Source organism: Cibotium barometz, chromosome 4 (assembly GCF_041138505.1).
Source record: "Cibotium barometz isolate CiBa-2024 chromosome 4, ASM4113850v1, whole genome shotgun sequence".
NCBI classification, from domain to species: domain Eukaryota; kingdom Viridiplantae; phylum Streptophyta; class Polypodiopsida; order Cyatheales; family Cibotiaceae; genus Cibotium; species Cibotium barometz.
The window spans coordinates 6210548-6354726 of NC_141049.1; the positions used below are offsets into that span (position 1 = coordinate 6210548).

At 40.8% G+C, this 144179-nt stretch overlaps 1 protein-coding gene across 1 annotated transcript; it reads left to right on the plus strand.

Annotated features, from left to right (window-relative positions):
* Nucleotides 1–45432: 45432 nt before the first annotated feature.
* Nucleotides 45433–98355, plus strand: LOC147638834 (uncharacterized). The gene is made up of 4 exons (XM_086784969.1): nt 45433–45654; nt 45756–45875; nt 97681–97786; nt 97978–98355. The coding sequence occupies exons 2-4, from the start codon at nt 45765–45767 to the stop codon at nt 98058–98060; spliced, it is 300 nt and encodes a 99-aa protein (XP_086641095.1). The 5' UTR covers nt 45433–45654; nt 45756–45764; the 3' UTR covers nt 98061–98355.
* The last annotated feature ends 45824 nt before the right edge of the window (nt 98356–144179 follow it).

Consider the following 144179-nt stretch of genomic DNA (forward strand, 5'->3'; position numbering starts at 1 on the left):
AGTTTTGAGGCGGCAGCCTGCAGCAGCCCGTCGCCCTCCTCTTTGCCTCCTTCATGAGATGAGAATGCTCACAAAGATGCCTATGAATGATGTACAAGCTTAGCAATTGAGAGATATGGTTCATGGAAGGTAGATTAAGCTCAACTTTCAGCCATGGAGAAGTGAACAAAAGCTCCCAAATCTTGAGAAAAAAAATTAGCAAGAAGAGGCTCAAATGAAAGATCTCAATGAGCTCTACAAAAACCCTAAGGTTTGGCATCAAAACGGGTAAAGGAAGAGCATCCCATGGCTATGGAAAGCTTGAGGAAGAAGAAGATGATTACTAATCATGATTAACAGAAAAGTTAATTGCAATTAGTCACTTGCCCTAAGTTTTGGCCCGACTGCCCCAAATTTTGGTCCAGAGGCCCAAAATTTGGTCCAAAAATGGCAAAATTAGCCAAAATCACTCAAAATTCAAGCAATTTTCATGAAATGCTCACCATTTTCATGAGATCAAGCAAGATTAGAGAAGATTTGTCAAGAATCACTCAAGGATTACAAGAAAATGAGAAAAAAAATTACAAGAAACTCAAATTTTCAAGCAAATTTTCCCAACAACCCATGCATGCCCATGATCAAAATCAAGAGCTCTGATACCAATTGGAATGAAGGGATGTAATGCATGAAAATTATGAGTAATCACCATGTAAACATGATGCCTAAGTGTGTTTAGTCTCTCACACCAAGAGAATGGAAATAGCCTTCCACAAGCCAAGAAGCCATGAGCTCCAAGAAACATAAGTTTCCATTTCTAAAAAAAATGATCATCCAAAGTTACATCCATGGGCCAAGCCCCCTCTTTTATACCTGGACTTGTCCCCATTATTAATCCTATTTAATAAAGTTCCTACTTTATTAACAGGAGGAGAGGGAGAGGGTGGGCGAGAAGTCATATACTAAGGTTATATTAATTAAATACCACGTCACCTACAAAAAGTTGTGAATGTACCCCTACAAAAAGTAGCGTGGAGAAGTAAAAAACTCAAAGCGCCACTTTAGAAACTCCAACTCCCATGGTCTAAGTGCCTTTCTCTAAGTTTGCATGGCATTAGCGTTCATTATGTTTTCAGTTTTAGGTCAAGATGACCTTTGACTCTCCAGTTTAAAGAAAGTAATAGAAGTGTTGGTGGACTCTCTCTCTCTCTCTCTCTCTCTCTCTCTCTCTCTCTCTCTCTCTCTCTCTCTCTCCCCCCTTGTGTATATATATATATATATGCTAGGTTATAATTAATTTACACATGTTTCTTTTTCTTAGCAAGCCTTTTTTCTTTGAGCAAGCCTTAGGAATTCAGGGGCCTCCATCAACTATATGGTCATAGTAGGGAGACCTACCTGGATAAAAACCTACACATTTCTTGTATTTTATGATTTTATTTTCCTTAATGGCTGAATCCTTTTTCACAAAGCTCAATTAGCAAATACAAAATTTCAATGGACTTAACGCTAAGTTGAGGAACCCCCAGTGGCCCGTATAGCCCTCCATAACATTAGATTGAGTGACCTACCCACCTAGACACAACTTGTTTTTTAAAACATGACATACTGTGTTGCACCTAGGCACAACTTCTTTTTCTTTTAATGTGTGTGAATTAGTTATTGTGGTTGCTTTTAAAGATTAACGATTGGATATAAAATACTCTCAAATGCCAAGCACTAGGTATTGAGATTTATTAACTTTCTTAAGTACAATTTTGCAATTTGTGTGCCTTCTAACTTCATAAATAATGAGTGAAAAATTTCTTATAGCTGTGGCTTAATCATCTTTGATTGTTGCCATCACCATCATCTTCAACAAAGGGAGCTTTAGGTTCCACAAGTTCATATACCCTCATAAAAATAGTCATTGGAACATACTGGAAAGTAAGCATGAAGGTTACTTAAAAATTGCATAATAATCATAAAAATAAAAAATGTAAAAGCTTTCATTTTATTAAAGGGGAAAGATTCAAGTACCTCTTCTTACAACTCATGAAATAACATATACTTATTGTAGTCTTTAGACTCAATAGAAAGAGTCTTTAGCATACATATGCTTTGACCTCATATGATAATCTAGGAAATTCTATTCTTCTAACAAGAACAAGTATCTCTCTTTATTGATGTGGTTTGCTAAAATGCCAAGAACATTACAACAATATGATAATTCAAAAATTACACTTAAGTCATGAAAAAATATTAGAGGAATCCTTGAACATAAAATTTATCGATCATGGATCTTGACAAAATGGTTAAAGTAAAAATAAAATGTGTTCTTTTCCTATTATCCCACATTTAGAGGCAAATTGCTCATGCGAAGGGCGTTAAAAGAGAAACATGAATCATCTACATTAAGCTTGAGCATGTTAGGTTAAGTAGTTTATGACTAAGTATATATAAGGATTTCTTGATGTCATCAGTGTTTCACGTTAAAATGTATGAATGATTACTAAAATGTTTTGCCCTAGACTAAAAAAACCCTTTCATTGACTTCTTCCTAGCAAAAGCGTCAAGGCGCCCATTTATCGATTTTCATACTTTTGTCAATTGAAAGTTTCTCTCTATAAATCACAAACTTATAAAGGTGTAAAGTGAAAATATAATGAAAAAAAGTGCACCAATTACATGGTACATAATAAAGGAATCTTTAAGCTTTACTTTCACAAACTTCTAAAGGTGTAAAATGAAAATATAAATGAAAAAACTACAACAGCATAATAAAGAAATCTTTAAGGTTCACATTCAATGACAAAACCTATAAAGGTGTAAAATGAGTTTGACATGCTACTAATTCATATACTTTTTCTCCTGAAGACCTCTGGTTTAAAAGGTTTTGCTCTTGGTTTTTTTAATTTTTTGGTAATGAAGCTTTAAAGGTGTAGTATAAAATTGCTCTCCTTTAAAAGTTTCAAAAAATGAGCGCTTTCATTTATTTTTCTTTATATGTTTAGTATGTCACCAATATAGTAGGCAACATGCATTACTATTATATATGATGGCAAGAAGGGAAGCACGAGAGAAGAGAGAAAGTGCACTCAAGTGGCATGCCACATGCCACTCGAAAAGTTCAAGCATAGTAAGAAAGCTACAAATTATAATTAAGGGAAAAGTTAATTATGATTAGGGCTTCCATTTTGTCTTTTAAACTAGGAGGCAATCTTTCTGGATTCGCTCCGCCTTACGGCCCTGCTTCCTATTGTAATTGCCATTGTAGCACGTAAGTAGCCCAGCCCATAAGGGCCATGCAAACTTGACGTCATCCCCACCTTCCTCCATAGTAGAACTATGGGTAATCTCTTGTGAGTGTAACATTGGCATGGAGGGAGTGTCATCAATCTCGGCTACTGACTGAACGCAGATTCATGGGTAGGTACTGGCTCACTTACCACCCAGACCTTATCTTTCTCAACACTCTACTCATGGGGCAGTGAAACTTGGCTATACTAATGGCACCGATGATTACACACACAAACACATGTACTTACTCAATTATTGAGATAGGTGTTCATACACACAAACAAGGGCTATTCACACACAAACAGAAGCAAGTACACAAACAGGGGGTACACGTACACAATGGGTACACACATACAAACTCTGAAATACCCAACATTGGGTTAAATGTTGAGGGTTATGCATGCTAGGATTGTTAAGAATTCACATTTTTATAATGATGTTTTAATTTATTCATGTTGAGAAGTTTCATTTTGAGAAGTCTCAAAGGATTATGTACTATCGTGGTACATTAGGTTGTTTCCATGAAGCATTTTTGGATGATGATTTGCTCACTTAGACAAATTTGACCTCATTGGCATCTCATCTCATTGGATGAGATTTGAGGTTCATGGTGCTATTGTGATGTTTTTCACTCGTGTGGGTTTGATGGCCTATGATATATGGTTTCGAGGATGCAACCTATTTGGGTGGGGATGATTTGTAATGTGATAGCCCATGGACAATGATTTGTAATGTGGTAGTAGCCGATGGACGATAATTGTGGGCATGTATATAATCTATTACATATTAACCATGGACAATCAAGGCACAAGGAGAGGAGAGAAAAAAGAAATCCTGGATTTCTAAAAAATAAGAGGAAAAAATCCCTTCGATTTGACCCTTTGTATTCCAGCTTCCATTCTTGCACTTCATACTTTAAACTATATGTGTAGCTACAGGTTCAACTTTCTTTGTTTTAGTACGCATGTATACGTGCAGCATAGTATTAGTAAGACGGGTGGCCATAACTATGATTGCCAAAAGTGCCACCGGAAGTGTTGTATGTGCCATAGAAATTGCCGAAAACGCCACCAACATTGCCGAAATGGCTACTGAAATTGTGCCAAGGCTGTTGGAAAAGGTAGGATTGGCAATTGTGTTGCCATTGCCCATGGAGGGTAGAGTGTTACCATTGTCCATTGAGGGGAGAACGACGACATTATGGATAGAGTAGCTCTCTTAGAGTTGGGCAACCGACATTGAGCCCAGCTCTGAAGAGGGGGAAGGAAAACCCGTCGCTTTTAAGAGGGGGTAGGAAAACCCCCACCTAGATGAGTATTGAGCATGAGACATACTTGAAAGCAAGCAACACATCAAATAATTTAGTACTTATTAATGGAACAGGAGAATGGCAGTAGGTAGAAGAAGACACGCATTTTGCAAGAAACTCAATGCGACTGTCGACATATATATATATATATATCTTAATGTCTTTAACGTACCGCAACAACGCTCGGCTTGAGTACTAGTAATAAATTTAAACATAGACATTAGCCTATAAGAGCTACAGTTGGTGTTAACTTTAATACATCAATCAACAAGTGTATTGAGTCATGTAGATATTCTCTCTCTTAAGCATATTGTTACATATTCCCCACCATGGATTTTCCACCGCCATAGCTCGCAGAGTGAAACCCTAATCCCGATCAAATTTGAGAAAAACATCAAATTGAAGCTTTTTCAAAATTGAGCCCTATGCATCAAATTGAAGCTACTACTTCCACAAAAACTTCAGGGAAATCTCTTGCACGGCTCTCAAGTTGTGCAAAGCTGGGTTTTCTGCCCTAGCCTCGAAGACAAATGATGCCTCAAGTGTTGACTGCTTGGCAATGCTATCGACAGAAAACTCATCACCGACATTAACAATGACTATTGAAGATCTATCTCAAGACATCTCCACCTTTGCTCCAAAAAGGGGGGTTTGTTGGGTATTTCAAAGTCTCTATGTGAATACATGTTTGTGTACTTGCTTGTGTCTATGCATGAATAGCCCTTATTTGTGTGTGTGAACACTCACTTATGTGAGTAAGTGCGTAAGTATATGTGAAACACCGCTTATCGCCACCTAAGTGTTTGTGTGTGTAAGTAGTGATGTCATTAGTATAGCCAAGTTTCACTGCCCCAGTGAGTAGGGTGTTGAGAAAGATAAGGCCATAAGCCTATAAAAGCATGTACTTGTATTTTGGGTTTCATTTTGATTTTGTCTTAAAACACTTGGGTGAGCATTCCCAAGTGAATCATTTTGGGTTTCAATTTGATTTTATCTTTGAACACTTGGGTGAATATTCCCAAGTAGCATGCTCATAATATATATACTTCTACTAATTTAACTAATTGCCATCCATCAAGAGTATGTGCAAACTTATATAGTTACAAGTGCATCTCTTGATGTTTTTTAATCTAAATATGAAAATTAGATAAAGTAATTGTCATGATTTATTTGATATCACACAGGTAGAGGGGCTGGACATCGTGATGTGGGCATAACCAAGTCACAATCAACTACAAAAATTAGAACACAAGAGGGAAATAATAACTAATTAACTAAAAGGCCTCCTATATAAATACCCATGTATTAAAAGCCATAAGTGTATATATTATAATTTGTGTGAATATTAGAGTGTGTATAATTCATATATAATTAATTAAATATAAGCATAAAGAAAAAATTAAATTATAAATAAGTGTGTGTGTGTGTGTGTGTGTGTGTGTGTGTGTGTAATGTTAACAAGTTAAGGTTCTATGACATAAGGAATGTATAAATGTGTACGTGTATTAAACCTTTCAAAATTATTTAAACCCAAAACCCATAATCTCGCTCGAGATATATGAGCGAGGGTTTTAGTACTAAAGAAAGTAGACATGAGCTCATAAGGGGAGATTATAGCTTTTCGTGGGACTATTGCAAAGAGATACATATTATCGATTCATCGCACTAAAGGTACTCTTTACATTGTTAGCACTCTCTCACTCTAGATTAGAAACAGACCAATGGCACTTGCGCTATCTTACACAAATTAGATCTAGATAAGTTCAGGTGCACTCTATGGCCTCCTTTTAAAGGTGTAGAACCTTATTTAGAAGATTGAAGGCATTTGAGTTATATCAAAGCTCTATGATCTATTTTGAACTTTTCAGCTATTATTTGAAGAAATGATGTAAAATGGCACGAGAACAAATCACATCATCGTCAAGGGTGCTGAAGGATATTGTGAAGGCTTTTCATCGAATGGAGGGTAGCTTATACCTATAATCTAGCAATATTATCATTTTTGGCTTAATTATGCCTACTTAATCATGGAGTATCATCCCCCCACACTAAGCTAACACAATTGGCTACAATTAAGGATGTAATTAACTAATCATATAATTAATGTGATTGATTATTTGTAAATTCTCTTCCTAATTGTTTTCAATAACCTTCTTGGTCATTTTATATAGAAGTACATGATTTTGGTGTAGAACTAGATTAAAATAAGGTGACAATTATAGGTACACTTTATTCATATTGTGTGGTTAAAAGGGTGGAGCTTTGGCTAGAATTGATATACAAACAAGAACTTGATAACATGGTAACACTAGAGCCCACTCCCATGGACTGTAACTTCAGTGATGAGAACCCTACATATAGTAGAGCTCTCTTTTAAGATCTAGATCATCGCCAAGAATAACCAAGTCATACAAAAAACTAAGTGTAGATCATCATAGCTAAAAAGAAGATGCTATTAATCCAATCTTTACCATGTCAAAAGTGTCACATCACAGTCATTGACAAGAGGAAAAGAAAAGATATTCTAGGTGAGAGCAACAAGGCCTTAACTAAAGAGACCAAATTTATTTAAGAATGTATCCATCCTATATGTAAAGGAGCATAACCATTGATAAACCTAAGTGTATTGAAGCTTTATTGAAGAGGCTAATGATGTCCATTTTTCCTCCGTATATGCTTCTCTATAAGCTCTATCATGGTAAAATTGTTTACCTTTTAGAAAGCCACATGAACTTGGCTTTGATGACCATTGATGCAAAAGGAGGCCAAGGCAAAGAACACGTACCCAAGGGGGTCATAGTATACATCCACTTTCCTTATATGTTTCATTTTATTTAATGTCATGGAAAAAGCATTGTCTTATAATGAAGGCATGGTCATAAATAATTTATGGCTAAGAGTCCACAAGCTACATCCAAATTAAACTCTGAAGAATCCATATTCATATACAAGTATCAATGTAAGAATACATAATTAAATGTTCATGACTATTCTATTACCCCTTTAGTTTATATCTTTCCTAAGCTTTGTCTTGTTAAAAAGTGGTCCCAATTAAGATCCAGATTTATGAAGAAATCATTTTTCGAAATAAATGTATAGGAGACATAGTCATACTGTGGATCATCATAGCTAAAAATAAAATGCTATTCACCCACTCCTCTATCTATGTTTCCTTTAAATATTCTTCATGTCAATAAGTGTTGAATTATAAAAGTTAGCTTTTATAAAGGAATTCAGAGACAAGAGGTCAAGAAAAGATATTATAAGTGAGTGTAACAAGACCTCAACTAAAGAGACCAAGTTTGTTTAACAACTTATCCATCTATGTATCAAATTGACCTCTAAGAAATTCCTAATAAAGAACTTATAGCTAAGAGGCGAAGTCAAAGTGATATCCAGAAGCATAGCCATTGCAAAACTAAGTGTATAAAAGCTTTATTGAAGAGGAGAATATGTCCATTTTGCCTCTATATATGCTTGAAGTTCTGTATAAGCTCTATCGTCATTACAATGGAGGGCATGGCCAAGTGGCCAAGATGATCTATAATGATAATGAGTTCATAGAAGCCACACAAGATGCCAACTATATCCATTTTGTTCACGTATGCTTCTTTCTAGGCTCCAACATAGCAAAAGTGCTACTGTATCTACTTTATCATAGCAAAAGTACTACTGTATCTTCTCTATCATATATGCTTCTTTCTACATGGCAAAAGTCTTACCTTATGAAAGAAAATATACTTAGCCAATAGGCCAATAACAACTATTCTAAGTGAGTGTAAAAAAGGCATAGCTAAGAGGCTAAGAAGCTCCATCTAAGGTGACTGTAAAGAAACAATATTGCCAAGATGCTAAGATAATCTTTCTTGAGTGAGTGAAAATCAACCATAGTTAAATCATTAGGTTTTTAAAAACTAAATGATATTAATGTTTTATTTAAACTGATTGTTAAGTCCTAATGAGTCTAAGATCACTATTCATTGAGTAAATTAGCTTGAAATGATATTAATGTTTTATTTAAACTGATTGTTAAGTCCTAATGAGTCTAAGATCACTATTCATTGAGTAAATTAGCTTGAAATCTAATGAGTTGGATAAGTTTTCATGAATTAATCGCCTCCCGAATCCATGGGTTTGTGATGAAGAGGCTTGAATTAATTGAATTAAGTCGCTAAATCTTTGATTAGTTAAATTAAAATTTTTGGATATTTTTTTGTAATTTTTTGAGATTTGTTTTTGGAATTTTCAAGCTCAAAAACAGTATTTTTGGGTAAATAAATGAGCTATGGGAGAATAAATATAACTTTTGGAATTCTAAAAATTTATGAAAATTGGAAAAAAACTGCAAGATTTTGTTTAAGGGCTGAGAATTGAGATTTTTTTTTTAAGTTGGAGAATTTGAATGGGTTTTGGAAGCTATAAAATAAAGGTTTTATAAGCTTTTGAAATACTGAAGCTTTAATAGCTTTTTAAAAAAAAGCTTTATAGCTTTATTGAAAATTTAAGAGAGCATTAGCGACCAGTATCGCGTAGCATGCATGCAAAAATATAAAAGTAACTTAGGGTATTTTCAATTGCCACCATGCGCTGTTGAAGTTAAATTGCAGCAAAAGGTGAGAGCAGTTCTAGGGCCTTTGGGGTGGGAGAAATTCATTGGTGGTGGCTGATCGAAAAGTGGGTTTGAATTTAGGAAAACCAATTTGAGATTTTGGGTGGTTTTTGCATGTAATTTTGAAATTGGACAAGTGGTTTTCCACCTTGAAAGAGCTTTTGGTTAAAAGATTTATGGGTTGTTATTACCCAATGGACAAAAGGCATGCCTTTCTTTTATAAACCATAGTCTTTCTATGCTTTGTAATTAAAAATCTACCTTTGGCCAAGCTCCACTTCTTTGTCCACTAGCTCTTCACTGCTTTCAATCAATTGCAATTACTCTTGGCTATGATACCACTGTTGTGGGAGGTTGACATGAACCCAAATTAGTGATTATAATAATATAAAAATATTGAAAACACATAGAACAAATGAACACTCAAGACATAATATTGGGTCTAATTTGCCCCCACATAAGCGTGAGCCCACACTTCCTCTTGGTGTATAATATATTTTTTTGGATAGCTTTTGGGGCTCAAAATAGTGTGCTTTACAAATATGTCAACTTCTTCAAGCATAGCTTGCTTTAAAAATAGCGTTCTTGAGTGTGCAAGCTAGACTTCTTTAAAAATAGATGTGAACCTTGAACCATATAAAAGTATATATATCTTTAAAAAATTAAATATGCACAAGGGAGTTTTCACATTTCCCAAATAATGTATATATTGCTAATAAATATGAGTAGCACCCAAGATAAATTAATGGCGCTTATTGTCACAAAATTGAATATTATTCATCAACGTTCAAAATCGGTCATCTCAAGATATTCCTGACCAATACTCACTTGCCTCCATTATTTGGTCCAATGATCTGCACTTGCATCAACTAAGCCAATCAGTTAATAAAATAATTAATTAAAAATAAACAACCATACAAAACTTCATATCATAAAGATGATGGCAACCAATAAACAATCATACGAAACTTCATATCATCAAGATGATGCAACCAATACTCCCACGCATGTATGGATTTATCTGTGTACGCGTAAAGTAAGTTTCGATCGCTCGGATTTAGAAAGGTATTTGAATCTAAACCCGTCTAGGAGAATTCATAAAAGTAGGAATAAATCTTCCATGGATTAACTCCAATCCATAAATAATAGAAAACATGGAAATATATATATTCCATGAATTTACTTCTCATAACTCTCTCTCTCTCTCTCTCTCTCTCTCTCTCTCTCTCGTTAAGTGCTACAGGTTAATGTTGAGTTCAGATTCTATAATCATCTCTTGCTCTTGGTTCATAGCTCTGCAATCATGGTTCTCCATCTCCTTCCTCTTCGGCCCATACACAGGCTCTTGGTGTAGCAGCTCTATAGTGGTGGTTCTTATCTCCTTCTACTTTTGCCCACACATAGGCTCTCGACATAGTGGCTCCATAATTGTGGTTCTCTATCTCCTTTTGCTTTTGCCCACACATAGGTTCGTCCTCTCTCTCTCTCTCTCTCTCTCTCTCTCTCTCTCTCTCTCTCTCTCTCTCTCTCTCTCTCTCTCGTTTGCATCTCTTTATTTATGTGACAACCTTATATGTGGTCGTATGCACGCATGCATGTATACTATCTTTGAGAAACATGTTAGCATTAGTGCCTTCCACAAAAGTAGATTAATTAATTGATTAGCTTGGTTGCCTCAAAATAAAATACATATATATGTGTGGGTTTGATGTTTTCAACTAGAGCAAACTGCAAGTCTCATAGAAGGCCACCTTGCAACATTCTCAGTGGTCTTTACTGTGAAAGTGCTTATAAGGACCCCCAAAAAAATAGCTTTGTCACTCTTGGTCTTTTTATAATGTATTCATATCAAACATGCTAATGGTGTAGTATGTATTAGTTGACCTAACATTTTAGGCAGAGCCCCAAAATTTTGCAAGAGACGCATTTTTGGTAGTTTGTATTAGTTGACCTATCATTTTAGGTAGAGCCCCAAACTTTTGCAAGAGACACATTTTTGGTCTCCCCCTATGATTTCATCTATTTGTGGTCGTGTAATGCATTCAATGGGAAAGAACACAATATATATTTGCTATTCAAAACATTTCAAATTCTAGATTTGAAATAAACTAAATTCATGGAGTTTTAGTTGCTTGGCTAAATTTATGTCTCTTGATTTTGCTACTTGTCATTCACAAAGATAACCTTAGAATTTGCAGACTTAGAAGAAATTTTGGCAATAGATTGTAGAGCAAAAGAATTTGGTATTCCTTATGAGCTTCCATGTTGTGTGTAACATACAATTGCGACTCTAGGAATTGTCGTAGAAAATCACAAGGTATTAGAGAGTATTATTGGGCTGCTTAAAAAAGGGAGTCACATCAAAAAGCAAGGAATATGCAACACTTGATACATAAGGAGGACAATGCCACAACAGATGTGCATAAAAGGCAGAGCATTTACAAGGTTATGGCAAATTGTTTCACTAAGTAGACAATGGGGGATGGACTCAAGACTTGAAAACCAATCTTTCAAGAGCAGCTTTTCCATCCTACTTTCAAGGATATGCAAGACATAAGAATATATGTTGAAGCAATAATCCTATCCAAAATTTACAATACTCTAAACCATGTGAAGTTGCCAAGATCAAGAAATGAGTTTTTTTGGAAGAGATCAACCTTTATGATGTTAATGAATAGTGATGACCATGAAATGGAAGTTATGTGTTCCAAAAGCTTCAAAGTTTTTGGAAATCCACAAGTCGAATCTTTACTCAGTAAAATCTCATCTTTCACTTGACAAGAATGGAGTGTTTCCCTTGTCCATATGCCAAAGACAGCGAAGCACCACCAAAATCACAAAGGAGATCAAGGACCATGTTTTTACTTTTTGGACATTTGAGACAAGGGTCCCCCCCTAATAAGAAAGATGTTTGTTATAAGAGGACATGTCTATGTTCCCATATGAAGCATCCAATTTATCTTCGTGGACGAGTCTCAGATGAGAATTTATATGCTTTATGTAGTTTTTTGCTAGCAAGGTGTGTGTATGCTTCTTTCCACTTCCTTTGATGACTTATGTGGCATAGAAAGAATGGTGTTATGTCCAAAAGAGAAATATGAGAATGATTTGTAGGTGTTTGTTAAGATTTTCTAGGATATAGAAATAGGAATTGATGAAGAAGGGAGGAACAAGACACAAAAGGATATGGTTTGCAAGAAGATTCTTTGCAGGCATCTTGTGTTTCTTTTCTAAACACACCTCACAAGTTTCATTAGGCCTAATTTCATCTACAAGTGGAAGGTTGAATAGTTTAAGGACTGTGTATTGAGATTCCCGCACGATGTGGTAGTGTTTGTTGTGGACTTTGTAAAAAATAATCTTTCAAAGAGAAAAATAAGATTTAATTTATGCACAAGCATTCAAGTCAAGTGGCCATTTTTACTCATATAACATATTTTCGTATATTATCGGGTGATGTTAAAAAGACCATACACTTTTTTATTTTAGATACACATTATTTGTGCAACATTGCTTTTTGCTTCATGACAAATAGCTAAAATAAAAAGGCTTTACACTAAAGTGGTATTGGTCAAACAAAGCTGCATCATAATTCAAAGCATGTCCTTTTTACTTTGTTACTACATTTTGGTAACTCGCATGGCTACAAATAATATGGAATTTCTTTGGTTTGGGGCATGGAAAGGGAGAGGGGCATTTATCAAAAGAGCTCTTATGCATGAAAAACATTGCTTTTTTTTAATGCACAGCTGATGTGGTGAGTTTTTTGAGAATCAACCTAGGAAATGGAGCTCATTATTATACATAATCTTCTCAAAGAAGGGAGGTAGATAGGTTTTTTTGGGAGATTAAGGAAGGTGATATGCAAAGAATACCAAGATGAGATTGTAATCCTGTGCCTAGTGCACACTCTGCATTATGTCAATGGTCATTTAGACACTACTACTTGTGCACTAAGATCCAAAAAGCTATCGTGCTTTTACATTTGGTGTATGCAAGGTCAATGGAGGAGATGCAACAATAGATCACATGTATAGATATGGGAATATCACACTCTTGTGCTAATAATAGACAATGGATGATGCTCTTGACATCTCATCAGATGATATCTTGATAGGCCCATATATGCAAGCCATCATGATGCATTGAGTGATGCTCTTTGTGTAGGGGATAATTTTAGTTAATGTTGAGCAGAACAATGTTGAAGGTGCATACTTTTACATAGTCAAATGCATCATGGTGGCAAAGGAGTGCCGCCAAGGCATAATGAAATGCATGGGGTAATGGAATTGATTTATGCTCTTATTTTGTTAAGGGAATATTCTATGGACATGTAGGGAAAAATATGTACAAGATCCTTGAAACACCACCTGTTTTCTTATACTCACATTTAGTGAGAGCAATCAAGTTTCCTATGTAACCAGTAGAGGGTATAACCAACCTCTTGATGCTTTCATATGAAGAAATCCGCAAAAGCATGCCTTTTAATCTTTAATCCACTTTGTAACCAAACTAGTCATACAATGAGTTTTTTCTAACACTATGGCATCCCTTGTCTCTTCTGTATACATGAGAGAAATACTTTTAAGCAATCTGTAATCCTTGCTTTGAATAAATTTAAATTACTCTAAAGCAGTCTTTACTCAATAGTGAAGTATGCTTTAACAAACTATTGTGAAGTAATTGTGACTGCTTGTTGAAGTCAGTCTTGAAGTGCTTTGGATTGCATTAAAACGATCTTTGCTTTACTTTGAAGTCAGCTTCAACAAGCTACTGTATATTGCCTTGGATTGCTTTGAGCCAAACTTTACTATACTTTGAATTATGTTTTAACAAACTGTTGTGCAGTGCTTGCGATTTCTTGAACTAGTCCTCAACTACTTTGGATTACTTTAAATCAGTCTATGCTTTAAACTACTTTGGATTACTTTAAATCAGTCTATGCTTTAAACTACTTTGGATTACTTTAAATCAGTCTATGCTTTACTTTGAAACATGCTTTAAACTACTATGTAGTGCTTGTGATTGGCTAAAGCCAACCCTGCTTTGAACTCCTTAAAAGTAGTATCTACTTTACTTTGAAGCAATCTCCAATAAACTATTATGCTATTAAATGCTTTTAAACATGATTTTAGAAACAAGAAGAATTATTGCTTGTGATGACTACTATAAAAATTTGGTGGCAAACTCAAAATGTTTATATAATCTAGGGAGGTTTACAAAAACTTGATCAGAATGTTAATGTCGTAAGGGATTTGGTCTAGTGTGTATAAAAGTCGTAAGGGATTTGGTCTAGTGTGTATAAAAGTCAACGTGAGAATGGCATTTATATCCCACTAAGTATAAAGCACATCACTTTCTTGCTCTTCTCCTTCTACTTCCCTCTACCCTTGTAGAATTGCTACTATCATTGTATACATCTTGTAATATATCATAGATATCGACGCTAAAGATATCTTGTTACCTCAACGCTTGTTTCTTCTCTTCCTTATGCTCTTGCTTTGTAATAAAGTAGGAACTTCAATTAGGGCATGCGCATGGGCTCAACTATAAAAGAGGAGCCCATGGATTTGCATTTTTATATTTTGATCATATGACTTTTGAATGCACATTAAAGCCTTGAGGTACCATACTTTAGCCTATGGAAGGTTATTTCCATCCTTTGGTGAAAGGCTACATCACTTAGGCATTATGTGTGATTCTTGCTGTGATTGCATGTTAATCTACATAATGATTTGTCCTAAATCTCAACTTATGGTCACTCCACTCCAATTGGTATAAGAGCTCTTGTGTTTTGATCCATAGTTCCATTGATTTTTGTAATTTTTGGTTAGACTATAGTTATTTGACCAAATCTGAGCACAAGACCAAATTCTTAAAAGGTTGTGGACCAAATTTGGGAGTGATTAGTGTTAATTTTTTGATAATCTCAATTTTACCTTCTCTTCCACTTTTCCTCAACCTTTCCATGGCTAGGGTTCATCACACAGTAGCCGTTTGCAAACACAACCTTGGGGCTTTGGTCAAGGACATTCTTAGTAACACATAGAGCACTATTTTGAGTTATTTTTGAGGTGTGGATTTTTTATTTTTCTCTCTCTTTCATAATGCCAAGAAACCCTAGAAATTGTAATCTCAAGCTTCTAAAGTGTCCAAGAATCATCATGCATACCATCTTTAAGCTATAGGGAGCATTTGGGATCTCAAGCTTCTAAAGTGTCCAAGAATCATCATGCATACCATCTTTAAGCTATAGGGAGCATTTGGGATCTCAAGCTTCTAAAGTGTCCAAGAATCATCATGCACACCATCTTTAAGCTATAGGGCACATTTGGGAACATTGTGAGTGTTTACTTCTCTTCCAAACCTCCCAGTAAGCTGGCAGCAAGTTCCAACGTATAGGGAGTTTTGTGTGCTTCAACCACTTGTTGCCATTATGCAAGATTTGTTGGCTTCTCTACTTTAAAAATGGTCTTGGGAGGCCAAATGGGACATTCTTGGTGCATTTCTTGAAGATCTTGGAGATTTTGGAGCTCGCTTGAAGTGGACAAAGCTAGAGAATAGTGCTTCACAAATCAACGCAAAGAGATGGAAAATCTTCATCAACTCTAAGCATTGATGATGGCTAAGGGCCATTGGTGAGTTGCTAGTGCTATATCTTGATTCCTTGGTTGTTTTCTTGTTAGATTCAATGGCATTTTAGAATTTCTTTAAGAAATCCTAATTTCTTAGAAATTGGCCATTCCCTCGTCATTGGGAACTCATTGAGGCTATTGGAAGCATTATTAATGCCATAATGCTTGCATAGGCTTTGATTTTTGGCATTTGGCCAAGATTTGGCTTGTTGTGGCATCATTGGATGGAATTTTAAGCTTATGGATTGCCAATTGCGTAAGTGATGATATGTTGAATAACAATACATGCTATGGATGTACCATTAATGCTTTGGATTGCATATTGAAGCTATTTACATGTTATGGAATCATTCATGGCCATCTACATGCCATTGTGGTTTCATTAAGTTGAGAGGGCATTCATCAAAGCTTCTACACTCATTTGATGCCCTGGAATGCTATTAGGCTTATATACATGAATAATTGAAGGCAATATACTAATATTTGGCATGAGTTGTGGTTGTTGGTTGTGGTTTTGATGTTTGGGAGCTACTATGGACAATGGAAGGAAGCATTAGTCCATGCTGAGTCGCTTAATAATATGAAATTGTGGCATGAGTTCATGCTAAATTCATTTGTAAGCATCTTTACCCTACATTTGAGATTCATATACACCAACGCTACACATTGTACTCACACATTACATTTCCTAGAATACTAGTGATGTGTGAAGGTATCTTGGCATATGACGGAGAGGCCAACGGGAGTATGACTTGAACCGACTGTGCTATGAGTGATTGGGTAAAGAGGTACAGGAGGGGATTAGTTGCATTGGCATGAAGACTTAGCCTGAACTCTTGCCTTGGACATTAAACTTGGTAAGAGGGTGGGAAGTGTTTGGCTGGGAGATTGGCAAGCATTAACGCGCTTCTTCGACACTTGAAGACTTCAAAGGACACTTACATGAGGGAAATGGGGCCTATGTTATGGACACATTGACACTTGGATTGGTCAAAGAGTTGCATTAAGTGATGCCAAATGATGTATGCAATGTTGGAAATGTAAGTGATTGATGGGATATTGGATTAGATGCATTAGGAAAATTGAGATTTGGCTCCAAGTGCAAAGGAGACCATGTCAAAATTTTTCCAAAATCCTATGCACATAAGGGATTTAAAGGTAAATATGGTAATTATGATGTGCTTAGGAATACTTATTATGCTTATGATGCAAGGGAGGATGACCTTGTGCAATTGGAAACTAATTGGAGTCACTTTGACAATTTCTATAGGAAATTGAAAACCCTAATTCAATTCCAGCACATTTGGATTAAGGTTTGGGCATTCAGCTACTCTCAAAATACTCCCTTAGACCTTCTTATCAAGCTGTCAACCATTCAATTCGGACGCTGTTTGACTTTCCAAATTGCCAAACTTCACTTGAAGGTAATCTTTGGCTCAGTCAAAAACATCAAGTTGTTTTGGACATTTGACATTATGGAATGATTGTATAGCCTTACGGCTCTCCAAAAAACCAAAGTACACCCAATTCCAATGTCACAAATTTATAGGGTTGACTTTGACCTAAAAGTCAAAACAGAGAATGGTTGTACATTGACCAAGGTCAAACCCCTTATACCATTGTTTAGTATGCTTCTAAAGCATTTTCAAGAGCTAAGAAACTTTCAATTCCGATAAGTTTTGAGGATTTTAGGAGTAAATCTTCATTTTCAGCTATATCCTTGTTACCTAAAATAGAGAATACTAGGGCATATCCAATTTCCATTGTTTTTTCATATATGGATAGTAAATCTTAAGATCTTTCTAACAAGCCTTAGGTCACCTCATTCTGACATCTCTACTCTATTTCATCATCCACTTCTAGAAAAATTGTATTTTCATGGGCTGACAAGCCAAAAGAGAGACCGAGGAAGTTGTCATTGGCCAGTGAGGAAATGGATATGAATGATCATGTCAATATGGAAAATATGGAGGACACAATGGGTCAAGCCTTAAGAGAAGTCAAATAGGAGTTGAATGTGGGGAGTGCTCGTAAGCCGAACCCTTAAGCCTCGCAACCCACATCGAATGATGTCCTCCTTCAACTATTGGTTGATCGACTTGACTTCAAATCTCTCATGGAGAAGTTGAGTCGATTAACTACACTTTGAACTCCAAGTTTAACACCATAGTCAAAAACATGGGAGTTGTGGAGGAAAGGTTGACCCAACCCATGAGCAGTCACAATTTATCCTTGGCTAAAGGATTAACCACCTTGTCCTCTTGGTGGATGGCATATGCACTTGATACCCATAAGGAGCCTCAAAAGGAGCCATCCCAATGCTCATATGCTCACTTGAATTATGACAAAATTCAGCAAGATGCAATCATTCATCCCATGAAGCTTGTATATTATGACAATAATATCTCAAGAGTACACCTCAAGTCACTTGTCACAGTACACTCCATTTGCCCATCCGTTTGAGGATGATAGGTTGTAGATGGAGTGATTTGTGTGCCCATGTTCTCATATAAAGATCTCCAAAAAGTCCCCACCACGAACTTATTGTCTCTATCACACACTATGTTAAGTGGCAACCCATGCAACTTGAATACATGCTCCATGAATTGTTTGGCAATCTGAGATGCTCCAGAAGTGACATTGGAAGCAGTGAAATGTGCTAATTTGGTAAGACGATCAACCATCACAAATATTTGATTCCACCCATGCTTAATCTTGGGAAGAGCTACAATGAAATCCATTAATATGTGAGTCCACTTCCCATCCATTAATATGTGAGTCCACTTCCCATCTAGAATGGGTAAAGGATGAAGTAAACCACCGGGTAGTTCAAAGCTATCCTTGTTTCTTTGACATGAAGGACACTCCATGACAAACTTCTTGACATCCCTCCACATGCCTTTCCAAAAAAAACTTTTACTCACTTTGTCATATGTCTTCAACACACCAAGATGACCGGCAAGTGGAGAAGAATTCATCTCATGAAGCACCTTTAGTATGTAGGATGAGGTAGAAATAAGATACACTCGATCCTTGTACCTTAAGAGGATTTCTCTCAATTCTTGGAATCTTACTCCAAAATGCAGGAATTCAAACCTTTACCACATCATGGAAACTCAATCCATACTTCAAAGGATCATTGGAGGTATAGGCGGGCCCATAAATTTCTTAAGATTGGGTACATGAAATACATTGTGGATTCTTGTAGAAGTGGGCAAATCAAACCTTCTTGAGTACTAAATATGGCCCATAATATCTATGAGCAAACTTTGGGTTGGTGGAGCCTTTGAGAATGTTATGAAGACTCTTTGGAAACTTCAACAACACATAGTCACCCTCTTGAAACTTCACATTACGTCTATGCTCATCCACATTAGCCTTCATGACATCTACAGTTCTTTGAAGCCCCTACAAAGAACCCATGAATGTCGTTGTTGGGAATAATGCTAAATATCTAGCTAAAGGGTCTGGAACCATCTCTTTTGTAACAGCTAGAGGTGAAGAGAAGAAGCTATCACATGTGCTCTATGTACCTCAAATAAAGAGGAATCTATTTATCACTTGTGCTAATGGCAGATCGTGGGCTTGAAGTACACTTCAAGAAAACTAAAGTGTACATTCTAGATGCTAATAGCAATAAGTTAGTCGACAAAGGAGTAAGGTGCAACAATTTGTACGAGCTCAGTGCCCTTACAATGACTGTAAATAAGAGCACGAGAAGGCTTTGGCATGAGCAACTTAGCCACATTGGATTTACAGTACTAAAGGAGATTCTAAAAAAGGGGAATGGTAGCTAATTTGTCTACATTTTTAGAATTGTAGGAACCATGTGAGGCTTGCATGATAGGCAAGCAACAGCATAAGGAATTTCCATAGGGAGACTCCTCTAGAGCTAGTACGTGCGGATCTTAGTGGTGGTAAGATGTCTACTACTCTACTGCATTTGGGGGATATACTTACTTTATGCTGTTAGTTAACAATTATAGTAGGAAGATATAGGAATCTTCTTATTTTATACTGTCGACGATTACAATAGGAAGATTTGGGTTTATTTCCTTTGGGATAAGGCAAAAGCCTTTAGCAAGTTTAAGCAATGGTATAAACTTATGGAGAATGACACATGAAAGAAGGTGAAAAAGTTTTATACAAATCGAGGAGGAGAATTTTGTTAAATGGAATTTGATATCTACTACAAGGAGAATGGCATCAAGTGCCAACTTACCAACTTCTCACACACCTTACTAAAACGATGTTGTAGAACGTCGTAATCGGACCAACATGGAGATGGCTCGATGCATGCTAAAAGGAAAAGGGTTACAACTTATTGGATTGAGGCAGTAAGCATAGCAATTTATATCCTTAATCGGAGGTACACAAAGGCGCTCAAGGGTATCATACCACAAGAGGCCTACTCTAGTAAGAAACCTTCAGTGTCTCATTTTAAAACATTTGGCTATGAATGCTATATGCATATACTAGATATATCCACGAAGAAGCTTGATGCCAAAAGCAAGAAGTGTATTTTTCTTGGATATAGTCAAGAGTCAAAGGCTTATCAACGCTATAATATAGAGGTGAATAAGATAATCACCAACTAAGATGTGGTGTTTATGGAGTAGCCACACTCAATGTGGAGGAGACACGTTCATCCACTCGATCATTAATCAAATAAATAATCCACCATGAGCCTAACCCACTAGCTAGAGGAGGAGTTTTCAGAGGACAAAGACTCTCACATGTCATACCAACCTGCACCACACGGAGAGCCACTTCTGGCTACACCACATGGTGCACCACTCTTTGATGACCGCAACCCGGTACCTGAGATGCCAGAATCTTCAGATCAAGGAGAATAGAGGAGCAGAGAAAAGCATCTGATCTCATTGTCAACATGGCCTTAATGGTTGAGATGATGGGAACAATGAAGGAGCCATCCACCTTGGATGAAGCCTTAGCACATCCAAAGTGGAAATTCATGATGTAATCTGACTATGATAGCATCATAAAGAACAATGCCTACTAAGAGTTATGTTGGCTCTAACCACAAAAAAGGCAATTAGCACAACAAATGGATTTGGAAAGCTAATTATAGGGCTAATGGCTCACTTAAAAAGTGTAAAACTAGGTTGGTTGCACAAGGATTTTCACAGGTGGAGGGTTTCAACTTTGCTGAAACCTTTTCTCCCACCACAGCTCGCATGACAACTATCAAGGCGATACTTGCCTGAGGTGCTCATAAACAGTAGTCAATTTTTCACATGGATGTCAAATCAACATTTCTAAATGAACATCTTAAGGAGGCAGTATATGTAGCTCAACCACTAGGTTTTGAACATCTTAAGGAGGCAGTATATGTAGCTCAACCACTAGGTTTTGAGATGGTCGGATCAGAAAACAAAGTTTGCAATCTGAAGAAGGCATTGTATGGGATAAAATAGGCCCCAAGGGCATGGTATCATAGGATACACCAATTTTTCAAAAAGATTGGGTTTACTAGAAGTGCTTCTACTGCTAACTTGTATGTTCTAAAAGGTATGGCAAGAATGCTTTAGTTATCCTATATGTAGATGAATTAAACATCATAGGTGACAATGAAGAAATGATCCAATACACAATGCATATATAGTGAGTCGTGAGTTTGAGATGACAGATTTGGGTCATGCATTTCTGTTTGGGGATTGAAGTCTGGAAGGAATCAAGCAAGATCTTCATATCACAGTAGAATTATACTTGGGAGATTATCATAGCAATTGGGATGAGTGACTGCAAACCTATGCCAATGCCCTGTGGGATGAACGTGAAGCTTTCTGCAGAGGATTCTTCATCATTAGTAGACATCAGGAAGTATATGAAGCTAGTGGGAAGTTTAATTTTTCTCACTAAGACTAGACTTAATATTAGCTTCACAATTGGTATTTTAAGCAGGTTTTCCAGCAAGCCATAGGCAAGTCATTGGAAGCAAGGGATGTGAATACTTAGGTACATCAAACATACTCTTTAGTACGCCATCACTTACAGCGCAAGTTACACTCTTACGGGTTACTGTGATTTAGATTGGGCAAGAGATTGTGATTCCAAGAAATCAATTTTTGGATATTATTTTTTGCTTAGTGCCAGTGCTTTCTCTTGGACAAGCAAGAAGAAGCCTACAGTAGCATTTTCTTCAATTGAAGCTGAGTACAAGGTAGCTTGTTTTAGTACTTATGTGTGAATTAGTATTGTTGAGGAGGATTTTAGTAGACATGGGAGTTCAAATTAGTGAGGCTACAGCCTTGCAATGCGACAACCAAATTTACATGGCTATTGCTGATAACCCTATTTTTAGGGCTTAAAATAGCCAAATTTTATTCCTAATTTTAGGATTTTCACCATTTTTAATAGTTTTTAGCTATTATTTAACTATTTTTAGTATTTGAAAATAATTATTTTTAGAAAATTAGGACCATTACTTGTTTGTGGTTTTAATGGTTTTGGTACCTAATTTTAGGTATGAAAGTCATTTTTATTAGATTTTAATATATTATGAAAAATATTCTTTTCAGTTATAAAATTAACGAGAGCTATTATTTGTGTTGATACACACTAGGAGACTCTAGAAATCCAATGGGATCTAGATGTGTGCATTAGTGTGAGCTTTGTAAGTGATTAGGGAATAAGAGGATCAAATTTTGGGTCGGTCGAGCAGCATGCCAGATATGAAAAGATGCTAATTTAGTGTGAAGGAGCCCTTTTTTAAAAATGAAATGGTGGTTTTGGAGCATGAAAACAGTCGCCTACTTCCTGGGAGCCTGAAGAGCATAGGGCGAGCAGTTCTTGAGCAAGAGCAATGCTTTTGGGCCATTAATGATAAGTAGAGGTATAAAGAAATTATAAGTAATTTTTAAAGATGAAATTCTTATGTCTATGTGTTCTCTAATCTTGTGAATTCCGAGTATGAATGGGCTTGATTAGGGAGTAGTTACTTTGTTAAATGGCTTAAATGATGAATCCTTATAGGGTTAATAAATCACTAATTAAAAGGAATTAGACCATAATAATAAAAAGATAAAGTCAATATTTTATGAGGAAGGAGTGCATAAAGTATGAAGTGTGATGGGATTTATTTGTTAGTGTTTGCTTTGTTAAATTAAGTGGTTTTTATGAAAGGAAGTGGTTATTTAGGTTAATTGTGAAGTCTTTATGGATGTTTTAAGTAGGAGCTAAATTATAAGCTAAATGTTAAGATAATGTGTGGAATGGTTATATGAAATATATGAATTGGTTTTCCACAAATATGCGTTATTAAAAGGAAGGTTGTATATTGCATATGAGTAGGATGTGTAGTGTAGTGGTATGGGATTATCCTCTCAGTGCTCAAATGATTATGTTTATGTATGTGTTAATGGATTGAGAATTGTTTACCCTAGTTATCTAAGTTATATCCTAATTAGAATTTATAGGATTTAAGACATTGCGTGTGAATTAGAAGCGTAGTACTATGATTAAAAAGGCAATACTATATCTAGGGACTACAAATAAGTGATAAAATAATGTTTAAATTGATGATGATTAGTATATAACTAATCCTTACATAGCGTAATAACCTAATACTTGGCTGGGTAGGAACTCTCTAAATGAGATATTTAAGAGTAAAGTATTCATGGGTCATTTTTAGTGCATTGGGGAGTCCTAGCAGCAACACTATAACAAGTAGTTTAGTATGAGTGATTATAATGAGGATTTTTTGACCAACTATGTTCCATATCTCCCAAATGATCTACAATTAGAAATACTCGGATTTGAATTGGGAGAGTTGGTCCAACAGAAGTGCATGGAGAAACCTTAGAAGTGAATTTAGAGCATTTTAAAATAGATCCTACCCAGGTTTATACTTTATTAGTTACATATTTTCAATTTTAGCAAAAAGAGTGATTTACAACGTTATACAAATATCTTATCACTATGATTGGGAGTGGGATGAGACTTTTAGGACCATATTAATATTAGATTTTGAAGACATTTAGCCATGGTTAGCCATATGCAATAGGTTACCAATTTTTATTTGTTAAAGACGATAAGACTACAGTTGTGAATAGTTATTGGGAAGAAGAGGAAAGAGAAATCATGGATGGGTATGATATTTATAAAATAATTAGGATGGGATTGATATACCCATTATGTAGCTTGAATTATGTGAAGTTATAGGAAGGTCAACATACTATAGAGGGTTTATAAAGAAGAAAATTCAAGTGTAGTAAGACCTTTGCAATAAAAACTACTAGTGAGTAAAGCCTCTATGTCCCTACCAACCATAGGAATATTAGCATACTATAGAGGGTTTATAAAGAAGAAAATTCAAGTGTAGTGAGACCTTTGCAATAAGAACTTCTAGTGAGTGAAGCCTCTACGTCCCTACCATACATAGAAGCAGTGATTAGATACTTATATGAAGAGATAGAGTGGACTTGAGAGGGAAATTATTGTTAGAGATTAGATGGATAAGTGCATAGAGAAATTAGAAGAAGAGAGAGAGAGAGAGAGAGAGAGAGAGAGAGAGAGAGAGAGAGGCATAACAAGCGTATAGCAGAGCAGTTAGTGAGGTTAAAAAAATCACTAAAGGAAGGATTTAGAGGAGATACCTCAGCTAGTGTAGACTTAAATGAAGGATGTATTATATGAACTACTCCCTCAAGCATAAGTGAGAATGATCCACATTATTGGGATTGAATTGTTTCAAGTCCAGATAGAAACAAAGTCGGCTAAACTTTACCCAGAAGAAGATCCCAATGCTCATAAACAACGATTTGAGGTCACATGCATGGTTAATAAAATTGTAGATGATGATCAAAAGTTACATATCTTCCTGCAACTCTAAAGGATAAGGCTACTAGTTGTATGGGAATCTGATGCTATGTTAATGATCTATCTCACAATATTTGCTCACTAAATTTAGAAGGCAAGGTTTCCAAGATGGGAGCTAATGTTCCAAATAAAGAGATGCAAAAATGTTGATTCATCGATGGCCTTCAAAATATAAAGGCCAAAACGCATGTAAGCTGAGGTGCCCTACAACGTTAGTGAGATATTGGGAAGAAGTATAATTAAGTCAACAATAGAGCAATGATGATGAGAGGTACTACAAGATTCTAGGCCTTCATAACCATTATAATGGATACACAAGTGAAGTCACAAGAGCCATCAACCCCATATGGAATTCCTAATGTGCCTAGCATGAGCGTGCAAGGATAGCTATGATGGGGCCTAACCTATGTAGTTATGTTTCATATGATCCTTATGTGTCAACACCACCATATATGTTTTAAAAAGGCACTCCTCAAGTACGCTTGAACAAGGCTAAGGTCACTGAAATAGTGGCAAACTCATAAAGGAAATTTAAGGAAGACATTATCAATGCGGTATAGCCATGAGAGAAAGATGTATATGTCATGATCCTTATGTGTCAACACCACCATATGTGTTTTAAAAAGGCACTCCTCAAGTACGCTTGAACAAGGCTAAGGTCACTGAAATAGTGGCAAACTCATAAAGGAAATTTAAGGAAGACATTATTAGTGCGGTATAGCCATGAGAGAAAGATGTATATGTTGTAGCATTGCAAATGAGGTCAATACTCAAAACCCACCTAGATTAAATATTTGGTATGGAAAATGTCATGGCTATGGTCATTTGGCTATAGAGTGTCGAACAACTTCTCGAATTGTTCTAGACCAATCCTAGACTCTCTTTTGTAACTACTGTTTGAGAAACAATCATACAGAGGACCAATGCTTTATTAAGCACAACCATCCACTAAAAAGCTAATATAAAACTCTAGCCCTACAACAACTATTATCTTTATACTTCGTAACGCCCCTAATGGTTTAACTTTACATTGATCACCCACTCCTAAAACTATATTGGTTTGCTTCTAGGCCTTTTAGTCCTAGCTCCTCCATTGCATGTTCTGTTATTAGATTCATGGCCACTCCACTATCTAATTAAACTCCAACAATGCTTAGGTTGCCAATATCTGCATCTATCAAAAGTGCTCCTACTAGATTTAATAAGAAAAGATCAACTATATGCATATCCTTTGCTTTGTGCATTCTCGAATTAGGTCTCTCAACCATCCCTTCAACCTATCGTGTACTTCTTCTAACCAATTTTTGATAAAGTTGCCTCCTATAACTTAGAGAAATCTCTAATAATTGCCTTAAATTTATAGTCAAAGAAACATTCGCTGATTCCATCCATAAGTCAAATACTATATTCTCTATGAGTCTTCTTAAATCTCCCCTCTTCTCTTCTTTGTGCACTAATCGCTTAGGAAAAGGCACTATCCCATTCAGGATTTTAGGACTTTAAAATAGAATAGGTAGAATAGGATGATCTAAGGATTTCCCCTGAGATGGTTTAATGTTATGACTAATGTTCTCCCCCACTTACTCTCTTAGTCACTCTTGTGCCTTGCCTTCCAATTCTCCTTATTTGTGACACGAATGAGTCACTACACTAATCATAAACAAATTTTTGTTTAAGTGGTTGTTTTGGATCTTCTTCTTTAATCTCTATAAGATTACCTGAAAACTTGGCCCCTTAACTATACCACTTGCTACCTTTAGCATCACTCGAAGACTTACTCAGTTGAGGAGAATCTTGTTCATAGTGACCCTCTCCACTACAATTTTTACATAATGCAGTGTATTCTTGATGCTTCTTCTCATCATTAGGACAGTAAGTAATTATATGTCCCTCTTACTCTGTGATAACGAAAGCATATGATTGTTCCTTGTGGCCTAAAATGATTTCCACTCAGGATTATTTCTAAAACCTCCAAAACTTTTCCTAAAATCCTCTTTGCATGTTTCCATTATTATTAGGATAGTATATGAGGTTCTAGTAGGTAATGGAGGTTGTCCTTATTATGTAGGCAATCCTCTCTGCATAAAAGGTTGAGTTAGGGGTCCTATCTCATGAGTTGCGTTTGATCTATAAATGAAATTGTAGTTAGTTTGCAAGCCTTGCACTTACCATTACATACAAGATGGCCTTATCTTGGCCACACAAACAATTCCTCTATGACTATGACCAATTCCTTGAACAGGGAATTGTTGAAGAAACTTTTATTCAAAGACAGACCTAACAATTATGAGAACCCGATGATAAAAACACTAGTTTTTCAAAATCCTTTGTTTGTAATAATTAAACATTTAATTTAGACTTAGAATGAGTCCAACCAAATCTAAGAATTTGCAAAGTCAATAACAAATACTATAAGGTGAGAATTAGAAACAAAGTCCCCTTTGGCAACACAAAAAATGACCTTCCCCATAAGGATCGGTTTAGATGGATAACTAGTTACATTTTTACCACCTTCTTTGCTATTTTAATGAGTCTTATCCACTTGCCTAGTGTTAGCATAGCCTTGCTAACATGGGAAAAAACACATGTTTCTACACACATAGCCATGGAGTACACATGTACACATGAGCACATGAGCATGGTGGTGTAAGAGAAGTGGATCAAGATAAAGATAAAGATACAAGCAAAACATCATAGTGTATTCCATTTCATGTGTTGTTCAATTTGCATACAAGAGGGACTTTATATAGCCATCCAACCATGTGAATCTTGGGATACCCATATGACTGTTGGGGCTTCCATAACCTCCACAAGATCCAAACTCCCCACCAACCCTCTTGTAACCACTTCTTGATGTAATATCTTTTAATGACCAAATCCCACAACTCATTAGCCTAAGCTAATTCTAGTAATGCTAGGGGGTGTTCAAACCCAAGCTAATGCCAAAATGCTAGGGGGTGTTCACACATGTCAACACCTCTCTTTAACCCAAGCTAATTCTAGTAATTCTAGGGGGTGTTCACACCCAAGCTAATGCCAAAATACTAGGGGGTGTTCACACATGTTAACACCTCTCTTCCCCTTTATTTAATTGGGGGTGTACTATCTCCTATCAATGCCAAGTATATCATGAACATCTATGAATAATTGGTTGCTATAAGGTACAATGCAAGCCATTTTAAGTCATTTTAAGGTACAATGCAAGCCATTTTAAGTCATATAATATAATTATATAGAACCATATAAAACTGATGGGAAAGAACAAGGAAATGGTGGAAAGATGATTTCCACCAATCCGATGAAGAATCCATAAGTATATCCTGATGAAGAATCACGTCCATGGGCACTTAAGTGTGCTGACATCTATGTCAGTGAAGCTTCATTTTTGGAAGGCTGTCTCTGAGAGTCCGGAAGTTTTCTTTTGCTCTAGGTGTCCACAAAGTGAGTCCTCCCTTGGGTCCTAAAATTACAACACCCAACAAGTATTTGCGTTCTAGAAATCATTACATCATTTTCTTATGCTTTTAACCCTTTCATTTTAGTTTACATTCTGGCTTTCCTTGGACCTACATGTGACTCAATAGGGACCTCACTGAGACTCTCCTCTAGACCTCATGCCTTCTCTCTCGGACTTACAGGCGTCATGGTAGGGACCTCATTGAGCCTCTCCCCTGGAACTCATGCTTATTTCTCTTGGACTTACACGTAATAGAGTAGGGACCTCGCTGAGCCTCTCCTCTGGACCTCATGCCTTCTTTCTTGGACTTACGAGCATCACAATAGGGGACCTCATTGAGCCTTTCCTTTGGCCCTTATTCCTCATTCTTAGACTTACAGGCGACACGGTAGGGAACTCGCTGGGCCTTTCCTCTGGACCTCATGCCTTCTCCTCTGGGACTTATAGGCGTCACTGTAGAGACCTCATTGAGCCTCTCCTCTGACCGCCCTTATGCCCAATATTTCAAGGTAATGTATAATAATTGATGTATTTGCAATTTGCAAATCACTCACCATCTATGTCCATTAGGTCATCCACCGCCGAGTTTCCCATCGAGGTGTTCCATGTACATGTACTCCATGTAGTAGGCATAGATGAGTTGGATCATCAAAGCCATGAAATCCTTTAGATTTTTAATTGCCTTCTTTCTTATGTGATTTAGATTTGTACAAGGCATGCAAGATTCATGTGAACTCATTCTCCAACGATAGTGCTTACACAAATAGAATTGACAATTTTAGTGTGGTTATCCTTCTTGTGAAATGACTCACTTTTTCTTCCCATTTTTAGTGTTTGATTTGATCAAGTGTCAGTATTCGGTCATGACCCAGCACTTACATGGTTCTGGACAACCTAGTCAGCTCTTAAAGACTAATGCAGTCGTGCCTAATGTAATAAGCCAGCGTTGGCACGTTGAGCTACCCTTCTACTTAATCTACGGGAGTTAATCGTGTTTGCATGTAGGTTAGTTCCTAGGTCCGTCATGTTTCCAAACTGGAGTTCACATCTAGATAGGAATGCACTTAACATGGAATGGATGCAGAATAGACAAAACTATGCACCGCAGAGACAAGTTAGAGACCAACCTCTGTAACATTCTTCAGTATTATCTTGAACAATACAATGCAGTACAATGGCAAAGCCTCAACTCATCCACATTGTACTCAACTATACCCTCATCTCCTTATCCTCTAATCCACACATATTTGAATAATTCTCCATTTGGTGCTTACATCCGTCTGGGTACTACCTATTTCCAAGAAATCATTACAAGTTTGTTATAAAACAAGAATGCTTAAACCATAATAGTTTGTTGCACAATGGTTCAGTCTGGGCGGCGACCCGGGTGGTGGCCAAACAGGCTAGTTGAGCGCCAACGCCTAGCGATCACAGTGGATGCTATGCCAACAATGAAGCCCACAGTTGTTATGAAAAAAATTTACGTTCGGATTACCTCTGCTGACATCCGGACCCTATAGTCCAGACGCTTATGGCCTGTTCCAACCGCCTTCTTCTGGTTCTACTTCTGTTTTTGCAATGCCCCCTGATACGAACTTGATTGGGAAATCCTGGTCATACCTTGGCTCATAGGCATGTTTCCTGCTGCTCACCCATGCATGTCCCATTCATGTCCTCTCATCCGCCTGTCTGAAATGCACGTCTATGGGACATGCCTCCGAGCACCTTACCTTGGCCCTTTTCATTATGTCTATGTCCATGCTTGCCGCCGCAAAGGCGTGGGGCTCTGTTTGCTCTAGGGTGATGGTGCCATCTTCAAAAACTATTTGTTCTAGCTCTCTTGGCTCTCTTCTCCTGCTCCGACTCCATTTCAACCCATAGGGTGGTATGCCTGATGGTCCTAACCTTGGCACCCCCCCCTTTCTCTTTCTGTTAGATGACTCCGTTTTGGCGAGGGATACTAAGGGGCAGTAGCAGTATTATTCTTTGAGTGAGCTATTGCCTCCTCACTTGGATCCATGAGTCATAAGAGCCCACTGCTTCCTCGCACGGCTCTAGATCGAGGGGAGGGGCTTATTCCTTTTTTAGCTGCTACCTAGAAGCTGCTCTGGCCATGTCCTGCCACCTTAGGCACTTCCAATTGGCTCATGAATTTTGCAATGTCATCCCAGTTAGAGGCCTCATGGCATTGTAATGCTCCATGCATTATAAGCTTGAGGACTTGTAAGATTAATACTTTGTTTCTCCACCCAACCATATCCCAAATGGACCTTAACCTCATGGTTATATAGGCCTAAGTGATGCATGACCTTCCAACTTCGTCCCCTTGACCTTTTATTGGCTAGACATTGCCTTTTCATTAACCAATGCCTCTTCAACTACCCCTAGAACGGGGCGCCCTCTTTAATGTCCCTTGGGGTTCCATTGTGTGCACCATTTACTTCCTATTTTACTTTAACTTTAATGCCTATTAACCATTTCTTAGGTATTTCCTATTTGAAATCCCCTAAACCTTATTTATATGCAAACCTTTTATATATAAATAATCTTTCCTAGTTTTACCTTTTAGTGTTTCCTGTCAGTCTCGTAACATTTCTTCCACCTTGAAAGAAAAGTTTTCGTCTCGCAAATAAACTCAGGAAACCTTTTCTTCAGTGAAGCCACTCTTTCCCAAGTTGATTCCTTCTTCTAGTCTTTAGTCAATATTGGTGAAGCCCAGGGAGACTTACTTGGCCTAATAAAGCCTTGTTTTAAATATTCAGCCAACTATTTTTCAACTTTTTATCTTTCACTCAAACTTACTTTATAAGGTGGCTTACTAATTGGCTTTGAATCCTTTAAAACTTCTATGGGATAATTTATACCTCTATCCGGAGGTAAATCTTTTGGTAATGTTTCTGAAAAAAAATCTTTAAATTCTTCTAATAAATTGTTCAAAGAAGAAATAACTACTTCACAAATACTTGAATCAAAGAAGAAATAACTACTTCACAAATACTTGAATCAAACTTTTCACAATGGTTTTTAAATTGAGGCATTGCATAACACAAAAATATTTGTTCTATTTTATTATCTTGATAAAGCTTTTGGAGCTCAATATTACATATCAAAGGAGAAGATGGTACATTGTGCTCTCCCAGCAATGTAATAAATTTTCCTTTATGCTCAAATGTTAGTGTATTATGCAAATAGCTTCTCAAAAGTGTCTTCCCTACTGTGAAAATAACCATTCTCTCCCAAGAATTACATTTGTAGTCGACATACGCATCACTTGAAAATCTAAAAGTGCTTCATACTCTTGAATCCTTATCCCAACTTGGTTTACCACAGTATCCAACTCATCTTTATCATATCCATTGGCTAATGATATTATATACTTATGAGAAGACTTGAGGCAACTTAATTTCTTAACCAAGTTGTAATTTAAAAAGTTATGTGTGGTTGTATCATCTAAGGATTATAACTTTTTTATCCTTAATATTTCCATGTACTCCAACTAAATCATGTGGTCCAAATGCTAGTTCCTACATAGATTTTGCCACTATACAACAATTCTTTTCATCATAATGACAAACCTCGACCGATTTATATTTAGGAGAATCCTTAAGTGTCAACACTTGAATAGTATGCACTGGTTTTTCTTTAGGTTTATCATTACCATTCCCAATAAGTTCTTATTCTTTGGGACTTAGGATAATGCTTTTTATCATGTCGGCTTAAGACAAGAGAAACAAAGTTTTTATTTCGCTCTCTCAAAATCTTGCTTTTTTATAAACTTACTAGGATTGGATTTTTGCATTTTTTAAGGTTCTTCCTTTTTAAAGAAAAAAACCTTTCTTTTTTGAGAGCCAATTTTTTTTCCATGAGGTTTATATGAAAAAAATATATCTTTTTCTTTACAATTACCACTACTATTACCCATGGTATCATAAAAAAACTATGCAAATCTTATAGCCTCATCTAAGTTTTTTGCTCTTTGGAGCGAACTTTCTTCTTGTAATTCCTTTTCAGGCCTCTAATGAAGCCTCTTAGTTTTTAAAAATTGTCTATTCCCTTAAGCTTTAAGACAATTTCTCTATATAGCAAGCTATATATTGAGTGAGATTTAAATTCTTTTGTTCCATAGAACAATTATCCCACTGCTCCCAATTTAGGTCTTCTTCATTTTTAGGAAGATATTCCTTTAAGAATAATTCCTTAAATGAATCCCAAGGATTGGGTACTTGCCTAGATTCTGCTAAACTCATCCACCACTCATAAGCTTTGCCTCTTGTAAGGATACGCTAGCTTCAATGGGGTGGTTATGATCAGGCACATTTCTTAAAAGATGCAAATCTTGCCATTTTTGTAGAAAAATATGGACCACATCTTTATATCTCTCCTTCTCTTCTCCACTAAAATTGGGTGCCTTTAAATATTTAAATACCATACCCTGGTCTCGTGTTTTGGGACCCTCTTCATTTATGGTTTCATTCAACCCTTTTTTTATGAGTTTTTTCCCTTCTCTCACTAATGTTACTTTTAGATATTTCCTTTACTCCCAATCCTTCCCCTCCCGTCTCAGGGAGTTAAGAAGACCCATCATTTTCTCAAGTTTGTTTTCTATATTAGAGATTTTTTCTTTCATCTCCTTCATTTCCATATCCTCATAATAATTAAAGTCTAAATCTTGCATATCTATTTCATTTGGTTTTGTAAAATCCTCTTCCATATAGAAAGAGGATATTAGGTTTTCCCCCTTCTCACCATTTTCATTCTTTCCACCTTGAGAAGCCATTTACTCTAACACTAAGCAAAATGAAAAATTTCTTACAAAACAAAAAAAATGCAACACAATGACCTTACTTGGTTGGGTAATTATGAATTGTCCTTATTGATGTGAAGAACAATTCCGTTGATTCCTCCTTTGTTGATATTTGCTTCAATGATCCTGCAAGGTTGTCTTGTACTCCATTTGCTCCATGTAAAACTCCAAAGTATGCCCAATTTATTAGGCAAGAGATATACCCAATTTATTAGGCAAGAGGTATTTTGTATGGAGAAGATTTGAGAAATATAGGAATTAGCTTATGGATATGAATAGAAAGAGTTTAAGGTGTAGAGATTAATGGATACAAGTAGAGCAATGAGTGGCTCAATGGAAACATGGAAGAGGAAGAACGTGGCTCGCATACCAATGTAATGCTCCTTGAATTATAAGCTTGAGGACTTATAAGACTATTACTTTGATTCTCCACCCAACCATATCCTAAATGGACCGTAAACTCATAGTTTTAGGGCTAAGTAGTGCATGATCTTCTAAGTTCAGCCCCTTGACCTTTCATTGGGTAGACATTGCCTTTTCATTAACCAATGCCACTTCAACTACCCCTAGAACTAGGCGCCCTCTTCAGTGTCCCTTGGGCTTTCATTGTGCACCATTTACTTCCTATTTTACTTTAACTTTAATGCCTATTAACCATTGATAAGGTATTTCCTATTTGAAATCCCCTGAACCTTATTTATATGCAAACCTTTTACATATAAATAATTTTTCTTAGTCTTACCTTTTAGTGTTTCTTGTTACTCTCATAACAAGAACCCACCTACTGTGCCATTTGGACTAGATTCTGCATACACTTAAGAGCAGTCTCCTTCCAGACATTTATGCTTTTTGGCTCATTTCTTCTTGCACTTTTCTCTATAGGTCCTCCTTTGCCCTTTTTTCTCTTTTGGCCCAGCTTTGGACATCTTCAAGCATTTTATCCTTCCTCTGCATGTACCTTTTTCATAGCCTCCATCTGATCTGCTTTTTTTTTTTGAGGTCAGCATTAGCTATCATCAAAGCAATGTTCAACTCGTTTATTGTCATCTTCCCACCGTTTTCTCTAGACACTCTTATAGGCGTAGCTATGTCCACTTCATTTTTCAGGGCCTTTATTGTGTTACCATCTTATTTCTGCTGTTCTTTGAATCCCTCGATGAGTGCCTCCAGCTCTTTAATCTAGACTCTAAGCATAGCCTTATCATTCTCTTTCTCCTCCTGTTTCTTTGTGAGTGCCCATGCATGCTCTTTTAATTGATTATCGGGGATGAGATCCATTGTTGATCCTTTCAATAAAATGATCTCCTTCCCCTTCCCTTCTAATTGTGTGGCTGCCTTTTTCCCTTCTCCCTTCAAGACAGTGAATCTCTTTTTCCAACTCTTCTTCTCTTCTATCGCCTCCTCCACTACTACCGGCTTCTTTGTTCATTTAACCTACTGATGCTTCCAAGGCCTTTGCTAGCACTAGGCCAGTTGTTGTCAAGGCCGAATTCAGATTTTTGGATCCTCCATCCGAATTTTCACCTCTTGCAACTATTTGCAAGAAGGTGTGGGGGCTTGCATTACTGCTATCAGCTTTTCTAGATACGCTCCCCACACCTCCTTAAGGTCATCCATCGCATGACCTTCCCATTGCTCAATTCTCTCCACATCCAGCTCGTACACCTTTGGGAATTCTTCAACATCCGGAATTGTCAGTCTGCCTTCACTAGCCTGACTTTATCTCTGTCATCAGCACTGTCCTAGATGTCTTTTATGATTTTGAGGTACTCTTCACGGATCAGGGTGACTTGTCCTCAAGTTCTAGCTTGGTTTTCCATGGCCCTATCCAATTCCTTCTGTATTTATATAGTTACTTGGTCTTTCTTGGCCGTCACCTCCTTCATTTCTTCCATCTCCTTTTTCGTTTCTCTATGGGCCTGCTAGAATTCTTGGATTTGTTTTTGCATCTCATCTAGTCGGCCTGCTTCTGTTCTTCTCCCGTTCCTTCATTTCTTCCATCTCCTTTTTCGTTTCTCTATTGGCCTGCTGGAATTCTTGGATTTGTTTTTGCATCTCATCCAGTCGACCTGCTTTTGTTCTTCTCCCGTGCAACTCCTCTTGGTGGGTTTCTTACTGGCTCCTCACCATTTGGAGGGTGGCATCCTTGTCCTTAATGACTGATTATAGCTTTGTCATCTCCTTTAATCTATCATGCAAGCAACGTTGAAGGTAATTAAGGGCTCATGCACCCACTCCATGTTGTCGATGGTATTTGGAAAGCTTGTTGCTTGCAAAGTTTGGGTAGACATGGGTATAGAGAGACCTGGCTGTAAAGGTTGTGTATCTAGCTACAACATGGCGGTGGTGGTAGAGCCTCCTACTACTGCTACTCCAGTCTTTGGGATAATACCGACATTCCAATATCGGCCAAGTCCTCATTTAGCTGATGGCTGCTTGCCGCTTCCATTGCCCTGTTGGCCCCATCCTTAGCAATCCTCCCATTTTTACTGCCAATCTTATTCAAATGTTCTTTTCTTCCTTGGTCTTGAAGATGCGTGGTTTAAAGCTTTCTTGCTGCATTCTCCTTGGGGCCTTCCTCATCTTTTTGAGCTCCTAGTTGTGCCTTCCCTTTAAATAGAGCCTCCAAATACGAACCAATTTTTGTTTTTGTATTAGGTCGGGTGAGCTTCCCTATCTATTCTTTTAGGTTGTGTTATAGAACTTTAGCCCAAGCCAGTCTCATTCCAGCCTCAATAGCTTTTACCATCCGGAAGGTTTTTCTTAACATGCAATACGGTTTGTGGGTGAGATTAATCATCTCCACCACAAAGCGTATCTGCTTTTGCCTATCTTCATCAGATGTACATGTTATCTTATATTCCTTTGCTTTTCCCAACGGGTTAAATTCCTTGATTAAGTCATCATCCTCTGTCGACTTAATCTCTACCTCTCCCTTAACCAGCAAGTTGAACACTTCTGCAACACATAGAGACTCGAATTCTTTCTTCTCACATGAGGATAGCATATGACATTGGATTTCTGGAGTTGCTCCACAGCTCTAAATTTGTGCTAGAGCTCCTCCCAGGGCAGCTCTACAAATTTCTTTAGTCCCATCCTCTCCAGCCATTCAGCATGCTTATCTGTCTCCTTGTACAGGGTAGACGAGAGAGACTCGAATTCCACCATCATCTTAGATACAAGACAATTAGGGTTAAGAGACATAAGGTAGGGGTGACAGTAGAGTTTAGCACAAAATGTATTAGAAGCGTAGTGCAGTAGACAATTTTTGCACAATAGGGGCATACAAATTAGGCCTTCGTTAGAGAAAGTGATTCGATTTCCAGCCATTATCGTGGTCCATGAGTGCCTACTACACGAGTTGCAAGGTCATTGATGGCTTGATTGAGGAGGGGCGAAAGTGATGTGACGCATCTCCATTTCCATCCATGTATCCTTTTTCGGGGTGGCAACATTGATTTTCCCACCACCTCCATGATGTTGCTAGTTGGCTCCTCGTTCTTTGTGCACACTGCAATCATATTTACATAAGTAGTTCCTAATTTTAGATTTTGTTCTTTTCCATTTTGATTCTCTCTAGAATCCTGTCTCCCACTTTTGATTCCTAGTCTTGACTGGACTCGGATTCTACTTGTTGGACACTCTCCGGATTTGGACACGCTTTTCCTACTAGGGTTCCTTCCTGTTCTGGCATTCATCCATGATAAGGCTTCAGCCTATATCCGTTCAACAGTTTCTTTAACCTTTCACCATCCAGACTTGCTAGCTCGAAGGTTCTTATCCCCATTTTGCTGACGATTCTGAATGGCCTATCCATCTCATCTTCAGCTTTCTTGGGTGAGGTACCATTCTTGACAAGAATAGTAGGATTGCATCTCCTTTTTTGAAGATCTTAAAGTTTGTGTTTCTGTCCACCTGGAGCTTTCTCCTCCTTTGTACAATCTTGGTCATCCATGCATTGTGCAATCACCTTTCATCCAACAGACGAAGGAGTTGCTCAATTATGTGTACTTCGAACTCTTACAAAGAGAGTCTTTCTGCCATGACTATCATGAGGCTTTGTGTGAGGCACTCCATGGGCACTACTGCTTCTAGTCCATCTAGTCCATATACCATGCTAAATGGCGTAAGTCCCGTTGCATTCTTGTAAGCTATTTTGAAGGCCCATAATTCTGAGTGCAGCTTCGTGTCCCACTCGATCCCATTTTCATTTACTGTATTGACCATAATTCCTTTCAAGATTTTGTGTGGTGGATTTCGCATGCTCATTTGCCTTCGGGTGGGGGTAGTAGACTGTTGACTTCTTATATATGATCACATGTTGATTTGTCAGCTTCTTAATCACTTCATTGAGGAAGTGGCTCCCTTGGTCGTTGACTATCTCTATATTGGGCACCCGAATCATGATAGTTTCGTAAAGAAACTTTGCTCTACTAACAATGCCTTATAGTCTTTCCAGAGGCTTGGCTTCTACCCATTCCGTGTAGTAATCTATAGCCACTAGAATGTATCTATTTCTTGTTCTCTGAGCTGCTGGCTTGAATGGGCCTACAAAGGCCATACCCCATTTATGGAACGGTTCTAGTGGCAATATTGGGGTGTGAGGCATTCTGTCTGCATCACTTGGTTGGCCCAAGATCTGGCACATATCACACTCCTTTACAAACTTGTGCGCATCTTTCAATGTCGCGGCCACCATAATCATGAATGAAACACTTGCTGCCTCGTGACTTCTTCGAAAAAGTGCTCTCCACTTATCCCTTGATGTGCTTCTACCAACATAGCCTATTGTTCATGCTCGAGGACGCATCTTCTTAGGCTATTATCAATGCCCATCTTGTAAAGTTGACCTGCCACCATCATAAACGACTTGCTCTACAGAGTCAGCTTTCTTCTCTCATCTCTGGACATATACTCTGGAAAGGACAAGTTGGAGAGGAACTAAATCATCTCATCATACCAAATGGGTTTTTCTCCATCTATGATAAAGGGCTGAGTATTTGGGAAGTCATCTTCCACCCCTTATGGATTTTCTCTTGACTTCAGTCTAGACAGGAAATCTGCTACTGCGTGCTTGTTTCATGGGGTGTGCTTGATAGTGAACTCAACCTCTTATAAAAACATCATCTATCTGGCTAATTTTCCAGCCAAGTTTAGTTTGTTCACCAGTACAAGAGTGCTTTGGGATGGATCCACATGAAATTCAAACACATTACCTAACAAATAGTGCCTGAATTTCTTGATCGAGTAGATCATCCCCAATGATTCCTTTTATGTGGTGAAGTCGTTCCTTTCTAGCTTGGACAGCCTTCCACTTACATAGTAAATTGGTTGAAACTAGCCTTCTTGTTGTTGCGACTCATGCATTAAAGCACTTGGCAAAATTAGAAGCATCAATAAATACATGGAATACCAGACCAAAATTTGACTATTGAAGAATTAGTGCTGATGATGACGGTATTCGCTTCATATTTCGGAATGCCTCCTAACAAGATCTTGACCAGACATATTCTGCATCTTTCACGGTTAGACTGTACAGGGCACATTTGCAAGAACCTCATGACTCTGCTATGCCATTTGAGCAGTCCCAAGAATCTAGCAAGTTCTTTGGCGTTCTTAGGTGGCTACACTTTTACAATAATCTCGACCTTGGCTGGATCTACTTTCAGTCCTTCTCTAGATACTATGTGCCCAAATAGAGATCTAGTCGTGAACAGCAAAGGTGCACTTGGCTGGAGTGAGGCTCAATATGGCTTTTCTACACTTCTCTAGGCACATCACGAGGTCTTCTTTCTTTCTGAACACAAAGAAATCATCCATGAAGACCCTCGTGAAGGTGGTTAAATATTCGTAGATTATTTCTTAAACCATCCTCTGGAACGTGACCGGGGCATTCTTCAGCCCAAAAGTCATTACATTGGAGGCAAAAGCCCCCCATTCTATCACGAAGGCTGCTTTTTCCTTATCCTCTTGAGCCATCCGTACTTAGTTGTACCCATTGAACCCATCTAGAAAGGACTATGTCTCATGTTCGGCTATCGCGCATCCAGCAGAGAATCTATGAATGGTAGTGGGAATGGATTTGATATGGTGGAGGCATTCATTTTTTTGCAGTAGTCTATATAAACTTTGAGCTTCCCGTTCTTCTTCGAGACAATGACTATGGGTGATAGCTATTTTGCTCTGTCTACTGAATAGATGAACCCCACTCTTAACAGCTTATCAATCTCCTCTTTGACTTGCTTGGCATAGTCAGGGTTTATTCTATACTTGCTCTGCTTGATAGGACTTGCATCCTCCTTTAGGTTGATCTTATGCTGGTAAAAATCTAGGATCAATTCCTTTCATGTTAAAGTAGTTCCATGCGAACACATCCTTGTAGGATCTCAAGAGCTTTGAAATCTTGATTCAATTTTGCACTGACTCTCTGACTATTATGGGCTCATGATCATCTCCCAGGTTTACTTTCTCAAGTTCATCTTCCTAGACCCTGTTGTTCCGCCTCCTCAGTTGGTCTTCCTCCTTCTTGGCAACCATGGCCTTCTCGTGCTTGGCCTGTATTTCTGTTATACTATCATGAGTGGCCTCCTCATCTTCCTTTGTACTTTCTTCATTCATGAGCACCTCAAGATGAGCAACCAAGACTTCTAAATCGTATCTCTCTACAATCCGCTCAATATCTCTACCTCAAAGAGTGACAACAGATATGGGTTTTCTTTTAGGATCTACTCTTCCTTGTCATCTTCTACCCCTTCTAGGTAATTTAGGCCTTCTGCATGCAACGATCGACTGGCCAGATTTAGCTTGTCTTTTCCTATGACCGAGATGCATACCTTCTTTTTCCCCCTCTAGATCACGATCCTATCCATATCCTAATTGTGCTTAATTCTTCCACTTCTAAGCCACAGTTTTCCCAACAGCATAGGATATGCACCTGCTCTCTCAGTCATTTTTTAGGACTATGAACACGGGAGTGAACATATATCCTGCCACTTCTACTCGTTCTCCCATAATGATTCCAACTCCCATAATGATTCCAACTGGTTGGACTCTTCTCTGGTCAGCCATCTGGATCTAGAACAGAGCATGCTACATATTTGTGATTCCTAGCTTTTTGTCCAGGCTGTTTGATATTATATTTACTCTTAATCCTCCATCCAAAATGACCCTTGACACTATCTCCCCTATGATCTTTATGGTCACCTTCAGAACAGATGTGTCACAGTCCTGGATTGTTTCCACATTCCTGCACTCTAGATTCTGATTTTTCATTTACTGCATAGGCATCTGCGACAATCTTTCATTTGGCACTATGGCATGAAGTAGCTTTTGCCTGTAATTGGGAACAAGATTCAGCATTTGGTTCAATGTGTTGTTCAACTTCATCTTGCTGAGATCCTCCCATAGGCCGTATTCCTTCACGGGATTATTGCTTTTCTCGTTGTTAGTGTGCATACTCTGGCCTTTGTACACTCTTACTTCTCCTTCCCTTGCTTCTCTTTCTTTTTCCTGACCTCCCCTTGTCAGCTTTCCTATTTAAAATTGCTCCAGATTTCTTTCCATTTCCTTTTTTGGGGCACTTCTGCTGCTTTGGGCTGTAAGGGGCTCTAATTGGCACTTCAGCATCCTTTTTTTAATCACTCTATCGTTTCATAGCGGCTTCTTGCCTGTTGTAATTTCTTGACTAGGCTTGTCTTGTCCGGATCCACATCAGCATGCTCTCCCAAGAGCAGGCTTTCCTTTATTCTCCACACTATCCCTTATGCACTCTACACTAACTTGGTGATGTTCTCATGGACTCTTTGCTACCTTGCCCATTGTTCAGGCTTCTACTTCTATTCCGGCTCAGAATTCTTACATGTACCATCATGATAAGTTCTTGCGATCTTGTTATAGGGATCACCACTGGTGGCTTTTTTGATTATTTTCCTGACCATTAGTCTAGTTTTACCATATTCACTGTTGTATCAGGTCTTGTTGGGTTTGCCTCCTTGTATGACCCTGTCTGTTACACTTCGTGCAACAGACATCCAAACTTAGTCCGGATCCTACGCGTGTCCTCTAGCAAGCTTGGCTAGGGCGGCCTTTAGTTCTTCTTGAACATCCACTACCTGCTTCGTGAATTTCTTCTTCGGGCGGGCCTTTCACTCTTTGGCATCTGACTCGTTGAATGGAATCTAATTTTGAGGTGTCTTCTCGAGAATCCGACTCAAAAGTTTCTTCCTTCTCCTTCTTTCTTTTATCCTTATTTTTCCTGTTGGGGTCTTTGCTTGTTTTCTTGTTTTATTTTTCTTATTGGGGTCTTTGCTTGTTTGCTTCAATATCCCCTCAGCTCCGGTTGCTCCCACCACCACTTGTTCAAAGGTGAGGGTATCCAAATCATACGAGGCCACAGTCGTCTAGAGCTTTTCTCTCAGTCCTCTCACGAACCACTAACTCGGTGTGGCTGGAGTAGGTTTGTTGGCGTGATCTAGATGCATTAGTAGTACTTGGCATGCTGCTTAATCCTATGTTGGTCTCTTATTCTGAGCTAGCCTCTGCAGCTTTTCCAGTGCTTCTGTGATGGCCTTGTCTTTCCTGAACCTTGTCAAGAAGGTTTTCTTCAGTTTTTCAAAATGTCTGAAAGTGCTCCATGCCATCTTGTGCATACTAGTGGTGGCCTTGCCACCCAAATTTGTCGCAAAGTACTCTGTCTTTTGCAGCAAAACGGAGCTCGGGTGGCCAAGAATGTGGTCTCGAAGGCAAAGATGTGAGCATCTAGATCCTCCTCGCTCTTGCCCTTGAACTTAGGGTACTTAAGAGACATTCTTCCCACAACTACTGGTTCTTCTTCTTGATCTTCCTGCTTCCTATTTTGAATCTCCTGGCGCTCTCCTTCTTGGTTCCTTAGAGGTTCTTGATTATGTCATTCTTGCTGGTGCGGAATCCCTTTTGGAAGTCTTCTTGGACGATGTAGTTGCCCTTCACTTCTGCAGCTTCAGATTGTCTGTGGAAAATACCGCATTGCTCTATTTGAGGTCCCTTTGTTCTCCATGAACTGTCCATTACACTCCTATGACTCCCTCGTGCACATACTCGACACCAGTATGTGCGTACTTCCTTTCGAGATCTACCCCAACTAGCTTTTGGATACGGACTTTTTGAGAGGATTGACCTTAGAACTAGCCTTTACCTTCCTACTCCCCTACCTAGAGTACCATTCCCTATGAGGATTGCCAAAAGTGTCGGTATTCGATCAAGACCCGGCACTTACGTGGTTCCAGACCACCTAGTCGACTAGGTGGTTCCAGACCACCTAGTCGACTCCTAAAGAGCGACAACTAATGCTACTGTGCCCAATGTAGTAAGCCAACGCTGGCATGTTGAGCTACCTGTCTGCTTAATCTAGGGGAGTTAATCGTGTCTACATGTAGGTTAGTTCCTAGGTCCGTCATGATTCCTGACTGGGGTTCACGTCCAGACATGAATGCACTTACAGCTTGAATAATACAATGCAGTACAATGGTAAAGGCTCTACTCATCCACATTATACTCAACTATCCTCTCAATTCGTTATCCTCTAATCCACACATATCTGAATAATTTCCCCTTTGCTGCTTACATCCATCCGGGTACTACCCGTTTTCCAAGAAATTGTTTACAAGTTTGTTACAAAATAAGAAGGCTCAAATCATAATAGTTTGTTGCATAACGGGTCAATCTGAGCGGCGGCCAAATAGGTTGGTTAGCCACCAACATCAAAGCCCCCGCAACTAGTGCACCACACTAGCGCAAGACCAAGTGTGCTCCCAACAAGTAGAGCTTAGTGCAATACTAAGGTTCTTGCCATTCACATATACACGGCTACTTGATCTTAATTTTTAGTGTTTGTTTTGTAAAAATCTTTTGCTTGTGTGTATTTCCCATGCATGGAAAGGCATATTATATCCCCATCATTCCAAGGTGCCCAAGGAATCATAATAACTGTATCATCCTTAATGATGTGAGGGTCATCATCGAGTAGCCCATGTGCATCATCGACCATGGCTACATCTACATCAAAGAACACATCATCATCATCCTCAACTATGTGAGGGATAACATCAAGTAGTCCATGTGCATCATTGGCCATGGCTATATTAAATAAAACATCTGCATCCTTAGTAAGGTGAGGGAGATAATAGTTGCTAGCATAGCTCTCTTGGAATTATTACACCATGGACATAAAGCAAATGCTTCTGTAATGAGGACAAAAGTTTGCCGACGAGTAGTGATAAGCACATTCTACTATCTAAGGACAAGCCACTGAGGAGTGTGTGAGGGCAGTGATGTCTAGCAGGGGGTATTTGGGGTGCCTAATATGTTTACATATAAGAATGTGATGAGGGCTACCCATACTTGTCCTTGATTAAAATGCTTAAAAGATTAGGGCCCTTATTGTTTTCTCAGTTTTGTGCACATCCACTACCTTCTTGAAGTAATCAAATAATGCATCCCCAGCAAAAGTGAAAGGGAAGTAGGTGACCCTAGTGCCTTTGAACCATGATACTGATGTAATAACAAAGACAATGCCATAGATCATGGCTCCCTTTATGTTCTTGATAAGGGCATAGCTGATGATGACAAAATCGACAACCCTAAGTAAGAACATAACACTCTCCATGTGGTGGGGTGGACGCATAGTTTAGCATCTGAGACAGTGCCGCCTACAATGAATTGAGTGGTGCCATTGATGGTGATTAACAAGAGCTACAGAGACCATGTATTCACTTACGACAAGCTGTAAGGGTGATGAGAAGAGTAGAGTAGCTAAAGTCAATGAGGCCGATACCCTCACTGGATTGAAGCTCAATGCAGGCCAAGTAGAACCCAATTCCTATGGAGGCGGTGGAGTTTCTGACGGGCTTAGGGATGGGTTTAGCTAATTTTGCTCGCAAGCTTGATTAAGAACAAGATACCTTCTATGAAGACAGCATCTAGGTTTTCTTCATCCGATCCTTGAGACCATTGCTTGTATTGCTGTTGAAAATGCTCCTTGTCCCAGGTTTGGTCCTCTCACTTGCATTCCAAGACTACCACAATTGGATCAAAAGCCACATTCTCATGCTTGGAATCCTGAGAAATGTGCCGCATATTACCTTGTATACATCATCGATAGTAGTGTACACATCAAGGAGTAATCAGAGATGGCCAGCATAGTTGCTCTAAACCGGACATAATGCTTCATGGGTTCCATCTCTATAGATGTCTTCACTTAGTAGAATGTATCATGCCATGGAGTTGTTAATCATCATCAACATCATTATCATTAGTGATAGCTTATCATCATCACCATTTAGTAGCAGCAGCTTTTCATCATCCCACACCATCATGGTCATTATCCATTTACCATCAGCAACATACGATCATGATCATCATGGACATCCTCTCTCTCTCTCTCTCTCTCTCTCTCTCTCTCTCAAGCAAGGTTTAGGGCAATTTGAATTATTAGGCTAGAAAGGAGGAGTCGATCACAACTGATAACAAGAGAGAAAGAACAAATGTAAGAAAGCAATAATGATTCCTTCTTCCAAACAAAGAAGAAAACTAAACCTTAATAAACATATGCCTAAATCATGAAAGAATTTTGAGCAAAAGCAACACATACATTTCATCTTTCCTTAAGGGATTACAAGTGAACAAATGTGACGATTTAGATTGGCTACAGTCATGTGTATAGACTTCACCTCGCATGCATCATTGCTTAGGGTGTTCAAGCCTTCAACACCATGCCAACTTACCCTTATTTTCTATATTACAAGTTGCCAACAACAAGATTTTTATCTAACAAACTTTTCCTGACAATCTTAGCTAATCTCTTGATCTTTTTATCTAGTTCCATAGCCACATAATTAGTCTTGATGAGTCACTCCACAAGCAACCAACCCCATTTTTTGACATAATGCTTACCATGCAATAAAATGGAGATAGAGAGGAGCCACACAATGCCACATGATTTCCATTGGTTTTCATTGTAATTGTATTTTATTGAGTATTCTTGACACTATGGAGAAGTACTTCTCATGGATTTTAAGGGTAAATTAACAGTATGGAGAAGTATTTCTCGTGGATTTTGAGGGTAAATTAACATGAATGAACTTTTGTGCAATTAAAGTGTTCAATATTTCTTATTAAGAGTTGTTTCCTTGGTTTGCTAAAGAAGTCTACAAGGTGAGTCAAGATCTATTAAAATGATTCACTTATCGTTATTAAGAGATGTTTTGTATGCTTAAGGATAAGCTTCAAAGTGATGCTTTGATGAAAGGTACACATAACCCTAGGACCTTCGATAACCTTCTAGGTGATGCTTTGATGAAAGAGACACACACTATAGGGGTGGCATTCAAAGCAAAGCGTAGTCAAAGAAGAAGAGAGGCGTAATGCTACTTTGAAATCATATTTTTGAGTGTGTGGCTTACACATGTGGAAAAAGAAGAAGAGAGGCATAGTGCTACTTTGAGAGGGTGGCATGATGCATCCATGGATCATATTTTCGTGTGTTAAGCTCATTAATTGATACGGAAAACCAATCTTGTTAAGGGAGTAATGTGATGAGCTAGATTTTGTGTGTGGGGTTGGGGGAGTTGCTATCTTGGAAGTGAGATCTACCCATCACCCATCAAAGTGCAAAAAAACCAAAACGTGCCCTTTCCGATGATGGTTTATTGGTATAACCACCAGATCCCTTTCTCTGTATCTCTTTAGCGCAAACATCGCAAAGCGCAGGTAATTTCTCTCCTCTCTCCACTGTTACCAGTCTTCAGTTGTTTTCTTCTGCTCGTGTTGTATTATTACCAGGGCTTCTCTTTTCTTTCTCTTTCTTACAGAAGGCAGCGATGGCGGAGAAAGTTGTGGAGAAGACAGGGATGCTGGAAAGGAAAGCCGTAATCAAGAATGCGGACATGACCGAAGACATGCAGCAGGATGCAATCGAGTGCGCCTCACAGGTTCGGGAGAATTTTCTTTTCATTTCAGTACCAACTTCATATCTAAACATTCAACCCTAGATTCAAGTTGAAGTTCATGACTATTCGGTACATATATATATATATATATATTTTCCTGTGCAGCATTATCTTACGATTTAAAAAATGTATTTCCATTAACAAGTATAAGATTTTGCGAATGGCATGTTCTCAACCACAACTTGTTTTCTTGAGAGTTTCAGATGACCTTGTTAGATTAATTGCTATCATTTCCAAGCTCACCGACCGGTCCATGGGCTAGCTCGGTAAGGAGTTTATTTGCATGCATGGCCTCTGGAGCTAAGTAGCTTTATAGGATCCTTGGCGTAACAAGCATTGGGAGATATCAAGCTATACGCAATGGGCATTGTTAATATTTGTCAAGCTGGCTAGTATAGCAAATTTCATCTCCTCCGATCAAGAGAAAATCTTAGGACACATTTCATCACTTCAGTCCCAAACCTTGGTCGAAGCAAAAGCATGAAGAATCATGCTTTTATGCACTGGTCTTGGTCAAGGGTTAGTGTAAGAAGTTGTTGCCAGGCTAGCTATGTGTTCTCTACTTGTTGATGCAAAGTATCTAACCAAAATAGGCTGAGAATCGAAGTTGGTACGGCCTTGCACTTACAGGAAGAGCCACTCACTTTTTCTCACCAATAATGCTGGATATTAGTTACAGTCCATTTCACAAAAAATAAGGAGATAACAAAGCATCTAGCAGCTTTTGATGGAAGTTTTGTGGATTTAAAAAATCATTCTACCTCTTTGTTTATTTTTAATCCATAATCCCCAGTGAAGGTTATGAGACACTACGAAAGCAAAGCATCACAAATCTTTCCAATTCGGTGGGCTGTCACCTGTGTGCTCAAAGTTCCAAGATCAGCAGCCCCCCCCCACCCCCCCCAAAAAAAAAAAAACCTAGAGGGGCCCCACCTCCTCCCCAACAGGAGCAGCCAGACAGCAGACCTTCCTTGAGTAGGCATGGCAGATGGCAGGATGTTGCCAGCAGTGCAAGTGCACTCGGAACAATCAACTTAGATTTATCTTGAAATAATTTTTCAGAGCACCCTTAGATTTGGTGCGCCAGGTGGCAAACCATGCAGGTCTAGCTTGGTCCCACCATTACCCCCCCTTCCTCCTTTCTGGACTCCTAGGCTGGCCTCTTTTGGTCCTCTAAGAGGCGCCTCCCACCCATGCAGGTAGAGCAACTTGCACGAGCCAAAGGGGGAACGGGAACGAGGAAAAACGGAAAGGGAGAACAACCTAGATAATTCCTAGAAATGACAGTAAATCTTAACATACAATACTCATTTTAAAACCCATATTACGTAACCTTAAAACGAAAAGACATACTTACAGAATTTGCAAAAGTTTAGATATAACCAAATGAGAGACACACTAAAGTCTAGTGCACCACACAATTTGTATGGCTAGATACTAATAGATCTCAGAGGTCAAAATAAATTAGCCCACATCATACATGACATAAGTGACAAAAGACAAAAAATGTGGCCCATGGCCTAGATAGAAGAAACAACCAAGTCCAGAGTCCAAGCCTCAAGGTGACATGCAAATAGTAAGGAGCTATGATGCATGGCTACTGCCAGTGATGCCTTCAAGGAGACTATCATCTATGTCATCCTAAGAAAGCCATATCGTAACATCTGCATCATCCAAATCTTCAACCCCATCCTGACTAGGATCTCCAAGTCCATGTGTCTCCTCATCATCCGAAGACTCCTCATCAAGCAATATAAACTTCTCTGGTTTGGGAGAAGCCATATCACCAAGCAAGTGTAAATTAGCACTTACAAAAATCAAGTCATTGACTTGTTTTGTCCCAAATTTGTTTCTATTCTTGGATGCAACATGGCCGAACACACTGCATAGTTGCTCAATTGGAGAGGAGCTTACACCTTGAGACAAGATCCTTACTGTCAATGATTGAAGCTTTGGTGTACGAGTCCCATAATCCTCCCACCATAAAGCAGTCCCTATCTTAAACCTTTTTTTGTGCATCGGCTGATCCAAACTTTCGCAACTTGTTGCGATAAAATCCAAGTTGGTCTGTCACCAACCTTCGTTTATGTGTATCACGAACCTGCCTAGAAAGCAGTGTCTCCCAACCATCCATCACCTCATCATCGGCCTCTTGTCAACATCCTTGGAACTGAGGATCAAAGACATACGCATCAGCATGCATGGGAGAATGATAACCATTCCATCGTGCTTCACATAATTCTCGAACCTCTGCATATTTCTCATCAGACAAGCCCATTTTCCCTATTTTCTCGATCATTCGGTCAGCCCTCTCATAAACCTTGCCAATGCATGGTTCCCGTCCATCTGCAATCCGCATCAAGCACATGATCGGCTTCATCGCAGCATTGATATAGTGTTGACTTCATCTCAAAATGTGAAGTCTTGTATGGTTCTCGCAACCTCTATTCCGGCTCTTGACCGAGAAAGAGCCTATCCCATCCACTCATTGCTGCTTCAAAGGCAAGTTTACTTTGGGTCATTATGAGAAAGTTATAACCAAAGCGTGCCTCCGAGTACTTCAAGAGATCCTTTTTGGGTGATCTCTTGCGGAATTCATTCAAAATAAAATGATGGTTTTGAATGAAGCTTATTATCTTCTTGCCTTTTTGAATGTATGGCAAGCTGCCAATATCCTTGAGTAAGTTGCTCAAACAATGAGCAAAGCATGGACTAAATGTGATATGCAGATACCTGTCTTCAAGCTTTAGACCAGTTGCTCTATTTGTTGCCTTACCATCAGCTAAGAACTCAATAACATAGTGTGGGCCAACTTTCTCAATACCTTGGGCCCACTCTTCCACAAGTTGATATGTAGTTTTTCTAGTCCCAGAAGCATCATGTGAGGAAATGAATTGCATTCTTCCTTGAGAATAAGCAACCATGCCATGAATGGACCTTTTTCGAGTGTCACTCCAGCCATCTGCAATAAGTGATACACCATTCTTTGCCCAACTTTCATGCACAGATTCTAAAGCACATTCAATTGCAGCTTTCTCCTTTTGCAACAAGGTGGTGCGTAGTCTCATACAAAGGAGGCTTGTATTGTATGTTGGGCCATACCGTGCAATCTTCTGGACCATTTCAATAAAATATGGGGACCTGGCAACATTGAATGCTACACGATTATAATAAAAGAACCTTGCAATAGCTGCATCTACCCTCTCTTTCTTGTGGGGACCCCAAGTTGCTCCCAAGGTTTGCTGCTTGCCGGAGCTTGTACCCATAGGTTGCGAATCTTGGGAAAATGCAAAGCTCCCAAGTCCTCCTTAGTGTTGTCCATCTCTGGAGTGTACATCTTCCCCATGTCTATTGTAGTAAGATGCATCAATTGCCGGTTTCTTTCGTGCACATGCTTTCTCCTCTTCACTTGGGCACTTTGCCAAAAGCTCTCTACGCATTTCAGGTGTTGTCCCTGGGCATTTGTTCACTTGTGCTTTTTCATTGTTTACATGGCATGAATGTGCTCTTACACGGTTTGCTCCTCCTGACTTCTCTTTGTTACATTGCTTGCATTTCCATCATATTGCACCTCCCTTCAATGAATACCGTTCTAGCCTTTCAACCTCGTCCCACCAAGTAGCATTCGAAGCTGATCGCTTTGAGCCCGAGGAAGCCATGATTTTTGCAAATTTGGGCAACAAGTTGATTAGACTTTCAAAGTTATGGAATCCATGAGAGAGAGAGTGTGAGAGAAATGAGTCCTTTTTTTTCTACCGTATAATGGGGAGAGACTTGAGAGTCGAGAGAGAATAAGGAGTTTTAAATTTTACTATTTGTTGCAGACTGTGCAGATTGTGACATGTAATTTTTAAAAGACTGAAAGTTTCAAAGTTCAAAGAGAGAGAGAGAGAGAGAGAGAGAGAGAGAGAGAGAGAGAGAGAGAGAGAAGCTTGCTGACTTGCCTTGTCACTGTTGGAAGATAATAGGAGTCCTGAGTCCTGATTGTTGACACGCTCTATCGACACTGAAGTTTGAACAGCACAGGCCTGGACCCTGGAGGCTGGTACACGTGTCATGGGCAGGGGTGACTGGCTGCAGTAGCTAGGCTAGATCGGCTAGTACGCATGGGTGCAGGTATGGGCGTCTGTTGGCGGGTACCTTTTGCTCTATTTTTTTAAAATTTTCCACGCCATTCGTTCCATGTGGGGGAACGAAAGCCTGCCGTTCCATTTGAGTGTTCCCTCGGCATTCCTCGGCGGTTCCACTTGCCGTGCGTTCCCATGCTTCGTTCCGCCCGTTTCCTTCATCTTGGCCATAGGGGAATGCGTTCCACCGTTCCCTAGGGGGGGAACGTCTTTCCCTTGCTACTATGGGTGGACCCCCTTGACTTGCTTCCGCGCATGATGCCCCCTCCGTGGTGGGAAGCTATGGGGATCTGCAGTGTATACATGCACCCTCTTGGAAGAGTATTACTGCACCCATGATAGTAGGTGCAGCTAGTAGATTTCCATGACCTTAGATCCCATGCCCCTTGAGGTCTGGTCGTAGATGACCCCTCCTGGTGTGTGTGGCTTTGGGAGAATTGCCCCTTGGCCCGGGGCTGTAGTGGATCTGAGCAAGTGGCTCTGAAGGTGTGATTGCTGCTGGGCTCGGGGTTGACACTCCTCTTTGAGGAGTTGGGAGAGGGCCTTGCACTTGAGCTCACTCATTTTCAGGTCATTGCCACCACCATTACCGCTGGTCTCGTGAGCATCTTGGGGCCTCTGGTCCGCACTGATTCATGATGGGAGCTTATTAGCAGCATTGGAACTTGGCACATCTGAAGTGCGCGATGCAATGAGGTCATCGAGAACACTTGACCTTGCTGGCAGAGACCATCTGCTCTATGTGGATGGATGTCATTCAAATGCTTTGCGGCCACCTGGCATGATTGGTGTACTTGAAGTAGTGCTGGGATGCCTTCCTATGCACATGGAGTCCGGGCCCTTTTCTCATGGATTCCAGAGTTGTTTGCCCCCCCCCCCCCTCTCTTTTTTTGGGATATTGTACACTTTATCTCTTCAGAGGGTTGTAGTTTGCCGGCGCATGGACATATTTTTTCTACTACTTGAAGGATAAGAGTACCAACCAAGATAAGCACTATATCATTGGTAAAGTAGTGTAGAGATGGTAAGCTCAATGCATCATTTTGTTATGGAAGGGCTAAGTAGTGAGTATTCATGGGTGAGATTGATCACTGATACCTTCTTAAAATTATAGTTTGCTCCGGTACTTATGAGTATCCGGAAGAAGCTCCTCAGAGCTTTGGTGGCTAATCAGGTTTTGCTTGCCTCAGCTTGGTTTATTGCCTCTTGTTGGTGCTTCTCTCGTGCGTGCATTGGCCAATTGCAGAGATTGATCCGCAATTTTCCCTGGTCGGACTTGGATGGCACCTTACACACTCGGGCCAGGGTAGCTTGGCTCACAGTTATTCAGCCCAAACGAGAGGGGGGCTTGAATATTATCGATCCGGATGTTCAGTGCAGGTGGGAGTGGATTGATGCCTTCGATCCTTTGAAAAGCCTTCCTTTTTTCAGTTTCATTGTTTGGAATGCCAGGCTTCTCCTCACTCGACAGATGCATAGGATCCCTACTGTCAGGCCTCATTGGGAGAGCGCATTGTACAACAGATTTGGGGTCGTGTAGCCCAATTTATGGGCAAATTGAGTGGCCGAGCCATGCATGTGCTTGCCGACTACGGAAGATACCGATGCCGATCTTTTTGACGATTATGTGTCAAAATCAGATTTCCAAGAGTTCAAAGTAGCTCTCGAAGCTTCTTCGTCGGAACGTCAGGCACAAATCGCAGTCCAGATGCAAGCTTTGCAAAACTCCATCGCTCTTTTGACCACTACCTTCTCTACTCTATCGGGTATTGATACCTTGGCCTCTGCTTTAGGCCCCAACATTACTCCGGAACCGTTCGGGGGCGAGCAAAAGCAGCGCACCAAGGAGATCGCGGACACTTGGCTACATAAGTGGCAAGTTCACTTTCAGTTTCATCCATATAATGATGGGAAAAAGATCCAGTCTATGATGATACAATGGTCTCTTCCAAGTCGAAACCCGTTACCGAGGAGGGGAACAAGCATAAATGAAAGTTCTCTGCACCTATGGCTAACACGACTGAAGGAAAGTCTTCGGACCAACCTTCGAAGAATTCAAGTTCGACACCAGTGAAGAAGAAACGACTCCTTAGCGTCTTAAAGCTCAAGAAGGAAGGACGTTGTTTTATATGCGAAGAAGAAGGACACATGCGTAACGAGTGCCCAAAGCAAAAGGGTGCAAAGACCAATACAGGATCTAAGCCAAAGAAGGCAGCTAACCAGTTGTCTTTGACAGGTACGTCAATTACTGTACTTTCTCGCCCTAGTACTTGTTCTGATTGTTTGTTCAACTCTAAAGTATTTGGCTTGCATGATCTTCTCCGCGTTTATGGAGAAGTGAATGACCATAAGATTCATATTCTTCTAGACCCTGGCAGCTCACACAACTTTGTTAACTATAAAGTTATGCAGAAATTGAGTCTTGATACGACACCCAGCGATCATACCTATGAGGTACGCCTACCTGCGGGAAGGCAAGTATGGGATCGAAAGGTGGAGATGCTTCCAATCCAGATTCAGGACTACAAAGATACTCTGGAATGCTATGTTATGCACCTAGAAAATGTAGACTTGTTATTAGGGATTGAGTGGTTTAAGACTCTTCAAGTCTAGATAGATTGGTCTAGTCATATTTTTTCTTTTCAGCATAAGGACACCCAGTATAGTATTTTAGGTGATTGTATTCATCCCTCTCATGGACCTCTTGTAAATACAATTGATTTTGGAAATATAGTGGATTCTTCTTTGGATACCGCTTTCCATTGTGTATTGATTCCACTTTCTTCATTTCTCATACCTTCCATGGATGTCAATGAATTAAGTGTCTTTGAAAGCAAAGAATTACAGAAGATATTTGATTCGTTTCACGACGTATTTCCTAAGGAACTGCCATCGGGTTTACCGCCTTAACGGGCAGTAGATCATCGTATTGACTTGATCCCTGGTGCTCATTCTGTCAGTATTCCACCTTACAGGATGAGTGAAGCTGAGGAAGATGAGTTGGCTAAACAACTCGAAGATTATTTGAGGATGGGCCAGATCCGTCCAAGTAAATCACCTTGGGGTGCACCTGTGTTGCTTAGGAGAAATAAGGACAATAACTGGAGAATGTGTATAGATTACAAGAGATTGAACAAGCAGACAATTAAGAACCGTTATCCTCTCCCTAGATCAGATGACCTGATTGACCGGTTAGCAGGAGCGAAATATTTCACGAAGATAGATTTACGCACTGGCTATCACCAGATACGTATTCATGAAAGGCATGTCGAAAGAACCGCCTTTCGGACTAGGTCGAGTTTCTGGTATTACCTTTTGGGGTAACCAATGCTCCAGCCACTTTCCAGCAAATGATGAACGATCTTTTTCGTGAACATTTGGGGAAATTTGTGGTGGTATTCCTGGATGATATTTTGATATATAGTCGTACTCTTGAGGATCATGTTAGACACCTCACGATTATCTTATCTATTTTAAGACAGAATCGACTATATGCTAAGTTAAGTAAATGTGAGTTTTTTATGAGACATCATTTACTTGGGACACAAGATCACTAGAGATGAATTGAGCATTGACTATGACCGAGTTCAGAAGGTTCTGAACTGGCCTATACCAAGAACAATGAAACAACTTCGTTCTTTTCTCGGTTTTGTTGTTTTTCTTCGGAAATCTGTGTGGGAGTACTCTCAGCTCACACTACCAATGACCGACTTATTGAAAGGTCGTGGACGTAAGTCAAATCAGCCTATCACTTGGAATAACGATTTGGATATGGCCTTCAGACTTTTGAAAGATAAAGTCAAGGAAGCACCTATCTTAGCATTACTTGATCCTAGTCGGCCTTATGTTCTTGAAATTGATGCCAGTGACTATGCTATCGGGACTGCTCTATTTCAAGATGGTAGACCGGTTGCTTTTGAAAGTAAAAAGCTAGACGACACTCAATCTCGTTGGCCAACCCTTGAGAAGGAGCTTTATGCTGTGATTCATGCTCTTAAGGTTTGGAGACATTATTTATATGGCTCCAAGTTTGTGGTATTGACTGATTATCAGTCAATCAAGTATGTGTGTGATGCGGATGATTTGAGAGGAAGGAAAGCTTGTTGGGCTGAGTTAATGCAAGATTTTGATTTTGAGATCCGTTAGCGGAAAGGGTCCATGAATAGTGTTGCAGATGCGCTTAGTCGAATTCGAGAGGTGAATACTTTGTCGTTCACCGAGATTTCTACTGACTTATTTCAGTCATTGAGAGGGCTTTGCAGGACTGATAGTTATTTTGGTCCATTTTGGCAGAAGATCCAGGACGGGAGCTCATTGATTGACCAAGACTCAATGACTGAGCAGTCTACCATTCATGCTGTAGGAGGCCAGTGGATGAGTCGGAATGGTTTACTATTCCGTAATGACAAAATTTGTGTACCACAGATCTCGGACATTAGGTCCAAGATTCTTAAGGAGTGTCACGACGCCCCTTTTGCTGGACACCCTGGGGTACACAGGACACTATCGTTAGTGAAACACACTTTTTATTGGCCAAAGATGAAAGGGTATGTAGAAGATTATGTTTTCAAGTGTCAAATTTGTCAGGCAAATAAAGCTGAACGCTTTAGACAGGCTGGGTTGTTGCATCCTTTGCAAATCCCAGGTAATAAATGGGAAAGTATTTCCATGGATTTTATTACCGGATTGCCACGAACACATCAAGGCCATGATTCTATTTGGGTTGTGGTAGATCGCTTTGACAAAAATGGCTAGATTTTTACTGACTCGGAAGACTATTACATTTACGGAATTAGCGCGGCAGTTTATCAAGCAATTGTTTAGTTTGTACGGGTTATCGCAGGACATAGTCAGTGATAGGGACTAAGTTTACGAGTGATTTTTGGAAACTTGTTTTTGAAAAGTTGGAAACAACTTTGAATTTAAGTTGCTCTGATCATTCTCAATCTGATGGCCAGACTAAAAGAGTGAATCAGATCTTGGAGGATATGCTTCGAGCATATGTATCCCAAAGACAGAGTTCATGGGAGGATTATCTTTCTATGTTAGAATTTGCATATAACGGTACTAAGCATACGAGTACAGGTTTTAGTCCTTTCATGCTTATGTATGGTTTTCAACCTAGATCACTTGTTACAGTAGGATTCTTAGGACCTCAGCATGATGCAGCACGTAATTTTTTGCAAGATATGCAGGAAATGTTACAAGTTGCGAAGGAATCTATTAGAAGTGCTCAAGACCGAGACAGATTTTATTCTAATAGACATCGTTCACCCAGAGAGTTCTCTGAAGGAACGATGGTGTATTTGCGAGTTCCGAAAGATTCCGAGACTTTGTGGACAGGTCGATCTCCAAAATTATCCCCTAGATACTGTGGACCATTTCGTATTACACGACGGATTGGTTCAGTTGCATATGAATTGGATTTGCCTTCTCATGTGAAAGTTCATCCTGTATTTCATGTCAGTAGACTTAAGGAAGTACTGGGTGGAATAGACCAGTTGGTTACTCCTCAAGAAATTATAGATGTCGAGAACATGACATTTGTTCCGCATGAACTTGAAAAGATTCTCGGATTTCGTGAAAGAAGATTGCGTAATACGCTTATCACGGAATACAAGATCAAATGGAAGGATTGTGTTGAGGAGGACGCTACATGGGAGACATTGACTACTCTTCAGAGAGATTACCCTGGCTTTTTAGTGAGCTCAGGAGTGAGCTCTTAGAGGAAGGGGAGTATGTCATGTGCACAGTGCGTATCTATCGTGTGCTACACGCACGCAAGACTAGCTTCGAGGTTTGGGGAAGCTTGGAGCTAGGCAGGTTGATTGGCGAGCTGAGTTAGGGGTAGACTAACGGGCGGGTACCCACGTATGGACGGGCGGGCGCCAAGTGTGGACGCTCGATGACCGGCCAAGAGCCTATAAAAGGGTGGCCAAGGTTAGTTATTGGGGTATATAGAGTCTCGCGAGTTTGTGAGAGCTCTATGGTCTTGGAGCTTGGATCTAGTGCAGACGTACACCTGCTTTACGCAGTCGAGGCCGGCAGCAATCTCAAGGCCCGTGAGGGCAGCTTTGTGGTGGTATGGGACGTCGCGAGGAGGAGATTGGTCGGTACGTCAACCTAGTTAGCTCAGCTCGTGGCTCGGTGGGGACAGCCAAGACTATGGGCTTGCCCACGGCTGTCATGGTTGGGAGGTGAGTCAGGCTTGCACCCCCTTGTTGTTTGTTTGTTTGTTTGTTTGCAGGTTTGGAGTCTCGTACCAGGAACGATCACGAGGAGATCCGGTTGGGATTTGACATGTATGGATGGGAGCCTGTTGGTGCCACCCGTGTATGGCGAGGATGACGTCTTATCTATGGGACTGTCACTCCATAGGAAGACCAGGACATATCTTTATATTTGTGTTGCGCCAGTTTGCCAGTTTTTTGCCCGACAGGAACCTCTTGTACAAGTTTCATGAAAGGGAGATTTCGTCCATTATATGTGCACATGCATTTATGTGTGCATGCATAAATTTGTATTTGCATGACTTGTTTGTGTGTGTCTGCCTGTTATGCCGTGCCAATACACTGGACGGGGACGCCCCCAGTGTACCGTGGAGTGCTGTTTGCTGATTTGGTGGTGTGGCGTGTGAACAGGTGGTAAGTATTTTCATTTTGGCCTTTTTAAAAGGTAAAATCCATAAACTAGAGTAAACCTTAATATTTGTAAGGTAATGTGTTCACACCCATGTTAAATAGGAGCTGGACATTTGCTTATGAGGGTGCCCAGAGTAATAAGTTGATGTAAGGTGTTAAAACCTTTAAAAAAAAAGCCTTGCATGGAACTCTTTTGGAAAATCACCCACATGTGAGGTTGGTGGGTTCCCTTCTCTTCATCGCCTGCTGGCTTGCTCCATCGCCTCTCTTTCCAATGAAGATTTGGTTGCTGTACCTGCCTCCTTAGCCCTGCTGTACCTGCCTCCCTCAGCTGAGATGTACGTGCCTTCTTGTACCTTAAGTGCTGGCTGCCCACGTGTACCTGCAAATAGGGTTGCTGCCTTCTTGTGCCTGATGTGCTGGCTGCCCACGTGTACCTGCAAACAGTGTTGCTGCCTTCTTGTACTTGATGTGCTGGCTGCCTGAAACCGATCCCGTCAAGTGGGAGTAGACTCCGTTGGACACCCACACGCGTAATAGCACAACTTAAAAATCACAATATGAATGAACAACTCAATGACAACTGAAAAACTGAAATGAAATAATGATCAATGGACACCAGCACTGGGGCCGGAACGGGCCGGCCCCCCCCTCAAATATATAATATATTATTGGGAGTATTTAAGGGGTACAATGTTCCATGGGTTCAATGAACCAGATGATGTCCATGTACAACTGAAATGAATACAGTTACCAAACAATAGTCTTGAAGTAGACGTTCGAAGTAGAGCGAACCACTTGAAGAAGTCCAGTCCTTACGGTCCTGTGCCTTCAATGGAATCTGCAGAGAGCGCCCCACTGGTGTTCCAGGACCACGCACAAACAGGCGCTCCCGTACTAACGCCTGGCTCTCCCAATCTCGGCACCCACGGACGGTGGTTCTCCAAAAGCTTGGATTACCTGGCACCGAACGGGTGTTAGCAGCAGTGAATATCCCTCGAAAGATTTACACCAAGGACCCGGGAATGAATATGGCCTCAAATAGAGCTGCAAGAACTGAAACGGCTACTGTTGGCCAGTTGAGCACACATGCTTCAAAAAGGAAGTTTAGCTGTAGTTGTTGTGTCATGGGCACCCATGCATGAGAGGAGAAGGCCCGATAGTTGCTGTTGCTGCCCGCCCGCAAGAGAGAGAGAACCAGTTTGTTGCAGCCCGCTTGCGTGGTAGAGAGGGGGTCGCCTGCAGCTGCCCGATAGCTTAGGAAATGAAATGAAATGAAATGAAATGTTATATTAACGTCTTCAAGAGGCCATAATGACCTATGAGACCAAAAAGTTACATCATGGTGAATCTGATACAATGTCTGGATAAAAAACCAGAAAATGAAAAAATAAAGATGATACTACTAGCACCTAGAAAATGAAACTGGAAATGGAAGGTAAACAGAAACCCTTATAGGGTGTGAACCACGTACAGCTGGCCGACCCACCCTTTGCATGGGGGCGGCCAGTTAGAAGGCTCCAAGAGGGGGTGGGTAGATGGCCATGCACCCACCCCCACACACACGATTAAGGGAGGGCTTCTCTCCCCACCATGGCCCATGTGTGGGTGCCCACCCTACAAAAGGGCACCATAAAATATTGAGGCCGCCGCCCACTCATTACACCATAAAATATTGAGGAGGCCGCCCACTCATTAATAAGTGTGAACGTGCAACCTTATAAAAAAACAAAGGTTAGAAATAATGCTATAAAATAAACAAATGCAATACACTTACCACCTGTTCACACGCAACAAAACTCGTCAGAAGACAAAGCAAACTTCACGACTCACTGGCAGGCGTCCCCGCTCAGTAAGTGGCACGTCAGGCAGGCAAACACAAGAATACAAGTCACGCGAAAATAGTTCCAGGCATGCAAACATGAATGCATGTGCAAACAGTATCATGGACATATCTCCCGTTCATGGAACAAGTACTAGACATTTCTGTCGGGCACAGTGATGGCACGACGGAAAGTATAAATCCCGGTCTTCCTATGGAGTGACAGTCCCATAGGTAAGACACAGATCCAGGCACGAGCCTCCCTATGGAGTGACAGTCCCATAGGCAAGACACGGCACAAATACTGGCTCTTCCATGGCGTGACAATCCCATGGATAGAACGCAGTCCAGGTCATACACGGGTGGGCACCAGTCTGGCTCCTGTCCATACAACACCATCCTGCTAACACACGGGTGGCACCAGTCTGGCTCCCGTCCATGTTATGCAAAATACTGGCCCCTTCACACGAGACACCGGCCTGGCCTCAAGTGAACAAGACACAAATCTGGAGATGGACCAAATGGTCGGCCAATTGGTGACACTGCCCACGTGTACCTGCAAACTGTGTTGGCTGCCACATTTGTACCGGCTGGTTGCCTTGATTACATCAGCTGATTGCACCCATTTGGAGTACAACAAAAAGGGAAATGGTCTTCTTTGCTGAGATTTGAATTAAAACTTATGCCAGGCAAGTTTCTTCTCCAGCTGCAGCTGCAGATACCTTAGAAGACCATTGGGTAGTGGTTTTTTCCATGATTGCCCTGATCGCGCCCTCACCTATAGAGGAGCCAGTGAAGGTCATGAGGATATGAGGAAAAACCAGGTACAAAGCTTACATGGGAGAACCGAGATACGTTCCCTCCGCGGTGTATCACTGTTGCCTGCGTTAGTATGGGCGTGCCCGTTTGTGCACGGTCCCGGAAGACCAGTGAAAGGCAAGTGTGCACCCAGTGAAGGTGGGAATGAGCCTGTGATTTGAGGCTACTCCGACCAACACCTCTTCATCGACTTGAACCAGTTTTATTTGGTTATTTTCACTCCCTTGTGGAGAAATTTGGCATGTCAGGCCCGTGACACTTGTACAAATACAAATACTGCAAGAAATACAAAAAGTATTGAGGGGGGGGCGGCCCTTTCCGGCCCCAGTGTTCGTGTCATTTGTATTTTCAGTATTTGTGTTGCTGATGTTGTTTCCATTGATTAATATCAGTTAGATTGAGTGTTCTTCCGATCTGTAGGCCTCCTGTAGGGAGCGGTCACATTGGTATCAGAGCCCGGTTGTCTATCTTTCTCAAGAGGAGACACGGAGTTTTGAGATTGGAAGCAAGTACGAACACTTGATTCAATGGACAGCCAGGGCAACCCATTGGAAGTGCCGAATTCGAGGGGCCAATCAAGTGCTTCACGGGATTCCGATGCATTGCATGGAAGGCATAAGCCTCTTGAGAGAGTCTATGACAGTGCATTCATGGGACAAGCCATCACGTGGTAAAGAACCCATGCATGAGGAAGAGCCCAATGCATTGAGGGCTGAGTTGGAGCACATGAAGACACTTTTGGAGGCCCACGTCTCTCTCTTGCTTTTTGGGGGGGCGTGCAAGTTTCATGCGTGGAGGAGAGGAGAGCTTGGTCGACTGGTTGCTGCAGGTGATTGGCTGCGCCTAGAACTGCCCTATCAGACAGGCCGTACAGTACTGGCCGTACAGACCTAAAGACTGCAGGCCGTACAGAGCAGGAGACGGCTGTGGATGCAGGTGTGGCGCTGAAGACCAGAGTGCAGACGGTTGGCAGTTTTGCAGATCCAGGCGGCGCAGGTAGGTACAATCGATAGCTGCAGGTACAATCCACGTGGCAGCTGTACGACTACAGGTACAGGTGTACAGACAGGTACAGCTGGTTGCCATGCGTGTGCTTTTTGGCTCGTGGAAACAGATCTGCAGGCAGCGCTGGACAGAACAGTGCATGCTTTTCTCCACGCACAAGGGAAACTGTAGGCGGCTGCTGGACAAGACGGGCAGAGACACAAGCCTACTTCTCTCTCTCTTTCTTTGGCCGGTGCAGGATTGGTTGGCTGCTGTGTGGTTGAGTATACAGGCCCGTTGGGGACTGTTTTTGGAAAGGGTTTATGGACTATTTCGTGGCAGTTCATGTGGCTATGAACATGAGCAATGCTTGGGACTGTTTTGAGATCAGTTTGAGGACTGTTTATGGGCTGTTTTTGTTTGGCTGCAAATTCAGCAATGTACTTGGGTTTCTGGCTACAAGTACAGGTCATTTGGTTATGTTTCTTGGCATGGGAGTGATGCAAGCTTGCATGGCTGCGTGCTCATGGAGCAGATTGTTTTCTTCCTGCTAGAAAGGAACAGAGGGACCTACAGATATGGGCATCTCTATGTTGCCAGATGTTTCATGAGGGAACAGGTAACTAGATGTATGCTGTTGTTGGCACTGTTGTTGAATGGTGCCATGAATGGTTCTGTATGGAAACAGGACAGAAGTTTCAAAGGGTTTCATGTGGAAACAGGTCGTAGGTTTCTCGAGGAAACATGTTTTTGGGTTTCTCCAGGAGATAGGTCACATGCAGGCAGAAGATACAGGACTGGACACATGTTTGGTACAGCCTTGCTACTGATTGGGCAGGGGACAGGGAATCCATGACAGAGATGGATAGTACCCTTGGAAGGTAGAGAGGGTTGGTACAGGTGTGTCGACTGTATGGTATGCTGTGCTGTGATACGAGTTCTCTTTTGAGAGACAGTTTGGGAGTCTGTGTTGTGATGTAGAAGCACTGGATGTGTCAGGGTGTGATGCTGTTCATAGTGTGAGAGGCTATGGATGGTTGTGGCAGCCCTGATCATGGGAGAAAGCTTTTGTATGCAGATTCAATGTGAGGGAGTCTTTCGACATGAACAATGGCTGGACTTGTTTGTGGATGCCGAGTGGACAAGAAGCCATGATGCAGGTTCTTTGCAGGCTTCAGGGGTTCTACTGTGACGGCTGAGTTCCCAGCCTTATTGTAATCAAAGCTCTTATAATCAATTAAAGAAATACCGCAAGGGGTGCCACTGCGTTTTGGGGCCAATCGGTGTCCGTGTACTGTTTGGAGGAGCACTCTAGCTCTCCCTGTTTGTTTTCTTTTTCTAGGTCCTCAATGGCGTTGAAGTGTTTTATGTGCGAGTGTTTGTTTCACCGCCCGTCAGGCCGGTTTCAAAGACCAGGACATATCTTTATATTTTTGTCGCGCCAGTTTTGTGCCCGATAGGAATCTCTTGTACAAGTTTCATGAAAGGGAGATTTCGTCCATTATATGTGCACATGCATTTATGCGTGCATGCATAAATTTGTATTTGCATGGCTTGTTTGCGTGTGTCTGCCTGTTATGCCGTGCCAGTACACTGGACGGGGACGCCCTCAGTGTACCGTGGAGTGCTGTTTGTTGACTTGGTGGTGTGGCGTGTGAACAGGTGGTAAGTATTTTCATTTTGGCCTTTTTAAAAGGTAAAATCCATAAACTAGAGTAAACCTTAATATTTGTAAGGTAATGTGTTCACACCCATTTTAAATAGAGGCTGGACATTTGCTTATGAGGGTGCCCAGAGTAATAAGTTGATGTAAGGTGTTAAAACCTTAAAAAACAAAGCCTTGAGTGGAACTCTTTTGGAAAATTGCCCATGTGTGAGGTTGGTGGGTTCCCTTCTCTTCATCGCCTCTGCTGGCTGGCCACGCCTCTTGCTCCATCGCCTCTCTCTCCAAGGAAGATTTGGCTGCTGTACCCGCCTCCCTCAACTGAGATGTACCTGCCTTCTTGTACTTGAAGTGCTGGCTGCCCACGTGTACCTGCAAATAGGGTTGTTGCCTTCTTGTACCTGATGTGCTGGCTGCCCACGTGTACCTGCAAACAGTGCTGGTTGCCACATTTGTACCGGTTGGTTGCCTTGATTACATCAGCTGATTGCACCCATTTGGAGTACAACAAAAAGGGAAATGGTCTTCTTTGCTGAGATTTGAATTAAAACTTATGCCAGGCAAGTTTCTTCTCCAGCTGCATACACCTTAGAAGGCCATTGGGTAGTGGTTTTTCCCATGATTGCCTTGATCGTGCCCCCTTACCTATAGAGGAGCGAGTGAAGGTCATAAGGGTATGAGGAAAAACCAGGTACAAAGCTTACATGGGAGAACCGGAATACGTTCCCTTCGCTGTGTATCACTGTTGCGTGCGTTAGTACGGGCATGCCCGTTTGTGCACGGTCCCAGAAGACCAATGAAAGGCAAGTGTGCACCCAATGAAGGTGGGAATGAGCCTGTGATTTGAGGCTACTCCGACCAACATCTCTTCATCGACTTGAACCAGTTTTATTTGGTTGTTGCAGGAGAACAGGCTGCAGATGTTGAGCCTTATGAGGATGTAACACAGCCAGAAGATGTGCATGGTAAAGAGGATGATGATGCTCGGTTCAAAGATCGCTTGGCTAGTGTTATGGATACTTTTATGCAGCTCACTCAGAGTGAGAGATTTGCTGAATTTTTGAGATCTCGCTCAGAGCCCCGCACAGAGCCCCAGGAAAAGAAGAAGAAGGTTCGTTCGAAGAATCTTTCTCAAGGTCATAGTGGTACCACTCCACAGGATCCATCTCCTGCCCAGTTTCCGAACATGCAGCATGCTTTTGGTGCTAACCCACAGAGTTCCTTCTATGGACAGCCACCTATTCCTCAGCAGAACATGCATCCAGGGTACTTTGGTGGTGGCTCAGTGTTTCAGCATGGAATGTTTGGAAACATGGCTGGGATGTATGGTATGCCTGGTGTTGGAATGGGAAATGTTGACCCAATGATGGGTATGAATGTTGGGGGCAGCAATCTTACGAAACCACTTCCATATGATAATCTAACGCCTATGGGCAAGGCGAAGGATTACAAGGAAGGGGGAGCTGCAGTAAAGTTTGACACTTTCAGTGGGGCCAAGGATAAATTGAAGGCACTTACCTTTTTACAGCAGTTTGATTCTGCTTTTTCTGGTGGGAATTACACAGAGTCCTCAAAGGTGAGGAAAGCTGCCACTTTTCTCAAGGGCAATGCTTTGCAGTGGTGGTCTACTCTTCTTTTGCAGGGCATAGCACCCACCACATGGGTTCAATTTAAACAGGTTTTCTCTTCCGTTTGGCTCACATCTGCATTCGAGGTGGATGTTATGACAGCATGGCACAAGCTAGATGCTTCAAAGTGTGATAGTTTGGAGGATTATAACAAGAAGATTTGGGAAGCTCTACTCCCAGTGACTTCTTATCGTGCCGTGCCATTATCTGAGCAGATTGAGAAGTATTGTTGTGGGCTGCCCAAGGAGGTACGAGATTACTGTATAAAGACGAGAGTAGCGAACATGTCACAGATGATTGAGAATGCTATGACAGCTAATGCGTTACTCACAGGTGGTTCATCTGGGTTTAAAGGCAGTAAGAAATTGGGCAAGAAAGCTGAAAAATTTGGGCATGCTTCTCGTGATGCTAAAGGGTCTACAGAGACAAAGTATAAGAAGTTGCCAATGCCCAAAAGGACTTCTGAGGAAAGACAGGCTTTGAGAGATGCTCAAAAGTGTTTTTACTGTACTGAAGAGGGGCATATGTCATTCAATTGTCCCAAAAGAACGTCCAAGAAGGACCCTGACAATAAAGGAGAGCCCAAGCCAAAGAAACCAAAGCCTTCTGCAGGCTTAGTTCCTGATCTTGTGGGTGAGCAGCTAAGTGGTGAAGCTACAGAGTTGTGCAGGGCATGGGGCAAAGTGAGAGATCAGAATGCTTTGATCTTCTTTGACACAGGTGCTAGAGCCAACTTCATTTCACCAGATTTGGCTGACCGATTGGGGATTCGCGCAGAGGAGATGGGACCATTACATGAGGCAAATATGGCTTGTCCAGGGTATGCAGAACCCGTTACTCCTATCATTGGGAAGCTTCGGCTTCATTTGCAGGGTTATGTGGACAGCGAGGAGTTCTTCATCATGCCTTTGGATGGCTGTGATGTTTTGTTGGGGATGCCATGGTGCCACAGGGTACATGCGGTGGTGGATACTTACAATAGGAAAATTACTCTGACTCATAGAGGGAAAGAGCATGTATTGGATGTAAAACTCAAAGGGGAATCTGTTCCTATTGTATCCGCTTCGGCGATTTCATCAGTAATGAAAAAGCATCTTTCCGCGTACTTGATTTATGTAAAGGATGCACAGGATGATGAGTCTAAGTCTAATTGGTCAATGTTAGATAAGGACAGGGCTGATTTCTTAAGTGGGTTTCAAGACTGTTTTTCCGAGTCATTGCCAGGAGAATTACCTCCTGAGAGGCCAGAAGATCATGCCATAGATCTGATTCCTGGTAGTACTCCACCGAATAGACCGCCGTATCGTGTTAGTGCAGCCCAACAGGAAGAGATTATGAGTCAGGTGCAGGAGCTATTGAATAAGGGGTTGATTCAGCCTAGCTCATCACCCTTTTGCTCACCTGTGCTCTTAGTGCAGAAGAAGGATGGTTCTTGGTGCATGTGTACTGATTACAGGGCGCTGAATAAGAATACCATCAAGAATCGATTCCCCATACCGAGGATCGATGACATCTTGGACCGCTTACAGGGCTCCACAGTTTTTAGTCGTATTGACTTGAAAAGCGGGTATCATCAGATACGCATTAGACCCGAGGATGTGCATAAGACAGCATTCCGAACCACATTTGGGTTGTATGAGTTCTTGGTTATGCCCTTTGGTTTGACGAATGCGCCTGCCACATTTAACAGAATGATGGACAGGATTTTCAGGCCTCATAGAGAGTTTGTGGGCACATTCTTTGATGATATGATTGTGCATTCACGAACTGAGGAAGAGCATAGAAGGCATTTGGCCATTGTGTTTGCAGAACTCAGAAACCATAGGTTGGTGGTTAATGGCAAGAAGAGTGAGTTCTTTTTGCAGGAGATACATTTCTTGGGGCATATTGTGTCTGGTCATGGAGTCCGTATGGATCCAGCAAAGGTGGAAGCAATACTTAATTGGCCAGCTTTGAGGACCGTGCATGATGTACGTAGCTTTCTAGGATTGTGTTCCTATTACAGGCGTTACATACGGCACTTTGCTGAAATTGCTTCGCCTCTTCATGCTTTGACGAAGAAAGCAACTCCGTTTAGATGGGCTGATCGGGAAATTACAGCATTCAAAAAGCTCAAAGAAAAGCTTACTTCGGACCCAGTATTGGTGTTACCGGACCTCCGAAAGGCTTTTGTTGTCCAGTGTGATGCATGTGGAAGTAGCATTGGTGCAGTTCTCATGCAAGAGGGACACGTGATAGCCTATGAGAGTAGAGTTTTGCAAGATGCCGAGAAGCATTTACAGGTGTATGAGAAAGAGATGTTGGCTGTAATTCACGCTCTTTCTACATGGAAACACTACTTGCTTGGGGCTGATTTCACTGTACAGACAGATCATCAGACCTTGCGATATTTCCTCACGCAGACTAAGCTTTCAGAGAAGCATATGCGTTGGGCAAACTTTTTGTCAATGTTTCACTTTCAGATTGTGCATGTGGAAGGCAAAAAGAATGTAGTGGCAGATGCTTTGTCACGCAAGCCACAGGTCTCTGCAGTTTCACTTGCTTATCATCATGAGCTTGATGAAATGAAAGAGCAGTATGCCCATGATGACGATTTTGAAAGGTTGTATGATCAGATGTCTGAGGGTCAGCGGCATGAGCATTACACTCTCAGAGATGGGTTTTTATTGATGCATGGCAGACTGTGTGTTACCAGGCCATTGCGACTCAAGGTTATGATTGAAAGTCATGCTCCACCGTATGCAGGTCATAGAGGTATTGACGCCACGGTCAAAGCAGTGGAGACTTTCTTTTATTGGCCAACCTTGAGAAGAGATGTTGATGCCTTTGTGAGGCAATGCATCGTATGTCAGAAGGTAAAGTTTGACCGTCAGAAGACACCTGGGTTATTACAGCCTTTACCTATTCCGGATAGACCTTGGGAGAGCATTGCCATGGATTTTGTATTTGATCTTCCACGGACACAAACGGGAAATGATGGCATCTGGACTATCATATGCAGGTTCAGTAAGCAGGCTCATTTCATTCCCGTGCGGAAGACAATTAAAGTGGATCATATGGTGAAGTTGTTCATGGCGAACATCTTCAAGTATCATGGCTTGCCTACGTCTATCATTAGTGACCGTGATCCACGGATGACGAGTTTGTTTTGGAGAGGGTTGTTTGACAACATGGGTACAACTCTCAAGTTTTCATCGTCATTTCATCCACAGACAGATGGTCAGTCAGAAGAGGCTAACTCTACAGTCTTGGATCTTCTCAAGTGTTATGTGTCAGAGCACAAGCAACAATGGGAAAAGTATCTTCCTTTGGTGGAGTTTGCATATAACAACACTGTACATAGCTCGACAGGCAAGGCGCCTTTTGAGATTGTAGAAGGAGGGAAGAAGGTTCCACCCATTTTGCATACAAAGGATAAGATCTTTGAGGCTGATCAGTATGTGGAGAGCTTGGATGAAGCTTATCGGAGAGTTAAGTTGGCCCTCCAGAAAACTCAGCAGAAGCAAAAGAAAGCCGCAGACTGTCACAGACGTGATTTACAGTTTGCATTGGGTGATTGGGTTCTTTTGCGCTTTGAAAAGGCTAGACTCAAGAAGATGAAGGGTAAAGAGCGCTTATTCCCTAAGTTGAGTATGCGATATTATGGGCCTTTTCAGGTTTTGGAAAAGATTGGTGAGGTAACCTATCGTTTGAAGTTACCAGATCACTGGAGGATTCACAATGCTTTTCACGTGAGTCTTCTTAGACCTTTCCGTGGGGATGTGCCTGAGGATGTATCAGATGAGGCTCAGCCGGAAGTTGAGGAACTTGATGAGGTTCTGATTCCAGAGCAGATACTGGCACATAAAGAAAGAAAGGTACGAGGTAAAGTTTCCCGTCGCTATCTTGTGAAGTTCAAGAACTATTCACCGATGGATGCGAAGTGGATGGAGGAAGGTGACTTAACAGATTCACCTCAGGTTTTGCAGCTTTATCTCGATGCCTTTGAGTTAGAGCCGACTCTTATTGTGGCTCATTCAGGTTCAGCAGAGCATGGGTCTGGAGGATTACCTGATGCTCAAGAGGGGGGTAGCACCTCCACTCCCTTGATACAGACAGGCTCAGATGACATCTAGAGGTCGCTTGGTGCAGATTTTATCTCATCCGAAGGTACTGAGGCTGACAGTACATCTGTTTATGGGACTTCTATGATATATGTGTACTAGTCACATGAGATTGTTGTGGATATGTATGGTTCACAGTGGTATACAACTTGGACTATTACTATGCCGTTGGTTTGCAGTGAATGTTGATACATGTGTATGGCTCAGAGAGATTGGGACGCTGATCTTGCCATATTGTATATTTCACTTTGGATATTTTGATGCATCACCAGAATGCAATCGAGGACGCTTGCCATCTTTCAAGAGGGGGGGTATGTCATGGCCCTGTGAAAATGGAGCAGGACAAGTGTGGGCATGGTGGTTGCAGGGTCAGAATATTTTATGATTCACATGGGGGGTGCCCGGACAGAGTTTAAGATGTGTGGACATCCCTAGGTGTGAAGGGGGGAACTCGAAACATTAAGTTTTAATGTTTGTTGGAGTTTGCCCCTAGGCCTTAGTGGCCCTAGGAACTTATTTAAGTTGGGGCCCTAGGGATTAAATTGGGGAGGAGTTTTCTCTCTCTTCTCTCTCTCTCTTCCCTTTTTGGGGAATCGTGTAGCAAAAGGAGAAGTTCCTTCATGCGCTTGAATCCTAGCGTGGAAAAGCTCAAGAGGAGGAAGGCGGCTGTTTTTCTGAGTGCTGCTGCTGATTTTCTGAGTGTAGATCAGCCGTACAGCACTGTACGACCAGATCTGTGTGAGCACTCTCTTTCTCTCTCTAGCACAGGCGGCGGGTCTTCTTCTCTCTGCTGGATTCTCTGCGCACAGGGACTGGACAGACTGTACCAGCAGGTACAACAGCCCATACCCTACTGTACGACTGCCGTACAGTGTACGGGCAGTCAGATACAGCAAGTACTGGTGCAGGCGGCGCTTTTCAGGGTGCTGGACAGAACTGTGTATGCTGATTCAGGCAGGTACAGAAGTGGACAGCAGGCTGTTTATGCAAGTACAACGCCTGGCACGTATCCCGAGGCGGTACAGACGGGTACTGTGCTGATTTTCAGATCTGTATTTTTAAGGACAGCATAGGAGTGAGCATCAGGAGGAGGATACAGGCAAGTGCAAGCACACGTGTGAAGCAGGATTGTGGATTCAAGTGCCTGCAGGCACAGATTGGTGCTGTTGCTTCCTCCAGTGTTGTTTCACGAGCTGAACTTGGTAAGCTCTGTTTCTGTTCATCCATCTCTCTTTCTACTGCTTGATGTCTGTTGCAGATATGTGTTATCGGGCTCCTTGTGAGAGGAGGAGTATAGCAGATTGACAAGAGATTAAGACAGAGATTGGACAGCACATGTATGTTTGAGCTGAGAAGATGTATCATGCTCTTGAGTTATGCCAGATGTATGCCCATGGCTGGCCTGCTTTGTGATCTTGGCTGATCAGAGGGAGGCACAGTGTGTTGCTTGAGGACACAGATCTGTGTGCATAGATCCTCTGTGCTGAGAAGGATTTGTGGGCCGTCAGATTGGACTTACAGGTGTAAACTCTTGGCTGGTCTTTGTGTTGTACTCAGCCATACATATTATTTTAATTGAATAAAGAAATACTGCAAGGGGCGCCAAGCTTTGGGGCCAACAGGTGTCGCTGTGTTTTCAGATTTGGGCACTCTAGCCCCAATCTGTGTTTTGTTTATCTTCTAGACTACAAGTGGACGGGTGATTGCTCCTACCGCACTCTGGTTTCCTATCAGAGGCCGGTTTCAGACATGTTTGCTCAAGTTTTGTCGCGAGAAAGCTCCTGCAAACCTGTAAAAACAGCCAATAATGGCGCTTACAACAGTCGGCCAGCTCCTGTTGAGGCTCTGTTCACTCCGTCCAAGCCCTGTTCTCAGCAGAGTAGCACAAAAACAGTCCCAACAGCCACGCGCCATCCACGGGTTGTCCAGGCGTCCCCGGACATTCACAGGCAAAATACCAAGCAATGTCCAGGTTTAAAAAACAAGTCATCCATGCATGTGCAACTCACATACATATGCTGGTGCACAAACATAGTGGATGAAATCTGCCAACTGACATCTTGTACATCCAACTAGCCCGTTCACAGGCGTCGTCCACACTGGACCAAAAAGTACTCACCAGGGTAACCACCCTTCCATGAGTCCAGAGTCACTCACTAGGGTTACCACCCTTCCATGAGTTTATAAATCATGCCAGGAACTCACACCAGGATACCAATCCTTCACCAGCATGCTGAAGTAACACCTCCATAGTAGCTCTCGGAAGTGGTTTGGTGAAGAGATTAGCCACATTGTCCTTGGTAGAACAGTAAGCCAGTCGAACAAGGCTCAACTTGATCCAGTTGCGTACAAAATCATAATGCACTTCAATATGCTTGGATCGTCCCCGTATCAAAGGATTCTGTGCTAGAGCAATAGCACTTTGAGAATCCAAGTAAATAGTAACCGGGGAAGTTTCGGCACAGCACAAATGCTCCAGAATCTGATGAATCCAAAGTGCCTCAGTAGAGGAGAGAAGGTAGGATTTATACTTAGCCTCGGTGGAAGAAGCAAAAACAGTCCTCTGCTTTTGAGACTTCCAAGAAACCAGTCTAGAACCAAGCATGAAGCAATATCGAGATGTAGACCTCCAAGTATCAATACAGCGTGCCCAATCAGAATCTGTGAAGCCAACCAAATCAACACCACAAGAGTAGGTGATGTCATAATCTGAAGTACCTGGAAGATAATGAAGAACTCTCAAAGCTACCTGCCAATGAGACCTTCGAACGGCTGATGAGCACTGGCTGAGGACACTCATAGCATAGGAGATGTTGGGACTGGTGTTGTCAAGGTAAAGCAATGAGCCAACAATCCGCCGGTACTCTGTGGAATCCACCAAGGGTGTATCATCCTCCTTGGATAACTTGGCATTGGGATCCATGGGACAAGAGAGAGGTGTACAATGTGACAACCCATAAAGTGTGAGCAGCTTCCTCATATACTTCTATTGAGAAATGAAGATAGAGTCGTCTTTCTGCCAAACCTCAGCCCAAGAAAATAATGTAGAAGGCCAAGATCAGTCATCTCAAATGTCTCTGAAAGCTTGGACTGAACTTGTGTGACCAACCCAGTATCTGAACCAGAAAGAATGAGGTCATCAACATACAAAACAATGACACAAATATCTCCATCAGAAAGAAGCACATAGAGATTGCTGTCAGCATATGCCCTCTCAAACCCAAGAGATAACAAGAAGGCATCAATCTTCTGATACCAGGCACGGGGTTCCTCTTTGAGACCATAAAGACCCTTTTGTAGAAGATAATCATGGGTGTCCTGTCCTTGAATCACAAAACCAGGAGGTTGCTCAACATAAACTTCCTCCTCTAAATCTCCATTCAGAAAAGCGGATTTGACATCCATATGGAACACAGGCCATCTGAAGTGTGCAGCCTGAACCAAAACAATCCTGATGGTGGTATAGCTGGTTGTAGGAGCAAATGGTGCAACAAGGCGGGCTTTGTACTTGTCTAAAGTACCATCTGCATGAAACTTGACTTTGAAAATCCATTTCACACCAAGATGATTGTCAAGATATGTGCACCCATCTTGAAGATTCTTCGATTAGCAGATAGAGAAGGAGCAACCATGGGGCTGATTTATGAGCTAACAGACTGCATGGTGGAGAAGATACAAAACATGCAAGACATTGATACAACCAAGCTTGTAGATGTTCAAAATCCGTGTGTTAATAGATGGGACATGATGCATTCTCCTTTACATGCTACAGGTTTTGTTTTGCATCCCATTTGGGGAGGGGAAGGGTCAGAAGTCTGACAATGAAGTGCATGATGGATGGATGACGGTTATAGAGCGATATACTGGATATGATACAGAGATGTAGGGTAGCTTGATTGATGAGTTGGATGTGTATGAATCGGAGGGGGGTTCTTTCTCTTGTGCCCTTGCAAAAGAGGAGAAGAGAATGCACCAAGCAGTGAAATGGTGAGAGACATTTGGTGCAAGTACTCCCAAATTGCAGTAGCTTGCTATTTGTGTGCTTTCTCAAGGGAGTTGTGCCTCTCCATGTGAGAGAAATTGGAGCACTTTCTCTCTTGTTCATACAGGATGAAGAGGAAGAAGTAGAAGGGGATGAGAATACAGTAGAATAGGCTCTTTCAAAGTTCCAAGTTTCATGAAGTAATTATCTCTAGAGTAGTATTTAATATTTTTGCTATGGATGTTTGTTTGCTTCAAGTTACAACTTGTGCTTTGATTTATCTAGTTTTCACTATTTAGCCTTGAGGCTTGACCGTTGGGTAAGCAATGAGCATTTATGTAACTTGTAAGTTGTAACTTTGTAAGTTTTATAATGGAACTTGGAGAGCTTGTATTTACAATGTATATTTGTATCTATTTGTCTAAATCTCGTCCTTTCTATGAGGTATTATATGGGTCACGTATGTTACTCGGCCCAGGCCCGAAACATACTCGAAACATTCTTACATACCTGAATGCGTATGCATTTGCTAAATGTATGTTATGAACTATGATCCAACTTATCCTCAGTGGACAATGTCACCAATTTGGTCCCTTCACCAGTCTTGGCTGTTGTTTCACACATTCACTGGAACCAAGGTGTGAATGGGGATTTTCCACAAAAGAAAGATGGAGCATTTCCTGGTTAAGTTTGGCCTGAAAGATGGCCACAGAACATAAGCAACATGGATTTTTATTCATCAAAGTGACTTATAAGGTTTATAAGTTGGTGTGTTCACACATCATTAAAGATGGGTTGCTCATATTATTATTTTGGGCATGGACAGTGTTAGAAGTTCTCTCCTGTCTGTACACTATGTGAGGGCTGTGTTGTGGGTATGCCCGCCCGTTTTAGTGTCTTCCCATTTTTCGTCACTCTCCGTGTATTTTTCCCTATTTTCTGGAGGTGTGTTTGGGGGCTGTCGGCTGCCTTCAAGTGCTGCCCGACTGTTTGGTGCTACCCGACATGTCCCTCAGTGCTAGCCGATTGCATGTCTTCTGGCCGACTGATCCTTTTGCTGGTCGTGAGCAGCTAGGGCTGCTGTCGGATGTTTATGGGCTGGATGACCAGTAGCCTGGGGCCATATAAAATGGCCCCTCTCTCCATAGCTCCTTCTCTCATTTCTCCCCCCTAGCTTGAGGAAAGCTCCACTGGGGTGACACATGTTTGCTGATTTGAGGTGTTGATTGGAGATTGTTTGGGCTGTACGGGACTTGGAGATCGGGTAGAAGGCGGCCATCACCGTTGGACAGCCACCTTGCATATTATTTGTAGCCTCTTCTTCTTCTTTTTTCCCACCCACCCTCCCTTCACAAGACTTTGTGAACCCTTGAGATGGCAGACTTGCTTGAGATGGCTTAGAAGCACGTGAAGATCCCAACACTCTCCACGTTCCTGGTGGACCGAGAGTTGGATGAGAACAACTACGGGATACGGAAGGTAATGATGGAGTCTGTTTTGGAGTCTTATGACTTGGCTGATTTCATTGTTGTTGGGGTTCCACGGCCGGAGTTGGAAGACGGGGAGTTACCCTCTATACGGAAGGAACGGGAGGCTTAGGCACAGTTATGGGATCGTGTCAATGCCCGTGTCCGTTCTTTCATCTTCCTAAATTGCACACCACAGGTGATCAATCATGTAAAGCATATGACACTGGCTAGAGGGATTTGGCATCATTTGGCTTCTCTGTACAACAGGGTATCACCCATGAAGAGGATCTCCTTGGAAGTTCGGATGCGGGTGATGAATCTTGCAAAGTCGTCGACGATGTGAGGCTCTTCAGCAGGAGGTTCTCCAGGCGGGGAAAGAGAGATCGTCAGAGGATATAGCCATCACGTTGTTGTCCCATTTGTCCTCTCAATTTTCAGCATTTTACTCCTCTTTGATCACCAGTGGCAGGCTCACACCATCACATGGGAGGAGCTTGTGCCAATGGTCTTGGACCAGGAAGAGCGATTTACGAAACCTCCGTAGGGCTGAGTGTCTGAGGCCTTCTCTCGGTCATGGGCTGCTTCACAACCCTAGGTGATTCCTTCTTGGCCTCCATGAACTATGCCCCTGTCTCCTTGAGCTGTGCCTATCTTTGCTCATACAGAAGCTAGCCTTGACGCGCCTCTTCCCAAAGCTTTACTTGATGTGCTTCTTTCTCGTGTTGCCGATGGTTGTTTTCTATGAGTCGTTGCCTAAACCCAGCCCCAACGATGATTTGTTTATATTGGGCATAGCGTTCTTGTTCCCTTTTGTATCGTTCTTCATCTTCCCATCGCCAATGACTCTTCAAAGTCTTGAGAAAGTCATCGTCCATTGCTTTGAACTCATGATATTGTTTTGCTGTTTTTTCTGTTGCCCAAAAACCCTAACTCTAGATTTCTACATGCTTTCTAAACTTCTGAGTGGCGAGTTCAGCCTGATACTGGTCTTCGTCGATCGTGCGTTGGCTTCCTCGTAGTCCCGTCTCTGCTTTTTCTTCCCTCCGTGTGGCCTCATCCTCTCGTCTTTGCTCTTCCATCTGGAAGAAGAGAGTGATGAAGTCGGGGGTAATTGGAGGTGTGGGTTTTGCTGCTGTCGCCTCCAAGAGTTGGAGACTCTCCATGAGAAGCTGGTTCTGAGCTCGGAGTAGACCTATGGCATTTGCGGTAGGTGGAAGAGCAAGGTCTCCTTCGAAGGAGACATCTTCCTGCTGCTGATGTGTACTCTTTTCTGCAGACATGATGCTGAAGTCGGTGGTCGTTTGCCGGAACGCAATTTGACCATCCAAGGATGCCCTCACTCTAGGATGCGGTGTGTGCGGACAAGTTGAATCTGATACCAATGTAACATGCAGTGGAAGTATTCGTAGTTAAGGATCCTGTCACACAAGTCTCACACCGCCTTCTGTATCCTGAGTTTCGTGAGTTTAGCAATCCACTTTTATGACTTCAAACTTTAAGAGATTTAGAGAGAGAGAGAGAGAGAGAGAGAGAGAGAGAGAGAGAGAGAGAGAAATGAAATGAAATGTTATATTAACGTCTTCAAAAGGCCATAATGACCTATGAGACCAAAAGTTACATCATGGTGGATCTGATACAATGTCTGGATAAAAAAACCCAGAAAATGAAAAACAAAGATGATACTACTGGCACCTAGAAAATGAAACTGGAACTGGAAGGTACACTATGGAGGTACCTCCATCTCATAATATGTGCCGCATCGGACACTGGCGGATCTCCTCAATATCCTCTGTGGTCAGCACCCTGACTGGGTGTCCCGCATGCCTCGCAAGAATAATCCGAATCTGCCGCCGCTGCAACCAGAGAGAGAGAGAGAGAAACTGTGCACTAGATTGGGTCCAGAATTACCCACTAAAGGGCCCCCTATCCCGTTACCAAAATAGTATTTGCTTTTATTACTTTGAAGAGAATGACATATGATGCTTCTGCAAAAGCATCAAACTTCGAAAATTTACATGCCCAAAATGAGCATGCCATAGCTCTGCATCATGCATAGCAGGAGTGTGGGCAGCCATTGTATTTGCATCATAAGTACGCTTGTCATAGCTGTCCAGCTTATACAAGCCTTTGTATCGTTTCCCAGAAGTGACTATTTCATAACCCTTTGATGGGTCTTTTACCAAACACTTCCCATCTATATATCGGCACCATTGGCTGCAACAAGTATGATATGTGGTATGATCTGCACATGATACAGTGCGGCCATTTGAAGCATAAACCAAGTGCTGAAATACATCTTTGCATGAAGTGATGTGGCTCGAAGCACCACTATCAAAATACCATGATACATCCTGTCTGTGAGATGCAATGCAAGACATATCATTGTCTGAAGCACTTGGGTGTGTCACTAGTGCATGTGACCAAAAAAGTGTACTCTTCCTGAATTACATTCGTCGATTGTTGTGCTTTGTCATCAGAAGAGTTTGTTACTGCATTGCGTGCATCTTTCTTTTTCTCTTTTGCAATCCGCTTTCTACATTCATTGATGTAATGGCTAGGCTTATTGCAGTAGTGACATTTGCCCTTCTTTTTAGGCTTGTTTGCATCCCCTTTGTCAGATTTTCACCACCAGAAGAAAGAGGGCTGTCCATGATCAGCCTTACTAGACTGTTGTTCCCCATGCTTAAAGCTCTTTGCTTTACCCTTATCCTTGGCTGTAAATGCCTTGTCTCCACCACGGTTGCTAGATAGGTTTGCTCTTGTTTGCTCTTCCTGCAAGAGTAAACCCACCAGCTCTTCAAAAGTGACGGGATCACCACCTCCTCTCATAGAGAGGTTGAGAGAGGTGTGAAAGCCCAAGTAGGAAGGTGGTAAAGAATGAAGAGTGTTGGTGACCAGCTGTCTGTCTGGGATAACCTCATCAATGTTGAGCAATTGTTCCTGCAAATCTTTCACTTTGGTGAGATGATTTGAAATGGAGTCACCTTATCCATAGAAAGAAGATCCACCAATTGCCTCTTCAAGTAGGCAACTCTTGCCTTGTTGCGTATCTGATACATTGCTTCCAATGTGTCCCATGCAAGCTTCAATTTCTTGCAAGACTGGATGTGTGGTATAATAGACCTTTTCACTGAAAGGGCTATCAAGGACATGGCCTGTGCATTCCTAGAGTCCCATCTCTTTTGCTCTTGTGTGGGAGCAGGTTTTACCTCAGGAGCTCTTTGAGCATCTTCCCTTTGAGGCGTTGCTGGCTGAACGGTAAGTGGGCGTGTGTCGCCACCACACACGATGCCCCAAAGCCCTTTGGCTACTAGCAAATTATGGATCATGAAACTCCAAAGGCAGTAGGTTGATCCATCCAACTTGTCCTGCTGGGTGAGCACACCAAATACATCTGTAGCATTTTGAGCCATATCGACAAAATACACCTATAGGCAAACCAAGCACCAATGTGCCCTGCCAGGCAACCAAACGTCCTGTGCAAATTTTTGCCTGCAACCTGAAGCAAGTATAGACCTGCACCAAATTGTCCAATTACACACAATGTGTATACCTGTGACAAATCACCACTGTAATCCCCAATTACATGCTCCAAACTGAAAAGCCCCAATTTTTATGCACTGCAATTGCTTCAATGTGTAGTCAATTGCCCAATTTTCACAGAAGCCCCAAATTTCTGCAACTAGAAGAGGTTTAATTTGCTGATTTTTAACTTAATTTGAAAAACCCCCAAATTCCAACCAAAGCAGCATGTTCATTTTTTTGCAATTCTGCATCAAATTGAGAAGTCTACTTATGGTGCTTCTTGCAATTTTTCATGCAAATGGGAATTTTGCCGAACCCCCAAAATTCTCTGAACCTGCACCAGAATGTTTGCAGCAATTTTTTTTTTTTTTGGTTTGAAATAAAAATACCTGCAAGTGACCCGCTTGAGACAACGTGGTATAGAGAAGCCGAGATCAATCATGGGAGGTGGGCGATGGCTGTGGTGGTCGGGATCTTCGTCGGGCAAGCGTGGAGTGGTGTAGAGCAAGCGATGGGTGGACTTCTTTGATCCGGGCACCAAGGCCTGTGGACTGGGTGACACCCTGGTCATGCACTACTGAGAATATCCCCGACTACTCCAAGCTCGAAAGACTGCAGACTGGACAGTAACAGGACGGAAATGCGACGGTGGAAGATACAAAATGGAACTGGGGCGGATGGACTCGGCACTGTCGACGGGGAGTGGGTGGATTTGCGCTCTGGCCGCCTCGCACGATGCAAGCGCCTCCGTCAGGTGGGGCGCGGTGGAGCTCTCCCCACTAGCTCCGCCCCTTTGGGAGGCTGAATCGAGCGGCAGGAGCGCTGACGGGCGGCGAACCTTGACGGAGACGTTGCAGGACGGCCTGCGTCGATGGGAAGGCACTGCCCGACGGACATCGACGGGAAGACTGCTGGATGGAAATCCACAGTGGTGATGGAAAAACGCAGGATTTCTGAAGGAACCCGGCGCCAGAAACTGCATGGGCAGAGGGGGGGAAGCCCAGCTCTGATACCACTTTTTGGGGGACTCACACATAGCGATGCTTCCTGCAGATTAGGGTTAGATGCAGGGAGAAGAAGCTCACACAGAAGAGAGAGAGAGAGAGAGAGAGAGAGAGAGAGAGAGAGAGAGCTAGACACAAAATGTGTAGTGATCACAAAATGCATCCCTTTACTGCATGTGGACTCCATCCTTGGCATCCTGCTTGAGGCACTCTTGTCCACTTGGATCTTGTCTTGAAAACCTTGTGCTGCACCCTCCAATTTCTAAAACTCTGTTCTGCATTGAGAAATGTGCACATGTTCTTCTTGTCCCCCCCTCCTTGGGCTGAATTCTTGTACCTTTATCAGGCTGAATCCTTGTACCCCTTATCAGGCTGAATCCTTGTACCCTTCTTGGGCTGAGAGATAGATCCCTTCTTGGAAACCTGTAAACCCTTGTTCCTCCCTTCACCCTTGTACCTTAGTTGCCGGGCTGAGCATGTGGGGGTTCTATACCCCATGGCTGGCCTCATTATGGCACCATCGGGATACCTGATGTTGAGGAAATATTTGGCTGTGTTTTCCAGTCTCGACCAAAAATAACCACCTTTGTCCTCTGCTTTTTCCATATCTGCACCAATTCAACACCTCTAGTACTTCCACCAGGCTCTGATACCAAGATCTGTGCAACAACACAAAGATGAACAAAGAGAAGAGAGATATGTTGCTGAAACATTGTTTTCTATGTATATATATCAAGATGTACATAGATCCTAGCCAATCATGGCCTCCAAAAGAATCTCTTATACCTATGACCTGCCACCACTTAACCTTCAGCATGGTCGTCCTGCAATCAACAAATTGTTGACTTAAATGGTAACGTATTGCTTGGCAAAATTGTAACCTTGTTTTACTTTTGGTGGAATGCTTTGCATACTTATCAGTTTGTGTTGTGATTTGTACATCATACTTGTGTCAAAGTGTTCTTTTAGAGTTCTTTTCCCCTAGTGGTCATGGCGTTATTGTACACTTGTGTGCTACACAAAGCAGTCGAAACTTCTCCATGGCATCCTACTCATAAGCTTGACAAAAATGTAAGTTTGTTTATTTTTTGTTGTTTGTATATCGTACTTTGTGTCAAACTATTCTTTATGGTTGCGTCCTGTGGACTTGAGTTCCCTTGTAGACGGAAAATTGATGATTGATGAGTATGACATACATGTAGTGATGTGTGGAAATACAGACGTGGAGGAATGTATGGACAGCTAGCTAGACTGGGGATATAATGCCTCTTAAGCTAGATTCAGTTGGTCCCAGACTTTTGTGATTGGATATAGATGCATCCATGGGCTTCTTGTCTGAAAGAGCGACTGTTTCCCAAGTAAAATGAACTGTAATTTCAGTAAATTCGGTCATGAATTTGGCTAGAGTAAAAACCCAGTCCTTCCTTTTGAGGATTCCAAGGAAAGGAGGGTTGAGCATGAGTTTTTGTTGAGTTTCTAGATGTGTTTCCTTCAGAGTTACTCTAAGGATTGTATCATAGGAAGATGCTTGAACGTAATTGGTTTTAAAAGTAACTAAGCTGGTTGAGACTTATCAAAAGATGAGATTGCGAGATAAAGTCTTGTATATCCTAGGATGGGGTATATTTGGCCAAGCAAGTTCCGTCAAGATGAGCTAGTGATTTTGGAAATTAGCTCACTGATGTTAAATTTTTGGATATATTGCTTTATGGATTGAGCAATAAGTGACCAAATCATTTTTGTTGATCTACTTGATACGAGCAACTGTGCTATTGATAATTGGTGGTACTATGCTTCTTGAGCAATGATCTATAGCTTTTGTGATGAAGGGCTAATTGATGTACAAGTGCATTGAAGATATGTCTTTAAGGAGCAATTTATGTGGAGTTTGTAGATGTAGATATTTCTTTAGATTTACTGCGCAGCTTTTGACCTTTGGTGTTGGATGATATGTTGTTAAAATTCATTGTGAGACTTCGTTTTGGGAAATACATCTTATGGTGGCAGATGCTATGAGTTTGAATGACTTGTAGGGGCCGTGGTGAATAGATAGGTGGGACGACAGGGGTACGATGACGGTACCTCTGGTCAAATGACTTTTTCCTCTTGGGTGAGGTGCGTTCCCAGAATGGATTTGGTAACTAATTACATCTTGTTCGGTTGATGTCATTAGTAAGTTTTTTCATTTGACATTGCCAACTCTTTTGGTTGGTATTTCTTGGCAAGAGTTCATTGGTTGACTACTTGGCTAAGAGAGCTTTCATGGAAATAAACATTTGGCTGAACCTGAGTTTGGCAGATCATTCTAAATCTGTTGATTAAAAGGAGAAGCAAGTCTGACACTTGAAGTTAAGCTTTGAGATAGTATCTCTAGAAGTATTGTCTTTGGGAAGTTGTATCTTCCACTTGTGGAGATTGGCATGCAATTTATCAGTTGAATAGGTTGATATTTGCATATAGATATCAACTTATTGCTTTGAAGACTATTGGATTACTTAATGATCTGGTTTGAACGTCTTTTGACTATTTGGCAAGATCGACCATCTTTACCATGTTTTTCGGCAAGGGTTCTATAGTTAAGTTGATTCATGGATGACGTGCACGGGCAATCTGTGCAATCACAGGCTGCCTGGTTAGGTTGGATGGGTGGCTGGATAAGTGTGCCCAATGTTTTTGGCCCTGGAGGGTTGTGGAGGGAGCCTGCATGTGTGTGTGTGTGTGAGAGAGAGAGAGAGAGAGAGAGCATAAGACTTCTGATCAGCACCTGACATGCATAATGGAAAGGTTCCTTAGCCTATAAGTAGGCTGCTCAAAGAGTAATCTACTTCTTGATTTTGCTAGTATTTGGATTGCAGAAGCCCCATAGCCCGAGTCTTTGTTTCAATTCAATATTTTTCTCTTGTAATTTAGCCATAGCAGTCCCTTGTACAAACTTTCTTCCGACCATAGCAATCATTCCTCAGAGATGTACATATCCTTTTTATTGCAGTGTGCTTGGCCTTGGCTACAAGCAGCATGATATTCGGCGATCCCGGAACCTGAACTAGAAGCAGAAGCACTTTTGCAAGGAGATACCTCCTTGCCGAGAAAGCAGAACCACAGAAGGGCAACTCCAAGAAGGGCAACCCCATCAAGGGTGTTCCAATGCTAGTGGGGGAATGACATCCTGCCATCTGTCCAAGGAGGACTCTCCAAAGAGGAGGTCTTTGCTAAAATTAAAGCTAGGCCGTGCGATATCTCTAACCAAACGGTCACATCAAGAAGGATTGCCCCAAGTGCCAGCAGAAGGGGAGACTGGCAAGATTTCAGCAACCACCTTGTTCCTGGTCGCCACCCTAGCACAAGTTTCTGCCCCTCCTCCATCTTCTTCTGCTATAGTTTCTAGGATCTCAGTTGTGGCTTGCAAGTTGATTGGTGGCAAGGATACAACAGTAGTCTCCAGACTACTCCATGGCCACTGTGCTATCACCTTGTTTGATGGCAGCCCTAGTGTCTGACACCTTGGTGGAGAAATCGCACCTTGTATCCATGTCGACCTGAAATCAATAATATAGTTTCAGGCTGTATGCACGCTAAGCAAAGTCCAAATGTACCCAGCATCTGGTCATAGAGCATCTCAGGGATCCACTCTTGTAGGTAAACAAATAGGAGGAAGAATGCCCGCTCAGAGTGGCTCCCCTTGATCATCATTCATGTTGATATCATTCTGTGTATGCCTTGGCTTTTCGATCACGCGGCGGCTATCACCTATCATCTGGAGCATGAAGTCGCCTTCAAATATCAGCATTAACACTTGGAGTTCATCTCGGCGAGCCCATCAAAGGCTTGAAAGGTAATCTGATCATTTGAGGATTGTGTTTGAAGCACCTTGTTTGGAAAGGAGCCACTTGCCATTTGGTGTATGTCAAGGAATCAGACCTTGCATCCGTTTTTGAGGACAAACAACAGGGATTTGGGCACCTCTTCATGGATGAATTTGCGGTAAAATTTCTGTAACAGTGTGATTCTCCAGATGTTTGACCAAACTTGTTTGAGAAGTTATGTGCTTAGATGCACCATCGTCAAGAAACCAACTGTCAGCGATAGTTGTATTGAGACATGCATCTTGTTCAAGATTATAACAACAAATAGCCATAAGTGAAGTCTTGATGTAACCAGCATTAGTTATGCAATAGATGGGCAGCGCACAGCAAAATCAGCAAAGGTAGAGCAGTACACAACATCAGTAGTCGGTAATGTCAGTTGCCAACTTCACGCATGCTGGCTATGTATGGGAGGTAGAGGAGACACACAATGAGCATGCAGAATGAAGGTCCAGGGTTTGCAGGATCAGAGGGAACAGCTATGGAGGGTGGAAGCACTCCATGATGTGTGTGCAGAGGGATGGAGAGAGAGAGAGAGAGAGAGAGAGAGAGAGAGAGGAGAGAGAAACAAAAATATGCTAGAGAGAGAGCATAGATTCCACTACTCAATAGAGATTCGATTGATTGAGAATAAAAAGAAGTACAAGCCTTTAGTTAAATAGGCCTTTCTTAGTACCAAACCATTTGACCTTATTTAATGCTTGCTTATCCACTCCCTAAGAGGTGGTTCACACGCAACTACACACAAACACACTACTAGCCTTTTATGGGGCTGGCCGCTATTCACACATGGTTTACACACATATTGGCATAGCATTTATTGGCATATATGCTATGAGTAGTGCCACATGTGAACATGGGCTAACCTAGGGCACTTTTCTCCCTTTGGGTTTTTCCCCTTGGATATCTGGTGTGAAAGGACACCACCACTTTTATTGTATTTTGATATTATGCAGTTGACTCTCAAACTCCACACATTCCAATGCAATCTCTTGTGTGAACATCAATCACCATCCATTGTGTACTTACTATTGCCGATTCTCTGTGTAACCAACCCTAACCCTAATCTTAACCCGTGCACCGTACCAATTGTAATGATGTACGATCATACTTGCGCCACCGTATGACCGTACCTGCACCTGTACCGTACGGCTGTACCTGCAACTGTGCCTACTCTGCACTGTCCAAAGTAACTTCAAATTCCAAATCTGCAAGGTTTGATCTGAAATTGCACACATTGCCTGTTCAAATTTGGGGCTTTTTACAATTGAGCCTGCAATTGTAACATTGGCACACATTGGCATTGATTTCAGCAGATTTTGTGCATAAGTGCACTAGAAATTTGGGGATTTTGCAGAAATTGACTCGATTTTGCAGAAATTGGCATTATTTCGTAGAAATTGGCACTATTTGCAGGCAATTTTGGGTATTATAGGCACATTTGGTTGGCATTGGGCATTTCTCCCGAAATTTTGGGTATTACAGGCACATTTGGTTGGCATTGGGGCATTTCTCCCAATTTTTTAGATATTATAGGCACATTTGGTTGGCATTGGGGCATTTCCCCCAATTTTTGGGAATTGCAGCACTTGGTATAGGTGACAATTGCATTAGCAGATTTACAGGTGCAGATCCGGTTTAGATTTGGTCTAATTGGTTGCCTAAAAATTAGGGCTTTTCTACATTGAGCCCATTTTTGGAGCATTCGACCAATTTACATTTGATCTGCCAGGATTTGAGCACTTGCAGCTCTTATAGGTGTCAATTGATTGTGTTTTTCATGGCACATGTATACATTTGTGGTTTGTTGGAGTATATGTATGCCATTGTGGACACTGACAGATTTGCATCATCGTGCAGTACACTTGCAGATTTGGAACATGCATATGTATTTCTCGTGGTGAAGGAGTTCCCTTTCAGTCCATTGGTTATCTTGCTATTTATCTCCCGCATTCTTACGGTTTTGCTGGGCATTGCCTACTCTTGGTGACTTGTGACAGATTTGCTGTGCTAACATGGCCAACAGTAATAATGACCTCTTTGGAATGCTATCTGAAGAGGACAAGATCAATGGGGACAACTACCCTATGTGGGCTTATATGATGCGTTATGTTTTGGCTGCCAAAAATGTATGGCTGTATGTGGATGGCACTGAGGAGCGTCCTCTTGCACTTGCTCCAGCGGAAGGTGAAGTGATTCCCGCTCATCCTCCTGCAGGTCCACCTCCTCGTCTTCCTCCTTCTCAGCAGCAGCGTACTTGGGATGCTAGGGATGCTCAGGCCCATGCATTGATTGCTCTCTCGTGCCGCATGCATATCATTCCACACATTCGTTCTTGCACCACTGCGAAGGGTGCTTGGGATACCTTGGCGGCGTTGTATTCAGGTTGCAATGAGGCTTGTGTAGCTTACCTTCGGGGCAAGCTTGAGATTGACCGCATGCTTGAAGGTGACTCTATCGATCAGTACCTTACGCATGTGAAGGACCTACGAGAGTAGCTCATTAACAATGATGAGGTCTTGACGGATAGCTATCTTGTTCAGACAGTTTTATACAACTTGCGTGACTCTTATTAGACATTTGGCACCACTTTGCGGTTGTTGGCTGGCAATGCACCTAATGCAGTCACTTTTGACAACCTTGTGACACTCTTGCTCAATGAAGAGCAATCTCGTTCCAACAGGAACAACATGATGTCTGCTGAGTCAGCAATGGCTGCTCCTTTTCGTGGGGAATAGATCTGGGCCTAAACCTAGCCCATCGAATCCTCCCAAGAGAGAGGACAAGCCTGAAAAGAAAAAGCGATGTAACTATTGCAGGAAGATAGGGCACACCATAGAGGAATGCAGGAAGCGTATTGAGAGTGAAAAAAAGAAGAAGCTGGCATCTTCTTCCATTGTGTAGATCAGGCCAATTTGGCTACACGTGTCAACCTTGACACTTACATCTTCATTGCCTGCAGAGATGTCTTCTGTTGCCATTGCTTTTGATGACTATGCTTTATAGTATGTACTCCATGGTATGCATTGTCTGGCAGATGCATTTCAGGGGGGATTCTACTTGCCCACATGCACTCGGTGATGCCTCATGGTCACTTATGCAGATCTTTCGTTGCAAAAAACAATCCCTTCTAGCTCCTTCTGCACTTCTCAGGTTCCGGGCATGCCATCTCTCAGGTTGGTTGTGCTGATTTGTGTTTTTTTCTTCGATTTTGCAAAAAAATTTACAGATTTTGAAATTTGGGGGTTTTCATGCCAGGGTGCCAATCTTGCTCTGCCTTTGTCAAGACGCCTCGCACTAGGGATGCCATGTGGGCCCATGTCACTCCAGTATCAAGATATGATGGTTCATGCACCAAAAAGTGGAAATGTAATTTTTTGCGGGGTTTGCTCAGGAGGGTCCATAATCCGTATTAAGGCCCATTTCACAGGTTTAACTCGGGAAGATATTGGTGCATGCAAACTGGTGCCTTCAAACATCAAAGCCGAGCTACAAGAATGGAAAAGACAACAATTTGTAGGACACGGTTGTGGGCCTCTGCCTGAGGATATTGAGGCTAGTGAGGATACAAGTGATGCATCAAAGAGAACATGGTTGGGTTTAGAGGAAGATGCACAGGGCCAAGCAAGATTCGGGGGTGCTGGTAGTTCAACTTTCACAGCAACACGAAGCCCTTTTCTCGTAGGACCTAGAGCCTCTCTAAAGAGAGCAAGCATTCAAGCAAGCAGGCAATTAATGATGCAACTAGGGAACTCACTAGGCTTTTTTATCCAATGCACTGTCTTTTCACATTGTGCGCACCCCACGATGGAAAAAGACCATGAGAGCGATCAGCCACATTGGATGTGAGTGGGAGGGACTCTCCTATGAGACCTTGCGTAGTAAAGAGTTCCGAAGAGAGCAACAAGCAGTGGAGGTGGAGATGGAACCATTAAAAGCCACTTGGACCAAGTATGGTTGCACATTGTTATGTGATGGGTGGTCAGATATACGCGAGAGGAACGTGTACAATGTTTTGGTGTCGTCTTGCAAGGTGGTCACACCTTCGAGAGGCTATCATGGAGATAGGCCCACAAAACATAGTGTAGGTGGTCACTGACAATGGTAATAACCGTGTCTCTATGGGATGGATGCTAGAGGATGTGTTCCCGCAGATTGTATGGACTCCATGTGCATCCCATAGCCTAGACTTTGTCACCAATTGGCCGACCATTTGGTCCATTCCTAGTTTTTGCGTCTCGTTCACTTGAGGCCAGGCCGGTGTCTCATGTGAAGAGGCCAGTATTTTGCTGACATGGACGGGAGCCAGACTGGTGCCACCCGTGTGTTAGCAGGATGGTGTCGTATGGACGGGAGCCAGATCAGTGCCACCCATGTATGACCTGGACTGTGTTCGATCCATGGGACTGTCACGCCATGGAAGAGCCAGTATTCGTGCCGTGTTTCGCCTATGGGACTGTCACACCATAGGGAGACTCGTGCCTGGAACTGTGTCTTACCTATGGGACTGTCACTCCATAGGAAGACCTGGATTTTATGTTTTTATGTCGTGCCAGTTTTGTGCCGACAAATATTTGTACATGTTCCATGAACGGGAGATATGTCCATGTTACTTTTTGCACATGCACACATATTTTGCATGTTTGAAACTGTTTTCGCATGACATGTATTCGTGTGTTTGCCTGCTTGACGTGTTACTTACTGAGCGGGGACGCCTGCCAGTGAGTCGTGAAGTCTGCTCTGTATTCTGACGAGTTTCAGTGCATGTGAACAGGTGGTAAGTATATGGTACATGTTGTTTTAATATTTTATCTCTAACCCCTTTGTTTTATAAGGTGAAGTGTTCACATTCATTTAAATGTGGGCACCACTTTGGGCACCCACTTTGGGGCCAAGGTGGGGAGCCCCATTTAAGTGAGTGTGGGGGTGGGCAAGGGCACCTACCCAAACTCCCCCACCCTCATGCAAGCGTGGAGTTAAACTACACATTAATTTTATTAAAAGAAAGGGCCCCCTTCAAGCGTAGAGGAAATCGTTTTCCACCTTACGTGAGGCAACCGGCGATTCTTCCTCTCTCTGGCGCACGTATTCTACAGGCGATTGCTTCTGTTGTCTCTGCTGCTGGCTGCGCCTCCTCTTCTACAGGCGGCTAGCACTCATTGCAGGCGGCTGGCTGCTATACCATTGCATCCGCCCTACAGGCTGCTGCTCATACAGGCGATTATACCCTGCTGGCGGCTACTTCTCCTTCCCTGCACAGTGGCGGCACTTCATACAGGTGGCTGCGCCAGTTTTCTGCAGGCTGTGTACCTTCTCTGTACCTTCTTGCTGCAGGCTGTGTACCTTATGTACCCTCTGCTACGACTGTACTCTCTGGTGGCTGCGTTGAATTCTGCAGGGGGGGTGCTTATGCTGCTGTTGCCTGCGCCAAACTGTCTACAGGCGGCTGTGCTGCACACGACTCCCTCCTTCCTCTCCAATAGGCGGCTGCTTACCCTGCACAACAGCTGCCACCTTTTGAGGGCTACGTTTCTCTTCCTACAGTCAGCCGGCTCTTTGCAACAAGGTGCTTCCTAGTGGTTGTTTTCTCTCATCCTCTCAGGCAGCTGTGGTCTTTCGAGGTGATGCTTGTCTTGGTGGTTCACCACGAGGCAACTGCTTCTTCATCAAGGGTGGTTTCATCTCCTTCATACTTCGAGTATGGGTTTTCTATCAACCATCTACAAGTAAGTGATTTTTCAGATTTGAGTAAAGTATTATATGTTTAAATCTGGTAAAAGATTCGTCCCGCTCGGCCTACACCCGTTCGGTGCCGGGTTGTCCAAGCTATATGGGCGAACCTCGGTCCAAAGGTGCTGAGATCGGGAGAGCCAGGCGTTAGTACGAGAGCGCCTGTCTGTGCGTGGTCTCGGAACACCAGTGTGGTACTCTCCGCGGAGTCCAGTGAAAGCACAGGACCGTAGCGATTGGACCACAATAGTGGTCGTTCTGCTTCGAGTTTTCTTCATCGAAATCCGAGCCTACTTGTTTGGTACTGTTTTCATATGTACATGGACATTATCTGGTTCTCAGAACCCATGGAGCATTGTATTCATTAAATACTCCCAATAAATATATCATATATTGAGGGGGGGGTCGGCCCGTTCCGGCCCCAGTGCTGGTGTCCATCTTTCCATTTCTGTTCATTTAAATTCAAGTTGTTTTAAAGTTGTCCATTTCAAATTTGTGGTTTTAAAGTTGTGCTATTAAGCGTGTGGGTGTCCAACGGAGTCCTTACCACTTGACGGGATCGGTTTCATTGGTATCAGAGCACGGTTGTTTCCCTCTTCCTAGTGGGGAAACGAACCTGTGTACTGGACATCCCGCTTTTAGCAAACTTTGAACACAATGGACAGCCAAGGCAACCCTTTGGAAGTACCAAATTCGAGGGGTCCTTCTAGTGCTTCTCGTGGGTCTGATGCCCTGCGAGGTAGACACAAGCCCCTTGAAAGTGTTCTGGATAGTGAATCCAAAGGTCAACTGTCTCCAGGAAAGACAGTTATGCTTGAACAAGACCCTGATGCTATGAGGGCTGAAATGGAACATATGAGAAAACTTTTGCAGGCTCAAGAGCAAGAATTGAAGTTTTTGCATGAAGATCCACATCTGCAAAGTGCTATTGAAGCCAGGAAGGCTGATGCTATGGTTGATGTAACCTTTGAATCAATGGCTCGTGAAGTGGGCAAGAAACCAAGGGAGTTGGCACTTGCCTATCTCCTTCGCAAAGGTGATATCAAAGAGGGGGATGACGGAGAACTAAAATTCAGAAATCCACCTCGTTTAAAGCATGGAGATCCCGCATCCCAGAGGCTGAAATCTTTTATGCAAAAGGAAGAGGTGACTGTCACCTCTCGTCATGCATCCTCTCCACAAGGCACTAAGCCTGACAGATTTATGTATGCCAGTGCTCATGGAGGGCACGAAAGTCACATGCATGCAAGATATGTATCTCATGGTGACAGGTCTGCTTCCAGAAAAATTTTGCCTTCTGAGTTGTCTCATGGAGAGACTATGCCATATGCAGGTAAGTCACATGCATCTGAGCTTCGAGTTCGTGGAGCACATGCCACCGTGCCCCATGAAGCTTCTTTGACGGCCCATGGAGCCCATGCAGACAGGGCTACCCCGTTGGATAAGGGGAAAAGAAAAAGAGAGGACCATGAGCCTCATGCCAGGAAGCTCAAAGAGTTCAAAGCAGGTGATAAATCTGTCAAATTTGATGTCTTTCATGGTGAACATGATGCTTCTAAGGTGTTAGCGTTTGTGGCACAGTTCGACATTGCTTTTAGCGATGAAGACTTTACAGAAAAGTCGAAGGTGCGCCATGCTAGCATGTTTCTGAAAGGGACTGCTGCCCATTGGTGGATCACCGAAAAGATCACCAAGGATCCCATCTCTACTTGGAAGGAATTCAAAGATAGATTTTATGCTCAGTTCTTGCCACCCAACGCGGAGCAAACTCTCACTCAAAAGTGGGACAGGCTGGAACAAAAAGATAATGAGAGTGTGCAACAGTATGTGAACAAATTTTGGAAAGTGTTGCTGGAAGTGACTCCCTTCATGCTAATCTCTGAGGAGGAAAGAGCTCTTGGCTGTAATTCACGCCTTAAAGATTTGGAAACACTACCTTCTTGGGGCTGAATTTGTAGTCAAGACAGATCATCAAAGCTTGAGATACTTTCTATCTCAAACCAAGCTTTCAGAGAAGCAGATGAGAATGGCAAATTTTCTTTCCATGTTTCATTTTCAGATTGTGCATACTCCAGGAAAGAAAAATGTGGTGGCCGATGCACTATCTAGGAGGCCTTATATTGCTGCAGTCTCAGTGGCCTCTCATGGAGATCTATCTGCTATGAGAGATTTGTATCATTTGGATGCTGATTTTTGCCATGTATGGACTGATTTGATGGCTGGTCATTCACATGCCTCTTATGTTATCAACGAGGGTTATCTCATGAAGGATAATTGCCTATGTGTGGTGAAGGATTTGTGTCCAAAGGTTATGGACGAATGTCACGCTCCACCATATGCTGGTCATAGAGGTATTATGCCTACTACTCGCATGATTGAGAGGTATTTCTTTTGGCCAAGCATGCGTAAAGACATTGAGGCTTATGTGCGTGCATGTATCACTTGCCAAAAGGTGAAATTTGATAGGCAAAAGCCTCCGGGTTTGCTTCAGCCATTGCCTATTCCCTCGCAACCTTGGGAAAGTATCACGATGGATTTTATTATGGATTTGCCTAGATCCCAGCATGGGAATGATGCTATTTGGACTATTGTGGACAGGTTTAGCAAGCAAGCTCACTTCTTGCCCGTCAAGAAAACCATCAAAGCTGATCATATGGTGAAGCTTTTTCTTGCTAATATTTTCAAGCATCATGGTATGCCTAAATCCATTGTTGGGGATAGAGATCCCAGGACTACAAGCCTATTTTGGAGGGCTTTGTTTGATAATATGGGTACTAAGCTTGAGTTTTCATCAGCTTATCATCCCCAAACGGATGGCCAAAGTGAAGCTGCTAATTCAGCAGTGTTGGATTTGTTGAAATGTTATGTAGCAGATCAAAAGAGTGCATGGGAGAAGTATCTTCCACTTGTTGAGTTTGCCTACAACAATACAATCCATGCTTCCACAGGAAAGGCTCCGTTTGAGATTATTTATGGCAGAGTGGTCTTGCCACCCATCCTTCGTACCAAGGATGAGATTTTTGCAGCTGATGAATATGTTCGTGACTTGGATGTTGCCTTTGGTCAGGTGCGGACAGCCATTGCAAGATCTCAGGATAAGCATAAAAAGGCTGCTGACAAGCATAGAAGGGACATGGAAGTCAAAGAAGGTGATTGGGTATTGCTGAAATTTGAGAAGGCTAGGCTTCGGAAGAGGCCAGGACGAGAAGTATCATATCCTAAGCTTTCTCCTCGCTATTATGGACCCTTCAAGGTGATTCAGAAGATCAATGAAGTGTCCTACAGGCTTGCTTTACCTAGTCATTGGAAGATTCACAATGCTTTCCATGTGAGTCTATTTCGGAAATATGTGGGGCCAGATCCTGATGAGCCTGTCACAGAAGATCCGCCAGAAATTGAAGAGCTTGAGGAGATCCTCCAGCCAGAACAGATTGTTTTTCACAAGGAGAGAAAGCTACCTGCAGGAAAGCTTTCCAGGAGATACCTTGTGAAGTTTAAGAATTATTTGCCTATTGATGCCAAATGGGTAAATGAAGATTACTTTGCCGATTATCCGCAATTGTTGCAGGCATATCTTGAGGCTTTTAAGTTGAGGTCAACTCTTTAGAAGCCCGGGGGGATGTCACCAATTGGCCGACCATTTGGTCCATTCCTAGTTTTTGCGTCTCGTTCACTTGAGGCCAGGCCGGTGTCTCATGTGAAGAGGCCAGTATTTTGCTGACATGGACGGGAGCCAGACTGGTGCCACCCGTGTGTTAGCAGGATGGTGTCGTATGGACGGGAGCCAGATCAGTGCCACCCATGTATGACCTGGACTGTGTTCGATCCATGGGACTGTCACGCCATGGAAGAGCCAGTATTCGTGCCGTGTTTCGCCTATGGGACTGTCACACCATAGGGAGACTCGTGCCTGGAACTGTGTCTTACCTATGGGACTGTCACTCCATAGGAAGACCTGGATTTTATGTTTTTATGTCGTGCCAGTTTTGTGCCGACAAATATTTGTACATGTTCCATGAACGGGAGATATGTCCATGTTACTTTTTGCACATGCACACATATTTTGCATGTTTGAAACTGTTTTCGCATGACATGTATTCGTGTGTTTGCCTGCTTGACGTGTTACTTACTGAGCGGGGACGCCTGCCAGTGAGTCGTGAAGTCTGCTCTGTATTCTGACGAGTTTCAGTGCATGTGAACAGGTGGCAAGTATATGGTACATGTTGTTTTAATATTTTATCTCTAACCCCTTTGTTTTATAAGGTGAAGTGTTCACATTCATTTAAATGTGGGCACCACTTTGGGCACCCACTTTGGGGCCAAGGTGGGGAGCCCCATTTAAGTGAGTGTGGGGGTGGGCAAGGGCACCTACCCAAACTCCCCCACCCTCATGCAAGCGTGGAGTTAAACTACACATTAATTTTATTAAAAGAAAGGGCCCCCTTCAAGCGTAGAGGAAATCGTTTTCCACCTTACGTGAGGCAACCGGCGATTCTTCCTCTCTCTGGCGCACGTATTCTACAGGCGATTGCTTCTGTTGTCTCTGCTGCTGGCTGCGCCTCCTCTTCTACAGGCGGCTAGCACTCATTGCAGGCGGCTGGCTGCTATACCATTGCATCCGCCCTACAGGCTGCTGCTCATACAGGCGATTATACCCTGCTGGCGGCTACTTCTCCTTCCCTGCACAGTGGCGGCACTTCATACAGGTGGCTGCGCCAGTTTTCTGCAGGCTGTGTACCTTCTCTGTACCTTCTTGCTGCAGGCTGTGTACCTTCTGTACCCTCTGCTACGACTGTACTCTCTGGTGGCTGCGTTGAATTCTGCAGGGGGGGTGCTTATGCTGCTGTTGCCTGCGCCAAACTGTCTACAGGCGGCTGTGCTGCACACGACTCCCTCCTTCCTCTCCAATAGGCGGCTGCTTACCCTGCACAACAGCTGCCACCTTTTGAGGGCTACGTTTCTCTTCCTACAGTCAGCCGGCTCTTTGCAACAAGGTGCTTCCTAGTGGTTGTTTTCTCTCATCCTCTCAGGCAGCTGTGGTCTTTCGAGGTGATGCTTGTCTTGGTGGTTCACCACGAGGCAACTGCTTCTTCATCAAGGGTGGTTTCATCTCCTTCATACTTCGAGTATGGGTTTTCTATCAACCATCTACAAGTAAGTGATTTTTCAGATTTGAGTAAAGTATTATATGTTTAAATCTGGTAAAAGATTCGTCCCGCTCGGCCTACACCCGTTCGGTGCCGGGTTGTCCAAGCTATATGGGCGAACCTCGGTCCAAAGGTGCTGAGATCGGGAGAGCCAGGCGTTAGTACGAGAGCGCCTGTCTGTGCGTGGTCTCGGAACACCAGTGTGGTGCTCTCCGCGGAGTCCAGTGAAAGCACAGGACCGTAGCGATTGGACCACAATAGTGGTCGTTCTGCTTCGAGTTTTCTTCATCGAAATCCGAGCCTACTTGTTTGGTACTGTTTTCATATGTACATGGACATTATCTGGTTCTCAGAACCCATGGAGCATTGTATTCATTAAATACTCCCAATAAATATATCATATATTGAGGGGGGGGTCGGCCCGTTCCGGCCCCAGTGCTGGTGTCCATCTTTCCATTTCTGTTCATTTAAATTCAAGTTGTTTTAAAGTTGTCCATTTCAAATTTGTGGTTTTAAAGTTGTGCTATTAAGCGTGTGGGTGTCCAACGGAGTCCTTCCCACTTGACGGGATCGGTTTCAGACTTGCTCATTGAAGATCTTGCAAAAATTAGGTGGATTTGCTGATATCTTTGACATTGTGCATAGCTAGGTGAAGTTTGTTACTAAGAGTCCTAAGGCCTTGGCAATGTATTGTGCCAATAATGACCTTGAGCTTCTAAGGCCCTCACAATCATTGTGGTTGAGCAGGTAGTGAGAGTTTGACAGGGACTCATGCGCACAGTGGTTTGCCGAGAGTGGATGAGTTGAGAGGAGCATGAGCACCCGAAGGCAATTGCTTTTGCATGCAAAGTGATGCAACAAGGTTGGTGGAAGGAGGTAGAGGCTTTGTTGAGTGCTCTTCAACCAATCTACAGTGTTCTTTGCATCACTGACATGGAGGGCAGCACTCTTGGACTCTTGTACGAGTTCATGGACTGGATTGGAGAGACTCTTAACCGATGCACTCTCTTGACAGATGAGAGGTACTCAACATGCCAAGCTTAAACTTCAAACTAGTTGCCTTCTTGTTGTAACTTGTATCGTAGGCTTTAGCTAATAGCTTTGATCATTCATTGCTAATTTTCAGGGTTGAGGACATTCGACGGGTTTGGAACGACCGGTGGGATTGGTTCCATAGACCAATCCACGGGGTCGCCCATTTATTGCACCCTCTCTGGCAAAGTGAGGCGCAATATGTTAATAAAGAGTTGGAAGATGGATATCAAGATTACATTTAGAAATGGATAGGAGGAGACGTGGAGCTCATGAGACGCTTCGAGGATGAGCGGCTAGTGTATCAGAATGCCAACCACGCATTTGGTGGATTGACTACTATCATGTGAGAGAGACAGCTTCAACTAGTCTCATCATTCATGGTGGGAGAAGTATGGGATCAGTAGTCCTCACTTGGTGAGTACAACTCTAAAAGCCAAGACCGTTATTTTAAGTTATAACATGTACATAATACATTGATCCATGATGATTATACTTACAAAGTTTGTCTTTTAATGGCAAAAACACCTTGCCATTCGAGTCCTCTCATAGGATTGCAGTTCGGGACCTTGTGAGAAGAATTGGAGCACATGGATCTCCGCCTAATTGAGTAGTCGGGCAATCCGATAGTCTCTCACCAGGTTAAAATCAACATTGAGAAGATGAAAGATGTCCCAGAGATTCCTCAAGAGGAGTGCGACATATATACCATGTTGTATGAGGAGTTGATGGCACCTGCTCATGCCACACGAGCATTATCAGGAGGTGCTAGTACCAGTGCAGTAGTTGAGACGAGTGTGGGAGCCGAGGCAGCATCGTCCTCTTCTAAGAGTGACGTTAAGTCAGCCGAGGAGGCTACTGATGAGAACATCGAGGATGTTGAGGATTGAGTGCCCAGACTCTAGATTGAGGACTCTAGTCTTTGGGGCTATTAGGCTCCTCTAGTTTGTCATGCATGATTGCATCTATCAGCATGCTTTACTTTGTGTATTTTAGACTTCAGTTTTCTTCTTTTGTATCAGCTCAGGATTCAGACTTTTTGTGATCACTTTGCGTGCTCAATGGACTGTCACTCTTGCCTGTGGGTTGCTTTGTATATTATTTCTTGAGTTTTGAGCAGTTGCCATTATTGACGATGGAATCTGGATCTTGATTCTTGATGTTGCCAGTTTATTTATGCCAATTGGTCGGTTGGGTGCTCATTGTAATTGGGTCACCCAAATTCTATAGTTTTAACTTGTAAACATGTTTTAATGTGTAAATGATGCATGTTTAATATTGTTTTGCAGCTAAGGCAACATAATTTTTACATATTATAGTTTTATATAGATTGGGGCTTGTACTCCCCCCCTTTGTATGAAACGTTTTTGAAACGTCTGGGATTTGAAAGAAATGTTTATGACACGTTTCTGAAACGCGTTTTATGAAACGCCTAGCAACTATGATCGCTGTTGCCCCTCCCATTCTCGCATTCGCCCTCCTTCCCACAGCTCACCCTCGCACCCCCTTCTTCTCAATCGCCCCTTGCTCGCCCTGCTTCGCCTTCGCCCCTTTCTACTCTGCCGCCCAGCCTTTGTGCTGTCCCCCCCCCCCCCCCCCCCCCCCCGCTGCTGCCCCCGCCCCCGCGTCCGCCTGCCAACCACCCACCAAGATGCCACATAGGATGATCTTAGAGCATTCGTGGATTTCATGACCTGAGTTGGCAGATAGATCCCTTTCCTTTAAGGTAGCAGAAGATCCTTCCTGGTGCTTTTGGATATGGGGAAGTTTTCCCCTAGCCCACCTGTAGGTGGGACCCAAGGGAGGGGCACTGACGAGACCCCCCTGTTGTTCCTTTCTAGAATTACTCTCTCTGTCTTGGGTGACAGAACCTGCTGCAATCAAGAGGCATCATCTCCATGCCCAGCAGCATTGGCACACCCGGGTCATGACATGCTCCATCATAGCCTACTTCTGGAAACAACTTCAGAGAGCACCTTCCGCCTAGTAAGATCTTACTTCCTCTAGCTCAGGGCTCGTCGAAGTCTGTGGTGGGGGACTTGGCTCACTACCATTCGTAGACCGGGAACTTGCTTGCCATCATTGGGGAGCACCTTGGGAGTCACAGCATTAGTGCCTTGCCACTTGGTAAGTTGGCTGCAGAATCCTGCACCATTTTATCACTTGGGGTATGGTGGCATAGGCAATGGAGGCTGGCCTGGTCAGGCATTTATGTTATTAGCAAATGTCTGTCATGGTGGTTCACTAGCTGGCCCATGATTTCATGGTTGCTGTCAACCCCTGACCTATCTGGGAGTTGATCAACAGTAGAGCAGTATGGCAGATCTGGCGGACCTGGTGCTTTGAGACCATCCCTCGAGGGCCTATTGACACCTCCATCCGCGCTATGCGGCAGTTGGAGGAAGCTCCAGTGTTATGCTTGTGAGTTGTAATCATACTTATGATCATGGTTGTCACGGTACGAAAATATGATCCCGTACGATACGATACGGTACGGGAATTTTTGGTACGATATGAAATTTTCGGATACCGTACGATAAAATACGGTTTTTATTTTTTACACTTACAACCTATGGAGCTTCAAGCTTGAATGTGAGGGAAGGTTGGGAGGGGAGGAGTCTACAGTGCTTGAGGAACCAGAACATGGATATGTGTCTCTCCTGGGGGTTCGATCTCTCGATTGTCTCCAAAAAAGAACCTGGATGGGTAATGCAATACCAAAGGTCTCCGAGTGTAGCGTTTATGACTAAGGGACCGTCCTTGCACAAATACGAGGAGTGCATCTAGGGTGATAAGTTTAGGGACTCCTCTCTAGATCAAAATGGCAATGTCCAAATCTTCTCCCTCGTGCATAACTTGAGAATCTAATTGTCTAGCCTACCTATACCAGGGATCCCCAAGTGATGTAGCAAGATTCTCTCATCCTACCAATCAAGTGTACACTACCAGTCTACCTCGCCAGATTTTTTAGGTCTCTCAACAACCCCATATGGAATACTGAGTGGACACGAAAGTTGCGAAGTATTGGGAGCATTTGGGATCTTCATAAAGCAGGGTTTCTATATTTTTTTTAGCATTTGGATTTTTGTTTTCAAGGAAAAAAAATTTTGGGGAAAAAAAACTCGTACCATACGATACCGTACCGTACGAACCCATTCGTACCGGTACGAGAAACAACTATGCTTATGATTGCCCATTCAAATGCATGCAAACGTTTGAAAAAATATGTATAAGATACGTATGTTAAGTGCTCTTTTATGTACTTTTTCCCAAGTATTGAAATGTTTGAAAGGTAACAATTATGCAGTCTCGGCTACAGGCAATGACTAAATTAAGAACAAAGTGGCAAACCATCTCCATAACGTGTTTGGGTACTGTCATTTTGAAAAAAAAAAGCGGTCTACATGGATCATAATGGCAGAAATTTGATAACCCCAGTGTGATTGGCAAGCCTTAAAATTCCAAACGTTTTATTACTTATCATACTTTCGAACATTTGAAGTATGGGAAGTATGATTACAACTATGATGATATGCTTTCCTATGCACATGGAGCCAACTATGACGATATGCTTTCCTATGCACATGGAGCCCCTTCCCTTTTTTTGACCAAAGTTAAGAGCAGGATCATTTGGCACTGCTGGCCCCAATGTGGACCTCCTCCCAGATGATGTCTCCCTTCAAGAGCGGCTAGCCATGTAGAGAGCGCTCCCCTCCTTTCTTGTATGATATCTAATTTTTCATTCAGTCGGTACTTTTTCTATACTACTAGAAGGATTTGTTTTTTTCTTTTTCTTTTTTTGGGTTTGGGGGGATGGATTTCATCGGGTATGCTGTATGTTTGGAATGTTTGAAACACAAATCAAAGTCTCCAGAGTGTTCTGTTGCCAACTTATCCTTGGAACAGAACTGAGTTCACTTTAGGTTTAGTATTAGATCCAGATCAATTTCTTTGTCATGCAGGTAACTTGATATTAAACCTTTTTTTTTTCCCGTCTGGCCTTAGGCCCAAGATCCTCCCATAGTTACCATTTTTCACCGCCCGTAGGCTTTTTTTAAAAAAAATTGCCCGTAGGCTGTGCCGCCGAGAAAGCACCATGTGCATTGTGGGGTTTTGAACCCAAGACATCCTAGTCCTAGTCAAACATCTCTACCACTTGAGCTATCACCTCATTGGCAACTTGATATTATGCTTAAAAGGTGTTTGCTTTCATTACAGTCTCAACTAAGGACCTGCTTGTTTATGCAGGCACTAGACAAATACAATGTGGAGAAGGATATAGCTGCATACATAAAGAAAGAATTTGATAAAAAATATAATCCAACTTGGCACTGCATCGTGGGTCGCAATTTTGGTGAGATATTCAAAGTGAAGCAAAATTATAAAAGAAAAGGTTTATGGGTTCTACTGAAAAAAGTTTATTAGCTAGTGAGAACGTGCTAATTCTTCATACACAGTTCCGCATGTGGGATAGAAAAGATATTGCAAGCTTGAAGGATGGTTTTGTTTTTGTCTAATGTTTGATGCCATGTCTATATTCTGCAGGTTCTTATGTTACACATGAGACAAAGCATTTTGTGTACTTCTATCTAGGACAAGTTGCAGTTCTCTTATTCAAGTCAGGTTGATGGGAGATGGTGGATGGCTGAATCCCCTCGTCTCATAATATGTACATTTTCAATGGCTGGTGATTCGTACTGATTTGGCTTAGTTAAGTACATGTGGAGGTGGAAACTCAATGTTGTAAGTACATGCAGATGTTTCACGTAACAGCACCTTGATCAACTGGAATGGTCAGATAAACTGACCTTTCCCCATGTAATGTGTATACTCTCTAAAGACTTCATCTTAGCAGTTTTGATTCACCTTCGCATTCATGTAGGCTTTTAAACTTTAAAAATTTATACTGGTTTCCCTACAGTATCAGCTTCTCAGTACTTAATGTGTACTCCTACCTTACGAAGTATAAACTTGTGTAAATGCAAATTAACTGTCTTGTGAGATAGTTTTTCTTTTGGGGGTAAACTATTGACTTCGGCACTTCATCAAAAAAAAAGCAGTCAAGAAAGATATTTTTATCCTGAAGGCAGCCCCCTATTTTTTTTTTGGTCAAAAGTCATAACAGTAAGTTCAAAAGAATGTCTCAAAGAAGAATGACAAAAGACATGGTTTTTGTTGAATCTTTCAACTATTGGAATGCTTTGTTTTACTATTGACTCTTTTGTTTTTGTCCATGAAGGGAAGAAGTGACATGACCAAGAAAGAACTGAAGAACTGTACGCTTACATTTTGAATCTGGTCCTTCAATTTATCTTCGACATATTTTCCGAATGTATCCCTTTCTTTCTTGGGATGGAGGCATGAATGGCTCAATCCCAAAAAGATTTCAAACATTTCACAAGAAGTTTTTGAGCATTTAACTAGAACTTGATGATTAGACTGACAAGGAAAACGCGTTGTGGTACAGTGTAAATTTTGAATCACATTTGATGTAATCCATAGGCTAGCTCCCTTATAACAATTGTCTATGGTGTGGGCTTGTCTTAAAATGTTTTTAGGATGTTGGATATCAATGCTTTGCCCTCGTATTGTTTTGTTCACGCATCGGTGAAATAGCATAGTCCTCGGCATCCTTGTCTTTACATGGGATGGTGGCCTAGGAGGCTAGATGGTTGAGAGATGGCTTTGGATTATATTTGACATATTGCCAAATAGGTTACATGTTACATTGAACCCTTATCCCATAATGGTCCAAGGTAGACTTTACTTTTAGACACCTTGTCCTGACATTGTGGGGTCCAAAATGGGGGTCAAGATGAGCTTAGATGGACGTGGGAGGTGGAGAACATGTGTAGCAATATCTAGTCTTATCTTTATGGACCGAAGCTCTCTTCAAAGGAGTACACGAGTGTGGAGCTTGGTCATCTATGGTATCACTTCAATAGTATAATAGATGACTCTATCTTTGTGTTTGAGTATTAAAATTGCGTTTTGAAAGATCTTGCTTCTTGCGAGTGTTCTCTTGTATATATTGCACATTGTATCTATCCTCTTACATGGTATTAGAGTTCCAGCTTGGTATAAAACTTGTTGTCTACTAACAATCCGTTAAAAGAAACATCATCATTTGTAAGACTCCACCCATTAGCATTTGGTGTCGATAAAAAACTTAACGGTAGCAAATATCCTCTCAAAGTTTAAGCTCAAGGCTACTCTATTCTCTTATGAGTTTTGGGACACGATCATTGGTGTTGATTTTAGTCTACACAAACAAGGCATGCAAACGGTAACCTCGCACTTGTTCTTGTCCAAGCTTGGAGATGAAGGGATGTAGATGTATTGGTTGAAATAGACATGAACTAGATTGAAGCAATCCATAATATATTGAGGAGAATTCATGTTTGATAAATGCTTCAGTTTTTGCAAGGAAAAGAAAGGAAAGAGGCATAAAGCAGTATCTCACTACCACTGCTCACACTTTGTAGCAAAATAGTATTGTAGAGCTTAAGAAAATCATGTTGTGGAGATGGCAGAGTACGCTTCATGGCAAGAATCTTCGTACATCATTTTGGGATGAGGTAGTTAACATGGCTATGTACATTCTTAACATGAGTGCAATAAAGACCATGTCAAAGGGATGACTCTAATACTGGCCTACTATGGTAAGAAAACTTTTTGTTGCACACTTGAAAGTTTTTGAGTGTAAAGATATGAAAGACGTATATGTGAAACAACCACGAGGGTTTGTGGTTCCTATTTCTAAAAGCAAAGTTTGCACGTTATGGAAGGCACTCTATGGGCTAAAACAAGCCCCACGAGTATGTTATCAAAGGATTGAGGCTTATTTTATGAGCATTGGTCTCTTACATAGCCCTTTAAATGCAAATTTGTATGCTTTTGTGAGCAAGGAATGCATATGGTCATTGTTCTTTGTGTAGTGGGCCTCATCTTAACATGGGATCATTAGAAAAAGATCCCATATACATATCAGAGTGCAGTGTTTGAGATGATTAACCTTGGGCTTATGCATTATTATTTAGAAATTGAGGTCTGGCAAAAGCCATATACTATTTTCATCTCTCACCAAAAATATACAGGTAGACACTCTTGGTGTTTGACATGACCGAATGCAAGACAGTTGGTACCCTGATGGAGATTGTTCTGAGGCTGTCACTAAAGATACATGGATGAGACCTTATACATGAAGCTGGTCGGTAGTCTTATCTTCTTGGGTAATACTAGACGAAGAAATTATTTTTTCTGTTAGTGTTTTGAGCATGTTCTCTAGAGGATAATTAGAAAGCAAGTACGGGGTGTTAAGATACATCCGAGGTACTTAAGAGTATGGCGTCCCTGTGCTATATCACCTATGCCATGGGTAAGATCACGTGTGGCTATTGTGACTCAGATGTACGGTGGGCGATTCAGACACTAGATTAGTGAAATGGGGTATTATTTTTCTCTTGATACGAGACGTAAATAACACATTGTTGGAACTCTCATCGAGAAAGGACAAGTACAAAGCTATATGTTTTTGTATCATGTGGGGCATTATGGTTGAGAAGTATTCTACAAGTTATGGGAGTGGTGTAGAAACATCATACAACACTATAATGTGACAACCAGAGTTGCATGGCTATCATTTTTTAATGCCCAAATTTGCTACAATTGGCACATGGATTTATTTTTTTAGAATAATTTTGTCAGTCCCTATGCTGCCAGTTGTAAAAATGTTCTTTTTCTTGGTAAGTTATGTTTGTGGTCAATCATTGAAGTTAGTGTGTGGCTTAGGAAAAAGTTACTCCACAAAAGTCATGCAAAAGATGCAAGATAATACTCCTCCCACATCCCAAGGTTTTTGTGACATGAAGTTGGCTGTTTCTTAAGACAACAACATTAAATCATCATTAGTGTGACGTAACATCTCACTTTTCTCCTGAGAGACTCTCAAAATGTTCCTTGGCACACACCACTAGAGTAGTAAAAAGCATGAACATAAAAATGGAACACATGCCATAATCAATCATTGCATGGAAAATGAAGCAATTTCATGAATGTGATGTGGAATTCTGTTTGATTTACCATTGGATAGTTTGTTGGATTCTTTGGAAAAGCAAGAAGGCCAACATCAAACACATGTACTTGTTGCCACTTACGTTTGGCACTTTTTCCACACAAAGAAAATGCATGATATCACATGAATGTACAAGGGATGTTTTTTTCAAAAAGATCTTTACATATATAAGAGGTTAATTGTTTATTCGCTTCTCATATAATTGAGTCAAAATAAGATTGTCAAAATATTTCTTACTTATATTCATACCTAAACAGATAAGGGGGACATTTTTATAATTACCAACTATACACATGATATAAGTGTTTTTTTAAAGAAGTGAGGCCTACTAACGAGTTTCCACTAGCAATTGTAGTATAAGAGGAATCAAATCTATTTCATCCTTATCCTCATGTCCATGTCATAGGGACGACCACAATCATAATAAAAAATTAAAAGAGAGCCCTAGTATTAATATAGAAGTGATTGTTTGTTGAGCATATCCCATGCTTGCAATGTTGTGGCGATAACCCTTGTGAGAAATGGAAGTTTGTTCAAGCACCATTAGTGATTTAGTGCAAGCCAGTACCAGTACAAAAAGTACAATTAAGGCAAGGTACACTAAGTATGGAACTCTTTTTCTAATAAATATATAGTTTGGTATATTAAAAATAAATGTATACACATTGCATGGATAATAAGGCCTAGGAATAACAAGACCTTAAAAAATTATAAATAAGCTTGTGCATTTTGGACAGTGCATAGAACGCTCCATTCGGTATGCAAAGTATTGTATGGATCATGAGGTTTAGTATGATTACAAAGTATGAGTAGAAAATGAAACTATGGTTTAGAGAGAGTCCTAGTATCAATAGAGGAATAACTTTGTTGTGTGGTTCACTCTTGCGAATATAACAAATTAATGGTTTCAAACCAATAGTGGCCACTATCAGAATAGTTTTTGTATAAGAAATTATAGAAATTATCATGCCATTATGAACAAATAGATGGTACAAAGTGATAGTTATTAAATCATAGGCATCTATGCAATAGATGATATGTACAACAAAGAAATTCACCTATCATTATTGATTTCACTATGTATGGACACGAAGAAGATCAAATGTCTTTACTAAAAAAAACTAATGACATCAGGATTCAAAAACCTTAAACTTAGTCGTGCAAACAAATGCCACCATCAAAATAGTTTTGTGGAACAAATTATAGAAATTATTATGCCATTTTCAAATAGACGGTACATTTGATGGTCATTCAAGAATAGGCACATTGTGCAAAAGAATAGGCATATTGTGTAAAAGAATGGGCATATTGATAATCATTTTCAAATAGATGGTATAATTGATAATCATTCAAGAATAGGTAAATTGTGCAAAATATTTATGCACACAACAAAGAGAATAGACAATAATTATTGGGTTGCACCACGATTGATACAAATGATACAAATGCTGAATGCATAGACTATAGTGTGAATGTCATCATGAATGTCTACAATTTAAATCCCTCCTCTACCCCATCCTCTCCAAGAAAAACTAACGTGCAATGAGCTTTAAAATTCTCAAACTTAGCCAAGTTGTTTGGTCACAAAGTACACACTCTTGTGGTGGTGCATGGGGAATTAACAACTATTGTGCTAGGCATGAGAAATAATGCACATCACCAACTTGATACAGCAATGGTAGTTTGGTATGTTTTGGTTCGAAAGACAGGGTGATTATTTTTGTGAAGGTGCGAAAGGTTAAAACAATAGTTCCCTTCAAGATTAGAAAGATTGGTTTTTATTTTCCAAGGATTCTAGAAGTAGAGCTATGTGTGAACGAGAGAAGTGACAAGTCTTTGCCCCAAAGGAAAAGCTAACCTTGGTAAGCATGACTTTGTAGAGTGAGAGAGCTGTATTTTTAAACTTGAATAGTGAAGCCAACTCCTTATTTATTTTTTATCATGTCATTATCTTAGTTTCATACAATAGTATGTCACTCAAACAAGAATGGAAAGACAAGGTGTTTGTGAAATCTTTTGACTATTTGATTGCTCTTTTATTTTTGTTTTTGTCAAAGGGGAGAGTTGACGTGATGAAGAAAGAACTCAAGAACTTGTAAGAATTTACATCAGAAAATAAGGACCTTAAATTTGTATCTTTGAAATATGCACCAAATATACCCCTTTCTTAACACTTGTCATGGGATTGAGTCATGAATGACATCTAAGCCATAAAATTTAAATTTTTGGGCACTTCAATGTTAGAGCTTGGAAATGAAAAGTAATAGTAAAATGGTATTGTAAACTCTAGACTTTAGTGCAAAATTGTAAACTCACATTTGATGCTATCCTTAGGTTAGCCCCCTTGTAATCTAGCTTGTGGTGTGAGCTCTTATGCCTCAAAATGTTACAACTATGTCTCATGAGAGTTTTGTGTGTGAAGGTAACACTTCTTTTCTATTATGAAAGAGAATTTCAAAGTGTTGATGAAGGAGACATGTTTTAATACTAAAAACATTAAACTTTATACATACTAGTAATGAAAATTTTGGTTTTATGCTAAAATCCTCATGTTTAAGCCACAAGTATGTCTTCAACTGCAAGAATGTCCAAAGGATAACTTTTTAGTTTTAAATGAAGAATTACCTATCAGAAGAACCATAATTATGTGCCCCTTTGAAATGTTAGTCTCGGCATCAACCTATATTAACAATTCAAACTACACATAATGGAAAAAGTTAATCTCCCTTTTAAATTCATTTTCAAGATGTTTTGTTTACATTATAGGGGATGCCTCATGTATCTCTTACCATAGGACTCACACATATTGTATCAATTTCAATATCATCAAAGGTTTTGGGTGTCCAAAGACCTTAATAACCCCCCCCTCTCTCTCTCTCTCAATACGCAATCATGTGAAAAGACTCTCTCTCTCTCTCTCTCTCTCTCTCTCTCTCTCTCTCTCTCTCTCTCTCTCTCTCTCTCTCAATACGCAATCATGTGAAAAGACTACAACTCAAGAAATAGAAAGACAATAATCTAGAAATAGATGTGGCCAATTTGAAGAGGAAAATGTTAAGACTAAAACACATTGGAGAATATACATACAAGCGCTCAAGACATAGATAAATGTTTTTCTTTTAGCCAAGGCATATAAACCAATTTTGCGACATGTGTATGTTTTTTTTGAAGACCTTAGTTAGTACTTGTCACATATCACTAGCAATACAAAAGGAGGCTATGAAGGAAATAAAAAAGCAAAAGGAATATAGGAGAAAATAAAAGCCCTTATGACAAAACCAAAAGAAAAATGTGCTAAAACCTTGGGATGAGACCGCTCCATCTAAGACTCCCGTACATTCCAAGTATCATTAGGCACAAGTTTCCTCAAGAACATTGACTTCTAATAGACACCACCTTTTGATGTATCACTCAACAAAGGATTGCTAACAAGTGTTGGAATACTCAAGAACATCATCTTTTGACGTTGCCTTCTACCTTTTGATATACCACTCTCAAGAAGTATTGGAATACTAGAAGCACAATAATGAAGTTCTTCTCCATGTCCATCATGTAGTGAGTTATACATCATGTATATATATTCTAGGTTTTCTTTACTAACTCAAATCATATACAATCTTTGTGGATTATTACTACGTGAATTTTGTGTCATGGTGATGTGAGAAAAAAATATGAGAAAGGCCATGGAAAGGGATCATTATCTATGGTAAAAGAACATAAATTCCATCCCTCACAAGGTGATCAAGAATATATAAGCACACACACACACACACACACACACATACATATATATATTATACACACACATAAGATAACTATATATATATATATATATATATATATATATATATATATATATATATATATATTATACACACACATAAGATAACTATATATATATATATGTGTGTGTGTGTGTGTGTGTGTGTGTGTAATTACTATGCACACAAATATAATTACATAAATATAACGCATATATATGAGTGTATATATACACATATATGTATATATAAGTATATATACATACATACAAATGTACATAAATACATATATATATAAACATAAATATATATCAACACATACACATACATATATTATACACACACATAAGATAACTCTATATATATTACTACACAAACACACAAATATAAAAGATAAATATAACTACATAAATATAACACATATATGTGAGTGTATATATACATATATATACACATATATGTATATGTATAACTCTATATACATACATACAAATGTATATAAATACATACATACATATATATATATATATATATAAAGATAAATATAATGCAAGATTTAGAGAAGAAGACAATGGACCTTTGCTAAGTTGATGCATGAAAAGGATAATAATGTGTTTATTGATACATATGATGAACATTATCACATACATGCGCTTACCCCAGCTTGCCTACTCTCATGTGTATGTACAATGGACCTTTGCTAAGTTGATGCATGAAAAAAATAATAATGTGTTTATTGATACATACGATGAACATTATCACATACATGTGCTTACCCCAGCTTGCCTACTCTCATGTGTATGTACACATGTGTGTTTTTCTTTACACACACACACACACACATATATTATACACACACATAAGATTATATATATATATATATATATATGTAATTACTTTACACACAAATATAATTACATAAATATAACACATATATATGAGTGTATATATACATATATATACACATATATGTATATGTAAGTATATATACATACATACAAATGTACATAAATACATATATATATAAACATAAATATATATCAACACATACACATACATATATTATACACACACATAAGATAACTGTATATATATTACTACACAAACACACAAACATAAAAGATAAATATAATTACATAAATATAACACATATATGTGAGTGTATATATACATATATATACACATAAATGTATATGTATATGTATAACTATATATACATACATACAAATGTATATAAATACATACATACATACATACATATATATATATATATATATATATATATAAAGATAAATATAATGCAAGATTTAGAAAAGAAGACATTGGAGCTTTGCTAAGTTGATGCATGAAAAGGATAATAATGTGTTTATTGATACACATGATGAACATTATCACATACATGTGCTTACCCCACCTTGCCTACTCTCATGTGTATGTACACATGTGCACGTAACGTGTGGGTGTGAGTGTGTGTGTATGTGGGTGTGTGCACGTCACGTTTGGGTGTGTGTTTGTGTGTGTATATATGTGTGTGTTTATGTACACACACATACATAAAAATTTCAAAATAAACTCTCTCTCTCTCTCTCTCTCTCTCTCTCTCTCTTTCTCTCTCTCGCACACACACACACACACACACACACACACACATGCCATTTTCAAATTTTTAAAAATTATTTTTTATTTTATAAAATACATAAAAATATACAAGATAATACATATATATATATATATATATATATATATATATATATATATATATATATATGTGTGTGTGTGTGTGTGTGTGTGTGTATACCAACACATACACATAAAAGAAAAAAAAACTATACTACGATGGAGGAGTTTTTGCCAATATCTTTACATATAAATTCGGAAAGATAAAATGAAAAAGAGAAAAATTACAGATACAAAAAGAGAAAAATTATTAATATAATATGTATATATCCTTTTCATCATAACATGAACTAAATATTTTTCTTTACACCTTTACTCGTTCAAGTTGAAATCCATCTAGCTTTGAAATTGAGAAGGTTTAGGGTTCCTCTTCCCATTCAATCAAGATGGATTTGTGCCGAGTAAAATCAATTTTAGGTTAAGACGAACCTGAATTTTCCCAAACACTACCTTCACCCTTCACGGATAGATGCATCATTTTTGAGCTCATGGGGATGTAGGGTCTACATGGAATGATTTACTCCTAAGGCATGATGGTCTATAAAGTGCTCAAAGCTTAGCATTGTGGGCACTCCGTAGACTTGGACTTAGACTCTTGGGAACCATTAGGGACGGTAAGGCGCCTTAGCTTTATTTGCCATGGGGTCCAAGAGGTGGGATCTACGGTGGGCAAGGGTGGTAATCAGGCCTTAAATTTGACGCCCGTTTGGGCGTCCAAGGCCATTTGAAGCGTGATATGAAGCCTCAAAACGAACAGCCAGGCTTCACGAGGAAGCCCAATTATATGTATAAGGCTTCAAAGGACACCCATATAAATGACGTAGGCTTCACAGCGTGTATATATATATATATATATATATATATATATATATATATATATATATGATCACAAAAAACAAGCGCAGAGATAAGCCTGGTTACCGTCAATTTTAAGGCCTGCTTGGTGCCACATTAGCTTCTTGGTCTGACTCAGTCATTGCCTCATCATACACGTGTTATAGTTTCACCTTGACATAATGATTTTACAAGCCATTAAAAGACCTGCAAAAATTTAACAATGCCACCAATTCTAGCTGAGATTCTAGGTACTTCTAGACTATTTGTTTGGTTTGAAAGGCTGCACACACTTTGAAGTTTGAGCACAAACGCGATAGTGCAATAGAGAAGATACATGTGTGGTAATGTGGGAAGCCCGAGTTTTAAGGCAGAGAGTCATTTGAAGCCCAAGATTTTGACATAAAGTGTCACCAGTACATCGAGGAAGCCCGACATTGGGCGTCAAATTTAAGGCCTGGTGGTAATCAAATCGGCCAATCGATGCCATTGATTTTGCGGGCCGGCAATGTAGTAATCTTGGGGGACAACCGCCGTCGCTGTCGCTGCGACAGGCAGCAACAATCTTTCTTGAAAATGGCAATAAATGAACCAATAAACAGAATAAATAGTGTAGTTAGTGACATTCATTCTTTTGATCCTGAAATTCAAAAAAAATGACCAAGAATTGTACCACCTAATTAATTCTTATTGAATGCACTCTCAGAAAGTAATCTGGCCCATGTAGTAATCTCTTGTTGACATGCAGTATTCTCGGGATGACAAAAGTTGATTTTGAATTTTTGTGATTTCTTTCTCTCTCTCTCTCTCTCTCTCTCTCTCTCTCTCTCTCTCTCTCTCTCTCTCTCTCTCTCTCTCTCTCTCTCTCTCTCTCTCTCGGCCATGGCTTGAATTTTTTAGTTCCTCTCGCCACTCCATTCGAGATCAATCTACTATTGAGATTTTTTTTCCCTCCTTGGCATCGATTAATTGTTGGATTTACTCAAAATAATAGACATTGTTCTTAGAAGATAACCCTATTATATTTGGACCATCAACCAACCTATTGGTGTGTTTATGTGTTTTAAATGTAGGGTCTATAGACATTGTTCTTAGAAGATAACCCTATTATATTTGGACCATCAACCAACTTATTGGTGTGTCATTTGTGTGTGTGTGTTGTAAATGTAGGGTTCAATTCCGTACGTAGTACAGATGGAGTGGCCAAATGGATATCAAATTAGTGACATGATTCAGATATCTCTGATTGTAAAACAAGTGAGAACACAAGTAGTGAAGATATCAATGCCGAAGACATGCTTGATGGTCATGGCCAAGGCAAAAATGTACATGGCTTGAATAGCTATAGCTCACACAAAGTTTGGGTGTATGTCTGGGGCAAAACAATCTCAGTTTTTCTCCCACTTTCAAGAGTGAGTGGCTTTGGTCGAGAATGCAGCCACACAGAAGGAGCATAGAAGGTTCGGCAAGTCCATTTGAACAATGGAGGAAAATTCATCTCCAAAGCCTTCCACAACTTTTGTTCCATTAGTTCTCCACACCCAGCACTCCACTGCAAAATGCTGTGGCTAAACGCAAAAAATAGGATTGTTTATTAGGAGATGGCATGCACCATGCTTTCTTCTTTCAATATTCCTCCCTCTTTCTAGGGAGAAGTTGTAACCATTGTTGTCTAAATCATCAACCATTCTTCCACAAAGGTGGTTGCTAATATGACATCGCATGAGGCTTTTACATGACAAAAACCTTCAGTTTCACATCTCAAGGTTTTTAACTGTGATGCCTATGCTTATATCCCTGATTTTTCCACGTCCAAATTTGATCCCAAATCCAAGAAGTCTGAATTCCTTGGCTATACCTCTCAATCCGAAGTTTACAGACTGTGGGATCTGGAGACAAAGTCCTTAGCAATTTCTCAGTTCACTTTGTTGAACTTTGTCCGATGTTTCCTGGTCTCACCCCGAGCTTACTATAGAGGTTCCTCATCATCCTCCTACTTCTTCCTCTTCTTCCTCGGCACCCCCACCCCCTCATCTTCTCTATCCCTAGATTATTAACCCCAAGTTTCTCTGCCCTCAGGTTCTGCTATGTCTCCTACATATGTGCGATAGAGGATTGTGCCCAGGCTTCCCCGATGGTGGCTGGGAGCCACTGTTTGTCGTGACTCTCATCTCTCATATGTTTTATCTTCATCACCTTTCACACGAGCATAGAGATTACAACACTTTTGTGGTTTCTATAACCTCGCCTTAATGAGTAAAGTGGTGCAGTTATATGAGCCTACTACAGCTAAAGAGGCTCTTACTCTTCTTGAGTGGTAGTAGCCATGGTGGCCGAGATTGATTCCACTGAAAGAAATGGTACATGGGAGCTTGTGGACCGACCTTTACATAGGCAGGTCATTGGGGTCAAGTGGGTCTTTAAGACCAAGTTTCATGCCAATGGTTCTCTGGAAAAACACAAAGGCCTTTCTAATTTGAAACATGTACTCAAGGCATGCTATAATAAGATTGATACATTCTTTCTTTCCCTTGGCTTCCAAAGATGCTTTATAGACAACAATCTATATGTCTCTGCTCAAGATGCTTTGATCTGTTTGATCGTCTTAGATGTTGATGATTTGTTGATCTCATTGGCTCTCATCTTACCAAGATTGAACATCTCTGGTCAAATTTTAGCTCACTTTTGAGATGACTAATTTAGTACTTCTCCAGTACTTTCTTGGTATGGAGGTCTAAAAGAATCCTGACAGAGTTTTTCTCAGTCACCAAACAAGATATCTACAGCAGTAGCTCCTTGAGATATTTGGGATGATAGAGTGTTATCCTCTTTCGTGTGTCTAATGGATCCTAACTCCAAGATTTCCCAAGAAGATTCTACTCCTATCTTTGAGAACAGTATACAAAACCAGAGGCTTGTGGGTTCTCCTATTCACTTGACTTATACCCAGGCCTGACATTTCTTATAGTGTCAGTGTGTTATCACTCAGTTCTCTTCCACTCCTAGACATTGTCATTAGCAAGCTGCTCTTAGGGTTCTTCTTTGATACTCATTTGGTACCTTAGACTATGGGCACGCTTACAAATGAGGCACTAAGCTACGCTAATTGGGCAAGTGATCAGGATACCAAGCGGTCCACTTTTGATTATTGCTTCACTTTAAGTTTTGGCATCATTTCTTGGTGATCTAAGAAGTAAGATATAGTCTCAATTTCTTCTACTAAGGCTGATTAGTACCGGTCCTATTTGGATACTTGTTGTGAGCTATTATGGTTGAAGGAGATGCTAAGTAATCTTGACATTCTTTTAGATTTCTCTACTCACATTCTTACAGATAACCAGAGTGCCTTGGCATTGGCTCGAATTTCATCTTTTATGGTTGAATCAAACACATTAAGATCTATTTTTACTTTTTTCATGAGCTAGTCACTGATGGCATCATTTATTTAGAGTATTGTCCTTCTTAGGATAACCTAGCTAACCTCTTCCTTGAGATTCTATTATTGATCCGTATGGGAGTAAGTCCACCCTGCTAGAGCTCAGAGGAGGTGTTGTGGACTATGTTTATCTCCAAAATTTATTCCTTTTACTACACCATTTATGTGGCATATTTATCTGATGTATTTTACTTAGTCACATTTTTGGGTACTTTTCCCAGTCTAGGTATTTTCACCAGTCGTGGGTTTCTTCCACTGGCCTGCTGACTTGGCTATTTGTGTTCAGCAGGCTATTTGTGTTGTATATAATAATATGCTTTTTGCCATTTAATTCATTCATAATTTTTCTCGAGTGTCGAATCATTGCTGACTACTCCAAGTCTCTCCTTTGCTTTCGCTTATTACTACCTTCAACCATTCTCTCAATAATTATGTGAGGTAATCCATGTAAACAAAAATCTCTCGCAAGAATATCCTCGTAATGTCTGAGGCACTAAAGGTCTTCTTTAATGGGATAATATTTACAGCCACTATGAATATAGAATCATATCCAGAACTAGAAGGCAACCTGGTAATGAAATCCATACTAATGCACTCATATTTCATTGTTGAAATATCCAAGGGATGTAACTTCCCAGGTAACTTAACCCTTTCGGCCAAGTAATTTAGTCCATGCTTTTTTCTGCTTTTTTATTCTTGGCCAAAAGAAGATTTTTTTGACTGATGTAAAAGTCTTCACATAATTTGGATGTCTTGCAAGTAGGTTGTCATGAGCCTCAACTAAGATCCTATTCTTGAAACTCCCATTTCTTGAGACACAAGTAATTGTTGAAATACAAGCATCTATCTTCAAGTTTGTATCCTTAAATTGTGTTCATTTCTTGAATAATTTTACTTTCTTGGATCAACAAGGCAATAATTGGACCAAAGAATAGATTTGTCCCAATCTTCTCCTTGATTTTTGCAGGGAGAGGATTTGGTATAACTGTTATGGCAACAAGCAAGGATACTCTTCAACTTAAGGCATCTACAAATGTATTTTCTTTTCTAAATTTGTACTTGATTTTAAAATTAAACTCTTACAACATCTGCATCCATCTCCTTTGATGCATATCTCTCTCTCATATGAAGGGTCAACCTAGGATGCAGTCATAGGAATTAGGATACTAAGAAAAGTTTATCACCACAAAAGAGTGTCCTAAACTTAGGCTGAAAGTTTCAATTCTCAAGTTTCGTAATGGCTCCATTAGCGAGCTTAACTAATCAGGCTAGTAGTATCAAGTGATGGTTGCCCCCACTTCTCTTAACACTACATGGTAATGATACTAACCCTAGCCCCTCCATCTAAGATGGCGATGACTTGGCAATCCTTGTATTTTAAAGGGAGGATGATATTCATATCATTTCTTTTAAAGTAGTGACCCAGCTTATTCACTGGTATCTTTGGAAAGGCTTGGTGTGAACAATCTCTTCCTTTAGCAGATTTGTCATTTTCTGACTCATCTGAGGAGTCATAAATTGGTTGTTCTTCCATTCCCTCTTTTAACTTTCCATCCATCCAATCCTTTAAGCCTTCCACAGGCTTGGACTTCCTTAGAGTAGGGAGCCAATAGAAATTTACACTTGGGAGGAAAGGAAGGAGGCGAGTCTAGCTATGTCTATAGGCATTTGACCATTATCACTCACATTGCTTTCGAAGGCCAATAATAGTGTATGTAATATGTATAGACCCCCTTAAGTGTGGTACTCTATAGCCATCATTCAAGAGTTTGGAGGCCATGGCCTCTAATCTTTTATGCTTATCCCCGAATCCTAGTTTCAAAAGATTAGAGGCCATGGCCTCTAATCTTTTTTCCTTATCCTGGAATCCTAGTTCTGACTTTTCTTGGGTCATGGGACATATTGGTTCCTTCCCTAGTCTTCTCCTAATCAAGGTGAAACTAGTGTCTTCATTAGAATCCTTTCTAATGGTGGGGACCACTAGAGTTTTAATGTCCACTTGTGCTTGGCATGCTCTTACCAATTCTCGAGCTTCTTCGAGTCTGCTTTTTTCCTCAATAGGACGGGGATACTCTACTAGCTTCTCTTGCACTACTTCTTAAGCAGTAGTAAGTACTACTATAAGGTTTGTACTTTGAAAAGCACTATAAAACCTACTAGTGTTTCTAAACAATATAGAGGTGCCCCATCTTGAGGATTTAAATTAGGTTAGACATCCTACTTATTAAGCAAGAGTTAAGTAGTAATAAGTATTACTATAAGGTTTGTACTACTTGAGAAGCACTACATAACCTATAGTATAGAAGAAGTGTAAATAATTGAAGAAACACCTAATGTCTTGTTGTGAAAGTGTTGTGTTCATGATTTAATCCAAGACTTGTTGGTTTTGTAGTGAATGCCCCAACTATGACTAAAGTTACTCAATGTGCTTTGGACCCTACTAATGATAATGATGTGGATGGCAATGACCAAGGTAGAGCTATAATGTTGACTTTGAGGGTGTGGAAGGGGGGGACCACAAGAATGATGAGAATGTTGAGGAGTATCCTAGAGGGAAGTTTATTGTTGAAGGAAAAACTTCTAATGTCAAGAATGAAGTTGATTTGGATGCGGTTGTTGCCAACATCGGTGTTGTTTGTAGCCCCACAGCAGGGCCTGATTTGGTTGAAACTATGGAGAAGTTACGTTTATGTAATTGAAATGTTGGGAACAAGAAGCATAAGGATGCTAGTATAGTGAGCTTGGCATGTGGTTAAACTGCACTACCGTTTGTACGTTTAATAGCTTTCTTATGCTACTGTAATTAGGAGGCTAGTGTAACATTCTTACATGTTTGGAGGTTTACCATAGAAGAAAAATAGGCAAAATATTGGGTAGCCAAGGAGGATGGTCAAGTTAAAAAACAAAATGTACAGCATCAACCCCATTTTGAGTTCTTAGGACAACCAATGGAATTCATCCCACTTTTGTACTTTGCAACCTTATCTAATGAAATCTCAGCTATTGGCATACTTTATCTTCCGTGTCTTTCATTTTTTTTCTATATAGTTTGTTTGCTTTATGTCTTGCAAGTCCCTATTTATCTCACACTAATTGTGTCTCTCTAAAAAACAATCTATTGGACTTGATTTGTACAGTAGACATGGTCTCCTTAGATAAGGACACCAATCTCACTTTAGCAATGTGTTGTTGGCGAATGATCATGGTGGATTCGAGATGCCACCCGAGCCCAGGTGCAAGATAAAATCCAAAAATCCCTAATTTAAACACAAAGAGTCGCTTAGGAAAAAAATGGAAAAGTGTGGATTGGTTTGGCCTTCTCTTGTTCCATAAATCTATTGGAGTGCCTTTTTCCCAATAATTTTCAACTTGATCCTAGTGCACGCATATCACTCCCTAAGGAAGAAGAATGTAGAGAACTAATTTTGGACATGAATGGGTTGCTTATGCAAACTCATAACCACTAGAGAGGGGGAATTCTTCGTATGTGGGTATTTGATTTCAATGTTGTTCCAAGAAGTTGAAATGAAAGTCACTATATGTGCATAGGGATGCCTTGCATTTTTTTGTGATGGGCATGTCAAAACTTTGGTGTGTATATATGGAGATGTGCCAAAGCTAAGAATGTTTTCAAAAGGTTTCAAGAATGTGTTCCTTGTGGTGTGGAGCCATCAAAGAATTTTTGGGCTAGGAGATGTGTCATATTGCAAACTTTGACTTTCCAAAGGGCAAGCCAGTCTTCTTCAAGAAATTACATTCTTGGATAAAGTGCGAGGATATACTAAGAGGAATACAATCCTACTAGATGACAATCCATACAAGTGTATGTTGAACAAATATGGAACATATACAATTTTTCCAAAGTTTAAATTAATGGGTCCATGTCGATCTTTTCTCATTACGCATGTATTTATTTGTTTATGGGGCAATGGTTGTGCTCAGATGATTGACTAGCATTTGTAGGTAGGGACATCTTTGCCGCAAAATTAAATGAGTCACAAGCACATATTAGATGCATAAATATGAGATGTGATAGTGGAGGAAACATTTTTTTAAGTGTTGAAGATGTGTGTTTCAAAGAGCTACTAGAGCAAGAAAAAGAGTGGTCCACGAAAAGCATGGAATGGAGTGACCATAAGCTAAGTTTTGGGACAAATCATTATGTAGATTAACATGTAATTAGCAAGAATCACACATAATGCTAAGTGATACATTTGCATGTGTAGGGGTAAGCTTTGACCTCCTAGACTAGCCATTCTTTCCTTTTTTACCTTGTTCTTGTAACTATCTTTGCTAAGGAGCTCCCTTTTCTCTTAGCTTTCTAGCATATGGGACCCCTTAGTTTGAAAGTCATGCATGACTTTAAGATACCTCTAAAAAATGATAGAGTTCAAACTTAAACTTGCATTAATATTTCATAGAAACCACAATTACAAGATTTAGAAGTAAGTAATTTTTAGTACAAGTAATGTAGAAGTGTGGCACTCGTGTCGAGGCGGTCAATTTGGATCCCTAGATGACAAAAATTGGACTTCTAGGTGCAAAACAAGGTCTCTAGAAGCTTTCAGACACATTGGGATTCTTGACCCAAAGTACAAGCTCCTAGGTTCTCAAAAGCTTCTCCCCACTCCCTTTTACTATTTTAGGGTCCATACCTTCTTTTGACCTTGTGCTTGGACCATGATTTTGCAGGTTTGAGTTTTCACAGTCATAATTTTGCAGGTTTACTCGTACCACTCCCTTTTACTATTTTAGGGTCCATACCTTCTTTTGACCTTGTGCTTGGACCATGATTTTGCAGGTTTGAGTTTTCACAGTCATAATTTTGCAGGTTTACTCGTACCACTGTGATTCGGGTCATACGTCATGATTGCTGTCGTGGACTGCAAAATCACATCATTTTTTACTGTGAATGTAGAATCACGTCACTCATACACCGTGATTTATCTGTACACTATGATTCTTGATCACATCGATTTTTTTCTTGACTGTAGAATCACGTCGATTTTTTTCATGCTGTAGAATCACATGAATTTTTGTCAAGACTGTAGAACCATACTAATTAGCGGCGGCTGTGCCAATTAAGATAGTATAAGTTTTACTATTTCTGGCCTCGTAGTCCTGAAAATTCTCGACAATAATCTCAGGAAGATGATCGTGGTCATGTTCATGGTCATGATTTTGCAGGTTTTATCCAAAAACGTGATTTTACCAAAAAAATAAAAATAAAATTTGATTTTTGAGAAGTTTTTGGTGTTTTTTCTGAAAACAAATTGTCTAGTATTTGATCATGAATATATGATAAGGAGCCAAATCTACCCTCTAAACTTTAATGTTTTATGATTTTTGTCTCTTGACTTCACTGATTAAAAAACAATGTATTAGTGAAAATCAACAAAAATAAAGAGTTTTGTTTTCTTTTTTATGAAATTTTTTGTTGATTAAACTACCTAGTATGAATGCTAACATGCTAATGTAATCAACTGCAACAAAAAAAAAACCTAGTTAATATGCAAAAATTAAGCATGTAGGCTCTATGTTAACACATAAAAGAGAGCAAAAAGAAAGTAAAAGCCACGTTGTTTTCCCACAAATCTCCATCAAATCCCACTCTCATTCGTGGCACTCCACTATTCAAAAGTGTGAGAAATGGGTAAACTATAGATTAGAGAAAAAAACGAATGATAAAGCTAAGGGATTTCTCCTTAGTAGCTAAAAATGTTAAGGCTAAGAGATAGCTTTGAGGGAGCCACTCACCTCAATGTGTCTTGGGGATCTTTCCGATGGCTGAGCTCATAACCCTTGAAGTCTCTAAACTCAACACCACCATGGTAGCTTACCATTTGCCTTCTCCCATGTGAGAGCGTTGTCACACCAACTCGCATTGCACTATAGACACTACTCCCTCCTCTCACCTCTACCAAATGTAAAATCTTTCAACACATTGCAACAAGTAATTTTAGTATTCGTCGATGAATGCAACCCTGGATGGCTACCAGCTAATTGAATCACCTGCAAAGTGTATGACAAATAACACAAAGTAGAGAATAGAGTGTTATTGGCAAAAGTATGATGGTCGATGTTGCTGCACACCAAATCTTTGCCGATGCACAATCCAAACACCCAAAATCAAGCAGAACCAATCCACAATGATGCCTCTCTAGAACATCTACACAAACCTTGCGATGCCCAAAACAAGCGCCCAAAACGTAATGCGGACCCTGAAAATTTTGTATACTTTGTATACATCACACTAGAGTATACCTTCTTCTCCTAAGAGGGTATCTCAATTGGAGACAAAAAAAACAGCGTCATGAGGAGGGAGGCAGACTACTAGATCAAGTGTCAAGGAAGCTAGCTCTAGTACCAATTGTTAGAATTAGGGTTAGGGTTGCAACAATGCACACACACAAGATAGAGAAGCTTGAGAGCACACAAACTCACTAGATTAGAATGAACAAATGTGTGCCAGATACAAAAGATAAGTACATACCCCAAAATGAGTAGATAAGAGGGTGTACATATGCATGGGGAAAAAACCTCCTAGTGAGGGAAAAAGTGCCCCGGCGGTCCTAAGTGTGTTCACACACGTCACTACCATATAATGCTACAGTTGCATCTAAGATTTGTTCAATGTTGGAAGTTCTCAATATGTTGCTCAAATGTCCTTGTCTAAGGAAAGACTACATATAGAAAGAGTCCCTCTTCTTGATCGTATTATCTACATGTTCTTCATGATTGTTCAAGAAATCTCTTTGTTATCATACCAAAAGTTTGCACAATCAAGGTACAATTTTCATACAATCTACCATTGACCGCAAGGCATGCCCTTGTTGAGGCAAGTCTCTTAGGCAAACATGTTAGAGTAATCTCAGACTGCCCGAGATTACTCTTGCAATCCGAGGTTACTTTGTAGGAAGAAACCAACAAGTCTCTACCTTGTGTAGTAGTCTCGGGCGGCCCGAGATTACTCTAACAATATGAGATTACTACACAGGTAGAAACCAACATACAACAACCCTCTTCCCGTGTAGTAATCTCAGACTATTAGAGTAATCTTGGGTTGCCCGAGATTACTCTAGCAGTTCGAGGTTACTTCACAGGCAGAAACCAACAAGTCTCTACCCTGTGTAGTAGTCTCGGGCTGCCCGAGATTACTCTAACAATATGAGATTACTACACAGGTAGAAACCAACATACAACAACCCTCTTCCCGTGTAGTAATCTCAGACTATTAGAGTAATCTTGGGTTGCCCGAGATTACTCTAGCAGTTCGAGGTTACTTCATAGGCAGAAACCAACAACCTCTACCCTTTGTAGTAATCTCGGACTGTTATAGTAATCTCGGGCTGCTCGAGAATACTCGAGGAATACTCTAACAGTCCAAGATTACTATCCCTTTTTTGCATATAGTACATGCTTCAAAGTCGAGCAAGCATGGCATAACCTTTTAGCTCGAGCAATCAAAATCCAAGACTTATGCAAAAGATGCTTGTCGAGTCCTAAAATGAATAAAATGGCACTCCTAAAACCTTCTTAAGTACCTTCTTAAGTAAGAGCTCATTGTCGAGTCCTAAAATGAATAAAATGGCACTCCTAAAACCTTCTTAAGTACCTTCTTAAGTAAGAGCTCATTGTCGAGTCCTAAAATGAATAAAATGGCACTCCTAAAACCTTCTTAAGTAAGAGCTCATTGTTGAGTCCTACATAAAATCACAAGATTAAATTCTGAAAAGCCAATGCCAAGCTACTATACGAAATGTCACAAAACATATCCTCAAGACCACAAAATATGTCCTCAAGACCAAAAAATTAAATCCTCAAGGATACAAAATATGTCCAAAAAAGATTAGAGATTGGTTTCAAACCATGTTTTCAAAGATTAGAGATTACAAAGGTTGCAATGACAACCTTGCAACAACTTTCCATACATGCTTAAAAATTACCTTCTACAAAACACCACACAGAGAATTTTACATACAATTTGTATCTCATGAAATACACAAAATCTTGATTTCAAAACATATTTTATTATCTTCTACATAAGATCACAAGATTACATACAACTTAGTATCTCATGAAATACACAAAATCTTGATTTCAAAACATATTTTATTACCTTCTACATAAGATCACAAAATTACATTATGAAAATATATCCTCAAGGCTACAAAATATGTCTAATCAGGCCAAAAAGTATATCCTGAAGACTACAAAATATGTCCTCAAGACCAAAAAGTGCCAAAATAGAACTCGATAGCAGTAAAAAAACTAAGCCTCGATAGAGGCAAAAAAAACTAATCGAGCAAAGTTTTTTTTTTAAATTCTCTACATCGCCATGTACAAACCAATGCTTTGACAACTACATGAAGACATAAGATCATTCAAACTATGCACATCATTTCTAAACTTGATTCACTTAAAAACATAAAAATGCACAAGTCTTACCCATTTCCCACGTCTCTTGTGTTGTAGTCCCCCTCAATCAAGAGATGCATTCATGTCATGGCATAGTATCCCCACCGTCATAGCCATTAGGCTAATGGGGAATCTTAGTATAAAGACCACTTTATAACTATCTTTATTGTTCTATAAACTGTGTTAGATAGTAACATACTTCCACGATAGAAATCTCACAGAGTTCCCATGGACTCTCTAGTTCTCTCTTCATCTCGTAGGATGTGAATAGTGAAGAGAGAAGTATTGAAATATCCTACAAAACATGACCTCTTAAAAATTAAATCTTTACACATAAATTCTATTCAATACATAAGGTAATCTTAGTTGCCTCATACTTGCCCAAAGGGGCCTCATACGTGTCCATCAAAGAGTGAATAGACAAAGAGTCGATGAATAAAATGGCACTTTGGTCTCTAGGCAGTCCATGGACACGAAGTACATGTCCATTGTAGAATACAACAAGCATCCAATGAGACTTGCCTATTATAAACCAATACAAAGAGTGTTGTATGTACATCAGAGTACCCAAGAATGATGGGGAAAAATGTAAACATGTGTCCTCCAAGATCTGGCGACTTGAAGAAGTTGTTTAGTGCTTTCTCACTAACTCCATCCACAAGAGATAAAGCTATACCACAAGCTATCCAACAAACCACACCCGATCTATGATATCCTCAGGCAATGTGTGCTCCATCCACCTATAATAGGCAATATTGTGAATATAGTGCCTTGTGAATAGACAATATCCGATTAAACATGAGATGGTTCTAAGATAAATATCAACTTAGAATGCCTACATTGCAAATATATTCATGGTTTTAGTGCTAGCCTCGACCTATAAACTCTCCCCAGCGAGTTTTAGATCTAAATCTACAGTCAATCCATATCACAAAGACTTGAAATGGTAGTACGCAACACATTTCAAAGTATAAGTTATTGAGTAATGATTTTATAAATCTATAATGGCAACAAGAGAGTTATGTCTATGCATACCTCTCAAGATAGGCATCGAGATTATCGGGAGCAGGGCTTTTACACTCAATTGTACTAGTACCAACAATAAACTCTACATCCTTATCCACATTACTCCCCATCAGGGATGTAATATTAATAGGAGAGGAGAAAGTGTTTGTAGTGGTAAATTTGGGCTTAATTTACAAAAACACAAACAATTATAAACTAACAATGCAGAAATTTATGTAGAGCTATAAAAATACAATAATCCATCACCTGTCAACAATCTTGTAGCACATTTTTGCTCTCTACATCCTTGTGCAACCCACGAGACGGGGTAAAGGCATCATACTTTCTTTCCCGTGGCCTCTTTCGAGGAGCGGCATGCATGTTTACCGCATAATTTACATTTGATGCCTAATTAGAAACACGTAGCGCATTTATACATTAGGTGAAAGAGAGTTGTGTTTCTTTCCATTATTTTAGATGTGAAGATCTACTGAAGTTGCTCCTCGTCCTCATCAGTATCATGCTTTTTTCGTCTCTAAAAGAAATGGTCAAAGTAGTTTTAAAAATACAAAGAGTTCTCTAATATACGTGTGGGTTAAAAGCTATTTAGTACTACTTTTACCATCGCTTGCTCATAGCCACGCGCAATCCTTCTCTCCATGCATGCAATATGGGCGGGCATGTCATTCTCCCATGCATCCATCATCTTTTTTATAAAGGCTTCTTCCCACTCCACTTGTGTCATCCACTTTTGTCTTTTTGATAAAGGCTTCTTCCCACTCCACTTGTGTTGATCCACTTTTGTCTTCACAATCACCCCATTTACTTCACGCCTTCTCTTTTGCACCCTTCAAGTACTTCCACCTAGCATTGTGAATCTTTAGTTCTATATTAGTGAAGCGCGTCTCACATTGATGACCCGATCTCCCTATAGTAGAGACACATGTAGTTGGCCTCTCATTTGCCTTTGGTCTTCCCATCTTGCATTTTGGAATATTAATGCCTACACTACAACATACTGGCTAGATACCGACTGTAGCACCAACAAGGATATCACACTTAGCAATTTTTAGGATTCATAGTGGTGAAGTCGGTATTAGACTCAGTATCAGCCTTGGTAATGTACAGTCAGTAATAGGGTGGTCGGTAGTACCATCGGTAATAGGGTCAATCATAATCATCGGTAATAGAGTCGGTAATAGCATCGATATTCACGTCAGTATTTAAACTAAATTTTTGACTTTAGTACCGACTTGAATATCGATTGTTATATCGACGCTAATATCGACTTTTATACCGAGGTTGTTACCGACTCTAACGACGCTGACTCTGATATCGAGCTAAATATTGACCCTGTGAACTGGAGCTGTTACCGACTCTAATACCGACTCTGACACCGAGCTAAATACCAACTCTGTGAATTGGAAATTTTTTGGGCAGTGAGGGAGGACGGCCTAGACTGTCCTAGAATGGCTGCAGCCATCTGAGGACATGTAAATATTTGGAATATATTAAAAAGATAATTATTGGAGATGAACACAAAAGCATTGTATTGATCATCAACATTTACATTGAGTTTGGGACACCGAGCTAAATACCGACTCTTCTGTGAATTGGAAATTTTTTGGGCAGTGAGGGAGGACAGCCTAGACTGTCCTAGAATGACTGCAGCCATCTGAGGACATGTAAATATTTGGAACATGTTAAAAAGATAATTATTGGAGATGAACACAAAAGCATTGTATTGATCATCAACATTTACATTGAGTTTGGGATATAAAAAAGAAAGGGTTTAAGCCCTTACGCATACAAAATGGGGCCGACACAGATGACCCGACAAACACTAATCTTCCTCGTCGTCACTAGTATCCTCCTCTTGCTGATCTCCCATATCTTGCCCTTGCTCCCCGCATCTTCTCCCTGGTTGTCTTCATCAGAAGTGATTTCAGCGGCTTCCAAGGGCCTGGGAATATCCGCCTACAAAACAAAATCAAGCTAAGACTTGAGAGGAAGAAGAAGAGACTACATCGATGACATTGTAAAGAGAAAGAGATAGAGAAAGAGACTACGTACCTCCTCATCAATTGAGGAGCTTGGTGATGAGGCACTTTATGCCTTTCCTCCTTCCATACCCTCTCTCATGAGGAGTGGCCTCACGCCCAACATACTCAAACCACAAGATACATAAAGAAGGATATTAATACATGTTATTATGCCATGTAAAAAAAAACTTATCATACAAGTTGAAAATACTTATTATGAAATCCTCGTTAAAGCTTGCCCAACCACCACTGCCAAGGTGAGAAAACGAGCCCGCCTCTAAGTGCGCTTTTGTCACATCAAGTTGTTGCTTCCATTTTTCGGGCTCGTGTCTAAACTCCTTGATAATCTTCCACTCTTCTTTCTCTAGCCAATCCGGCTTCCCTTTTCCCTCCCTATAAGCATCACGAGCCTCATATCGACGATGGCTCATGAAATCCCTCATTCTTTTGTTCATGTAGGATGTGGAGAAATGGTCATCCACACAGAGGGTACGGGAAACTCTCGGTGAAGCGTGGAGATCACATAATCCTTTCTCCCCTCCAAGGGAGCATGACACTATGGCGAAAGGCCGAGGCTATCAAATTATGCATTTGGCCCAAAACCTTCTCGTCCTCATTTTGGATGATGGCCCTCTTATCATCTACAAGATATGAGTAGCCCTATGGGAGCTCTCTACGCGGGGTGCGAGAAGGGGTGCAGGTGGGTGTAACCTCAATAGATGGGGGCAACTGTAGACGGCAGGCAGGCCTGCAGAACTGCCGATGAGAAGGTGTAGCCTGGGGTGTGTTTTGTACGGATGTGGAGACATGGGATCCACGAGACTGAGAAGGTCTCCGTGCAGGGGGGGGATCGATGGCATCGGTGTCACCACAACATCCCCATGACCTCTGCTCTCGATCTCTTCATCTCATGAGGAAGAGATGGATGCTGAAGACTTAGAGACCGAAGCTCGTGAAGTGGATGTGGTGGAAAGAGAGACTCCGAGCTCAGAAGCTGCTCTATGCTGTTGCTCGGGAGTCATGCATACCATAAATGCCCGATACTCCTCATCAGTGAGAGGGACAACCATATGATCTAGACAAAACTACACGTGATTAGTAGGCATGCTTGTGGCTTAGACACGTGATTAGGTTCTATGGGCATGCATAAAGCCATGGGCAAAGCATAGAGCGATGGGCATGCATGCATAGAGCCATGAGTATCCATGCCTCCATTCTTAGGCTCTATGCATGCATAGCTGTTGACTCTGATGTATGGTATTTTGACAGTGGTGCTACAAAGCACATTACCTCGCATCGTGATATGTTCACTTGTCTTGAGGCGTCTCTAATGGGAATACTGTCACATGTGCCAATAATGCTTCTTATCCAGTGAAGGCCGTTGGTAAAATTATGCTTACTGCTGCAAATGGCAGTGCTTTCACACTTTTAGATGCTTTGTATGTGCCAGGGATAAAGAAGAATCTATTGTTTGTATCTGCGCTTGCTAGACTTGGACTTGTAATCAAATTTGTGGATGACAGATGTACTGTTCATGATTTGACTTCTGGTGATACGATTATTACATCTGGCACCTTGTTTCGTGGGGTGTATAGGATCAATTCTTATGACAAGTGTGTGGAAGATTCAGCAAATGCAGTTTCTCATGAAAAGGCAGTTTCAGATGCAAAACTATGGCATGCTCATTTTGGTAATCTAAACTTTGCTAGTTTGCTGCGTTTGCAGAAATTTGATATGGTTGCTTCATTGCCTCCTCTTGAGGCACCATTGAAACATGTTTGTGAAGGCTGTATTTTGGGCAAAATGCAGCGTTCTGCGTTTCCAAAGGATGGTTCTATGCGGGCCACTCGCAAATTGCAACTTGTACATAGTGATGTATGTGGACCTATGCAAACTCCGTCATTTGGTAAAGACTTGTACTTCATGACTTTCATTGATGTTGATTACTCAAGGCATGCATGGGTATATCCATTGAAGGCAAAGTCCGAAGTGTTTTTGTGCTTCAAACAGTTTTTGCTTATGGTTGAAAATGTATCCAATTGTACTATGGGCACCCTTCGTTTTGATCGAGGGGGGGAGTACATGTCTAAAGAGTTTGATGCATTTCTGGCTAGTCGTGGGATAAACACCAATGTACAGTGCCGTATACCCCTCAGCAAAATGGTGTTGCTGAGAGGAAAAACATGTCACTTATGGAGATGGCACGATGTATGGTCAAGAGCCAAGCTTTGCCACATGCGTTTTGGCTTGAGGCTATCATGTGTGCTGCATATGTACTCAACAGGTGTCCCACTAAGGCCTTGCAGTCTGTTACTCCATACGAAGCTTGGCATGGCAGGAAGCCTTCTATTGGTCACTTGCGTGTCTTTGGTTGCTTGGCCTATGCTTTAGTGCCTGTGCAACAACGTAGAAAATTGGATGATAAGGCTGTCAAATGCATTTTTGTTGGTTATAGTGCTGAGAGAAAGGGTTACAGATTCTATCATCCGCAGTCAAAGCGTATCTTGATTAGTCGAGATGTTATTTTTGTGGAAGATGTTGTGCAGCCTTTGTTATCATGTACCAAAGAGACAGGTGTGAGCTCACGGGATGTATTTGATACGTTGTTGCCTCTATTTTACAGGTGGGAATTCAAATGTAAGTCCTAATGAGGCAAATATTCAACCTATGCACATTTTAAACGACATCATAGATCAGCCTATTTCTGATGCAGATTTACAGGATGTAATTTATGAGCATAGGGCTGAAAATGAGCAGGCTAGAGGTATGCCTAAATGGCTGGTGCAAACCTTGCATGATACAGATAGTATCAGCGTGATATCGATGACAATGTGAACTCGTACCATGGTGCTCAAATGAAGGATAGAAATAGTAGGAATAACCGATACCTGAGTGCGAACAATTCTTTAAAATACCCAAAGTGTGCAAATCAAGCCCATAATGTGCTAAGCATGTGAGAAAGGGCTAGAAATGCATTAAAAAGACTCACACCACATGTGAACAAGCCCAAGAAATGCGTTAATGCATGTGAAAGAATCCAACAATGCTCACGCATGCAACTCAAATGGACATGGATGCATTAAAATGTCTGAAGTCTCATTGTGAACATGCTCCAATAAATGTAAACCTGCCCAATGTGTGTGATCAACCACCACTATGCATCAAGCACACAATTTGATGTTAATGGGCATGACAATTATAGTGCGGAAGCTCAAGGTTGAGGGACAAGGTATGAATGAGTAAAAGACCAAAGGATATGGACAAGAAGTGTAGATTTGGGTGGGGAAAAGTTAAAAAAACCTTTAGGTCAAGAGAGGGTGTGAAAGGTTAAAGCTCAAACACTATAATCTAATGATAAAAAAAATATTTTCTTCGTTATCTATACAAAGAGTGGGGTATGAAAAGGTCAAAAACCTTTAGGTCAAGGGAGTATGTGAAAGGTTAAAGCTTAAACACTACAGTATAATGATTAAAAAAATATTTTATTTATTATTTGTATGAAGGGTGCCAACTTTACATTTTCAGCCATAGAAACAAAGTATCTAAAGCATGTATAAACCTTTGAATTTACTTTTAATAATAGATACACCCAAGTGTGCATGCACTACTCATCAATAAAATTCACAAAGTAGAGATATCCCTTGATTGCGATGGTGTCCTCCTAGGACCACATATATCATTATATAGAAGCTAGCCTTTATTAATCCATATTTTAGAATGATCCCATTGCATCTTTACCCAAAATGCACCCCTCTTTAACAAGGTCCTCAATCTTTGGCAACTCTAACACCATCTCTTGCCTTTTAAGATGCAACAAACTAATAAAATTTAAGTGACCAAAGTGGGCATGCCATAGCTTAGCGTGACTCATAGCACGTGTTTTCTATTTGCTTCATAGAAAAAGATTTATTAATTGCCCCATACTCTCAAAATAAAAATTCAAACATACATAAAGATGATTCAAAACCATGAAATTGACACACACATCCATGTGCAGACATTGGATTAAGCCACCCCATATATGACTTGGCTCATTTGGAGGAGGCCAACAACATATGAGCAAAAGGCCTAATGGCATGCCCCATACCTCAAAAAGATCTCTCTCTCTCTCTCTCTCTCTCTCTCTCTCTCTCTCTCTCTCTCTCTCTCTCTCTCTCATGCCCAACCAAGGGTGGGGGTGGTGGTAGCGGCAAGGTTTAGACTAGGGGCTCCTTCTTCGCTCTAGCTAGAATGGTGGTGGCCACTTTTGCTAAGGGTTGAGAGCTCAATTCCTTTATGAGGCTCATTTCCTTCTTCTTCTCTCTAGCTAGCATGGTGGCACGACCATTTTTTACTAAGGGTTGAGATGTGATTCAGTTGTGAGTGAGTACTTATGCACCCCAAAATGATCATGCATGTGCCTGTGAACCTTACAAAATGAAGGCAATGATGCCCCCCCTCTAGCGCCATTGATCACCTTCTCTCGTTTGTATGTGATGTTTTCTCATTTGTAAGGTTAGAAGCTTGAAGATATGTGAGTCAGCTGGCTTGCCATAGTGCCTTAGCCTCTAGAAGTAGTCAATCTACCTTGCCATTAGTGCCTTAGCCTCTAGAAGTAGCGAGTCCGAGAAAGTGGTTGAATTGTGACGACATTATTTCTTATCTAGCTAATTCTAATCACTCATCAACATTTACAAGTAATCTATGGTAACATGGTTTTCCCCATCAGTGTCTTCACCTCCAAAAGTAGTCAAAATAGTTGGCTTGCCATCAGTGCCTTAGCCTTGGTTTTCCCCATCAGTGTCTTCACCTCCAAAAGTAGTCAAAATAGTTGGCTTGCCATCAGTGCCTTAGCCTCCAAAAGTAGCTCGTTTGAGAAAGTGGTTGAATTTCCGTGACGACATTATTTCTTATCTAGGTTATTCTAATCACTCATCAACATTGAGGCAGATTTGTTTACTATGTATTTAGGATCCTTGATATTGTCCATGGGTTTGATTCTCACGTTCAAAGAACTAGATGAAATCAATTTTGAAGATTTTCCCAATGGTTCTTGAGAATTCGACCCCCTAGTTCTCATGAATATGCATCTTATTATGGAGTTCTAGCTTAGTCTGTCAAATGGGCCAGCTATCTTTAGATTTCCCTTGAGACTTGCGCTAAAACTAAAGTTAAGGCCCTCGCTACTACACTGCTATTGTAATCCTCCACGTTAGGAGCCAACAATGTCCAGTACTCTGTTGAGCCCTCCTTTGTAGGAGGCTCTTGCTAGCTAGAAGATTGACTCAGTCTTTCTCTCTGAGCTCTGAGCTCTGAGCAGTTGTGAAAGAAGACTTGCCATTGACTTGCAAAGACCGAGAATATTTCGGCTGTTGGTCTTACTTTGTCTACTTTGAGTGTGTTGGTCTTACTTTGTCTACTTTGAGTGTGTTGGTCTTCTATGTTTTCAGCAACTCTACACCTCTTGAATGCTACAATTGTCTAGAGACTATCCTCACAAGTGTAACTTATTCAAGAGAAATTATTGTGCTAGTCTTTAAACTTTAGTAAGCATGTTCTTTCTCATGTGCTGTCATAGAATGCAGACATAATTTGTGCTTGAGATGCTAGTAATAAAGAGAGGTCCATTAATTCATAATTAGTATTGTCTATTATTATTGTTTAGTCTTTAATCTTCATGCAATTGATTTAAAGAGAGCTCCACCACTTCTTTCTATGTGTTAAGAAACTCGTTAGCTCTATGTCCTTCTTTATCTATAGTTAAACTGATGAATGCCTGCCCAATCGCATCAACCAGGAGTTTGAGTCCTCTGTTGTTGTACCACCTTGTTGTTGCTGATGACACAATGCTATGATGTACTTCAAGTAATGCTCTACATTTACTTAAAATACTTGCTACTGCTACTAGTGTTGCAATCTTGTTCATTGTAATACCTAATGGTATATCTTGTAAGTATATTATCTTTCCTTTCTTGCTTGATTTACTTTTCTTCTTTAAACTGATAATCACACTTGTGTGCAGGTTAGAAACCATGAGCACCGGATTATGCATTGGTGCTTACACCAGAGAGGGTTCGACTCCCAACAAGGTTAATAGATGCAACTATTATTATTAGGGTACTAGATCTAAAATGAATTCTCTATTTGTAGCTTGTGATCCTATTATGCATCAAACTGTTGCAATAATCTTACACTACTTCCACCAAGCTTCAATAATCTTGCTTTCTTGTATCAAATTAAGCAAGAATACAACCTTTGTGCTTATCTTGCATCAAATTTTATAATATTTCATGATTTTCTTGAAGTTTTTACAATTTCTCTTAAAGAAAACACCATTGCTTTTGCAAGAAAACACCACTGCGTATTACAAGAAATAATCAAAGGTTAAGAAATATTTTATCAAGAGTCACTCATTGATATTAAGTTTTCTTAAGACTTGATTTTTGCACTTAAATCTTTGCAAACTTTACAAATCTGCATAAAGATTTCTCTAAACTCTACTAAAAATCCTCCCCCCACCTAGGCTGCACAATTGAACTTTGACTCATGCATTCCTTGATGATAATTATCGTACGCCGTGACCCCATTGTACATCCTTAGTCCAGGATAAGTCAGGCACGAGCTACGTAGGTGGTTAGTCAAGTCCCTTAACCCACTTGGAGAGAATCATTCATGCATGTAGAGTCATTAGAAGCCTTAGGATGTTTGTAGCACTATGCTCCTCATGTTCGTCCACACTGACTTGGAATAGAACAAAATGTCATCAAAGAAGATGAGAACAAATTCATCCAAGTAGGGTCAGACTATATCCTACATCAAGTGGTTGAAAGTAGCAGGAGCATTGGTTAACCCAAATGGCATTACTGTAAATTGTCAGTGGCCATAGTGGGTGTTGAAAGCAGTTTTGGAAATATCAACTTCCTTGATCCTAATCTAATAGTAGCCAGATCTTACATCTACCTTAGAGAAAATCTTGGACCCAACCATAACGGGTATTGAAATAAATTTTAGAAATATTTTCTTTGATCCTAATCTAATAGTAGCCACGTCTTACATCTACCTTGGAGAAAATCTTAGACCCATAAAGTCTGTGAAAAAGTTCATTGATGCGAGGAATGGGGTATTTGTTTTTGATAGTGACTTGGTTTAGCCCTCGGTAGTTTAATACAAAGAAAAAGGACAAGTGCACCCCATGGAGAATTGTCAGTGGCCATAGTGGGTATTAAAAGCAGTTTTGGAAATATCAACTTCCTTGATCCTAATCTAATAGTAGCCAGGTCTTACATCTACCTCAGAGAAAATCTTGGACCCAACCATAGCGGGTATTGAGTAAATTTTAGAAATATTTTCTTTGATCCTAATCTAATAGTAGCCACGTCTTACATCTACCTTCTTGGAGAAAATCTTGGACCCAACCATAGCGGGTATTGAGTAAATTTTAGAAATATTTTCTTTGATCCTAATCTAATAGTAGCCACGTCTTACATCTACCTTCTTGGAGAAAATCTTAGACCCATAAAGTCTGTGAAAAAGTTCATTAATGCGAGGAATGGGGTATTTGTTTTTGATAGTGACTTGGTTTAGCCCTCGGTAGTTAATACAAAGAGAAAGTGTACCATTTTTCTTTTTTTGAAAAAGGACAAGTGCACCCCATGGAGAATCACTAGGGAAAATAAATCCTTGCTCAGAGAAAGTTGCTCTCTTTGAGACTGGTTTGACCCCAAGGATTAGCTTAATCCCATGATCTACTTCTATGGTGGGAGCTCTATAAGCTCCTAAAGGGCATACATTAGAGAATTCTTGGAGCCATGAGGGTCATGATTTCGAACTAGAATCCTCTACTTTTTTTTTAGTTTGACAAGAAAGATTTGTTGGCCCTTGCACGCTCCCTTAAGAAGAAAATTTGCTTTGGCTAACTGCGAGATTTGGGTTTACCCATTTTTCCTTGGGCTAACACTACTACTTGGCCTTGGCTACTCTTAAAAGTGATGTTTCTCTTTGCATAATGAATGTTGGCACTATTTGTAATTAACTAATCCATCCCAAGGATTCCATCAAAAATTCCTAGTGGCAAGACTTTGAAGTGGCCATGGTAACGTTAATTCACTACCCAATACAAATTCAAGATCTCCACACAATGATGGGATACATCCTCTTTCCCACTCATTAATGCTACAACCATTTTTTGGGCTAGTTTTTGACTTAATGATAACTTTTGTAAGCATTTTGGAGAAATAAATGAATGTGTACTATTGCATAATCGATTAAGAGCTGAAAAGGTCTAACTTAATAAGTAGCGGGGGGGCTTGTATAACAAAAAATTGTTGGTTGGGCCCTTGATGTTCCATAGCTACATGGATGGTGGCTTGCTCTCTTTGTCTTCTTCTTCCATCTATAAGGTCGGTTCACCAACAATCTCATAGGCACAAGTGTGAGCAATCGATGCATGACCTCTATCACGTCCACCACCTCATCCAGCTTGGTAATTGGGGGTCCCAAAGCCTTTGATTTTGTTTTTAAAGCTAAAACTAATTACAAGCAAATTAGCAATGTGTCCATCACCTTCGTCATAGGTTACTATGTTGCTATATAAGAGTCAACCTTAGAGGAAGCAAACACTTGTTGCACACCAACTCCTCCCACACATCACCTAGCTTTGCCTACTCCACTTTGTGGAATAGCACCAAGACTAAAAGATGGTCTTGCAATTTTGGGGTATTCAGCTCTAAAGTTGCCATTGGAGTGGAGATCAAGGTTGCAACAACACACACATAGATGTAACAAGCAAGGAGAGATAGATAAAAGCATAACACTCAAAGTAGATTAATGAGAAATGAGTGAAGGACAAGTGAAGTGACATAATAAGGTCACTTACATATTCTCATAAGAGTGTGTACATATGCTTGGGGGGAAAAACCTCCTACGAGGTTTCCCCCCCCCCCTCAGTATATGTATATACTCATAAGTGTCCCAACCCATTATTAGCTTACATCAACACATCACTACCATATAAATGGCTACACTTTTGGCTTCTTGCTAGCACCATTCTTTTCTTTTGGGGTGAGTTTTGGATTCCCTTCCTTGGTTGAAGATTTGCTATGTGGAACTGGAGAACAACTCCTTATCTAATCTTCCTTTTGCTTAAGAAAGATCAGATAAGGACCGGAGAACAACTCCTTATCTACTATTTATTTTACTTAAGAAAGATCAGATAAGGAATGGAGAACAACTCCTTATACAATCTTCCTTTTTCTATGTGGGACTGGAGAACAACTCCTTATCAAATCTTCCTACATCCACACATCACTACCATATAAATGGCTACATGTGTGGCTTCTTACTAGCACCATTTTTTTTTGGGTGAGTTTTGGTTTCCCTTCCTTGGTTGTAGATTTGCTATGTGGGACTAGAGAACAACTCCTTAACTAACATTCCTTTTGCTTAAGGATCCATATTTGAGTGACACCTTTGTAATAGCCTTAAAATTTTAGTATCATTATTGGCACAGCCATCGTTGCTTAACCCTTTGTGGGTTATTCTTCTTAAGATGTGTACTTTGTGAATGTGGCTGGTGTTGTGCGCTTGGAGTGGGCGTGGATATTAATGTTAAGGTTTTGTCATAAATTGATATGTCTTATCTTCAATGTGATAGCCCCCCTGCTTGAGTATCCACATCTTCTTTCCTTCTTCATAGTATCCTTGAGATTCAATATGACATTTTATGAGATGATCAATGCTTTAGATTGAAGGATGTTGATTCACTTACTGACATGGGGAATTTTGGTAGTTCCCCTTGTGCTGCTCAACCATCTTATGGACTGGGGAGAAGCAGGTACCCTATGAAGTTTGTGATTCATTTTTCCAAGGCTTTGATGTGGAGTAGGGATAAGTAGTTATCTTGTGAAGTTTGTGATTAATTTTTCTAGGGCTTTGATGGGACTCTAGACTGACATTATGAGTGACATTGTCATGAAGCCATAGAGCTTGATTTCCACATGTACATAGGGGCCCATGGGCAAAAGGAGAAAGTGACTATAAAGAGGGCTTGGGGTACATTGGTAGGATCTTTTGACACTTTTACTAATTTTGGTCATCTTGTACCTTTGGGCTCCATCAATGGAGATTTGGCCTTCCATGGTCAAGTTCATGGCTAACTTGAAAGCCATCCTCTTGGTGAGAGGTTAAACACACTTAGGCTATTTGTGCATCTTCTCTTGCTACATGCACTTATAGATTTTCTCTCTCTTGTATATTCATGTGATGAGCCATTTGATAACTAATCTCATGATTAATGGATACTAGATTCTTGCTTTGATGTGTTTGATTCAATATTTTACTCTAGATCCATTTCATTTAGTATCAGAGCCTTGATTTTGATCCATTATCAAGGTTTTGGGCATGAGATTAGTCATTTTCTTGATAATTTTTTGAATTTTCTCTTGATTTCTTAGAGTTTTGGCTTAATCTTACTTAATTTCTACTTAATCTTTTGAGATTAGTGGAGGGGAGGCATCATTTCATGTGATTTCATGGAGATTTAGCTCAATTAGACCTAATTTAGGCACCTTGGACCAATTATTTAGGACGGGGGTACAAAAATTGAAGAAAATTTGAATTAATCACCTGTTAATCTCTCTGTTAATCATGTTTATCTTTTTGTGCTTCTACTCCAAGCTTTCCATAGCCATTACTTCTCATCTTTCCCCCGTTTTGCTCCCATTTGCTAGGGCTTTTGTTGATCTTGAGGAGAGGAACACATAGAGTACCAATTTACATGCATTTTTTTAAAAAAAATGAAAATTTGTTTCCCTTTTCTTTCCCTTTGCTCCAAACCCTAATCTCTCTCACATAGCTCACCATTGTCCATCTCCACTCACTCTAAATGGCTGAAAATGTTATTCTATTGCTAATGAGGACTAAACTTGGAGTTGATCTTGCCTTTTTGACCCATGAGGCTAGGTTTTGATGCGCTGATTTCGCACGCAGCCTCACAGCCTACAATCACAAGTAGATGGTCAAATGCACCAAGCCTAAGCCAAGGTTTATGAAGTTTGGTTGTTAGCTATGATGTTTGGCATCTTTTTTGTGGATTTTGGGGAGTTCTTCATTGCTATTGGAGAGGGAGAAGAGGAGGTTTGAGTAGCCCTCAGAAATTGCAAAAATCTTCAAGATTTGGATCCATTGGAGGCTCTATCAAGCAACAATCCAACCATTGAAGCTTTCGGAATACCATTGGTGAGTTGCTATGGCCATTTTCTCAAGCATTGGTGATTACTCCTCATGCTATGGACAAATTGGGGTTATTCATGAAAGGAAACCCTAATTTACAGAATTTTAACATTCCACATAACTTATGATCCATTGGAAAGTGATTACATGCTCTAATGGGGATGCATAGAAAGCTTATTGCTCACATCTTTCTTTAATCACACCCATTTGGATGTCATGTGGCCATTTGTGAGACAAATGCAAGATTCTTTGATGAGTCCATGCATAAATGGATGAAGGAATGCATATGCTTAGATGCATTGATTGAGCCACATGCATGGAGTGGATGTTGGGTAATAATGAGACGGTTTTTGCTATGGATATGATGCTTTTATGCATTGGTATGATGCTATTGAGCATTGGAAGAGCTTGGTGTGTGATTGGAATCAATTGGTAATGCTACATTCAAATGCAAGTTCATGCCCTTGAATGCCATTTGATGCCAATTACTCATAAGCAATGCTTATGGGAGTGATACCAATTGGAAATTGATGTCATTGGTATATGGTATTACCTCACTTGTGCTTAATGATTGATGTTGGATCTTTGGATGAATGGCGGACATTTGGAGCTATGTGGATAAGCATGAGTTCATGCATAATGGTTTATGAGTATATTGTAATGGGCATGAGTCATGCCACATCCTTGTAAGTGATCAGCCTCATTTTCATATTCAAGCGATATGCACCTCACAATTGTTTGCACTCACTTCAATTTCTAGAAACTAGATATGTTTGTGAGGGTACCCCGAGTGTTGGCGGAGAGGCCCGCCGGGGGGGGGGGGGGGAGAGCATGGCTTGAATCCACCGTGCCGTGAGTGCCGTGGTAAAGCGGTACGGTGGAGGATTAGGTGTGGAGGTGAAGACTTGGCCTCAACCCGTGCCTTGGTTCGGACTAGGTACGGGGGTGAGAAGAGCTTGTCCGGGAGATCGGCAAGCTTTAACGCGCTACACCAATGATCTTCTTCGCACAATCATCCTCTTGGTTTATGTACATGGCAATGGCACCTTAATATGGACATCTCATGGGAATTGATCTTGCATTATGCTATGGGAAACATATGGTGAATGCTTGAATTTGTATGCCTTTTGATGATGCAAGTTGAGGCATATGCCATGTAATGGATGGGAGTTGATAAGAGGATTATGGATTTTTGCATTGCTACTTGAGAAAAATTGAGATTTAGCCCCTAAAACAAAGGAGACTATGTCAAAATTTTCTCAAATTTCTGGTCATACATGGACAATTGAAGCTTGTGGAGCATAATTTGCAGACCTTGGGATGCCAATGAGGTGTGGAAGGTGTTGACATTGGTTTGGGAGCAAACAAAGATCAATTGGGCACAAAAAGGGTCACTTTGGCAAGAATCTGCAGATTCACAAAAACCCTAATTCAGTCCCAACCCTTTTGGACTAAATTAAAAGGGACCATATGAGCTCTTAGTGCTTCCTTAGAGCTACCCAACGAGCCCTTAACCTTCGCATTTCGATATCTCTTTAGGGTAGAATTTAGGGTTTTTACAGAAATAGTAAACCCTAATTCAGTCTCACAGGGGTTTGAAGGTCTTCTAGATCTAATTACATAGGCTTGTAGTACTCATCTAAGGCTTCCATTTGAGCTAAAAAGTTTTGCATTTGGATATCTCTAGCTCAAGTTGTACCCAAAATACCGTTTCAGCTTATAACCCTGTAAACCCTAAAATAGAGAATAGTAGCACACCTCATCTCTTACGGGTCTTTGCATAATGGTCTAGTACACTTTATTAGCTCTCCAACAAGCTTTACATCACTTCAATCGGACATCCCTACCTCAATTTAGAGCCAAATTTTTGAAACCGAAGGTTTCCATGGGGCCGAAGCCAAAAGGGCGACCGATGCGCAACACTTTGGCTTCCGACGAGGTAGAGGATGAAGAGGCAATGATGAAACAAGGAATTTTGGATTCTTCGGAGGATACTCTTGGGCACACTTCAAGAGAAGGGGATACTTTTGGGCATACTTTAAGAGAAGGGAATGAGGAGTTGAATGTCGGAAGTGTCCATAAGCACACCCCACAATCTTCGCATGCCATCCCCATCGATTCGATCATGCAAATGCTGATGGAAATGAATGCTAAGATGGACACGATGGCTACAAGGGTGGAAGTCAATGGTAGGCTTGACACTATGGCTACAAGGATGGAAGTTTTGGAAGAGAGGGTCGTTCGGCCAATGAGCCAACCTTCCTATGATAGTGGTCATGGTGCTTTACATGAAGGCAAGCAATTTGGGACAGCTTTTGAAGGCCGTAGGGAAGGCAAGCTACCCATGGTACAAGAGGTTTCTCCCAAGGTAACACATGAGCATTCCACCAAGAATGTCACTTTCGGATTCATGGCAGATGCTAGGAGGCCTTCTAGGAGGTAACACATGAGCATTCCACCAAGAATGTCACTTTCGGATTCATGGCAGATGCTAGGAGGCCTTCTATGCGGAAGATGAAGCCTACTACATTCCAAGCGGGTTCTTCTCAATTGGATGGAAAGCAACATGCACCTACATTCAGACATGAGGAGTCAAATTGGATGGAAAGCAACATGCACCTACATTCAGACATGAGGAGTCAAATTTTAGGGATCTGAGGAGTCAAATTTTAGGGATCTGAGGAGAGTACCTTTGCATCCCAAAGCAAATCAGTTCTCCATGCTTGAAGAGGAGGTGTATGATATGGATGATGTGGTTGAGCTTGATTGGGAACATATGTCATTCATTGAGAGACAAAGAGAAGCTCATGATAGGTGGATGGAAATGCCAAATTTCCTCAAGAGGGAGTACAAGGATTTTGCACAATTCCTTGGATCTTTTGTGCAAATGCAAAAGCACAAGCCCTCGCACTATCATGAGAATGCATCGTCAACCGTGTCAAAGGATGTAAAGGACAAGATTTCACTCTCTAAGTTCAAGGGTGATGGTTCAGCCCCACATGAGTTGGAAGAATGGATGAATAAGTTGGATACATACTTTCAGCTCTATCCGAAGAATGAAAGGGACAAAGTGCATTTTGCATCCTTGCATTTGGAAGACTATGCACATCAATGGTGGAGACATATGCTCAAGGAAGGAGTTATGCCACATACTTGGGAAGAACTCAAGCATGAAATGAATATGACATTTGTGTCGCCTTTGGTTCTTGACCGATACCATGAAGAATGGTATGAACTCACACAAAAGGGCATGTCGGTTAGGGAGTACATCAAGAGGTTCATGAAGCTCTCTATGTTTGTGGATGGACTCAATGAAGGCATGCAATTGAAGAAGTTTGTGCATGGTCTAGATTCATACATCAAAGCAGATGTCTCGGCACAAAGACCAAGCACTATCAAAGAGGCTATGAGGTTGGCGGAGCTATATGAGCCAAAGTATAAGAGGGTTCAGCCTAATGTACCTTTTCATAAGCCATTTCACACTTCTTCAAATGTGGGGAAAAGTCTACCTTCTTCTACATCCACTCACACTTCTTCAAATGTGGGGAAAAGTCTACCTTCTTCTACATCCACTTACACTTCCAAATTCTATACATCTTTTGGAAGTGGACAGTCCACAAGTGGAGTTCATAATGATGCTAAGAAGAGCAATGGGTTTGTCAAGAAGCCTCCTCAACCATTCAAGAAGACTCAACGGATGGATGATCCTAAGATTGAGGAATTGAGGAGCAAAGGCCTATGTTTTAAATGCAAAGAGAAGTGGTCACCCGGGCACATTTGCAAATCAAAGAAAGTGGTGGCTACTATGATCATTATGGATGAGGATGACGATTCCAAGTCATCTCATGATGTGGAAGAGTTTGAAGATTGCATCGAGGAGACACATGAAGAAGACTTGGAGGGTCATTCTTTTGTCAAAGAAGAGGATGAGTTTCCTTTCGACCCCGGTGGAAGGGATCATGCATGCATTTTGAGGGACAATATGCTAAAAGATGCAGGAAATGCAGAAAATGTAGCCCATGTATGTTCCATTTCACAAGAGCTTTTGGCGAGTTGCAAGAGTCTGAACACCTTGAGGTTGGTGGGCACCATTAATGGGAGAGTTGCACACATCTTGGTGGATTCAGGGAGTACTCATAGTTTTGTTAACTCCAAATCCCTCAACTCTCTCAAACTATCTCCGACGGAGCTACCCATAACCTTCCAAGTACAAGTAGCAAATGGAGTGAATGAAAAAGCCAATTTGTTTTGCCCTTCAACAAGAGTGAGTTTATCCTCTTCATATGCTTGGGAAGGTGACTTGGTAGTATTGGACATGGGGCGCATTGATGTGATTATGGGATGTGATTGGTTGGCTTCTCTTGGTGATTTTCACATGAATCTTCAACAAGGTGTTATGAGCTTTTCACATGATGGACAGCTTGTGGTATTGGCTGGAAATACACCAAAAGAGCTTTCTTTGATCACTCCGAAGAGACTCAAGAAGGAACTCAAAACTCTTGGTACAGTCTATGTGTTGCATGTCACTCAAGAAGGGATGGATAGCAATGGACAGCACATAGACAAGGATATGGCAGCTCTTCTCAAGGATTATGAGGACATTTTCCAAGTGCCAAAGAGTTTTCCACCAAAGAGGGAAATCGACCATGCCATTGTACTTGAGCCGAATGCAAAGGTTGTGAACAAACCTCCTTACCAGTTGTCAAAGGTGGAAAGGGAAGAAGTGGCAAAGCAAGTGCAAGAATTGCTTTCCATGGGTCTCATTCAACCCTCACAATCTCCGTTTGCATCTCCCGTTCTATTGGTGAAGAAGAAGGATGGATCCTTTCGTATGTGCATAGATTACCGTGATTTGAATAAGGTAACCTCCATCAAGAATAGATACCCCATACCTTGCATCGATGATCTTCTTGATGAGCTAAAAGGGGCAAAGATCTTCACCAAGATTGACTTGAGATCAGGATACCATCAAATAAGGATGAAGGAGGGTGATGAAGAGAAGACGGCATTTAGAACCGAAAGAGGATTGTTTCATTTCATGGTTATGCCTTTTGGTCTCACAAATGCCCAGGCCACCTTCCAAGCACTCATGAATAGGGTATTGGCTCCTTTCTTGTTCAAATTTGTACTTGTGTTCTTTGATGACATATTGGTCTATAGCAAGAGCAAAGAAGAGCATTTGGTACATGTGAAGCAAGTTTTTGAGGTCATGAGGGAACATAGATTCTTTGCAAAGGAGACCAAGTGCACTTTCATGGGCTGAATGAGGTTGAAAACCTTGGGGACTTGGTGGGAGAAAATGGCATTAGGGCTGATCCAAAGAAGGTGGCATGTGTCAAAGAATGGCCAACCCCTACTAATGCAACTAAATTGAGAGGATTTTTGGGTCTATCTTCTTTCTATAGAAGATTTATGGAGCACTATGCATCAATTGCGGCACCTCTTACCGATCTACTTAAGAGGAAAGCTTTCTTTTGGGATGCCATTGCCGACGAGAGTTTCAATGAGCTCAAGGCTTTACTTACATCAGCTCCTATTCTTGTTTGTCCGGATTTCTCAAAGACATTCTATGTGAGAGCGGATGCAAGTGGAAGAGGTCTTGGGGCAGTTTTGTATCAAGAGCATGGTGTCATTGCATTTGAGAGTAGGAAGCTTTCCAAGAAGGAGATGGAATTGCATGTGTCTATGAACAAGAGATATTGGCTATACTTCATGCAATCAAGAAATGGTATCACTATCTTTATGGTTCTCATTTCAAGGTGAGAAGTGATCATAGGGTGCTGATATTTTTCCTCTCTCAACCCAATCTTTCTCCCAAGCAAAAGAGATGGTTGGCTACGCTTCAAGGATATGACTTTGAGATATCCTATACTCCGGGAAAGGACAATGTAGTAGCGGACGCATTGTCTAGAATGTGGGCTTGCACCTTGACATCAATTATGGAAGTGTATAGTGAATGGATAAAAGGGATACAAGAGGAGTATCTTGTCAATGAGAGTGCTACCCATATTTACAAAAAATTACAGCAAGGAGATGGTGAAGAATTTCTTCATTATAAGCTTCGGAATGGTCTACTATGGCACAAGGATAAGGTGTATTTGGTTCCAACCTCATCCTACATTCCCAAGGTGCTTCATGAGATGCATTCTTCACCGCTTTCGGGTCATCTTGGTGTTCTCAAGACATTTGACAAAGTGAGCAAAAGCTTCTACTTTAGAAAGGCATGTGGAGGAATGTCAAGAAGTTTGTTTTGGAATGTGTGTCATGCCAAAGGAATAAGGATAGTCACCAATTGCCAAGTGGTTTACTTCATCCTTTGCCTATTCCGGATGGAAAATGGACTCACATTTCCATGGACTTCATCACCCACCACAGGCTTGCCAAAGACGAAGCATGGATGGGATCAAGTATTTGTGGTGGTGGATAGACTCACCAAATCAGCTCATTTTATTGCTTCCAAGACTACTTATGGGGCCTCTCACATTGCCAAGCAATTTATGGAGCATGTATTCAAGATACATGGTTTGCCACTCAACATAGTTTGTGATAGAGGCACCAAGTTCATGGCCACTTTTTGGAGGACATTGTATGAGAACTTGGGGACTCAAATCACTCCTTCTATAGCCTATCACCCTCAAACGGATGGGCAAACGGAGTGCACAAACAAATGGCTCGAAGTGTACTTGAGGCACTATTGTTATGACATGCAAGCATCATGGGATGAATGGCTTTACCTTGCTGAATTTTGTCATAATTCAAGCAAGCATTTGAGTATTGGGATGTCACCTTTCGAGGCTCTTTATGGATATCAAGTGCATGTGCCATCTATTTCCTTCCATAAGGATAAAATGGTTAATCCTTTAGCCAAGGAAGAGTTGGAAAGGATGAGACAGCTTCTTCAATTATGCAAGGATAATATAAAGAAGGCACAAGAAGTCATGAAGGAAAATGCGAATGAGCATAGACGCAAAATGGAGTTCATTCTTGCATGGGGATTTGCAGGAAGAGGTGTATATGTTGCAGCCACTAAGAGCCGTCACAATATTCTCAAAGGGTCTTCCAATTCCAAGTTGGCACATAGATACTATGGACCATATTTGGTAGTCAAGAAAGTAGGTGATTTGGCTTATAAGCTTGACCTACCTCCTTCTACAAGGATTCATAATGTGTTTCATGTATCCAACCTTAAGAGGTTTGTGGGCTCTCTTCCTCAAGAGATTGAAGAGTTACCACCGATCGATGGATGAAGAAGGAGAGATTATCTATAAGCCGGAGAGGATTGTGGACAAGAGGACAAGGGTTTTGAGGAATCGAAACATTGATGAATTCCTTGTGAAATGGAAGCGCTTGCCCATAGATGAGGCTACTTGGCAATCAATGGAGTATGTTCAATAACATGGTTTACTTGATGGAAGCATTCCTTAATCAAGTGGTATGATTATTATGTGAAGAATGGGCATATCATGAGGTTTTATATGTGTTGTAATTTCTGGACAGCTTCAGTTGGATCTATTGTTGGGGTTACCAGTCTACTCCAATACACTTGGAAGATCATTTGGTTTGATGACAAATATGTGGGACCCTTTTGGGTGCGGCTACGCATCATTTGCAGCTCATTTTTATGGAGGTTTCATGAAGCATTTCAAGGGAAGCTTCATCGTCGACAACATGGCTGCCACCATAACAGTCCTACATGCTATTTTTGGAGAAGGAGTTTGCCAGCTTCACTACATTTGGTTTCCCTATTCCAAATGTATTCGAGGCGCATTTTTGAAGATCTCTCTACTTCCCATGGGTTTACATTGAGATTACGATTCAATTGTAAATATCTTGTATGATTTTGAGGACAAAATCTTTGGGAAGGGATGGTTTGTCATGAAGCCATAGAGCTTAATTTCCACATGTACATAGGGGCCCATGGGCAAAAGGAGAAAGTGACTATAAAGAGGGCTTGGGGTACATTGGTAGGATCTTTTGACACTTTTACTAATTTTGGTCATCTTGTACCTTTGGGCTCCATCAATGGAGATTTGGCCTTCCATGGTCAAGTTCATGGCTAACTTGAAAGCCATCCTCTTGGTGAGAGGTTAAACACACTTAGGCTATTTGTGCATCTTCTCTTGCTACATGCACTTATAGATTTTCTCTCTCTTGTATATTCATGTGATGAGCCATTTGATAACTAATCTCATGATTAATGCATACTAGATTCTTGCTTTGATGTGTTTGATTCAATATTTTACTCTAGATCCATTTCAGACATTGCGATTGTGCTACCTTTCCACTTGAGTTCATAGTTTTGTCTACCTATTGGATAGTACAATCAATTATACTAATCAAGGTTTAGCCTATTAACCTTTTCTTTCATGATTCCTACATGCATCACATAAATCTTTCCATCCAAGGGAATATTTTTTGATAGAATATTAACTTTTAAAAACACTTTACTGTGTACTAGTCCAAGTTTGGCCCAACAACACTAGTTCTTCCATTATTCTATAGGCATCACACAAATCTTTCTAGCCAAGGGATTATTTATGATAGAATTGACTTTTAAAAACCCTTCACTCTGCACCATACATGAGTTTACCCCTATGTTGCCGGGGAAAGGTGCACGTGCATTACCAATCTCATGGGGAGTTGTTGAACCGCCTTCAAGAGCACTACAAGAGCTCAACTAAGTAACTAATACACCTAGCGTTGCCTACAATGTACAGTTGTTGTGGTATGCACTTGCCTCATGAATGCTTAGATTTTTCAATCCTCATAGGAAGCATCATTGATGGAGCACATAAGATCCTTACCTTCGTGTTGCATCACATACAAGAGAATCTCCACCCTCCTTGCAACTCAATCCCTTACATGTGTGTGTGTGTGTGTGTGTGTGTGTGTGTGTGTGTGTGTAAAAGCACACGAGCCAAGTGATAGACTAGAAAATGAGAGAGAGTAGAGAAGAAGAGCACTTAATTCCTATAACAAGAGAGCTACCAAATCATCAACTGTGTACAAATATGAATTTCTCTTTGTTAAGGGCTGAACAATTTTCAAATAATCCTCCATTGCCTATAGGATGTACATGACCATTGCTCATGAAAAGATCAACCTTGATGATTGAATCATCAAATTTGAGATAGAGATGATTGAATCATCTTGGCTTCTCTCATGAAAGGATGTCCTAATGATTCATGTTGTTTGGAACAGTCCATAACAATGAAAGTACGTTTAACTCAATGTTTAGGCACCTTTGTCTTAAGATCTCACAACAACTCGATAGGTTTGGTGACTATTCCATTAGCCATCTTGGCAATAAGATTTCTAGATTCTTGCCATCTTTTTTCCAGCAATGACCAAGGCATTATAAATATCCTCATACTTAAGCCCATCGATAAATTGATCAAGCAATCATGGTGATAGCTCTAATGACCAAGCCATTATAGATATCCTCATGCTTAAGCTCATGGATAAATCGATCAAGTAACTGATTATTTGAGAAGTCCTCATGTAGTGCACGAGAGTTCAAACGCTTAAGCTGACTAATAAAATCTCTCATTAACTCGTCTTCTTCTCTCTCAGCTTTGTGTAGCTATGAAGCCATGCTCCACAAGGCTCCTTTATGCCACACAAACTGCTTTAGGAATAACCTTCTAAGACCCATAAAGTTTAGAACTCTCAAGGTTCGATACCTCTCACTAGCCTTGCCATTTAGTGTGTGAGGCTAAAAAGGCATTGGTCTTTGCAAGCTCATTCCTCTCGCCCAGGGATCCAGAGCTACTATGTTGTTATCTCTCATGGTTAGACAGGTGCTAACTCTTGGCTACTAATTTCTCTCCCCAATGTTTTGTCAAAAGCTACTAGATTGGTTGGTAGTGCAGTTGTTGGAGCAATCGGTAGTATAGCAAGTGCAACATGCTATGAAGTATGCTACCTATGGACATAGTGGCATGAATCTCGGTGGAGTAGCAAGAGTTTGATAAGTGGAGGGTTGTCCACATAAGCTCCAATGGGTGCTAATTAAATATGGGCTAATGGTGCCAATGGTCTAGTTGTTTGCAAAGATATCACCCTTTCTCTTGGGTGCACTTGTGGCAATGACAAAGTAGAGGGAGATGGGGAAAATAGAGGGTATGGGGTGAAGGCTCCTCCATGGTCCTAGCAGGTGATATGGATGTGTTAACTAGGCCAGGAGCAATGACTGTGCGACCGTGGTTGTGCCATAGTTGTGATCGAGGGCATGAGACTAATAGGTAACATTGTGGGTTTGATCATGGGTGCTATTATGAGTGTTGTAGTAG

Excerpts from the sequence above, each read along its gene's own strand:
- LOC147638834 (XM_086784969.1), top strand. The coding sequence starts at position 45,765 with ATGGCGGAGAAAGTTGTGGAGAAGACAGGGATGCTGGAAAGGAAAGCC. Across the intron at positions 45,876-97,680 it reads CAATCGAGTGCGCCTCACAG|GCACTAGACAAATACAATGT; the intron begins GTTCGGGAGAAT and ends TTGTTTATGCAG. Across the intron at positions 97,787-97,977 it reads CATCGTGGGTCGCAATTTTG|GTTCTTATGTTACACATGAG; the intron begins GTGAGATATTCA and ends TATATTCTGCAG.